This window comes from Gymnogyps californianus, chromosome 1, assembly GCF_018139145.2.
Source record: "Gymnogyps californianus isolate 813 chromosome 1, ASM1813914v2, whole genome shotgun sequence".
NCBI lineage: Eukaryota > Metazoa > Chordata > Aves > Accipitriformes > Cathartidae > Gymnogyps > Gymnogyps californianus.
In genome coordinates, this window is record NC_059471.1 from 198,435,603 (window position 1) to 198,579,781 (window position 144,179).

A 144,179-nucleotide genomic window follows, 5' to 3' on the forward strand; every position below is an offset into this window, starting at 1 on the left:
GTTTCCACTTAAAACAGTTTCCAAAACCATGTTTTATGTGAAGAGCACAACTTACATGTCTCTGTAGCACATCTTAGCATAGTAGCTTTGCAATGAACTAGGAGAGAGCACAATCACAGTTTTATTGTCTGTGTATCAGAAAATATCTTGATTTTGTGTTTTACATTTCTGCCATACATGGTGCTTATTTAATAGGAGGTATAAAGCATAAGCAAAGATAAGCATAGGGCTTCTTGGACAGATGTCTCATTTTGTTGATTGCTGAGGAGGGTTTCTTGGATACAGTAGCTACTTTAGTAGCTCTGGAAGAGCAATTACCTTTGAGCTGTAGTCATTCAAATGGGGCTGTAGTGCTAGATCACATAGGCAGTTTAGGAACAGCAAGAAAAATTGCTATGTCTGGGACAGACTAAATGATGCTTCAGCCCAGAATCATGTTTTTGATAGGAGCCATCTCTAGAAAGAGATGATAAGGAAAGGCTTCATATAGAGTGGTACTTCCCTTGATAAATGCCCTCACTTTGGAGAAGCTGTGTTGCAGGTATTTTCTGAGGTGAGAGCTGTTGCTGCAACTTTTGTGTAACAGTCCTCAGCACACTTTTCATTCATGATTTGTGTAACTGTCTTCGTAAGCATTTATACTTTTGACATCCACAGCATCTCTTAGCAATGTGTTCCACAGGTTTATAAACTGTGTGGAGAAGTATGCTTCCTTTGTTCATTTCAAAGCTTCAGCTTATTTAACAGGAGGGTATAAAGCATAACCACAGATCAATATAACAAAGACACAGGGCCATAATGGAATCTCCTAAATATAACTGAGTAAAAATGAGGTAGAAACTTAGAAAATTATTAAGTGATTCTTCTCATTATAAATCATCTATTCTCTCCTAAATTAATATCTTTAAGAAAAACAGAATCTGAAAATAAATTAAAGCAAGTTAAACACAAATGTATTCCAGGTCAAATCTCTTCCATGAGTGACTCTATTGACCTCTCAGCTAAGTTAACAGCAGAAGTCTGATAACAGGCAGTCCAGAACTCTAAAATGCTCTTCGTTACTGATACAGTCCAGCCTTATTTGTAGTTGTAGCAGTAGAAAAATTTCAGTGAGTTCTCTGCAGTTCTATGGGTAATTGAGCTCTTTTCATTAGCTTATTGTTAGTGGCAAATGCTAATTAATCAAGCCTACAAGCCACATTTCTCATCAAAGGTCTACCAACCAAAGGTTTGCAGTACAGTACATAAGTGTTCCCTCTGGTGTACTTGAGTGTGAACTCCAAGACTGCCTGAACATATGCACTAGGACTCTGGGCTGTTAAACCTCAAGACTTCTTTTTTGTAAGAAGTAAAGACGATGAAGCAACACCTGACCCAGAAATATTTTTGCATTAAGACAGCTATTAAGTAACATGGGCATTCAATCTTGTGTTGGGTTAAGTTATAATGAACACTTGTTAAATACTGCAGCTTTACTTGTGGCAATGAGAAAATTTCCTCTTTCACTCGTGAGCACCTAGCATTGAAATGAATCTGTAAACCTGTTTTTTCTGAGAGGTTAGCTTATGTAGAGGTTGCCCTCTCATTTCTATATATTTTACTTTTTCCAGTCATTTGATAAGTGTATGTTCCATGCAAAGTGGAAGTCAGGCCTTGTCCTTCTATGACGAGTGTCATAAGTGCTTAGATACAATTATTTCTTCTTGTGTCTCCTCTCCTTTCTGAACCTATTAGTCTTCTCCAGACAATGAAGTGAATTTGCAAGACAGAGATCTCCTAGCTCCTTCAGGTGATAAATCATGGTAGCTTGGACATTCTTCTGAAAACTGGAGGTTTAGCAGTTTAAGAAGTCGTCTTTTTTTTTTTTTTTTGTGGTTTGGTTTTTTGTTTTGTTTTGTTTTGTTTTTTAACTTGTTTAGAAAAAGGTATATTGTCAAAAGCCTAGGTGAAGTTATTAGAAAACAGTGAAAGTGTCTTTGTGTATGGGTAGAAAAGACATCTCCTTTCTAGTTTTGAAGAGAATAAGTGAGCTCCCTCTCCAGGCTTCTGAGAATGACTGAAGACAGCTACTGTGGGGAAGAGATCAAGCTACAAATAATCTTGCGTTTTTAAGGTTTTTAAACTATGAAAAAGAAAATTCTCGAGGACACAAAGTATCTCACACTTTTTTTTTTTTTTTTTTTTTTTTATTGTGAGGATGGTCAAACAAAGGAACAGGTTGCCCAGAGGCATTGTGGAGTCTCCATCTGCGGAGATATTCAAAACCTGACTGGACATTGTCCTGGGCAACCTGCTTTAGCTGCCCCTGCTTGAGCAATAGTGTTGGACTAAATGATCTCAAGAGGTCCCTGCCAACCAAAATGATTCGGTGCCTAATAAGGAGGCTTAAGCCCCAGAGAATCCTTCCATTACTAACATTTCCTACGTGCACGTAGTTCTTGTCAGCCTAGGTTTTTGGAGTCTAGTATGACGTGCCTGTCTCCCCCTATGAATTGTAGGGGAAATCTGTATACTTTATGCATGGATGTGGAACCATCTACAATACCCACATACTTAGAAGTTAGATTTTATGATGACTTAAGTCCACATCTGTTATAGATTTGAGAGAACATTGTCTCATCATGTTTGGGTATTCACTAACACATAAATAGAAAGTAGATTCTTAGTTGACAATTTTTGTTTTAGGAAAAAAAGAGTTAAAGATAGTCACTACAGAATTCCAAGAATACAATTGATAGTAATTAACTGGAAGTGACACAAAACCCCAGCATAATTAATTAATCAACACGTGAGTTTAAGTTTAATCTTAAACTCCTCAATTAAATTTAAATTCTCCAGTTGAAGAATAAAGCCCATGTTCTCTACTTCAGATTCTATAGCTCATTGGAATGAGTTCTCTCAGCCTGTGACCGGAGAGACTAACTAGTCTAACTTGACTAAATTGACTTCAATATAAATTTTATTTTTAGGACTTAAGGGAAATGTGAGTCATATGCAGTCATTTTCCCTTTGCAAGTGTGTTGGGTTTGTGTGGTGGGGTTTTGGTAGTGGGGGAGGGGCTACAGGGGTGGCTCCTGTGAGAAGCTGCTAGAAGCTTCCCCGGCTCCAAGTCGGATCCGCCTCTGGCCAAGGACGAGCCCATCAGCGACGGTGGTAGCGTCTCTGTGATTGCATATTTAAGAAGGGGAAAAAGACTGCTGAAAAGAAAACCTGCTGCGGAGAGAGGAGTGGGATGTGAGAGAAACAGCCATGCACACACCGAGGTCAGTGAAGAAGGAGAGGGAGGAGGTGTGCCGGAGCAGAGATTCCCCTGCAGCCCGTGGTGAGACGGCAGGCTGTCCCCCTGCAGCCCATGGAGGTTAACGGCGGAGCAGAGATTCCCCTGCAGCCCATGGAGGACCCCACGCCGGAGCAGGTGGCTGGGCCCGGAGAAGGCCGTGACTCTGTGGGAAAGCCCACGCTGGAGCAGTTTGTGGAGGACTGCAGCTCGTGGAAAGGACTCGCGTTGGAGAAGCTCGTGGAGGGCTGACCCCCGTGGGAGGGACCCCACGCTGGAGCAGGGGAAGAGTGTGAGGAGTCCTTCCCCTGAGGAGGAAGGAGCAGCAGAGACAGCGTGTGATGAACTGACCACAACCCCCATTCCCATCCCCCTGCGCTGCTGGTGGGGAGGAGGTAGAGGAATCAGGAGCAAAGCTGAGCCCGGGAAGAATGGAGGGGTGAGGGGAAGGTGTGTTTTTAAGATATGGTTCTATTTCTCATTATCCTACTCTGATTTGATGGGTAACAAATTAAATTGATTTCTTTTTCCCCAAGTGGAGTCTGGTTTGCCTGTGACCATAAGTGGTGAGTGATCCCTCCCTGTCCTTGTCTCGACCCACGAGCCTTTTGTTCTATTTTCTCCTCCCCATCCTACCAGGGGGGAGGAGTGAGCGAGCGGCTGCGTGGTGCTTTGTTGCTGGCTGGGCCTAAACCACAACAGCAAGCTGTCCTAATGGTTTAAAAGAGATCAAATACAGAGCAAAGTAGGCTTCTGAAACTTTATTTTTAAAACAGCTATTTATAGTTGAGACTAGAGAAGGAGGTGACTTGCAGTTGAAGAATAGTGTGGAGGCCTTGTTATTATTATTGCAGATTACTCTTTATACCTGTCAGCTTCTCAGGAAAATAGGATTCCTGTAGAATGTCTAAAACCATACTGTTAGGCAGAGAAATGTTTGCCATCATTTTTTCACAACAAAAAAGGGCATTTCCCAGCGCAGAAGTGTGCCCCAGATCCTTTGTCTTAGAAGAAGCAAATATATTGAAAATATTCTTCAAAGCTTTATTAAATCCTAAATCCAGTAAAATGGGCTTTATAATGGACTGATAGGGATCATGCTGGAGGAGGTAGGATAGGGGGTGGAGAGGAAAACAGGGTAGAAGAAACAGACACAGAAAAAGGGACGGATGAAAAAATGCTGGTGTCTGTGTTCTCTGGGAAAGAGGGACAGCTAAGGGGACATTTTTCCTGCTCATTAGAATTAGCCATGATAGTACAGGTAGAAATGTCACATGATACAGATACAGCCACTCAACATTTTACTCTTTCTCCATTCATTTCAGGGCTGCATCTGCCTCTAGTCTTGATACGTTCAAATTCTTTTAGCCCAGTACAGAATAAAGTTAGAAGAAGGAAAAAAGAAATTAAAAGAAAACAAAAAAAAAAGGAAAGTAGGGAAAGAAACAGAGTTTAAGGAGGAAAAAAAAATGGAAAAAGGGAATTTAGACTGAGAAGAAGAGGGCCAGCTGGCAACATTAATGACCTTGCTGAGAAAGCTGAGGAAATAAAGAATCAGAGAGGAGGGATATGAAGAAGGGTTAGAAATACACAGATAAGACAAGAGGCAGGAGGAAAAAAAATCAGTTCTGGGAGAGGATTAAAAAGCAGGAGAATGTGAAAGTGGTAGCATATTCACCAGTCAGCTCAAGAGCGTCTCTGTGTCTTCAGTGAAACTTCTGGGAAAGCTTGGATTTCTGAATTTTGGGAAAAAAATTGGATTTTCAGTATGTTCCTGACAGGTCCACAGATACTTGCAACAGGAAACAAGGGGAAAGATGGGAAAAGGCAACCTATAGGGGTTATTTGGAGTCTGGTCTTGAGCGTATGAAAGAATGAATTATTATGTCCTGAAAGGTTGTGTACTGCAAGGTTTTAAAAAGCATATTCAGGCTTACCTTGTGCTTGTTTTAAGTCACTTGAACACCATTTGGTTTTGCTGGATTTAAATAAAGACGGTTGAAGATATTTGTAAATAATGCTGTTTCTTTATGGAGCAGGTAGAAAGAGTAGGAGCAGCACCCAAAATAACCAGCATATAGCAAGGCTTTAGCAAAGGTTGACCAGAGGACTCCAGTAGGTTTTCCTGTGAACTGATAACAAGGGCAAGAGTGGACAGACTAATTCAACTAGAATGGTGTTTGTATAAGCCTTGCCCATTTCTGGGAAAGAAATGCAGGCAAGACCAAAGAAGCTGAGAGAAGGTAGTAAGGAAGCACAAGAGGTGTGAATTTGTATGAAGAGCTTAGCCTGCTCCCACTTTCCTGCTACTACAATTAAAGCAGAGTAGCTCTGTGATGAAGCTTAGTAGCTCTATACTATTCAGAGTAGGGCAGTACCTGCTTCTGTATGAACCTTTCTGTATTCAAGGAAACAGATTTTTCTGGGTTACTTATAAATAAAGAGAATTTTATCAAAATAATTTTATCAAAAGAAGCGGCAATATCGCTACAGAAACAACCAGAAGAGTTCCAATCTTCAGGTAATCCTTTGACTGAAAAGAAGACGTAATGTTTCAAAACACCTCGACTTTGCTTCTTGGAGGTTTATTAAGTTGTTTGGCCATTGTTTTAAAAATAATTTTGTATTCATTTTTTTAAAAAGGGGAAGAATGGAAAAAACTTTAACAATGCTGGTATTTGGAAGTGTGCTTTCATTCCCTTTGACAGCACAAATAAAGAGAGCAGTGCTAGCTAGTTTCTGTTTAACTTGGCTTGAGTCAGTGTCATAACTCTTAGTAATAACAGCAGTCTTTCATATCCTAAGAATAAACGTGTCTAGATTTAACTACACACCATAAGGAATTTAAAGACAGCATTGCATCCCATGGGTGTGTCACATATATAATGAATTACAAAGCTACAGTCCTGGGTTTTGAGGTGTCTGAATTGCTTTGTGATTATTCTGTATACTTTCAGCTCTACTATTTATCAGTTAGATCTCCCAAGCATCTGTGTCCTCTTAAACTTTATAGTCTTCAACTCTATTAAGCACCCAGTACTCTGGAACATTTTCGAAGAAATGTTAGCAGCTAAAACATGAAGTCTGAAAGTCAGAAATAAGTATACAAGCATATCCACACCTGCTACTAAAGAATGGAGTGAGGTGAAGGGGTAAACTCCAGAAGTTGATTCCAGGCTAAAAGTTGCCCTGCCCCTGTTGTCTGAAGTCCAGTGACTGATGGACCTCTAGCTTTGTAGATCCACAGGCCAGAGCTTCCTCCAAAGTGAGGAGTGTACGCTAAAGGAGTCAGGGAGACAAAGTCATGTCCAGGAGTCTGCTGCTTAGAGTCTTGTTTCTTTTAGAGATTTCCTACACAGGAATTGTTTGCTTGAGCTGTGCGCCTGAGTTAGTAGTTTGTCTCTATTGATATTTTGAGCACCAGCTTTTTGAAAGCTATACAATTAACTCCATTAAAGTCAAGATGCTGCTCCTTCAGGAGCTTGACAATATTACAATTCTCACACGTTAGGCCTAGGCTTTTAAATTTAAATATTCTAGCTTTCTAATGACACCGGTAATGGAGCAAATCTTGCAACAGAAGCACTAATTTATCCATTCCTTGGTGTGTGCTCACCCAGGATCTTCACATACATAAACTCACTGAGCTTCTTTGGGTTTGTATTTTCCAGGTGTTGGGGCAGCATAATGAAGAATCTTACCTGACCACATTAGTGAAGAATAGATCAGTTATCTTTGTATTTTTATGACGATTGTGGTGATTTTCAATGTGCAGCGATATTTATAAAAATGTATATTTAAGTTACCAACTTTTTTCTGTTAGGCCATTTCATTAATTTCCATTGTTAGGCCAATTCATTAATTTTCCTCAGGAAAAAACTGTGTAAGGAGGAGTAAAGAAGTGCTAGTTTTTGAATTTTAGTGAGGTTCTTATAAAGGCAAGTTATGGTTACCTCTCTAAAAGGAGAGGGACAGGTGGGAGAAAAGCTTTAAGGGAGTTTGCAAACAAAAATACTTGTCTTGTCTAAGCCTTTCCCTTTCTCTGCCATATTTAATCTTAGTTTATTCCCTAAACACCGAGCGTGATTCATCCTTTTTCCCTATTATGTACAATAATGGTTATTATGCAAACATATGCTACTGTAAGTGTAAATAACAACATTTATAAACTTAAAACCAAGGGGGTCTCATGTTTGAAGATAGTGTGATTTTTCTGTCACATGTTAAGCACATCTAACACACTGTCGGTTAACATCTGAATATATAGAGAGATTGGAAATAAAGTTTCCTTACAATTATAAAAAAAATCTGACAACTTATTTGGTTTTGAATTTAAATATCTTTTCTAATTTTTTTTCAAATAAAATTCTGTGGAAAAATATTGGTGCTGATGTTAACTAAAAAAAGGAAAAGAATATGATGGTCAAACACCTAAACCCCTTGTTTGAACATGGTAATGAAAAGGTCTCTTTTAATTATCCGTTGCTACTACTAATTATCAGTTGTAAAACACTTTTCATCTTCAAAGCATACTGTATTACGAGAGCCAATGTTTGGAAGCTTGTGCTAGTCAAATTCAGATTCCTAATAAGGCACCTTTTAATAATGAGGATAACTAACCAGTGGTAGAAATTACTGAGGGATGTGGTGTATTGTCCATCACTTGCAATCTTTAAATCAACACTGGATGACATTTAAAGAGATACATTATTTCTTACACAGAAATTATAAGCTTGGTGCAGAAATTAGTGCATGATTTGTCTGCTGTAGAGAAGGTTAGAACAGATTATCATAATATTTCCTTCTGAGTTTAAAATATATAATCTAAAAATAATTAGGTGTTGTTTAATCTTAATTCTTAATTAGGATACTCAGCATGAGTTGCTGAGCAGAAAGTCCAAGTCAGATTAAGACTGGATAAAATTCAAGTTGGAGTACTGTTTTCAGATTTTTGGATTCTACCACATCATGGTTAAGGTCAATGCCTGAAAATATTTTGTTATAGTGAGTTTTTTGCTCATTATGAAACTCTAATGCTTAATATGCTTGCTTATTAATTTGGAGTTATTTTATGTATTTCAATTTATTTTTAAAGTCTCCATCCCCACAACATATACATAGGAAAGACAGTCCTTGTTGGTTCTAGTGAGTATGATAGCTTCATTTTTAAGGACTTAATGAAACTGATTCAACAAATGGCCCAAATCCAGGAAATTTTTTTCTGATCTACCAGCTGAAGGAAAATGTGAAACAATGGAACAGGGCTCCCAAATCCACAACACGTGATTCCAAATACATGGCACACAGATGCTGATCAGCTCTTTGCAAAAAATATTTTCTACTTTCAGAGAGAACAAGAGAATTCTGTTTATATTGTTGACACAATTCATATTCGTATCATGATTTATGCTAAAAATGCCTTGTATTCTCATTTTTCAGAGAAGACTATAAAAACACAGCAACAGAGATTTAGCAATTATTCATTCCAGAGACCTAAAAAATATTATTTCTAGCTGTATAGATTCCTTTTTAGTTCTAAAAAGGAAAAAAAAAAATGATTTGTGCTCTGCCTTGTCAGTGGTTTCCCATAAGAATTTATAGGTCAGGTCAGCTACCAGCTAAAACTAATTATACCTGACATTATTGATATACTATTCAAAGTTGTATAAATTACATTTCTAAAGAAAAGCCAATGAGTCCCATAGGTATGAAAACAAACATTAAAAAGTTTACTGTGCCTATTGGGAAGAATGATGATAGGATAACATCCCTGCTTATGATATTGCAGTCATGTTTGCATAGTCTCCAATATAAGACCTATTTTTAAAGGTTTATCTTCTGACTGTTAAAACCAAAATAAAAGAGGGAAAGAAAGGCCTCAGACAAAAAAAATATTTTTTGCTTTGGGCCTATGTGGAAAGAAGAAGGAAAGAAGAAACAAAATTATATGGGACAATTCTGAGTTATAAAAAAAGCACTTTACTTATTACGAAGCTGCTTCAAGTAGTTATTTGCTCCCTCATGGCAAGTGGAACTTTCTAAAATGACTTGAAAAATTATTTTTACTCTAATATATTCTTCAATGCAGTTACCTTCTTTTCCTTTATACAAGTTTAAAAAGCTTTAAGAAATTACTTGTTAGAAATGATGACCTGTTTTATTCCAAGTGTAGGTATATTTTTAAGGGTAGGTTATTTTGTCTGTGTTTTACTTCACATATGTACCACAAAAATGTCACCTGTATTCTCACTCCCATTTGTTAATGGAGATTCATGCAGTAGTATATTGTGTTGGCTTAGGGACAGTCATGATGATTTTAATTCAAATCCCTGCATAGTACAGACCAGAGAATTTTCTCATGTAAAGTTTCTTAGAAGTACAATGGATTGAAAATTCACCACAACCAGTGTTGAATTGTTCTCCTGCTTAATTACACTCAGTGATAAAAATTTACATTTTATTGTTACCCTGAAATTTGTTTAGCTTTTGGATTTTATTATTCCTTTATGTGGGTATTGGGTTTGCATGGGTATTGGGTTTGCATGGCAAGGTTTTGGCAGCAGGGAGGCTACAGGGGTGGCTTCTGTGAGAAGCTGCTAGAAGCTTCCCCTTTGTCCAATAGAGCCAATGATGTCAGCCATCTCCAAGTCGGACCCACCGCTGGCCAAGGCTGAGCCCATCAGCGATGGTGGTAGTGCCTCTGTGATAGCATATTTAAGAAAGGGAAAAAGTTACCACGCAGCAGCAATTACAGCCAGAGAGAGGAGTGAGACGATGTGAGAGAAACAACTCTGCAGACACCAAGGTCAGTGAAGAAGGAGGGGGAGGAGGTGCTCCAGGCACCGGAGTAGAGAGAGATTCCCCTGCAGCCCGTGGTGAAGACCATGGTGAGGCAGGCTGTCCCCCTGCAGCCCATGGAGGTCCACGGTGGAGCAGATATCCACCTGCAGCCTGTGGAGGACCCCACGCCGGAGCAGGTGGATGCACCTGAAAGAGGCTGTGACCCTGTGGGAAGCCCAGACATAATTGAAAAACTTGGACTCAAGAAAACAAGGGGACTTCACACCTTAAAGCAAACGTGCTTTGTTTGTACCATATTTGATTTGGTCAATGACAGGACATATAAAGCCCAGTGTAACCTTAAGACTTGGCTCTGGACATCCATGATGGCTGTGTAACAGGCAGCACTGGGAACCTTTTAAGAAGTGTTTCCAAACCACTGCATTTACCTGTTACTGATCATGTCATAAGAGCAGATGGGATACATGGACACAATAGGTTGCACTTGGTTACACTGAAGGCAATATGTGTATGAAAACTATTTAAAGCTGAATGAGTCACTGAGGTGTCCACTTTTTGTTCCCCTTTCAGGCGTGCTAGGCAGTTTGCCCTATGTCCAGCTCTGGGTAGACTTGGAAAACTTGACCTTGAGACTTCTCTTTATGACAATGTAGACACAGTTAGTGTGTCCTAAAGGAACAGATGCAATAGAGAGATGACTACAATCTACTAGAAAGCTGGACTGTTGCACAGCAAAGCAAAAAAAGTGTAAGCATTGAAAAGTGCCAGAGTGAATTAGAGAAATTCCATCAGTTTGAGCAAATCCTGAAACAAAACTTCTCTTTGGATTTCTCCAGAGATAATGGGGTTCTGCACACCATTTCCATGACCTTGCACAGATATAGTGTAATTCCACCCTGATTCAGTGTGGAGAAAGAACAGATCATTTGCTGAATGTAAATTCTCTTTTTTGCTTGAAAAATATCTGTGGGTATGTCACATTTTTGTGTTCGAGTTTAATATGTGCACAAACTTATTTAGCCCCAAGCAATGTCAATGCAATTAAAATGAGTTTTCTATTAATATTTTCATTGGTCAGATCTTGATCCAGATTATTGGAAAGTGAATATGGATGGCTTGAATCATTTAATAATCTGATCAATGAGCTGAGGGAAAGATTTTGGAGGTAAATGGCTTACAAATTTCATTTTTAATACCAGGCAATATCCTTATGACTAAGGAACTCTGTCAGAGCAAAGAAAGCAGAAGGAGGCATTAGGTACATTGTAAGCCAAACAAACCAACGTACCTTATCTGTTTGTTCATTTGCTAATCAGTGCCAGCCTCTGTTGCTCTACAAACATGCATACATGAATACAGGTATTTATGAAAAGTGGGACAGCGATGCAGTCCAGAGTGGGTTTATGGTCAAGACACTTTGATCTTGGCTATTGCTTAGGAGAGAGACCCACAGACTACCTTTATATTCCTGAAAGACCAAGCAGTAGAGAAAAAGGCAGCCTGTACAAAGCTTACCATTACGATTAACACTTTTATAAGACACTTCTTCCAAATATAGGTGTATAAATTTTGAATGATTTTTTAAAAAATTGTTTAAATTTTTTATTTTCAAGGAAAAAAATGGTCTTTTGCAATTCTTGCTGTTTTTTCTCAGCTGGAAAAATTAACATGCAAGACAACTGTTTACTGCATTTCAGGTAATAGTAATGCATGCAGTGTAAGAGTGTACATAAAGTAGACAAATCAGTGTCTTCAGTAGTATGTAAACATTTGGTTTGTATTATGCTGTAAAGATATGATTCTCTGTTTTCTGTTTAAGTAGGTGAAAGATAATTGTATGACCTTTAAACCTCCTATGTTTTTGAATTAAAAAATACCAAGATTTATACTTTGCAGCTGTGCTTCATGTGGTGTTTTAAAGGGATTGAATTCAGTTTTTCCAATAACTGCTAATTATATTTTACAGTAAAAATATGAATCCAATCTGTCATAAAGACCTTTAATTTTAAGGTCTTTGTCCTTCGACTGGATTCATGCCAGTAAATTCATGGCCATGCCTCCTGATTCCATTTATAGTATTAATGTCCAAATTAAGAAGTACCCAACAACAGAGTAAGATCGTTAACTGGAAGGGTGGAGGCAGAGAGAAAAGATGAATTATGGGATCCACTGGAATCAACAATAAAAATTCCAATGCTGTTCTGTCATTCGGTATGATCATGCAATTCTTTTTGAAAAGAAGTGTATGGGTTCGCTGAAGATTTTCAGTAAAAGACTTGTAGTTTGCAAGCTTCCGTTAAGAAAGGGGAAAAGATACAATATTTACTATGTTGATCAAAAACCTATTGTCATTAAAAGTATATTAATAATTAAATGAATTCTGCCACTTTTCTGATTATATACTTCAAGAAGGCAAGGATGCTATTTTTGTCAAATATTTAGCCTAAGTATACTTGAAAATTGCTACTGAATTCTCCTTCCTTTTTCTAAGCACTTTATGGTGCTCCTTATTGCCAGCTAAATATGTAGTCCATACTAATAATAACACTTCGTCTACCAGTTAGTTAAAATTCTACGGTTACTGGACCTTTCTCTAGGGAGGACACTATTCAGGAAAACCTGAAGCTACCTCATGTTAAAGAGATAATTCTACTCAATCTATCCACTTCAGTTCCCTCAATAAAAAAGACAATATGCTAATAAGTATCACTTGAGAATAAAAATTGAAATAATCACTTATGAATTTATCCACAGCTGACAGCTTTATTAATCTCTGTAGCTGCTGTCATTTGATAAAGAACAACATATAATAAAAACTCTGCAAATTACCTAATTAGGCATTCTGCAGCAGAAGCTCTGCTATTATAACAGCCAGTAATCAGGTAAAAAACCAAAACAATAACATTTGTCTTGGAAAGGAACAGCTCTTTGACAATCTTCCTCATTTATGATGATCTAGCTACAAACCAATGAAAGAATAATGATTCATAGTCAACAGCAATATTCTGGCATGTAGCTATTATTACTAACAGATGAAGAAGAATCCTTATGCTTGACAGGAAGTCCCTCTTCTGAAAATACCCTGGTGCACGTTTGTTACGGCATGCACAGAAATATATCTCAGAACCTGCAAGCACTTTATCAGGAGAGCAAGCAGGACTTGGAGGGGTTGGTTTATTTATAGATCTACGTGACTTTCTTCATTCCTTTGTCTTTTTAAGGAGAGACCTAACTAATTTCAATAGAGCTGAATCCAGTGGAAAGTCTTCCGGTACAATTCCTTCCAAACACTAATAACGCTAGAATCAGTCATGTATCTTGTATAATGGGGATGGTTTTTATCTGATCATTGGTAGACATCTTAGTATGCGCTAGTCACCACAAGTTAGGACAAAACAGGACTTTGTTCACCTCATTCTGAAAAAAAAAAAAAAGATCTTGAAGAACTGTGACTAAAAACGTCTACTGCCTTCAGTTGACAGTAAAGGGAGCCTAGGCTAAGTAGCTAACATTGCAAACACTTGAAGTTAAATGTGATGCCTCTAAAATGTGTTCTTCCATTGTGTTTACTGGTGGTAGTTGTAGCTTTATCTCATCACCAGAGAGTCACAGATCCTATAGTCCTTCAGTTAATATTTTAAATGCTGTGGGAATGAAATAAAGTAACTACAAAGTTTTGAAACTGCAGTAAATCTGCTTTTTCATGCTGGTGCTTTAGTCTCATCTCTTTTGCAGATGGAACTCAACACCCTTTTAATCCTCTTTGCTTCCTTTAAAAGATTTAAAAGGATGTTAAAAGCAGGAAAAAAAACAACCTGTACTGGGTCTGGCTGGAATAGAGTTAACTTTCCTTATAGCAGCCCATATAGTGATGTGCTTTGCATTTGTGGCTAGAAAAGTGTTGATAAAGCACCAATATTTTGGCTGAGCAGCGCTCAAACGGCACCAAGGCTGTCGTTCCGACCCTCACCCCACAAAGGCCAGTAGGATGAGTGTACGTGGGAGGTTTGGAGGGGACATAGCCAGGACAGCTGACCCAAACTGACCCAAAAGGTTATTCCATACCATATGATGTCATGCTCAGCAATCAAAGGTGAGGGAAAGGAGGAGTCGGGGGGAGGGACATTTGTACTTACGGTGTTTGTTTTCCAAAGCAACTACTATGCATGCTGAGGCTCTACATCCTAGGAATTAGCTGGACATCTGCTTGCTGATGGGAAGTAGCAAATAAATATCCTCTTTTCCCTTTGTTTCCATGTATGGCCTTTGCTTTTCTTACTAAACTACCTTAATCTCAACCAATGGGCTTTTAAATCTTATTGTCTCTTCCTGTCCTGTTGAGGAGGGGGAGTGAGAAAGAGACAGAGTGGGGGGTCTGGCAGCCAGCCAAGGCCAACCCACCACAAAATCAAAAGCTGTACAAGGAGACAGCAGTGGATATTGTCTATCTGGACTTCAGTAAGGCCTTTGACACTGTCTTCCATAAGGTCTTCACAGAGAAGCTGTTGATGTACCGGCTGCATGAGCAGACAATGAGGTGGACTCAAAACTGGTTGAATGGCTGGGCCCAGAGGGTGGTGATCAGCAGCACAAAGTCTAGTTGGAGGCCAGTGACTAGCGGTGTACCCCAGGGATCAACACTGGGCCCAGTCCTGTTTAACATCTTCATGAATGATTTGGATGATGGTGCAGAGTGTACCCTCAGCAAATTTGCAGATGACACGTAACTGTGAGGAGTGGCTGATATTCCAGAGGGTCTGCTGCTGTCCAGAGGGACCTCAACAGGCTGGAGAAATGGGCTGACTGTAACACCTCATGAAGTTCAACAAGGAGAAGTGCAAAATCCTGCACCTGGGGAGGAACAACCCCAGGCACCAATATAAATTGGGGGCCAGCAAACTGGAAAGCAGTTTGGCAGAGAAGGACCTTGTGGCAGGTGCATCTGCCTCGATAAAGGCCAAAACTTCTCGACCGCTGGAAGGAAAGAGTTAAACTAGAAGCCGCAGTTTGGGGGTTGAGCTGGCCAGCTGTGCAGTGACTGGAGTCACATACACAGAGTGCCCCAAGTCACGCGCCCCAGCTACCCAAGCCCTCCAGGAACACCTTAACCAGTGAAACCGCTCGGTTAAGAGAAGTCTCCAGAGCGCTGACTACATACAACCACGAGCCCCGATCTGACCTAGGGTATAAATGGAGTCCTGCCGGAGGGCACCTTGAGCCAGTCCTCCTTGGAGCAGCGGGTCTGCAGTTGGGGACTCTCCCCATGCATTGGGACACCACCCACGGAAACTGCTGGAGGTTGAGTGCCTTGCCTTATAGGTGAGTGAGTGAGCATTTTGAGTCATCGTTTCTAAGCTTAGATTTGGTTATAGTTTGTGTAGTTCCCAACTGACATCCTGAACCCGTAAATAAGTTGTGTTTGTCATAGTGTTTATGACCTAACATTCCTGTTTAATCTGGTTATTATATCTCAATACAATGTAACATTCCTGTTCAATTTGATTGTTACATTTTGATATCATTAAAGAAAATTGACTTTTAAAATATATCACTATCTGTCTAGTGTTTCTGTGACAGACCTGGGGTCCTGGTGGACACCTGGTTGAACATGAGCCAACAATGTGCCCTTGCTGTAAAGAAAGCTAATGGTATCCTGAGCTACATGAGGAGGAGTGCTGCCAGCAGGTTGAGGGAGGTGATCCTGCCCCTTTGTTCAGTGCTGGTGAAGCCACACCTGGAGTACTGTGTCCAGTTCTGGGCTCCCCAGTACAAGAGAGATAGGGACATACTGGAGAGAGTCCAATGAAGGGCTGCAAGGATGATAAAGGGACTGGAGCATCTCTGCTATGAGGAAAGACTGAGAAGTGGGACTGTTTCGCCTAGAAAAGAGAAGGCGCGGGGGGATCTTATTAATACATATAAATACCTGAATGGAGGGTGCAAAGAGGACGGAGCCAGGCTCTTGTCAGTCGTGCCTGGTGACAAGACCAGAGGCAATGGGCACCAACTATCCTATCCTATCCTATCCTATCCTATCCTATCCTATCCTATCCTATCCTATCCTATTCAATTTTATTCGACTCGATTCAACTCGACTCAACTCGACTCTATTCTATTCTGTTCTGTTCTGTTCTGTTCTAATTCTATTCTATTCTATTCTAAACTGAAACACAGGAGGTTCCGTCTGAACATCAGGAAACACTTTTTCACTGTGAGGGTGACTAAGCACTGGAATAGATTGCCCAGGGAGGTTGTGTTGCCTCCCTCCTTAGAGATTTTCAAAAACTGTCTAGACACTGTCATGGGCAACTGGCTCTAACTGGCCTTGCTTGAGCAGGGGGCTAGACCAGATGACCTGCAGAGATCCCTGCCAACTTCAACCACTCTGTGATTCTGTGATTCTGTGATGCCATGATTCCATGATTCTCTGAGTCTCTGAGTCTGTGAGTCTGTGATGAGAGCACTTTCTTTCTAGAGCTGCTTGTTTGTCTTCAAGGTGTGGTCAAGTAATTTCTTTCCCGGTGGGTGTAATTAAAGAAGTTGTCAGAGAACTATTGTCCTGGTTTCGGCTGGGACAGAGTTAACTTTCTTTTTAGTAGCTGGTACAGTGTTGTGTTTTGGATTTAGTGTGAGAATGATGTTGATAACACTCTCATGTTTTAGTTGTTGCTAAGTAGCGCTTATCTTAAGCCAAGGACTTTTCAGCTTCCTGTGCTCTGCCAGCAAGCAGGTGTGCAAGAAGCTGGGAGGGAGCAGAGCCGGGGCAGCTGACCTGAACTAGCCAAAGAGGTATTCCATACCATGGAACGTCATGCCCAGTATATAAACAGGGGGGAGCTGGCCGGGAGGCGCGGATCGCGGTTCGGGAACTAACTGAGCATCGGTCAGCGGGTGGTGAGCAATTGCATTGTGCATCACTGATTTTTTTCCTCCCCCCCCCCCCCCCCCCCTTCTTTTGTTGCATTCCTTTTCATTACTATTATTATTATATTTCATTATTACTATTGTTAGTATTATATTTTACTTTAGTTATTAAACTGTTCTTATCTCAACCCACGAGTTTTACTTTTTTTTTTTCCTTTGCTTTCCTCCTCCTCACCCCACTGGGAGGGGGAGGGGGAAGCGGCTGCGTGGTGCTTAGTTGCTGACTGGGGTTAAACCACGACAACTATGTAACAAGGGCTAGATATTTATTTATTTATTTATTGTCAATTTGAAATGTTCAAATAAGGAAATATATACTCCCATCCTAATATCTTCAAGAAGTCTCAGCTCCATGTTTTATTTATTCTTTCTCTGTAGCATCTCCTGTAGCATAATACTGTGTAATTTTATCAACTAACTAACTGCTAGATGTTATCGTGGTGCTCTTCCCTGTCTTAAAGCTGATGGCATCATTGAGTTTTTCTTGCATAGAGCATCCAGTGACCAATGGGTGTATAAAATTTTCAAATTCAAAGTTGAGATGAAATTTAGGATTAATTTTTAAGGTAAGCAACGAAAAGATAGAATGAATTTTACTTCAATAAAATGTTTTTAGTATATGATTTACTTTCACTAATCCAGTTTTTTTTGCTTCCAGTCTATATATTCCAGGCAGAGTTTGGCTTTTACTGTCAATAGAATTCAAAGCACAAATGTGGATGCAGAAAGAAATGGCTAATTATTCAAAAGGAAGCAAATTGTGTAACTTATTCTTCTCACAAAAACAAAACAAAAAACGGTTCTCGGAAGTGTACTAGTTAAGAAAATATTCTACAGGGTTATGGCCCAACCTACCTTATGGATTGGGCCATACCTCGAAAATGTTTATTTTCATCTCCTGTGAGACTGACATGATTGATTCAAACAACTGAGGGCAGCTCTGCCTACCTGATTTCTACTGAGATTCCTGTCTGAAAAACATCTGTAACCATGTGAAGAAGAAAGACCTGCTATTTTAGGCCCAGTCAGGTATCACTAAAGAAAAATTGTCAGTCAGAACTGTATCATTTCCCATACAAATGGCTTCTCAGTGGTACAGTTACTAGATATGTACATATTTATGCTTATTTCAAGGCACAAATCCAACCTTTTACTGCAGCACATATTTTTGTAATCATGTGCGTTGACAAAAAAATTTGGTATTTATTATCTGAGTCTGTTCAGATAATAAATTTGAACAGGAATTTGAATACTCATTAGTCTTTCTGATGAGAAGTCCTTGGTTCTCCCTTTGTTCTCATTGATCTCATTAGGTGTCTTTAAGCAGAAGACAAACAGAACTGCTTGAACATCTGGAATAATAAGATGGACTGGTTTTATGTTCTCTAACATAATTTTCAGACATAAGGCATTTCTTCACTCTGCTTGAAATACTTTGTTCCGTCTTGTTCATCTGACAATGCTAGAAAAGAACTTGCAGGACATGAAGCTGAAATGCCACAATTCAAAAACTCTTTTCTCCAACACACAAAAATGTTTTAACTTTTGTACAGTATTCTGGACAAATTGTATGTGTTGATATCTTAGTATTTTATTTTGTCTCTAATTGTATTGATTTTTATTTATTTATTTCCTTCTTAATTGTAATGCTGTGAATATTTCCATTTTGCTTTTTAATTTTGGTTAGAGCTTTTGGCAGGTCTTCTAGTTCCTCTATGCTGTAACATAGGAAATTGGGAAATTCATCAGTTGACTAGGCTTTGCAGTTACGCAGACTTTTTAACAAAAAGGTTGTCTTCTTTTTTGAGAACTGTCTTTCTACTCTGAAAGTGTCACTGATGAACATATCTCTTTTGTTTAAGTGCTACATCTGTGTATAATCTTAAAGCTTACTATAACAAACTAGGTTAAAGTTGTCCTTTTCCAGGACTTCCAGACTATTCTCTGTTCATTCTATGAAAAACTAACAGATTTTATTCCAGAGAGTAGATGATATTAGTACCCCATACAAATATTGAAGAAGAGACCATTTATATTATTTATACAATAATAACCTGAGAATTTTAACTTTTCCAGCTTAGGTTACTAAATATATGTACAGATATGAGTAATACCATGGAATTAGGAATGGATACAAGAAAAAATGGGTATTTATTTGCTTATAATGCATTTTGGTAAGAGAAGTGGATATAAAAATAATATGCATAATAATATGGATAACAGAAATTCAGGAAAAAAGCACAACATTTATTATTTTTATATTAGTAGAAGACATATTGCTCGATTCTTGCAAGCAATTACCTCTGTCAAATGGTTTTCCACATTCTCCTTATTCCTGGAGTGAATTCCCTTTTTTTCTTAAGGGTCTAGGGGATCAAAGTAAATATAAGGAGAAATGGAGAGTTTAGTCAGTAAAATTCTCCGGGACTTTCAGATTCAAGTCCATCTGAACACTAGCAGAGGACAAAATATATTAAAAAAGAAGAAAGATAATTCATAGGACAAAATATTCCAGAAGATGTAGTATCTGTATAATGTCCGAAATATTAACATCTGAACATTTTTTACCAAAAATAAATAACTTTTACATTTTCAATTAATTCTTTTCATTTTATTGGTCAAAAAGAAAACCATTGCAATGGGCATTTTTGGAAAATTTTTAATTTGGTAGATAAATTTCAATTTTAATGAAATCACATTTCCATAGAGGGTGGATTAAAAAACAAACAAACAAAAAGTTGACTGGAACCAGTAAAATGTTTTCACTACCTTCCCTTCCACTGGTCCAGTCTTAAAAAGAACATTGTAATCTTTTACTGCTACTTTATCTTCTCTTCGGCACTTTAGCTAAACTTTTGCTACACACATGCCAGAGTTCTGTCTTTACCAGGAATCCAGTAATTGAATATTATATGTAGAACTTTAAGTGTGAGCATTGTTAACTACATTAACTAGCACACCATCAGACTCTGCTATTGGGTTCCTCATGACTACCTCAACTCATACATGCTTAATGGAAAAGCAGAGAAGGTACTAAGCTGCATTACAAATACATAAGATGGTGGTTTTGCTTTGGGAGAAGCATCTGGAACCAAATTTTTGGGTATTTGGTGGTGTTCAAAGCTTTCAAAAGACATCCATTTTAGGAGTATTTTATACCTTCTGAATTTATCTGGATATAATTTCTTGGTTCTTGATTTCCCTAGTTAGATTGGTTTCTTTAGAACTGGAAAAAACCCCAATGATTTCCTCTCATAATAGCCAAGCTTCAATTTTCTGTTTCAGAAAAGATGAATTCTACTTTGAAGATCTTCTGTTAGCTGTTGACTTTCTTCATTTAGGAAATATGTCAGAGAAGCAAACCCTATCAAGGCAATACATACCTACTGACTGTATTTTCATTCAGTTACGCAGTTGCACAACATTCCTGGCAGTTTGAGAAATCCCTTTGTCTTCTCTGTTGCTGCTCTCTCTTTTTTTGGAGGCCAAAATAATGAAATGCTATGAGTGGAAAGGTTTTTTTTGTGAAAACAACCTTTGCCAACATTAAAAACAGTACAAAACAGATGAGATCCAGGCCAAAAAAAATATCTTGAAATCTTTTTTCATATTTTTCATACAATAAAATGACTGAGTACAAATGGCATTAGTAAAGTTTGCAAATGTGGTGTTTAGAAACAATAACTTCACATAACATTCAATGCAACGCATAAGCATAATTTAAAAATAAACTAAAAGACCGAGGTGGTATATAAGATTATTATCTCTTATTATTAATAATTTTTTTCTCCTTTTTGATAATTTCACCTCTCCAGAGTTCTATGTCTTTTCACACACTTAATCCAAGAAAGTGTCTACCCAAAGTAGTTCTTATCCAATATAAAGTACAACATATGAGAAATATAAAATAAACTAAACATTCCTTTAGCAAGTGTTTGTTATTTGATATTTATGCAGTGAAAATGTATTTAAACCTGACTTTCCCAAAGGCTTCTCTTACTGTAATAAATTGGTAATGTTTTGGAGCCATGTTTCCAAATCTGTTTCCACACTTGTTCACGCATTTATCTTTGATATAACTGTGGATCTCTATTTCAAGCCTAGTTTAGTTAAAATCTTAAATGCATTGGATGATTGATTGGCTTGCTGGACTTAAGTCTACCATGAAAATTGGCATGACCTGACCTTGTAATGTTCTATCTCTCTGCCCTGTCATAGCAATTTGAATGAGACCCATATTTTATAGCCATTTATACTGTTCCCAAATGCCAAGCCCAGTCAGCTTGGCTATGTCCTTTACAATTATGAGTTGAATTGCTTCCTTCTGCTGAGGAATGGCTTTTACGCTACGCTATAACCTGATATAGATTTTGCTGTATTTCCTTGCCTTTCAGAGTAAGAGCGAGAAAAACACATATCACATCAATTATAACTTTATTCTTCTCCTATCCCTCCTCCTCCCAGTCTCATACTTTATGGTTTGATTTTTACACTCTTGGTGTCTGGGCTGGTAGAAAAGTTAAGTGTTCTGGATTCTGCCTCTCCCTTTCTTGTGCACAGCACTAATATGGAGCTTTCATTTCTCCAGTGTCTTCCAGAAAGGTTTTATACCAAAATGAATAGCAGCTGGGAAGCAAGCCACGCGCTTCCTTCACTTTTGGAAGTGTTGAGAGAAGATATTGAACATAAATTTTAATTCTGGTTCCTTCCTATCAAGAAACTGTGTTATCCATAAGAAGGCTGAAAAAAATAATACTGCCTATAACAACTATTTGTTCTAATAATATAGCCTCTTTATAGTGTCTTCCTTCCAGATAGACCCATTTGGGTGGCCTCTGTGAGAAGAGCCCAGGGGCTGCCCATTTGCTGGACACAGCTGATTCCATCTGGTTCCAATGAACCCACCCCAGGACACAGCTGAGCCCCTCAGCCAAGATGGTGGCGCATCTGGGAAAATATATTTAAGAAAAGGCAGAAAACACCACAGAAGCAGTGGCAGCAAAAATAGTGAGAAACAACAGAGCGAACACCAAAGTCGGAGGAGGTGGAGGCGGAGGAGGCGGCGGCGGCGGCACTCCATGTGAGGGCAGGTATGCCCTGTGGCCTGTGGGGGACCTGCAGCGGAGCAAGTTTATCCTGATACTTATTCCAGCTATCTTTTTATGAGAAAATACCAACATGAGTCAACCTGAAGTGTTTCAGTACCCACATATGTTGAATGAACAGGATTGAAAAGCATGAGAGAGAACGGAAATTTTGTGGGATCTGAAAGGAACATATTGTTAAAAGTGAGTAGTGAAAAGTCTGACAATTCCCAGTGCTCACAGCAACAAAAATAATGGAGAGAAATGGTAGTTCTTGTTGTATCATACAATCATTATCAGCTCTATGTGGGTGCTGTGTGAAGCTCCAGGAAGCAGGATCCCTTCTGAAAACTCTAGACATGCTGAGACAGTGTCCTCACAACACGTCCTTTTTGTACAGGGTGAATTAATCAGCAGGAGATGTCTCATGCACAGAGTGAACAAAGAAGAGGCTCAGCTATCAGTATTTCTGAAGAAAACTTATTCTTGAAAATGCTCTCATTATTGGTTTGTAATAATTATGTCTTCCTGTTACTGACCTTCTAGGTATCCACATAATGTGTCCTCTGACTTGTGTGTGAGCTGACTCCTGGAAATAAGGCTGATTATTTGTACTGCTTCTGAGTTAGGATAAGTAAAACTTCGACCTCTACTGAAATAATGCATACATTTGAGTATTCCCTGTTTCCCACTCTGCCACAGTACAACACTTTGTTTATTTCTCTCCAGGTCACATTAGAATGAAATGTGCTGTCATCAGAAGCCATGAAGTACATCATAAAATGCCATATGTTGACCCTAGCAGTAATGGATGCAACTCCAGGATTTCAGCAGAAGTGTCCTTGCTCAGAGTAGAGTTGGAATTTGGTGCCTTGAAATATTAGGAAAAAATGTCTCATAATCAATTAAATCAAAGGGGGAAAAAACAACTTAAAGGTGAAATTCAAGTGTGAAGGGAAAATAAAAGACAGAGTTCCAGTAAGCCTCTGTGTAATACCTCTGAACCAAGATGCCAGTTTCTTGAAAAATTAAAGAAATATAACTAAGAGGAACCCAGAAGATATTAAATTTTGTTTTCTTCAGTAAAACTGAATGCAGCTCAGGGGTGTATATGTAAGCATAGATGCGAAAGTAAAGTTTAAGACTTCATGACAAAATAAGATAGAAGGTGGGAGATATTTGTATCTTTATATGAAAGTACAAGGCTATTACTAAGTTGCAGACTAAGACTACAGTCATGGATGTATGAAAAAAATGAGCCACTGGTACAGAAAAACATCTAAATGATGCAATTTAATTAAAACAGTTGATTATCCACTGGAATTATACTAGCTAAAAACTTGGAAATTATTAAAAGAACTCATCTGTGCTTCCAAAACATTTAAGAAAAATACCGAAGCTGCAAAGATTTTTGCAGAATTTAGTTCTGCAAAGATGTGATCCTCGTGGATAATGATGTCAGATGTCCTGTTGTCCAAGATTGTGACTTTCATGTGTGCCAACACAAATTTAGATCAGTTAACATACATTAATTTAATGTAGACAATAAACCATGTGTAGAAGTGGATCTTGATGGCAGAGTGTGTTTGCTGGCTTACAAACCAATGCTCAAAAGTTTATTGCAGCTGTAATTCTCCAGAAAGAATGGCCAGCTAACAGTTTAGGCTATTAACTTGCATGTATAAAGTGCAAATGCTGTAGTAGAAGTCCTCCACTAACACGTCAGGATTGTACATAGGTGGCACAAGTTTGCAGGATGTAGAGAAGAGACTATTTTTGAGAATGTTAGCATGGGCTTTCTTGGCAAGCATTAGGGAGTGGGAGAGGATCTGAAATGTAATAGTCACAATTCATTTCATCACAGGACCACTTTCTGGTGTAACATAATCCAATACAATGTGGTATGACTCCATTGCTGTCAATTAAGAAATTAATGCAAAGGTTCTACAAGAACATGGGGAAATACTGTTATTAATAAGCTGAATTAAATCTGATAATGAGAATGGCTTCTCTGCTTCTAACAGTATGATTTGTTGATCCAGATCCGAGGACAAACTTTATAGAAACATATATGACAGGATTTCTACATAGAATTGTTATCAGCAGTATTTTATGAAGCAGGATACTGTCAGGGATCACATTTTATACTCTTACTTTATAAAAATGGACATTCTGGACAAGTTAATGAATGAATGATTAAAGAGACTAACAAAGTAACAAAGCACAGTCATATTTTTAGTAGTACTTTTCTTGACCTCTTTATTACATGAGCCTGGTGATGAACTTAGACACAGAAAAAAAGTTTTATTGAATAGAAAAAATGACTTTATTACCAGAAATGTTAACATTTTAGAGGGATAACATCCTTCTTGTTTTACAACCATCATCAAATATTTATGTCTTGACGCTTATATAAATTGTTCTGTTAATGCAAAAGTTTACATTAAAAAAAATACAATTAGAACAGTTTTAAAAAGTGTGTTATCTCATTAAGTCCATTATAGAAGTGACAAAACTGTCAGCACTGTACTGCAGTTTTTTATTGTATTGTACAATTCATTGTCTAATTTGTTAAATTATAAGAGAGATATATGAGCAATGATCACAAATATCAAACTTGATTAAAGTAGGAAGTTCATCTTATGGCACCCAAACCTAGTAAGTTAAAAAAAATATGCACTTTAAGTGTCCAGGTTTCCATGGATTTACGTTATATTTTCTTGGATTTTCCTTATATTTTTGTTACTGTAGAGTTCAATATTTGTTCCTGGGAAAACTGGAACTGTATTATTTTTGTAGTGATTTATATCTGCCTACAAGTGATCAGTTATTTGCATCTTTATGTCTGGCTTTAAATATAGAGAAATATGACAAAAAAGCCATTTAGTTAACTGACTGACCAATCCTAAGGTGGGTTTTTTTGTTTCTTTTAGTAAGGTAAACCATGTTTTTCAGGAGAAAAATAGCTTCTTTTTGATCACTGTTTGAGTTGGTGCCAGATCAAGAATCCCCATTTTGCGCTGCAGATGCATTATACAAATGTTGTCAGTGAGATCACTCAGTAGTAAGTGTTCCCCAGCAAGACTAAGGAGCCATAATATCACTTTTACAAATGCAAGCAACATTGCATTTTTCCTATTAATTATATATCATAATGAAATTATTTTGTTCTGTTCTTGTCCTGCACAGGTAGGATCATTCTACGGCAAAATCTCTGAAATTTAAAGAAAAAAACCACTGAATTTTTATGTTTTCCAACACTCATGACAGGGACTCTGTTAACATTTCTTAGAACTCACCCAGTAGTTGCTTGACTCTTCTGAGTTATTCATAGCTGCTTCCTAATAATATTGTTGTACCTGGGGAGAGAGAAAAAATTCTATACTCTTCCAGTGAATAGAACTGTAGACATTCACTAAGTGTCATTCAACAAGTATACATGAGAAAGGTACTCCATTTGTTTATAATACAGCTTACAAGCATCACTTTGTTCCTCAACATAACATGGTAGATAAACTCTTCCTTAAACAATGATTGAAATTAAGCACAGCCCATGATTTTGGCTTCCATTATCTTCGCCTTGATCCACCTGTTCCTCTTCCCCATGTGCTTGTCCCTTGTCAACCTTTTCTGTGCTGTGCCTAATTAAACTCAAAGTTCCTTGGTGCAGAAACATGCTATTGTTAATAAACATCCATGAGCTGTGTCTACCTGTGGTCCTGGGCAAACACAGCAAAGGTCCTATAACATCAGCTCCTCCTAAACTGCATATAACATCTCCAACAGAAGTGGAAATGCTCCCATCATATATTTGATGGGAACAGGCTTTTGCTATAGGTACAAGCAACAATTCAAGCTGACTAAAAATTCAAGAACAGGAAAAAAATTACAGTGTAATTATGCTGCTGTGTATAAAATAGAAGGGAAAGTATATATATAAAAAGATGAATAATAACCTATATATTAATCTCACAGAGGATTACAGAAAACCCTCTTCAGATTCTGTATGCACTTCTACATAACCTATTCGTGGGACTGTTGACTTGCTGGCACTGCCATACTGGAGTCCTCCCTGAAGGCAGACAGTTACCACCTCTCTCAAGTGAATCACTCGGCACCTGCAGCACTGGGCTCACCCCCTCTTGCAGCATAGCCCTGCTGGCGCTGCTCCTTGGCAGTCAGCTTGGACAAGGGCTGGGGACCTTGTCCATGGGTGCCTGGTGGGGGGGTCCCAGGTGAAGTTGGTCAAGGCAGTTATGGTCTGTTGGCACACTCAGGGACCTGACACCTGGTAAACCAGGCTGTATTTTTTTCCGTCCCACAACAGAGGATAAGCTTACCAGTGGAAAACCAGCAGATGCTAATTTGCCAAAAGGTGAAATACTGCTTCATCAGCAGTCAGTTCCTTCAGTACATATGGTGGTAGCCAGAACTGGGGGAACCTCGCTACAAGCATTTCACTGAAGGTACCCTTGCAAGTACTTCCAAGTACTGACTTGGATACACTTACCTTCTGTGCTTGAGCTGGGCATAAACAGGAAATGGAAAAATGATTTGAATAACTTAGAGTAATTTTAAAAGAAATAAATTTAAAAAAAAATCAATTTGGAGTATAAACCACAGTTTCTGATGTCAATGGAAACCCTGATATAGACATATACATACCCCACAAATTCCTTTTGACTGCAGTCAGCTTTGAATGTGACCTGTACCCCACAGACAGCAATATTTCACAATGTATGAACTACTGCAAGTTGAAAATAAATAAAATATTTCACAGAAAATACTTTCTATGAACTGTAATAATCAAAAGGTTTCCTCTGACTTGCTATGTGATGAATTGTCCTATCTCAAAACAAAACTGAAATTTAACTGAAGCATTGGCAGTATTAAACATGGATGATTTATTTTTTCCCTCTTTGTCTTAAAGCAGGGACCCATATTCTAAGCTTGCTTTTATACAGTATTAAGACTTTACCTAGAATAGCTTAAAAATAGGAAATAAGTAAGTTTCCAGTAATACTGTTATCTCAGCTATGTTATATAAAAGTAAGATTTTCTTTTTCTTTGTCAATGAATGTGTTTCTTTAATTGTTGTTGTTCAGGCTATATGCATATATATTCCTGGCTAGCAATTATTGTCATATCACACTTATAGTTATATTGGAAAATATCAAAGCTATATGCAACAGCTGAGGGTTTCTTTCTCTTGAAATGTCTGCAGCTTGTAAATTTTAGAGACACAGGCTTAACACTAAATTAGTTTTATTTTATCCCCATCTCTCCCCCCTCCTCCTTCTCCCCCCTAATTCTAATGAATTTGCTCTTTCAGGACATATACTTCTAAAATGCTGTACACCTTCAAATTGTAAAAAAGTCAATGCCAGTCTTTGCAGGTCATTTTAAGTTCTCTCTGAATTAGGGCATGTGGCTGTGTCAAAGTGAAGGCTTAAACAAAATAACAAACAGCAATGGTAGTACGTGTTTGATTAAATTTACTCTAGTCTTTGTGTCCTTGCTGTTCTGTAGATGGGCCAGTTACCTGTATGAGAAAGTGAACATTTCAGTATTGAAGGGCAATGCTTTCCCACCATTTCATGGTGGAATAAATATGTTAAAGTTTTGCCTGCCAGAAATTGTAGTCTCTTCAAAACAAGCAAGTGGTTAATATTGTGGTTGTTTTCAGGGATCTATAGTTTCCTTTGCTGATTAAGAAACTGCTCTAAAAACGGCCAGTACTGCAGGCTATAAAGCCTAGTCCAGTGAGTTGCCAAGTGTCTTCAGTTGCTGCTGAATTCATTACCATTTAGGAGTGTTGAACAAGTCCCTGGCTGCACTTGCAGCCACGAATCACTTGGGAAACATTATGAATGGCCAACAACTCTCTTAATTTACCAGAACCACTTGGACACCCTGTTAGTTTTATTTAACACACATTGGTAGAGCAAGGAAAGCTACTGACTTTTGTAGGTTGCTCAAGATTTCTCATTGGTATGTTATCCAACCTGTGTTCATTTATCTTGTTTAAGCCCTACGTTTCAATGAGCAAACTCCTTAGTTCTGGGGTCTTTATTCTTTCCTATGTACTTCTCTCTGTATATCATTCTTCCTTTCCTGGTATCTTCCCTTGTCATTTTACATTGTCTGTTTAATTTTAAACTATTTCTATCTTTTCTTTTTTCTTCCTTGTTCCATGCCTTTATTCATCAAAAAAGGCAGTTTTGTGTTCTGTTTCCAGTTTCTCAATTTTCTATTTCCCCAGTCTCTTTCCTACTCCCTTCCATTTTTTTGTTCTTTCTTCTGCTTTATATACTTATCACATCCTCTATGCTGCTGACATATCCACAGACTGTCCTGCATTTGCTCATCTAGCCATGTTTTCATGCAGCTAATCTCTTTCTGCCACTCTAAATCTAAAGACTCTTACTTTCCTGCTATCTTCTTCTTTTTTTGCACACACTCTGAGATTCAGTCCAGTAGCTCCTTATGTGCAAGATAAGCTACAAAATCGTTGCTAAAAGTATAAAAAGAAAAAAAACCCACAAACCCCAAAGAACTCAGCTTTTGACAGGTTTTGCACCATGTCAGGGTCCTATCCTGTGCATTGTTACCATTAGCAGCCTTTTCTGAACGGTAAGGAAGGACAATGACGTCAGATGGAAGCAGTATAGAAACTTTAACAAACACTGAAAAAAAGGACTAATTAGAGACAAATGAGAACTGTGAGCTATCTATCTTTATTAAGTAATTGGATAGTTTTATGGGGCAAGCGAACTGATTAGATAAGGGAAATATGGTAAATCTCATCTATGTGGAACTCAGCGAAGTGATAGAAATGGTGTTACCTGAGGGAATGACTAGCAGAGGTGGAGAGGACAAATAGAACAGAAAGGTGGCAAATAATTGGCTGAAGAGGGAACTGGGAACTAGCATAGTGGATTGACTTGTTTATGATAACAAATAGGATTAGGATATTATGCCCATTATACTAACAATTATTATTTGTACAAGTCATCTTTTGAATATAGTATTGTATTAGACAACCAGAATATGAAAATAAGTGCAGCAGTTTGATGCAGTTATCAAAAAGCCCAAATGCAGTCTTTGGGGTATTTCAAATATTCCAAGGAATATTTTCCAAGTATTTCTGCTATATATAGGGAAGAATTAATACATAAGGAGATAGAGACACCTTACCAAACTGCTGTGCTCAAATCTGATCAGCCAAGTTGAAGAAAGATTAGTTAAAGGATAGAAGCAATCTAGCTTGGCTGATGCAGTGGAGAGCATCTCTCTTGCTAGAACACACTGAAAGGACTTGGTCTGCTTAATCGTCAGTGAAGGCTGAAATAAAACATGATCACTTTTTTTCCCATAAGAATTTTAAGGGCAATACATCCGGGCAATATGAGGAGAGAGAAATAAAAAAGCCATGTTTGCATGAAAACAAATGACACATACTAATCAAGAATAAATATATGGTAGAAGTATTAGAATGTTTTAATTACCACTATAAAAAGAAGTAGAAAGGCTTAGAAACAATTGATTTTAAGATGAAATTTTCTATATTTCTGCACAGGCTTTTGTAACATGATAGGGAGCAGTATTTGCTGACCTGAGTGGTCCTGTCCAGTTCAATATCCTCATGGGTTTTGCAAGCTAATACAATACTGATTCTTTTCCCCAAAGCAGTGGATTTATTTTTCTTACTGCAGATTAGAGCCATGATATATTAGTTCCAATTGCTCATCCAGTTTGTATTGCATCACTAGTTTTATCGAGGTAAAAACTGAAGTGTGAGCTTAACTCCGAACAAAGCCTAGTGTTCAAAGTGCCTTCTACCTTAAATACAATGTTCACTGTGCCTTAGGAACAAAGTAGAATATTACCACTGGCCTGTATAAGCAGCATATTTTGACATTTGCTCAAACCTTGCCTTCTATAGAAAACTGTCAAGGAAGAAAAGTAACATGAAAACAGCTTAGTCTCAGAGGCTGAGTTTTGGTTGACCATTTTCTGTCTCTACATAGACATCAAATCCAAATGATATCCTCAGGAAATCCAGTGATGGAAGCATTGCATACCTCTAAAATCCGTTGCTCAGCTATTTTTTGTTATAGTTGCAGCCATATAAACAAAATGTTAATTGGATGCAATATAACTATATATTGAAATATTCGAGGATAAACAATTGTATATTCTTAAACATTAAAATGCCCTTAATTCTTCTGTATAAATTCCTGCATTCTGAGAACTTTGGAAAATCATGGAAGATCCTCAAAAACTGCAAAAGAAAAATAAAGATGCGTAATTTTTTTGCAGTGCTTACAATATCATTTTGACAATTAGCAAACCCAAAATAGAAACTCCTACTTAGCTGCACAATACAAGAGAGTTCTCAAGTTTGAGAGGTGATGTTGGATAGAAGGAATCTCTCTGGGAATGAAAACAAGTAGTCATAATCAGTGAAGAATTTTTCAGAGGGATGACTCTTTTTGACTATAGCATTCTGATTTTACAATAGAATTTTTACTTTATTGGATTTGAGTTCAAAATATTTCTGTTTATAGCTCCAAAAAGGGATGTTGGTGAATACAGTGATTTCTTACAACACTACAAATAAGAATGGATACATTCTTTTTGTAAAGGAAAGGAAACAGCTTTCTCCTATGTGTGCCATTCAAGGGGGTATTTTCTTGCGCTGGATCACATCTTATCCAGCTATGGATGCTGCGGGAAGACCTGTTTGGACCATTTGCCTTGCTACCCTGCTCTAAAGGTAACACAATTAACATTCTATAAGTGAAATGTGCTGGTCCTTTTTGTTTAAGATTTGGTGTCAGGGAGTCAGAAAGGATCTACAATGCTGCTTTGGAAATAGAAATGATGTCAGTATCATGGGAGGGGAGGGTAAGATGTGGAATAATGAAGGATAGGAAGAGAGTTAAATTGCTTTTAGTCCCCTCTTCTATTCACATCAGAACAATAATTTCTGTGACCGATGCTCTGTCTAAAATTACTTACAAAAAGAAGATATCTACTAAGTTGTCTTTACATACATCTCACATTAACCTCATCTCATTGACATTCTGAGAAAGTATCTTGTTCACTCTCAATCCACAATGAATTCCCATGGTTCTAGATGGTTAATAGTTCTCCTTGCTACTATTTAGCAGGACAAATGAAAGGATGAGGACTCACAGCTACAGGATATTCTACAGACTCCCATCCACATGCAGAAAGAGACCATGTTTACACAAAACATGTCAGTGCCATTTAAAGATACCTCTTTTTATTCAAATGAGCTTCCTCAGAAATAAGAATCTTTGAAAACACATTAGCTTGGTGTGGTGCCCAGGCTAATGGGGACCCATTTCTGTTGCCTAGATCCTTTTTTGTAACTAATTCTCTGGCTACAGTATGATGATAACCACAGGTCTCTATTTGCAGAAGTGCTTCCGTAGCTGAATACAGTAGGGATTTTGATGGTCTTAGTCATTTTCCTGATGAGGCCAGGTGAGTACTAAGGAAAAATCAGATTAAGTTCTTTATTTTTGTTGTGTGAAATCTTTCTAAAGTGCTGTATAAATACTTCATAGAATATTAGAACATAGACTATTTAGATCATATATTTGAGTAAAGAGAATTTGTTATGACTGTTTTGTGTGTTGAGCTCTCTGCAATTCCTGTCTGGACATAGGATTTCCTTTTTCAGAACCACTTACAGTTTCTGGCTGTTTTGTAAGCTTGTAGGGATGTGTCTTTTGCTAAGGTGATCTGGTTTGCATCCTTCCTATAAATTGCAGTCAAGCAGCATCACCTCAGAGGAGAATAGGGAATGGCATTTTATCACCTCTAGAGTTGTGTATCGTCAGGTCAAGGTTGAAATGTGCCAGAGGGAAAATGCGTTTGACTGCTGCTTGCACTTTGTTTTCTTTGTGACTACATAAAAGGACTTCAGCCTCCAGAGATATAATTACAGCAACTTTCAGAGACACTAAATCTGTGCACACAGAGCTGGTATACTGAAGAAAAAGCTACAAAGAGAACAAGGCAAACCTTGGGATTTTGGTCTGATTTCTTGACCCTAGTGGGGAGACCTCCCATTCTCCAAGGCTGGGAAAGAAATTCAGGTTCTGTATACCTTTTAGTTTTGTCAACCATAATTGGCATTTGGAAGGATAGGCGACACTGTAGTTAGAAACCATTTGTCAATAAGTGCATTTATAACCAAAGCTTAAACCATACAGGTCAATAGTTGATCTCTATCAAAAAGTAGCAAACTAGAATTCGCAGCCTGGAGCTGAAATGTTTATCTTTCCCTTTTAAATTTCCTAGGACTTCCTCACTCTGTGTGCTATCTTAAACTAATATCGAAGTTTTTAAAATGAACATCATAACATTTTAGCAAGCTAAGAGCTTTTTTCCAACTGTCTAAAATATTAAATGAAGAAAACTTCATTGAGATGTGACTTCCACATCTGAAGACTTACTAAATCAAAAAAAGAAGCACCAGTGTGCATTCACATCATTGTAATAAACGTACAACAAATTAAAAGAGAACACAGCTCATTAAAAAACATGCAGATGCCATTTTAAATGCTTTGAACAATAACCATATGATTCCTGGACTTTTAGCAACTTGAAGACAATGGGTAATCTACTGTGTAATAACAATGCTGAAATGCCATATTCATTATTGTACTTTTCACCATGATAAAGCATGCAGAACAAAGACTTCCAGCTAAGAAAAAACAAATTCTCTCAGTGGAGAGAAGATATAGCCTTTTATGTTAAGATTAGTATTATCTTTAAGAGGAAAACAACATTACAAAGGATCTGCCTTTGATATATGATCCATCATACATTTTAAAGAACTCATATTCATTATTTAGGGGGTTTATTCTGCTGATGAGAAATATAATTATGCAAAGATGTTGCATAATTAGTTACAACTATCTGCTTTTGTAATGTTCTTTATAATGGTAAAACATATATATTTGTGGAAAAAATTAGTTAACTGAAAAGTATCCCACTGCTTGAAACATCAGCATTAACAAAACTGGCAATAAAAATTAGAACCATTCTAAACTTTTCAAAAGCTGGGTGACCTGCTTTTTTTATAGGTGAGAGAGCTGTGACAGCTGACTGCTGCTAAGGTAATTTAAATAAATAAAAACTAGACAAGCTAAAAGAGATCCTAAGAATGTCATATTGAATACAATTTCTGGATCACTCAATTATAATGTTATGCCTTCATTAACAGAGACTACCAGATACAAGAAATACTATAAGCAGACGATTACAAAAAAATGTATTTAGAAGGACATTGTCTTCGTATCATATTTAATTAGTCATCAGTTTATGCCCTGAGGTATGAAGGTTTGAATTCCTATTATTTTATCCTACTTAATATTCACGGTTGTGAATATTCTCAGTCTTCATATCAATTTGAATCTTTCTAGTATTTTACTGAGCTAATATGCATCTTTAGCCATCTGCCTTGTGTTGACTATTAACTTTTGACAATGAGTACCATTGCTGAATTATGCACACTGTAACAAAACATTTTCTTTTATTGCTTTTAGATATGGTTTTAGTTTAAATGAATATCCTTTTTTCTTAAATTAAGAAAGGACATAGACAAAGCCAACCTTACTTTCATACCTTTATGAAGTTCCTTCTAGTTAATTTACATCCATATCTGAATGCAGCAGATTTTAACTTTTCTCCTATTGGAAAAAATCCTCTTGGATTTTAACTTTTCTCCTATTTAAGTCTTTCCTATCTTACTTTTTCCATGTCTGTCACATTTTTTCTGAAATTCTAATACTAGAGCAGAGTATTCTACAGGTGGATATTCTCCAATTTATTCTGTGGTGTTATAAAATTTAAAAGATTAGATAACATCTCAGTTTTGTATTTCCAGTCTTTTTGTTTTTATCACTGGTAGGGGCTGATGAATCCTGCAGTCTGAAAGAGATAAGGCTGCTGCAGCTCTGTTCCCCCAGGTCCACCCAGTAGTGAGGCTGAGCACGTATTCCCAATGGCACGCACACAGGCACACAGCGCATAGTACACTTATACACGTATACGTGACTGGCCACACAGATCAACCCAGATAGATAACACTCAGCACTAACACAAACCTCAGACAACACTAAAAGCCTTATCCTGGTCCCCTCTCTGGCTGATTAGAATGAAGGTCTCTTAGCAGGAGATATAAATAGTACAATGTATATGTACAATATGCATAATGACTACCTTGTAGCTGGTCCCTGGATCCTTGCTCTCCCCAGTTGTCTCACTCCCAGAAACAAACGCACTTGTACAAATGGGTCTCCCAGTTGACCACCCTAGCCCCAGTGTCCCCAGCAGTTGGCCTGGGCAAACCCTGGTCCTGCCAGTATTGAACTCCTGCTGTCTCTCTCCAAGTGACACACTCACCCTCCTGGCTCCCAGGTCATTTCCCTGCTCTCTGGATAGCCCGGTTTGATATTTGCTAGCGATCACACTCTGGTGCACATACCCTTACTTGCTCCAGTTGCTGGCACCGCAGACACACAGGCCCTACGATGCATGATCTGACTCCAGCTGCTGGCACTCAGACCTCCATGCACACAAGCACCAGCAGAAAGAGCCCCTTCACTCAGGAAAACAGTTAGAAATGGAATTTAATGAGAAGACAGGGCAGACCGCTGATCAAATGCAGGGCATGGCCAGATGGGCGTACTGATGAAGACTTGTTTACATGTGATCAGCCCGTTTTATCCCTTTATCCCTCTATATTCCTGTGCTTGTTCATACCCGGACCGCCTAGATCCCTCTTTTTCTCCACTTTGGTTCTTCCCTTAAACATCCCATAATAAGCCTTGTACAATCTCAAACTGTTCTTCCCTGCTATCCCATAATATGGGAAAGCACCTTCCACTGGCTCATGGTGACACCTCATGGCCCACGGAGCTGAGGCTCTTCTGGGACAGCCCTGGAGGGAGGCAGAGCAGGTTTCTCGAACTGGGATATTAGGGTTCCTCCCTGCCCTTGTGCTCTTCTAAGCTTGTGGAAATGGGCCTTTGATGGGCTGATGTCTCCTGTAATGGGTCTGGAAGTAGATGGTGCAGGGTGTTGTTTGAGTTCCCCCACCCGCTCCTTTGTACGTGTGGAGATGAGCTTTATATTGCATAACCAACCAATCACTACTTCACATTGACCAGGTGCTTTCATGGAGCTGTCAGCAATGATACTCAAGTGTCTTTCCTAAGTTCTTTCCATTATTTACAACATGACAGTAAGTATAAATAAATTAATTTGTGAAAATCTGCCAGTCAGAGATGGAGTTACTAATCCATATAGATGGAGTTAGCTACAGATTCAAACCAGCTGCTAATAATCAAGACATCTGATAAGTCATTCACCAGATATAGTTGATTCTGCAGTGTATATATTAGCTCAGTGTGCTAAAACTTTAGTTTGTATTAATGTGTATTAGACATCTACGTTTCAGTTCTCCTGCAACACATAGACAATTTATCCCCAGATATTTAAAAAGAAGATACAATTTCAGTAGGTCTCCTCTAAATCAGGTAACCATACCAAACAAGTTTTCCACATTTTATCTTGTCTTAATATTACAATAATTGTCTGATGCGATTTCTTCTGACAATTTTATATTTGTTTCAGGTAAATTTTACATTTGTCATTTAATATTTGTTTAGGGTTAATAAATATCTTGAACATGTAAAGTAGTAGTTGACTTTAACTCGCGAACTGCAATGGTCCAGATTAGCTTCTTTAATTGACAATCATTATACCCTTCTGGTAACAAAAAAATATGTTGGGAAGTTTGGAACATCTGTAAGTACATGAAAATGAATGAAAAAGGAAGTGGAATTTGTTAAAAAAAATCCTTTTTTTTGGTTTTTTTATATCCTAGGCACACGCTGAAAGACAGATCCTTGCTTGTTGCACTTCATCTACTGCGGGTATCAGATATCACACAATAGCCACTGCGTAGCCTAGCTTTTTTGGGGTTGATGGTTAGTGCTATCATAGCTGACTAGTTTTATAAAATGATGCGATTGCCAGAGTCTAAATTCAATTTTCCATGACCTTGAGACGGAATAGCTGTAAGACTGTGAAAAGAAATAGAAAACCCTATTCATAGGCTGTGAAAGTTTCTCTTTTGTGAAATTAGAGGTTATTTTCTGAAAAAAACCCCAAAAAAACTTTTTCAGTGTTGGCCTGGAATGTGACCTTTCCTACAGCATTTCTTTTAAGCAGCTTCCTGTAATTCATCAGTTAATACATTATGTTCCCATTTTATCCTTGATCATGGCTTGTGGTCATTTTGTAAAATCATCAGCCTGGGAGGATTCCACTTCCAGATGCAGTTATTGATTAAAAGATTGACATACCACTATGCAATAATATTTTTAAACAACCATTTTTCCAGTCCCAGGACTTTCACTTGCAATACCACACAGTGTCCACAGTAGGCATTTTATTTCTTATTTCTATTTATTTATTTCTAGTCAATAGTTAGCTCTTTTCTTGAGCACATATAACTGTAGTAAAGTTGTAGTGCCAACAATCTTTATGTTGGACGTTCTTTAAAGACCATAGGGGCTTCTCCTGGAAAACTCTTGAGTAGAAAATTGCAGTTAGCAGCATAAGAAAGAGTTTTCAGGATGGATAAAAACAGATCATCCAATTTGCACTTTTAAATGTATTTCTTGAAAATGTCTTTTTCCTAGATTCTATTTATTATTAGCAGAGAGATCTAGTACTTGCTTGATTTCAGAACACAGAAGTTTATCAACATTTGTTATCAAGAGAAACTGCCATATGTTCTCCTAAATCTCCTCCCTATTCCATGACAAATTCAGTCCCCTTCAGGAAAATTGTCAGTCTTGTATGCTTCAAAATGTAGCAAAAATGTGACTTTTGTCTTGTTCTCTTGTTTGTCAAGAGTTTTTAACAGGTGGTGGTTTGCCTTTGCTTATCACCTGCTGTAGGAAATACCTCAGAATGATTCCGTAACATTGTTTCACTGAAGTATGTGACTTTCTTTTCTAGCTGCTAGTATGTAAGTTTTGATGGAGAGAGAGGGGTACCATACTAGAGTTTAAAATTCCTTAAACTGAAACCTTCAAATGTCATCCACATATGAAAAATGACTGAAACCAATGATGTGAACAAGTTGATTAGCATATTCAGTGACATATTTTTGGATCTATATATTAATTTTCTTTGCCAAACATATTTTAAAAAATAATATAGCAAAACGGACAACAAGCTGGATCATCTCAAATGTTCCTTAGACTTCCTAACATTATCTGTTGTGCTGTTAAAAGAGGTTTGTTTGCTCAAGCTTAGAAGACATTATTTGTACAGTTAATGTCAAAGCAAATAAGCTGGAAGAAATACACTATCTGAAGAGTACTTGAGTGTGTATATCTCATCTTTTTCTTCTGCTTTGAAACTGTTGTACATACCAAGTGTGTTTATTTCCTGTGCTCTGATTTGTCAGATGATGTGTTCATTTGTCAGGAATGCTGAAAGAAATGAAATAAAACCTAAAAAGATAAGCTAACAGATCAATGGAGATAATGAAGAAGAGGAAAGCAGCAAAGAAAAAGGATTATTCTGCTATATTATACTTTGATATTATTCTAGATTATTTTTTACTGAGGTCAATCTTTTTACCACTGAATTCCATGGAAAGTGTTCAGTTGATCTCACTGGGAGAAAAGTGAGCCCTTAGCTGCTCAGAAGAATGCCTTTGTGGTAGAGAGGTAGTGATTTTTTTTAACGTTGCATTTTGGAATTTGGCAGTTAGAGTTCAAGGAACAAATAGAAAAGTGTTTTGTAGTACAAAATACAGTGACAAGTTAGGAAGAGGTGTTTGCAGCAGTTCAATAAGATACATTGATGGAGCGAGGAGTCTGTCTGAGGTCTGCTTAGATTTCTGGTAGGAACAGCTTTGTGTACCTATTTGGAAAGAGTGAGACAATTATTCAATAGGAGATTAACAAGAATAAGCAGAAGTGGAGTGTCTGAAGAACTAAGGATTATTCTGAGAGTGATGTCACAGGGGGGAGAGTAAAATAGCAAAAGAATGAGAAAAGAAAGAGAAGTGAGGGTATAGCTCTTAAAGGTTGAACAAATACTAATTACGAAGGAAGCAAATGGAGAGACAGTAGAAAACAGATAAAAACCATGACAGAATGGAATAAAAAAATGCAATCTAAAGAAAAAAAATGCAGGAACACTACCATACTGAGGTATGTGACAGGTAGACATCCTGAGATGTTTTGGAGGAGCTTGGCTCATGGATACAGTCTGCTTGTGGCAGACTCTGCACTACATAAAGGGGTCAGAGAACACCTTAGGTGCAATGCAGCAGCTTCTCTTCTGCCTCACATGCCAGATCATGACTGGCATATGGAGTCCAGACCAGGAAGGCAACTGCAGCCCTACTATGGCAGTGTGTGAGACAGGAGCACCATGGCAGGAGAATGTGAAACATGGACCACTGGGTGGATTTCATGCTCTGGACCTGGGCAGGCGTGAACACTTATGTTGCTAAATGCCTATCTGATAAAAGAAACTTTGCGGCATGTTTAATGCTCGTACTTAGAGTTTAAGGTAACCGTCCAGTAGGACAGCTTGAATGGCGATCTTATGTACCAGATCCTTTCATAAGTCAGAGTACCAGACAGTGTCTCCATTGCCTGACTTCTGGCACTGAATCTGATGAGAAGGGCTATGGTTATTCCATGGCCATGTTCTCCAGATGGGTGGCTAAAGCTAAACTGCCTGTGGGAAACACTGGTGCCAGGAACTCTTGGGAGAGTGCTAGTTGGCACGAGCGATGCAGAGGCTGTGTTAACATTTAAGATAATTGTAGGACCGTGCCCAGGCTCTGGCACTGTTTTGTTTACTTGGGCAGGTCTCCGATCCCAAGTTCATTCCAAGCTAGAGCAGGAACAATGGTTATTGTGTCATGGTGCTGCCACACATCAGACTCAGAAACTTGTCTAGCAATTCTGGCAGCAATATTAGTGTACCGCTTGTTTAGATGTTATTTATTTGTGATTTTTTTATCTTTGTGTTCAAGTACAGTTGGCTTTATTTCACCCTGAATTGTAACTGCAAGGATTTTCAGGGAAGATAGACATTGTCAGGGAAGGAAATGATGTTGAGCCCCAGGGGAGCACAATGAAACGGAGACACAGTGAGGGAAGGATCTGACCAGACAACAGGGAGCAGTCAGTTCAAGAGAAAGTGCTCTGAGAGCCCAGGCTGACACTTTATTAATACCTCAGAGAAACCTAGACCAATGTTTCATTTCTTAGCAGTTTTACTCCAACGACTCTTTTCTTGACTCAGAAAGGCTGGTGGTACTGAAAACTGTTAGCACTCAACTAAATCAGCTCATATTTTGCAGGTGTGCCTGTGAAAAATACAGAGCATACTGAAATATAAATGCTTTTTAAAAAATGTGTTCTTGGCTCTCATAAAAGCTGGGAAGTTTACCCAGTAATAAGTGTAAGGGGCCTGAGAGCATCCCCACTCCTGGGGGTTTGGCCCCCAGGGCCCAGGGCCAAGCGAGCACAACTGGTGATGTGGGGAGAGGCTCCCAGGTGCTGTGAGGCGGCCATGGTCAGGGCCAACCCCTGGCCCAGAGGAGCCACTTTCAGCTGAGGCTCTGGCCTGGGCCCACCTGAGCTACAGCTCCTGCCCCGCCGCAGCCATGTGCCTGGCCATGGGACCTGCCAAGCCAGGCCCACACATGGGCTGACATCCTGGCCTGGTCTTGGCCCATCCCCATCCCCAGGGAGGTGCCCGATGCCCAGAGGTGGGGCTGCCCCGGTGCCCCCGGCTGCCCTGCTTCTGGCTGGGGTGGGACAGGCCCTGGCTGCCAGGCCCTGCCCGGCTGGGGCTCCTGGGGAGCCCCCAACACTCCTGTCACCCCAATCCCAGGTGGCCGCCGGCCCTCGCGTCACCCTTACAGTAAGATTGACATTTCTCAAGCCTGTTGATGTGGGCAGTTGTTTCCACGGCCATATCTCTCCCTGTGCTATGGTGTGAGGCCCTGAACAGCTTTGCAAATGGCCAGTTATGCACTTCAGGAAACCCCATGGCAGAAGCTTTTGTGAGAGAAGGCCACACACTCTACCGTCCTTCACCACATGTGCAGTTTAGGAGGCCTCTCCTGGTTTGATTTGGTGAATACTTCTTTTTTACTGTCTATGACCCAGAAAGGCACTTTTCAGAATTAAAAATTAAATTTTAAGAGTCCCCTGGGGGAATCATCTTTAATAACATCTGATTCAGAGTCCAGTGGGATATTTTTGTCTATCCAAATGTTGCTAAAGTTTAAACTTCTTCAAACACAAACGAAGAAGAGAGTTAGGGGGGCACTTCATGTAAGCGTGAGCTACGTGTGCACATGTAACCATTTCTGGTACCTGAAAGGTGAAAAGGTTTATAGGATCTGAGATATTTTTACCACAATTCCAAAAATGTAACCTTTTCACCGTTTCTCAGTTTGGTTAATGTGATATTTTCCCTTTCATAATGAATAACTGTACAAAATGACCTTTAGATTTAACTTGATTAACTTGATTATTCATCATTAAAATGTTGTCTGTCACCCTCCATATGGAAAGTATGTAAATTTACCCAGAGAGTGGGGATGTGCTGTTCATGTTGAAACAGATAACATTTATATTATTATTGTGTTATTTCCGAGGTTACCTCTACATTGGTTATACAAGAAATTTTCTTTAGGAATGATATTATAATAACATTTTGCAAATCAGTAATTGGGGGTTGCATGCTGAAATTTACCATAGCTGAAATTTTTTGAAGAGGTTATTGAGCTCATTGAAAGCTAAATGCATACATAAATACAAGCTAAAATACAGCTTTATGTTTTACATTTGGTAAGTATTCATTATTTCTCATCCAAGTCATACTTTGTTCTTACAACTTTTGACCTATGAATAGTTATTCCATTAAATTTTTACACAGCAACTAATAAACTTGAGCAATTTACTTTTAGTCAGGAAAATTCTCATCAGCTGTATACTGTTCCTGACAACACTTCTAAGGTTTTAAAGTTCATTTTCAATAATTCTTGAAATATTACCCTGGATTTTATTGTTTGGACCGCTTCGTGGCATTTTGAAATTAGGAGATGTCCTTAATACGTTAACAGACTAGTAATAAATAATGGAGGAATATAGTTGCACTTTGAAGTTCAGTGGAAAAACAGTTAAATTTAGTGAGGAATAAGTTTGCTGTTGTCAGAAATATAGGGATGTCAGCAAAAGATGGTTACCTGTTTTTCTGCTTCTGGAATGAAACCCAGTAAAAGAGAAAATCTTCCTTCAGGCCATAAAATGACCGTGTAATTAAAACTCAGTGGTAGTTTCTATACCTAGATACCTTCGGTAATGCTGTTATTCCTGCACAGCTTGCAAGGCCAAATAACTAGAGAATTCCTGTTCATTTCAATGGCCACTTTGCTGCCCTTCCACCTGTTCCCCTAGACTCTTTGCTTAGAAACGTGGCCCTACAGGTTTCTCCCTAGAAGGCCTGGCTCATCTCTCCTCAGAGCACACATCTAACTTAACTGCCTGGAAGTTAGGGATAGAGTAAACTGTTCCCCACATTTTAGGGTGGAATGAATTGCTGTGTCTCTGTGTCAAGCATAGAGGAAATCTGAATGTTGAGATGCCTAACTCTGTGTGCTTTGTTTGCTGATAATATTAGAAGCTGTAAAGGAAGGTATAGGAGCGTAATTAAGACTACTGGGTTTATATGTCCGCTGTCTTGAAATTAGACGGGCAATTATTACTTTGTGGTAACAATTGACTTCACTGGTCCTTTCTCTATGGTAATTCCTCTAAACAGTAGTGAGGTCATTAGACTGTGTTATTAAAATGCTGATGTAACTTCAGATATCTTGGAAAACGTGCCTAGTATGGGTAATCAAAATAGTAGCAGACCTCCGTTCAGTGTGTTTATTCACCAGTAGTTAATCTGTGATGTTTTCAGTGGTGTACATGCAGAAACATGATTGTATGTCTTTCACAAGGAACTGCAGACTGCTTCAGATTGGGTTAAAGTGATTATTAGTGGTCTGATACATTTTGCTGTCAGTAAGTGGTTTATAAAATCTGTTGTATGCAAGGTGTGACTCTGATTAAATCAGGAGAGTCCTACCAAGCACAGCAGTTTAGAAAGAAAGATTGGGTCTAAGAGGACATCATACTGCAGAACAACATTACCTAAATTTAAATGACCAGGTGATGGGGAAATTTGTAAAATTTCTTTTAAAACAGTTCTAGCTAGTAGTATATTTTGATGACTTTGTAAAGGAAGCACACATATAGTTGAGTGGTTTCCCTTCCCACTGAAAGAAGTGAATTCTGTAAAGTAGCTGTCACTAGTCACAAAATGTCTCAGAGGAGATAGGCATACATACATAACTTGATGCAATCCAGTGTTTCTAGGCTGGATTTTTTTTTTTTTTTTTTTTTTACTTTCTCTTCTCCTTCATTTTGTTCCCTTCATCAGGTTTAATAAGCCTGAACAGAGCCTCACCTCTGATGAGTCTGTGTTGTCCCTGATGTGCAGTCTGTGGTCCACTGAAACATGATACTTCAGAACATGGTTTGTGAAATGACTGTCTGTTTCTAATGGTTCTTCATGTCTGCTGGCATCTATATTCAGATGACTCCAGCCTTAACCATTGTTTTTAATTAAAATATTAGTAACTGTAATCACAAAAGTGTATTTTGTAAAGCAATAGCATTTTGTTTACTTAAGTGTTAATTGCTTTATTTGTTTGTCTTCCCCTCTTCTTTCCAGGTGGCTTTTTCATTGGCATGAATGATGGACTACAGATTTTTTAAATAAGGTTCAAACAGACTTTCAAAAAAGCCTTTCAAAGAGAAAGAAATCAGGAACCCCAGTTATTCACCAGGTGGCGCTTTTCTTTGAGACTTGAAGTAGAAAAACCAAATTCTTGCTCAGCTCTCCTCTCTAGCTGCACTGTTTTCAGACTACCTGTAAAAAAAAAAGAATTAATTACTTGCAGGGATACTATAATCAGCGGCAGAGATCGTATGTCAGGTGATCTCAAACATACATTTCACAGTGGTCAGTATTAGCTGGGACTGCAGTGCCTTTAGCCCTTCCACTTTGATGACTATTTTCAGCCTTTCCCTCTCCACACCAGCAATGATTCTGTCTCCGTATAAATCTATGAATACTTTTGAGAAGACCAGATTGCTATACTCTTGGCAAAACTCCAGACTAATAAAAGAAAAAGCTGTACTTATTCAAACCAAGTTAATCTAGGTAGTGATGACCATAAGAGAGGATGCCTAAGGAAAAATAACTGGACAAGCACATATGCTATTTCCTTGAAATGCTTCCCAGCCTTCAGCTATGTTCAGGTCAGAGTAATTCATAAGCCTGATGTGATTTGTCTGTTTACTAACTTTTCAGCTGATCTTTCTTTCAATTTCATGTTCAGTCTCTCGAATCTATGTACATTTCTTGCACTTAGCATAGATTTTGGCACACTTCCACAGGTCTGATACCCATTCAGAGAACAACGATTTAATTGTTTGTTTTGAATTTGATTCCTGCTAGCTTCATATGATGGCCCATAACTCTTTTGCCGGAAGAGACAATGAATTGTTGATCCCTATCCACTTTCTCTACAGCATTCCTGATTTTGTGGACCTCTATTACATCTGCGTAAGCTACCTCTTGCCCAGGTTGAAGGGTCTCAGCTTAATCCATTTTTCATACGGAATTGTCTCGTCATATGGGAGTTGAGTATGCCTTTAATAATCCTTGCTGCCTTTCTCTGAATCTTTTCCAGTTCTAAAATAACATCCCTCTGTTCCTTACTTCCCTATCCATTGTTTCAGGTTCTGTTGCCAATTGTTAATACTATGCTTTGTCAATGTTTTCATTACATGGGTTTTGCATCCTTCAACCTTGGTTGATTTGATCAGCCCTGATTTATGTGAGGAAGCAGGTGACAGCAATGAAAACGTGACTGTTGAGAAGGAGGCAGCAAGTATGTTCACACTGAAAGATTTCCATGGAGCATTTAGTCTTATAGGTGAAAGGGATGATAACAGATAATAAAGCATATTTTCTCATAAGAATTAATGTATTTGAGGGGAGATGAATACAGGGACTTGAATACAAGTTTAAACAGACGGTATATGTGATGTAGAGGATGATGTGGCAGAAGGAAGATCACAGCTGAAGGAGAAGATGGCTTTCCACTTTTTAGAAGTGGTTACTGTTCTAGATCTCAGCCCCTTCAGACAGAAAAAATTCAGTGATGGTAAGTGTTCAGTCTAATAGATGAAGAAGTAGGAAAAAAAAGTATCTCCTCAAGCTGACAATACTGATTATTCTGCTCCTGTCTCTACATCCTACACATTGTGTTTACAGCCAGCATAATAAAACTGTGTGCATTTCTTTTGTCCTTGCAAACATCCCCCACCTCTGCATGAAATCTTACCATAAAAAGTGATTTTCCACCTATTGACTTACTAACTTTCTCTTTCTTTATGAACATATGGGGTATGACTGTATATTTCTCTGAGATGAGGAGGTCAGAATGCACACAAAATTCAGTGTGTGAACCATACCATAGATTTATGTAACAGCATAATGATATTTTGTATTTGTTCACAGACCTACAGAATCACAGAACGGTTGATGTTGGTGGGGACCTCTAGAGGTCATCTTGTCCAATCCCTCTGCTCAAGCAGAATCACTTAGAGCTGGTTGCCCAGGACCATGCCCAGACAGCTTCTGAATATCTACAAGGATGAAGACTCCACAACATCTCTGAGCAACCTGTGCCAGTGCTCAATCACCCTCATAGTGAAAAAGTATTTCCTAATGTTCAGAGGGAACCTCCTGTGTCTCAGTTTGTGCCTATTGCCTCTGGTCCTGTCGCTGGGCACCACTGACAAAAGCCTGGCTCTGCCTTCTTTGCACTCTTCCTTTAGGTATTTATATACATTGATAAGATCCTCCCTGAGCCTTCTCTTCTCTAAGCTAAACAGTTCCCAGCTACCTCAGCCTTTCCTCATAGGAGAGATGCTCCAGTCCCTTAATCATCATTATGGCCCTTTGTTGGACCCTCTCAAGTATGTCCATGTCTCCCTTGTACTGGGGAGCCCAGAACTGGACACAGTACTCCAGGTGTGGCTTCACCAGCACTGAATAAAGGGGCAGGATCACCTCCCTCAACCTGCTGGCAATACTCCTCCTCATGCAGCCCAGGATACTGTTAGCCTTCTTTGCAGCAAAGGCACTTTGTTGGCTCATGTTCAACCAGGTGTCCACCAGGACCCCCAGGCCCTTTTCTGCCAAGCTGCTTTCCAGCTGGGTGGCTCCCAGCATGCGTTGGTGCCTGGGGTTGTTTCTTCCCAGGTGCAGGACTTTGCACTTCTCCTTGTTGAACTTCCTGAGGTTCCTGTCAGCCCACTTCTCCAGCCTGTTGAGGTACCTCTGTATGGCAGCACAATGCTCTGGTGTATCAGCCACTCCTCCCAGTTTGGTGTCATCAGTAAATTTGCTGAGGGTACACTCTGCTCCATCATCCAGATCATTAACGAAGACGTTAAACAGCACTGGGCCTAGTATTGACCCCTGAGGTACACTGCTAGTTATTGACCTCCAACTAGACTTTGTGCCACTGATCACCCCACTCTGGGCCTGGTGAAATGATCAGTGGCCCATTCAGCTAGTTTTCAATCCACCTCACTGTCTGCTCATTCAGCTCATACTTCAACAGCTTCTCTATGAGGATCTTATGGGAGACAGTGTCAAAGGCCTTACTGAAATCAAGGTAGACAGTATTCACTGCTTTCCCCCCGTCTACCAAGCCAATCATTTAATCACAGAAGTTTATCAAGTTGGTCAAGCATGACTTCCCGTTGGTGAATCCATGCTGACTACTCCTGATGACCTTTCTGTCCTTCATGTGCCTGAAATGTTCTTTATTTCTTTCCAAATTGTAATATTTGGTTTGCTTTTTTGGCTGCTACCAAACACTGAGATAATGTTTTCAAGGAGTCACTTAGAACGTCATCGTTTGGTGAAGGACTGTTGAGAAACTATTGAAAACTCAAGCAGCCTAAATCAACTGGGTATACACAACCGGATGTGTTTGTAAGGGAGGACTTCCCCTTATAGAAAACATGTTGGCTCTTCCTCAGGAGACTATATTTATCTAAGAATTCCCTAATTCCATCTCAGCATTTATGAAAAGCGCCAGTGACCTGCCTGGCCACTCCGCTTGCCCAAACCTGCCCTGCTCCCTGGCTGGGGGCGGTAGGACAGATCTGGCTGGTGAGGCTCCTGCCCTGATGGAACCCCTGTGGCTCCAGATGCCTGGCCCCAGGGAGCCGCTGGCCCTTGCTGTGCCAGGACACAACCCTTCTCGCTGATTCTACGAAACTCTGGAGCACTTTTTGCTGCTGTGGTTTTAAATGAAAGCTTTATTGTTAGTTTTCAGTCTTTTCACTGTTTGCTCCTCAAACTCTTTCTTGGCCTCCATAGTTCTACTTTTTATATCTAAACTGTCAACATTTATGAGGCTTTTCATTTTCTTTATTTGCGTACAACAATATTTTGAAAAACACTTTCTGGTTTCTAATACTACCTTTTACTTTGCTGAATAGCCATGCTGGCTTTATTTTTTCCTTTTTCAAATATTGTTTAGTAGGTGATATGCACTGTTGCTGTGTTTGTTATATGGTATCCTTCAGAAATTTCCATGATGCTGGGAAGGGTTTAATTCTCTTAGCTATCTCTCTTGGTTTCATGTTAAGACGCTTCCTCATTTTTACATAGCTTTCTTCTCTGAAGTAGAGCACAATGGTAGTACATCTTTTGGTCTTCGTTGTTCCTGTTGTGATGTTGAAACTACATATATTCAGATCAGTGTTACACAGTGGTACTCCTGCCATAAGATTTCATAAGCTTTGCCCTGTGAGATTTTGAACCACATTCTGCACATTACTCACTAACAAGATTATTACAGCCTTCAGTTCTTTCTGTAATTCTTTGGGGAAATAGCATGCTAGTTTGAATCCCCTTAGGTTGAAAAGAAAACTGAACTTAACACTCCAGAGAATGGATGAACTTTCTAACAATCAAGCTGTTGTATAAGGACATGTAGCAATTCCCGCTCTGGATGTCTATAAAATGAAAAGAGTGATCTTTGTTGCGTCCTTTTGAAGAAAAGAATGTGGGACATCCCTTCCAGGAAAGCACTGTGGGTGGAGTGCACCTGGGAAAAAGATGCTTTTGTGAAGCTCTGACCTAGCATCTAAAGTGTGAAAGGTAACAGTGTTTTGTACACATTTGTGTGCTTATTGTTTCCTCCTGGCTTGCTTTAAGTGGCTTCCTGCTCGTTGCACTAGCTACTTCAAATAGCCTTACAGATAGCTATTTAAATAGGCAATAGCCACTTCAAATAGGCATTCCTGCCTTTCTCGGTACACTGAACAGAGATTTGAATAGGGGTACTGAGCTCTGGGTTCTGGATTCTGTGAAGAGGCACAGACACCTAAAAATGAGGCATTTTTGCATATGAGTTTTAAACAGCTAAGTCCTATAGGGTTTACTTTTTAACTTTAAACTGCAGTTTAGCCAAGCAGTGATTGAAGGATGTTCTTGTTCCCCAGGCAAACATAACTCAGCTCCATCTCAGCTCCATTAAGAACATTTTAGACAAGTTTTCACACTCAGATGTTTTCATTTATGGAATGTGACTGCTATAACATTTGAATCAGAATGATGATAGTATTTTCTACCCTTACCTACCTGAATGTTGTGATATATTCAGCATTGCTAATGGCAACAGTTAAATAGAAAATAGGTTTCTAGGATCTCAAAAATTCATACTAGGCTGTATAAACTGGCTTTCATTTCCTGTCAAAGACTTAGTCATAATATTTCAGGGAAATCCAAATCATCAGCAACACAAAAGTGCTGCTGCAGTGGTATGGTCATACTATGAAACAGTTTTATTAAGAAGGATCCTACTGTGGCAATCTGGTGATTTTGATTTGAGTTAGTGACCTCATGAGACACGGTCCAAAGTCAAGGCTGGTGAGTTTAAGTTTTAAATGTCGATGGTCTTATGTAAAAATCCAAATCTAATTTTGCATGTGCAAACCTGTTACTGTAACTATAAAACAAACTACAAACTTTCCTTAGTCCTGGACAACTGCATTTTTGAATCAAAATGTGAAGTATGGGATTTACCAGAGGAAAAACCTAAAAGCAATAAGACTCTTTTTCCTACACCAAGTATTCCTAACTGTGAAATACAGAATTAAAATATGAAAGGATTTCCTGACATTAAGGAGTCTGACAGAAAGGGTATGTAATTTAAAAGCTTCTGAAACATGCTCATTAATAGGTCCCTGAAGTTATTTACTGTAACTTAGTGTACACCAAATTTTGGATAAGGTTATGGCTGAGGGTAGAATCTGCAATAAAATGTTTAATGGCTTTTGGATTTCAGGGAGTGCAGCAGAGTAGTATCTACTTACTCTCATACTGTGTTTTTCTTCAGTGGCTTCTTTCAGTCTGATCATCACCATAAAAATTCATACCTGTCACTACCTATTTGTGCCTTTGTTTATTGATATCTTTCTCTTTTTCATTCCTCTTGTTTTTATATTTTCATCTAAGCAAAAGTTTTTTGGAAGCAGTTATTGGATACAGTGCTCTGAACTGTGAAATAATATTTTATATTCCTTCATTTGGTTTATGCTGAAGTATTTGTTTACTTTGAATTCTAAAGCCTTTTTTGCAACATTCTAAAATCTGTAAAAATGCAATGTTTCATTTCATTCAAAAGGTATTAGTGTCTTTGGTTTCAAAGATCAGCACAGAAACTTTTGTAATGAACTGAGTACACTTCTTTGCAACTGAAGTAATCCACACTCTGTCTAAATAACATCTCCACTATTAAATGCTGTACTCTCAAACACTTTACAAAGAGTGAAGGACAAACTCCTCTGCTCTCTTTATGTTTAATAAACTGAAGTATTCTCAACCTGTAAACAAAGTAGTACTTGAAATGGAGAGAAAAAGAACATAATATTTAGTACATATTATCCCTTTAGGAACACTGAAAATGAAACATAGAGAATTTTAATGAACTGCTCCAAACCATGTGAAGTCAGCATCACAATTATGGCTGGAAAGCATACTGCTCCACCTCTTCAGTGTTAGTCTGTTGGCTTTTTCTGTCTAAATCCCTGGTCTTGCCTTCTGGTTATGAAGCACTTCATAAGACATCAGAACCCTCTGAAATGACTACCCAGAGAAGAAGCTGCTCTGCTAATAGATTTCAGTTTAGGTTCAGCAAGGTGTCGTGGTTTAGGCCCAGCCAGCAAGAAAGCACCATGCAGCCGCTCGCTCACTCCTCCCCCCTGGCAGGATGGGGAGGAGAAAATAGAACAAAAGGCTCGTGAGTCGAGACAAGGACAGGGAGGGATCACTCACCACTTATGGTCACAGGCAAACTAGACTCCACTTGGGGAAAAAGAAATCAATTTAATTTGTTACCCATCAAATCAGAGTAGGATAATGAGAAATAGAACCATATCTTAAAAACACACCTTCCCCTCACCCCTCCCTTCTTCCCAGGCTCAGCTTTGCTCCTGATTCCTCTACCTCCTCCCCACCAGCAGCGCAGGGGGATGGGAATGGGGGTTGCAGTCAGTTCATCACACGCTGTCTCTGCTGCTCCTTCCTCCTCAGAGGGAGGACTCCTCACACTCTTCCCCTGCTCCAGCGTGGGGTCCCTCCCACGGGGGTCAGCCCTCCACGAGCTTCTCCAACTCAAGTCCTTTCCACGCACTGCAGTCCTCCATGAACTGCTCCAGTGTGGGCTTTCCCACAGAGTCACGGCCTTCTCCGGGCCCAGCCACCTGCTCCGGCGTGGGGTCCTCCACAGGCTGCAGGGGAATCTCTGCTCCAGCGCACCTCCTCCCTCTCCTTCTTCACTGACCTCGGTGTCTGCATGGCTGTTTCTCTCACATCCCACTCCTCTCTCTGTTGCAGGTTTTCTTTTCAGCAGTCTTTTTCCCCTTCTTAAATATGCAATCACAGAGACGCTACCACCGTCGCTGATGGGCTCGGCCTTGGCCAGCAGTGGGTCCAACTTGGAGCCGGGAAAGCTTCTAGCAGCTTCTCACAGGAGCCACCCCTGTAGCCCGTCCCCCGCTACCAAAACCCCGCCACACAAACCCAACACACAAGGCTAGCCTTTGAGTAAACTCAGTCTGTATATGAATCATAATTTCTTGGCTCTGTTATTATTATGCTACCAAAAAACACACTGTTTGAATAGTTGTCTCTTATAGTACTGTGCTGTTGCTTTTAATCCTCACCCTATGACTTGGTGTTAAAGTCCATTCTGCTCGCAGGGAGGAGAAGTGCTTTGAGTGAGCTTCTCAGCACAGCACATGGTCTCGGGTACAGGGAGGTCTGGGGAATCTGAGACCCCACATCAACAAGTCAATTAGCAGAGCTGTTGCACAGACACTACCAGACCATTGAGGCTATAGCATTTCTAACAAATTCAGTGATCTTTATGCCCTTAGTTTGTTAACAACTAGAATATTCTGCTTCTTTCTGACTGCTCTCAAATGAACTGTCCTTTTGGCAGCTTGCTTTATTGTAACTTGAACTTGCAAAGTCCCCTTTCAACTGCCACGGTTGCTTGATAACACCTAGAGTATAGTTCTTTATCAAGAAATGAACACATCAACACTAGAAAAGCCCTAGAAGACAGGAAATGTAACACCTGAGCTCACAAATCAGGAATACTGTGTGAGATCCTCACATTGAAGCTGATGCTCCATGTCGTTCAGAGAGAGACGTATTTGCTGTGGCCTGGTCTTCCTTATTGGTTAGCTCTGGGTAGTTTCCTGCTCAGCCATTTACCTAAGTACTCTCAAAGAGTCTCCACAGACATCTAGTTTTCTCTAGACATAAGGCCTTTCAAGCAATTTAGGCCCTCCAAATATACCCCTGAATATCGATTGAATGTCCATACTGCTCACCTCATTCCTGATGTTAAGGAGTTCCTACCAAAGAGGTCTCTTCTCTACCAATAAAATGAATTCTCTCTCTGTGACTACAGTCTTTCAAAATTGTTTACTGTGTTCAAGAGCAATGGATTATGAAAGGAAAAAGATGGAAGACAGAATTTCTCAATAGCTGCCCCATGGCTGAAATTTACTTGGCATGAGAAAGAAATGTCTGTGAATGTCCTCCTTTTTAGTGCTCTCTTGAATTCACTGACGTAAAAAGTCATACTCATACCCTTAGAAATCAACATAAAAATGCAAAATAACTATGCAGTATGCAAAGTAAAAGAGACTGGGCACACTTTTAAATATCAGTTGAGAACTGCAAACTATTCTGATTCAGTAATACTCATTTTCTTATTATGCAAGGGTGAAACAGATGTTGCAAATTTGCCAAATGTATGAAATTGACAGTAATGAAATTGCATGTTTACCAGTCAAGTCTCTCAAATATATTCTCACTACCACTCTGGTATTTCCTTCACTGTAACAGTGTAAGTGGGTTACCAAATTCTGTGACCAGTGTGTGATAAACATTTACATTCTTATAAGCATAGATTAAAATTTAGCTGGAAAATAGCTGGAACTTAATAATCCGGCCATGGAAACCTTGCACAGCACAGGCAGGAAAAGTGGCTAACAAGGAAAAGAGGTTATTTTGCCTGCAGAAAGGAATGACACATGTAGATGAGCTACTACCATCAAGACAGCTTTGAGCACAGTGAAAGATACAAGAAAGGTATAATCATAGAAAAGAACTATAATTTTCCAGAACAAGATGGGGAGATTGAGAAAGGACTATTTAACAAGACAAAGGAGCACTCCATTTCAGTGCCTGGCATACACGTTCATGCACAGACATTACCTCCTTGGGAGAGGGCTCCTTCTGGCAGGTTGCTCCTGGCAGGTGGGGAAGGGAAGGAACCATCCTGTGACAGAGCAGACTTGCAGCCCCCATGCCACCACGTCGCAGCTTTGGGCAATGCCCACATTCAGGGAAATACACCCATTGCTTGTTTCCTCACTCCTTCCCACAGTCTCTTCCCTCTGAAGCAGAAAGATCCTCCCATCACGTCAGCACAAGGTCTCATTGTCTCCTTCTTTGGCAGACCATCTGATCCTTCCCTATGCTGCTAAGCTATAAGCAACCCTGCCAAGGCTCCTGGCCCCAGAAATATTGTGCCTGACCCATCTTGCTACTGGCCACCTACTCACTCTCTTTTTCCCTCTGGCATCTTCCATGTTGTCTGAAGAGGTGGGCTGCTGCACCATTTGCTTCCTGCAGTGTGAAAATATGTATAGATGGTGAATTTAAGGAAGTCAGTGTGATTATCTGGAAGTTTTTTCCAGATTCTCCTTCAGAGCCCCCTAAATGTACCATTAAATTCACTAAGTGCCGGCCTGTGGTGAGATGATTTGTCAGCTTCATTCTGATGTTTTTCTCTTAACAGGACTAACAAGGGGATTAAGATTGTCTTGTGTGTTTCATTAGATTGTAAAGGAACAGAAATGCACACATGATGAGAGACTCTTTAGAATAGGCTGGAGCATAGATTAAATAAAATTTCCAACACTGACCCTGACTACCACAATAGTGATAGAATTATAGGGGAGTTAATGTTTATGAAAAATATGACCAAACCAGAGCTCTTTGCCTTTACATAGTGGCTCCTAATGTAAATAGGAATAGCAAAAATAGGGATGGAAGGTGAGACAAAAAGTGTTACATTAGAGGTGTTCTGTGAATGTTTTTAGTCGAGCAAAAATTGTTATTTTTTCATACTGAGTTAATTTTCAGCTAGCAAAATGCAGTGAATTTTCAGATAAAAAGTCAGTTATAGGGCTCTGAAAATGCACATTTGGAAAAGCAGATCCACTTTTAATTGTATAGAGTGGTCCTGTACAAGATCTTTTTGAACAGTCAAAGGGGAGGAATGCAGACTGAAGGGGACAGAAGCTGGAGTAAAGTCAATCAAATTGCAACAGCTTATGAGCTTGTCCTGTATTACCTCATTCTATGCACATATGTTTCTCATCCTATTTAAAAAGTAGATCATACCTGTGACTGTAAACTCATGTTTTCTGTTTTGCAGTTTGGGTAAGCAAAAAATACTGAAGTGCTCTGTTAGTGTGACTCTTGGAATGTGATGAATTTGTTGAAATATCTTTCTTGTTTGTTGGTCTGTAACCAAGGATTTCCATGTTCAAATTGTGGCCTCTGTTTTGCTTTGACAATATTATATCTTTCTTCTCTCAAAGTTTGTTACTGTCATTCTTTCTTAATCCTAGTTGGAATGATTGTTATATAATATTCCAGTTTCTCAGTCTCGTCGTGTGTCAGCACAGCTAGTAGTTCTGTCTTCTTTTTTCCATGTTTGGCAGAAAGAAAAAAGAGTCTTGATTAACTGTATTCCAAGTTCCTTATGAACACACTTTCTTGCATTTCCCCCTAGAGTAACACCAAAATATTTTCCTGTCAAATTTCATGCCAAGGAATATCTAATTAAGTCTAGATTCGAGAGATAAAATTCAGCACTTTTTCTTTGTAGTGTGACTACATAATGCTGTCATTTTTCTCTCCTCACTCTGGTATAAGGAGTAGATTGTTCCCCTTAAATATAGCTAGATCTCAAAAAATCTGTTGGAACAACTTGGCTAGTGACAATCCACTTCAATATTTATTTAATGTTCTCTGTGCTATAATGAGTTTTACAAACGCAATCTTTGGAAGGCTCAGATGAATCAGACTGGCAAGAGGCGTATTGAATTGATCTGTTATAAATATGAAACATTCAGTACTGTGTGCACAGTGCACCACAAATAACTGGCTCTCCAAAATAATCATTAGGTCTTCAGTTAGCAGACTGTTCTTACGCACCCATTCCTGTCCTTTCATATCTCACTACTGTTGCTTGTTATGTGGACGACTGTGATTGAAAAGGGGAAGCAGGAGGATAAGGGCAATATGAAAAGCTTGAGTGTTAATAATTTTGAAGAGAAAGGATATCAATACACTATACTCTGCCATGATCTTCTCGTACAGAATTAAAAACTGTCCTAGCACTTCAGGATGAGAGGCAGAGGTTAACTTCTGGTAGAACCAGCTCTCTGCTCTCCAGCTGCCCTTTTTAGTCCCCCAACTAGCAACCACCTCCAGAATCATTCCACCACTGTTCCACCCGGCCCTTACTCACCAGTTACGTGCAGTATCCTCGAACCATCAGGTGTGCCAATAAACCACATTTTCCTTCACTGACATTTTCTCCTATGTCCTGAATCTAACCCATGCCCACCTCAAGCCTGGCCACTTCCATTCTCGTACCCAGCATTGAAAGATGGTTTATTCCTTCTGTGAAACCTTCCCTGCTCCACTACAATCACTCTGTGACCTGCCTGTGTCAGACAGCCATCTATCTGGCTTCCCTAGAGGAGGCTGAAAATCTCTTCTCTCCCTCAGGTTACACTCTCTGCTTAACTCATTGACACTGTATTTATTGCAAGGTCAGAAACAGCAGCAACAACCTGGAAAAGACAACAACTTGCAGGGAACTTGTCCCAGTTTTGGCTGGGATAGAGTTAATTCTCTTCTTAGTAGCTGGTACAGTGCTGTGTTTTGGATTTAGTGTGAGAACAATGTTGATAACATGCTGATGGTTTAGCTGTTGCTAAGTAGCGCTTATCCTAAGTTAAGGATTTTTCAGCTTCCCATGCTCTGCCAGCAAGCAGGTGTGCAAGAAGCTGGGAGGGAGCAGAGCCGGGGCAGCTGACCCTAACTAGCCAAAGGGGTATTCCATACCATGGAACGTCATGCCCAGTATATAAACAGGGGGGAGGTGACTGGGAGGGGCGGATCGCTGCTTGGGCATCGGTCAGCGGGTGGTGAGCAATTGCATTGTGCATCACTGGTTTTTTTTTTCCTTTTTTTCTCGTCTTCTTTTTTTGTTATGTTCCTTTTACTTACTATTATTATTATTATTATATTTCATTATTATTATTGTTAGTATTATATTTTACTTTAGTTATTAAACTGTTCTTATCTCAACCCACGAGTTCTACTTTCTTTCCTGATTCTCCTCCCCATTGCACTGGAAGTGGGGGCGGAGTGAGGGAGCGGCTGCGTGGTGCTCAGCTGCTGACTGGGGTTAAACCACGATAGAACTCAATATTCAGCTTCTCTGGGATTAATGAAAAGGAGTTCAACAGAATCCACCTCTTTCTTGCCACAGTATACATGTCTTGCAGAAATGCGTGGAGGCACTGAAATATTCTGAGACTGGTCTGGTAAAATCACACCAAATCCCTTGCTTGCACAGGGGATCCTTCAGGTTATTGCACATCAGTCATATTGTCTTGTGTTTGCAGTGCACCTGACATAGCAGGGTTATGATAACACTCAGCCTCTCTTACTCCATGCGTTGTGCTCAGTCCTTCCATTTAATTGCTGGTGACCGTATCAAATGATCCAATATTATTTTTTTTTAATCTGGTGAACTAAACAGGTGTCAATCTTCTGCTGGTGGCTAACAGTGCATTTATACCTTTTCTTGCCTTGCATTCTCCCACAAGATACAATGTCCTCGAGGGGTGTGCAAATGCAAAATCTGGGGCACAATGCAAAGCAAATATTCTGTCATTAAATTAAAAAATATAGATGAGCAATCAAAGTGTGGGCAACTGTAATTCAAATTCAAATGTAGGTTTTACATTTCTGTTCTTTTCTTATCTAGAAAGTCAAGGAATTAATTTTATTCTGCAAGGTAGCCATTTTTTAAAACCTGGCCCAAATGAATCTTTAATGTAATATGAATTCTACTGAATTTAATCCTATAGGTTGTCCCATTTGGTTATAAGGACATAGTTTCATGGTCAAAATTACTTTAGAATGGCTGTTATTCTTCCAGAACTACTTGTTGTCTAATGTGTTATTGCACTGGTAAGATACTACCTTTTTCTTGGTACTCACATTTTCATAGCTCATGCTCTGACAGCTCTGTTGCACAATACATATTCCAGTGTTAGCTTAAGACCTGGCTATATTTACCATAATTTCTTGACTTCCTTTAAAATCTTGTTTCCTAATACAATGTTTGTTTATCTCACTGCTTGTTCTGATCAAGTGTGAGGTTTGATTCCTCATTCACCCTGATGAACACTTATTCATGTGAGTAGCTTCACTGGCACCAGTGTAAGGGCACACAAATTGCAAAATACTGAATATTTTCAGGGATTAGTGTTCTAATAAAAAAATCTCTTTTTCTTCAAAACATTTTCTAGTTATAAAATTGATAATTAACTTTCTGATGAGTTATAAATAAGGCTATGAGTAGCTGAGGATGCAGTTCATACCTGTAAAAAGGCACTGTAGTCATCAGTCAAGCCAAATATACTCACAATTACTATATATGAAGAAAAAGTGAGATACATCTATAATGTTTGTCATGTACATAGTTAAGAAATCCATATTACATTTTTATAATTTTCCACCTCCCATCCCCTCATAGCTTTTAATGCTATATAGGAGAGTGACTTTAAAATTTTATCTATTAGAAATTGGAGTTTCACTGAAATCAAAGTATTTTGAAAAGAAATGTCAATTTAAAAAAATTTTCATTGAAAGATGCTGAAACAAATTCTAAGATTTTTTTTCAGCAGTGTCAGAACATTTGTGGTCAGATTGATGATGTATCTAAATGCACATCTCTAGAGTATAAATGTCTACACAGACATAGCTCTTGCTGTGGTCAATGGAGAGAAAGACAGACTTTCGTTGTAATCTAGCCATCTAATATAGAGCAGATTCATTGTGTCGTAAACGTGCCTGTTTCTCTCAGCTGATGATAAATGGTGCAGAGGAACTCAGTTGCTCAAACACAGGCAGCTAGTGCCATTTTAGATACCTAAAGTGTAGCTGACCTCCAGCGGCTACTCCAAAGGGCATGGACCTCCTGCACCATGTCTCCTAGCTCTGTGAGGGTGTCCTGGTTACCACACAGTGTCTAAAATGGCACCATATATCTGTGCTGAGGTAGCTGCATATCTTTCAAAGTTTATTGTTTCACTTAATTTCATTTTCACTTTGAGCTTTGTTGCATTCTCTCTTGATGCTCTCAGGGTTCAAGTTTTCTTTCCATCACCTTGGTATATGCCAGAGGAACTTCTTAATTGTTACTGGCCACTGAAAACCACTTCTTTCTCTACTATTTGCTGCAAAAGCAGTTCTTAAGTTACCATATGCTGCTTCTGTGGAAAAATAGCATTCTCAATACCATGAAACAAGAATATGTTGGGACATTGGATATTCTAGCATGTAGTTTTTAAGGATCTCTAATAGGGATAGCATGTCCGTTGCTTGCCAAATTAGTTAAAGCCATTTTCATCACTAGCTTTAGGTATGAAATAATACATTTATTTAAAGCTAGAAGCTGTAAATATGTAACAGTAGAACACAACTGAAAAAAATATACACTCTATTAATGTTATACTTAATGTGATACCTTTCTCAGCTACTTCAGCACCTCGTGTCTCTTCTACCTCTTTTTGATAGGTGAAACTGAAATCTCATATTGATTTTCTGTGATGGTTATGTTTCTATTATATAGGATGACTGTTATGATCTCCTTCCCCGTAGTGCTCAACAGAAGGTGAGTGTCACAGATCAAAAACTATGACCTGCCCATATTATGTCATTAGAATGCCCTCATCTTGCATAATTCCTTCTTATGAAAGCTTCCACCTACATTTACTGTCATTGGGTAATGAGGCATCACATGGTGACGTGAAGGATGAACCTTCTATTCTTTTCTTAAGGTCTTTTCAGTAATGTTTTGATTGTATATCGTACTGGAATATTCCTGTCTAAGCCTCTCTTCATACTTTTTTCTCTGCTAAAGACATTTTCAGAGATATGTTGGTAAAATGAGTTACATCTTGTTATGAAAAATATGGGATATATAGTCTTCCTTCTAGGGGCATGAGGAGTCTTTCCATATGAATGTAATGTAAAGATTGTATATGATTCCACATAGAATATAACTGAAAGGAAAGTGCTGAAGGTGAATAGCTTTCTTCACTCATTGTACCCAAACCTGTGGTACTCTCTCATCATTAAGTTTAACCCTTTATATTATATTGTAGTACTTGGGCATTATTGAACTCATATTTCCACAGGAAGACAATTCCTTTTTTGAAGTATCTCTGGGATGTGGGAGATACTTTGAGTTTGGTCTGGAATTAAACTGAAAAGTTATTACTAGTAAATTTTATTATTACCTATATTATCAAACTGGAAGTATTCCAGACTGAAGGTTGCAGATGGGAATCCATGCATACATTAAAAAAAAACCCTGTCTGACCTATTTGCTCTTTTAGAGGAAATTATATGGAGGGTACTTCCTATCATCACCAGGCTTTTCATGGTTCATTTATAAAGTTCGATAAGAAAAGTTGGAAATTCTCCCCCGTCTAAATAGGAAATCAGTGGCTGCCACTTTTATCTTTCTGTCACTTTAGGTGCGCATCAGCAAACATCTCTCTTGCTTGGTGTAAATTTTCGGTACCAAGAAATAAGGGAACTGGTTTTCAAACAGTATGTTAGTACTTCTCAGTCACAACTCATCCATGAATATGAAGGGCGTTTTTTTGTCCATGTTCCAAAAATAAGGAGGATTCAGAGAAGTTATTCTGTTTTTTTTTTCCCTGAGTTGATTCATCAATTTTAGTTCATGTGTTTTCTCATTGATAGAGGCTCTGCTGTGATAGTTCTGGTTTTACTTTCCATTAGAGTATATCTTGTAATCTAGTGGTAAGTTTACTAAGAGCTTGACTTTGAGATTCGTTCAAATGTGGTATTCATTGAACACACTTAATCTTCTAAATTCTCTGATATTGATGTGCAGAAAGAGAAGTTTATGCCTTTTGATGGAGATTTATTTCTTTAGTCCAAACTGATGATGACACTCATCCTATCATATTGTTGACCAATTTTCCCCCCTACTTTAAGGGACAATACAACATCTTGATCATTTTTGCATTATTAAGCTTCAAAATAAACTTTGCCATTGCAAAACGCTGTTTCTTGCTTGTATGGCAGCATCTGTAGCTTCCAGTTATAAAAAATAACATCTAGATTAACTCTTTCTGTTCACAGACCAAGATTTAGTGCTGTTTTCAAAATGTGCTAACATTCCTTTTCATAAATATTACCTACCATGAGCCCGTTCACTTTGCACACTGGAACAAAATGTTTGCTTCTAGTCGAAAAACACAAGGGGGCAGTTTAGGATAACAAACCAACAATAGTATAGTAAAAGATACCAAAAAGTTCAGTTTTAGAAAAGTAGCTTTTCTGAATCTTCAAATTAGGATTGCATAGATGCAGAGATTACCCTTAGCACCCATAGACTTCTGGTCCAGACTTACAGACAAGAAACATGATAACATGGAATGTATTTTAGTATAGAAAAGGCCTTTAGTCAAAGAAGGGAAAAGAGGGAAGAAACAGCTCCTACCAGCTGGGCACGTTGGGAGGCTCTTTCTCAAACATGTTCTCCTTTTGTTCAAGAATTTACATGCATCAAATACCAGAACAGATTAGACAATGTTTCATTTCACAGTTTTAATGTGATAAGCATTAGTGCAGCCAGCTGCACCATAGCAGCGAGATAAACTGGATTTGTTTAGAATTTACCTTGTTTCCTGTAGACAGTCTAAACCAAGCTTTTGCAACATATCCTAAACTGCTGTACTGAAGGAGGAGTATCACGAATAAAGGCTGTGCAAAGAATGACTGGATGTGCCAGCTGAAACTTTTATCTTGCCATGAATACAATGCAAACAGCTTCTCCATTTCTATGGAAAGCTCTTAACATTTTTATCATTGCATGTTCTAAATACTTAACTGCAATACAATATCAATTTCCATTACACTTAGCCAGGAGCAGCCCAGAATGATTCACAATTCAGTAAAAGCTTGCAGATACCTTGCAATGTGCCTTTGCTTTGTGTTAATTTCAAGTGTACAGGAAAGGTAAAGCTACAGGAAGGCACGGGGTTTCTGCATGATAGGATGACTCTTGGGAAATTGAGATAGGAGATGGGAAAGTTAACGTATCAAAGTATGTCCCCAGGCCTGCCTTATGTCCCTCTCACCCTCCAGTGTGTTGTAAGAATTAAAGGAAGCAAGAATCCCTAGGAGGAGTTTGGACTGACTTGATCAGTATTCATTTTAGCATCTCATGTTGCAGTACTTAAGGAGCAGGCGGCTATAGCACCACAGGAGAACCTACAGAACTTTTGTGCCCCTAGGCCAGGCTGGCTTCAGCTCTGTGGTCTCATCATGAATGCTTCCACTGAACCATTCTGTACTGCCAGCCACTGGTCAGAAGTTGGGGCAGAGACAGAGTTTGGAGCCTGAACTCTTTGGCTGCTTAATGGGTGGCTCTTGCATGGTGGGACATAAGGGAGGAGAAATCCTTAACTAACTTCAGGCATGACTGTGTGCTACCAAGCTAGGAAAGGTGAAGAACTCAAATATTACACTCTTTCCAATGATCTGAAAAATGGTTGCTGTGATTGGATTACCCTTCTGTAGCAGGAAGCTTCTCCTCCTTTCTGATGAGGGTGGCCTAAATACATTGGGTTCTGCATGAGGCAACGAAGCTGATGGTACACAAAGGTAGCTCTCTGCTTGAACTCATCACAGCGTGACTTTGGAACATTTTCTGCAGTTCTCTGATAGCTTTTAGAACTACTTAGAAGAGAAAAAGCTTTCGTAATATAACCATGGGATTTTTACTGACTAGATTTTTTTCTGTGTTGATTATAGAGAGCACAGAGCACTGTGCATATTGCACAGTGGACCACTCCCATTCTTAAACCCTTTATTGAATCAGAGGTGGCACTAGATAGAATCAAACCATGATTCTTTCCTCACAGTTCTGCAGTGTAGGTTGCTGCCTGATGATTTAGTCAAGGACTCATTCAGTAGGAATTCGTGGAGCAGTGTCACTGTTGTGCAATAAAAGCTCTTAAAATGAACATTTGGATTAGCATTAGATTCAGATTAGATTGGAATATTCAGCAGCAATACATAGGGATATAATTTCCATACACTGTGAGCTTCTGTCAAATTTAACGGTCATAGGGTCCTCAATGTCTTATATTTATTCCCTGAAGAGAATTTAGTCTAATCAGCTTTTCCTTTTGGAAAGTTAAATTGTCCCTATATGGTATCTTGCAAAACAGGATAAGTATCTGTCTGAATGAATAAAAAAAAAAATAAAAAGAACACGATATCCAGGAGCAGCTGGTAATTGTTGTCAATGACAGGGTACTTTCACTGCACTTGTATTATTTTATTTTATACTTAAAAATGGGAGGAATATTAAAAAGGTTCAGTTTGGCAGCTTTTGCATTTCTTCCAAAGCATAAAGTCCTCTTCAGATTTGCTACCACCTACTCATGGCTTATTCCCTATCTGACACTCGAGTAATTGTTATAAACCATTTCCATCTGTGATTTACTTTGTGTTTCCTATTGCAGGTGACAGTTAATGTATCTTGTTTGCTGCTATGAAATTAAAAAAAATGGTCTGAAAATGCTAACAACAAACACTTGCAAAGATGGGGGCAGGAAAAAAAAAGCTTTTCTATTTTCAAAATCCATGTGCTCTGAAAATCTTTCAGCCCACAATATAATCAATGTTAGGATGCCTAAAGTATCTTCTTTCCAAAAAAATGCGAGTGAGGATAGGATAACACTACTTAAGGATTTATATTTCCATGGTAAATTCCTTCAGCTACAAAAGTGATGTAGTGTAGACAGTAAGCAAAGATTTGGTGTTACAGATTTCCACAGACTTTCTAGGCTTACTCTGCATTTTGCTCCAGACTTCTTCCAACTGAAATCTACTGACATCAGAAGAGTTATATCATAAGTAAGTTGTTTCACCTAAGGTGAACAACAGAACCTTAAGCTAATAAAACTTGGTCACTACTGGAAGGACAAAGATATAACAAGCAAGGCTAGGGTAGGTAGTGTTAATTCTGAAGACATCAGTTGACTAGAACTTTGCATCTGGAAGTGGTACAGATCAGGAGGTCATACACCTAACTCAGAGAGGAGAAAATAGTGAGAAACCATGCTATCTTTGAGAAAATCACATGCTATTGCTAAGTTTTATGCCTATCATAAAATATGCAAGTGTCATCTTCATTTCTAAATGTGCTGTCTTTTAAAGAGGATTAATTATCTATGCAACTGTTTCACATTCCAAATGCTGACAGTTTAGTAATATTAAGAATGAATTTTACCTGTCCCTCAGCTAGTTAATTAGATGCATTTTCTAGTGCAAAGGACATTTTTAATTTCACCATGACAGCTTCAAATGCACTGAAAAAAGGTATAGCTCACTCATAGCTAGGTATGTCAATAATCACTGTAGTCCAAATCAGTGACTGGCAAACCATGGGCTACAACAGAAAAAACACAGTGGCTGCAGTTTTGACAGATAAAATGAAACTGTGTAGTAAGAACATAGTTTCAGATGGTGATGACACAGGGAGTGTCTGGTGTACACGCAGATGCGATGAGTGTACATGGGAATTGTTAGTCTAAACTGATCCATAGTACAGTATTATTTATATTGATATCAAGCTTTTAAGTGCTTCCATGCTTAAGCACCTAGCTTAATCAAAATCTTATGAAGAGTATTTTTGGTGAAAAGTCCTTAGCTCTGTACACCTTGAAATGGCTTTTTAATGCATTTGAACACTCTGCAGCTTGCAATAAATTATCTTCTCTTTAGGAACAAATATATCATTTGCAGCCTTGCCAAACTCATGCTGTCCTTCTTAAGTCACTTTTTTCTTCTTTCTTTCTTTATCTGTTTATATATATTATAGATAATTTTAGATTATTATGTAGGTTATTGCAGATAACTTTAACAAATTAGAAATTGTGGTTTAGTTTGTTTTTATGAGGGAGACTGATTAAGCATTTTGTCAAGTCAAACATCAGTGGAAAGTCTGTGGAAAAGGCTGGTGAAGAAATAGAAAGACTATGCACATAACTCACTAGGCATAAAGTGTCTTTGTGTCCTAGGACTTAATCCTACTAAATACTGCTGGGCAGTTCCCATCATAGACATTGAAAGGAATTTAGGGTGTTCAACATGTCACATTGGGTCCATAACATCTGTCCTAACTTTCAGGTTTTGGTGACATGCTTAGTCTTAACATTTGCTCATCATTTCACCCCTTCCATCTCAGATTTTCAGCATTCCTCTAACTCAAGCCTCAGTCATATTGTGATAGTCCCCCAGTTTGATGAATAACTCCATTTCTGTCAACCTGAACATGCAGTAATAAATAAAACTGCCCAAATTCTTTCATAGCAGTTCATCTGTGGAATGCAGAATGTTCTCCTGGTATTGTCCAGATGTCCTCTAAACAAGATAAAATTTGCTGTGCAACCTTCTATGTCTTGGATATACCGTTATGTCTTCAGCAGTTTGAGTTCTCCATGGTTTTCTTTAATACATTTTGTCAACATCCATACATGAGAAGAGTGAAAATGAGAAACTCTTTCCAATAAGACTGAAAACTACTGCCCTATTTTTAATTTTATAAGATTCGGTAGGTAAAAATAATTTTGGAAAGTATGCATTTAAAAGCTGCATTTATCCTAGTTTCTGTTTCATTTCAGAACAATGTTAGAATGGGACAAATATGCATTCTATAAATATAAATATTTCTTTGTCTTTTCCCCCTACATTTGTTCAGTACATTTATTTTATTTATTTTGTAAGTAGCGTTAAGGAAGTGAGTTGCTTTCTTTGGAGGTTTGGCCTCATAAACCATGGCAATTTTTCTTTAATTTTGGAGGTGTTTATGTAAGAGGTGGAGTAGGGCTGCTTTCCCTGAGTGTATTTCAACCATTATTTAAAAATTATAGTAGAGAGTATTACACCTTTGAGATATCCAAAACAAGTAGCTGCTCAGTCACTAGAATGACAAAGTGATGGTGCTCTAGCTGAGATGCTCACCAGCCTGCAGCTAAAGAGCCATAAAACACTGTAAAAAAGAGCTGTTTTAAGTACCACATTCATAGACAGTTCTAACAGAATGAAGGAAGCTTACAGGACTTGTTGAAAAACAGAAGCAAAATTAGGACACAGCATCAGTTATTTACTACTTGCCATTAAAAAAGATCCTTCATTTATTCAGTGTTATGGAAATTAAAGCATACGTTGCACTTTGATAACTTTGCCTCATTTAAGTAAGTCCCCATCACTGTGCTGCAGCATGCCTATTTGCAATACATAGTAAGACATTAGTTGTAAAGAGGTAACTTCCAGTTAAGTAGTAACAAATGGCTGAGATTTCTTAGTCCCTGTTAGATCTGCATATCTGTCTACATCACATTCTGTCATTATTTCCATTTTGCAGAAGCTTAGTGTGAGTTAGAAGATTCAGTGATTTGCACAGGGCAACAGACAGCACTCTTGTGAATAAGAAGTTTGAACAACTGAAGTACTTTATTCAAATCACTAGAAAATTATCTCCTATCTTTATCAATGCCTTAAAACTACAACACTACAAACTATTAGCCACACATCTCTTTCTTACCATATTGTTAATTCATGGATGAAACAAAGTATAGCTGAAACTGAAATATAAACCATAAAAATGATCATACTTTAACAGCCCAGTGGTCCACATAATTTGGTGTCCTGTTTCCAGCAACTACCTGGTGTTTAGAGGAAGTGGTAAGTGCAATCAACTCCATATGTTGACTACTGTGAAGTAACACGCCCATAGGTTTTTTTCATAAAGTCCATTAAGCCAAGATTGGCTTACAATCTGAAGCACTGGACTTGATATCTATATTTTTCAGACCTATGTAATTCAGCTGAAAGGGCTGCCTTAGTGGATTTGGAAAGATCCATTTACTCTGTTTCTACAGGTATCTGTTCCCTGCTAAGAAAGCTGCAATTCTGCAAAGCTACTTAGTTCAGTAACTCTCACTGGTGTGAGCTGGGGGTCTAAAAACCCTGAGGCAGGAGTCTTTGTCTTATAAACAACATTGGCTCTTGTCTCCCTGGCAGACCGTCCACCACAGAAAACCTGGACACACTTTTCCTAGTTTAAACAAAGCTAAATGCAGCCATGATGTGGAGCAGGAAGGTGTCTTCAAGCCATAAGGCCAAGACTGTGTCATGCCAGGGGAAATGCAACTCTGCCTATGTTGTACTTAGGGGAGAATGCAATTGCCTTAAGTCATGTTGGCAGAAATCCATTCCTGGTACAAATTTCCAGTTTGGAAGGTCCAGTTTGACTTTTCTGAGCTATTCAAAATACCTGCAAACAATCCACCTTAGAGGAATGTTCTTCAGGAATCTCCAAGTTTAAGCATTAGATTTTATTTTTCAGTGTAAGATGTAATTCAGTGTACTGCTTAATAATGCTTGATATTAATCATACCTAGAACTGTATTTACACATATTAGCTAAATTCAGTAGTATAATAAATATTTATCCTGATTTTATTTCTCTGACTTTCCCAGTTATGGAGAGATTAATTGTTCCCTAGGTTCTTATGACATTAATTTAGTTAGGCCTTTTAGAGTCACAGGAAGCAGGTATAAAGACCAAAAGACCTCTGAAAACACCAGTTAATGTGTTTAGCACATCAAACTTTGGTGCACAGTCTTGGAATTCTCTAATTTCAGAAATGTATCTGAAATGACTAGGAGTCCTCAGAGTTAGTTCAATTGTTCTAGGTTCCCTACAGTTGAGAGAGGGAAGGAAGACAGAGGTACTTTTAGAAGATGAATCAGTCCACCTGTGCTCTGTGTATCTTCTTGTAAGTGTGAATCTCTTTACACTGACCCGGTGTCACTTCATTCCTAACTCAGACCCCTAAATCAAGCACCTAAAAGTTAGGTAAGATAAATCTTCTGCCCTATATGACATGTGCCAAACACCTTCCCTGTTAGATAAACAGGTTTCATCTGGTCTTTGTCAAAGCAAATTCTTGCTGATGTTCCATTAACTACCTAAAATTAAGAGACGTGAATCCTTTTCAGAGCGTAGTCATTCTAATTATTCTTAAATAATACCCTTGGGGTAGTTTTCTTCATCCTGTTTATAGAACAAATCCCTCATTCATATACAGTGGTGAAGACACATTAATAACAGAATTTTCTTTCAACTAAGGCTGAGAATGCACTTCTTAAAAACTATCTAAACACTACTCCTTAAAAATGAGGGAGTCCTCTCAAAATGCAAAGCTGATGAAGCATCCCAGTTCTGACCCTGGCAGGATTTAGCCCTTAATAAATTTAACAATCTATTAATTGATCCTTAGTCAAGAAAACAATGCACATAAGCTATAATGAACAGTATCCTCAGCACTGGGGTTCACTAGACATAAGGTATTTCAAACTAAGTAAATATTTTGGCAGTGACTAGGATATATCAGGTCAACAGTGCCTCAAACCAACATCAGAAAAGAATATAAAAGCAAATATACTGTAAGCACAGAACACAGGAAAAATATGCTCATTAAAGACTCCAGCATTTTATAGCAGCATGACATCTACAAAACAAAAGTGAAGCTGAAGAAAAGACAAAAAGTCAAAGGACCAAAGTGAATGGGAAACTATTAATTGAGAATGATATCTGCAAAGTGTAAGCAGCACGATTAAAATATTTAGTGGTGATTAGGGCATCATTTCTGTAACAGTAGCATATTATAAAAAATTAACACTCTATGGCTATGGAATAGAATAACACATTTGAAAATGTCTCATTAGATATAAACATTTTGCTTGAGATGAAAGGATATCTGCTTGCTGATTTTTCATAGGACTTAAAAAAGAAAGAAATATATTTAGAGATTGTGTCTCTGCTTCTCTGTATCTTTTTTTAAAATTATTGCAGTCCTGAAGGATGGGGAGGACCCTGAGAGGAGACAATCTTGAAAGATAGACTTAAAGGCAAAAAAGTGTAATTTTTCGATTGCAATGAATTTCCACATATAATACCTTAAGTTTTTCTGATTATTTACTGAAGTTTTGCTAATCCGTCGTCAGTCCCAAATAAAATGAAAGGATATATCTCAATAGTTACGTGTAGCCTTAGTGAATTGCGACATTTAACCACAGTTTATCTGCTTTCCTGTCATTCTGAGGCAATAGCTGAAAGAAAAAGGGGACAAGAAGGAAGGGAGAGTGAAACTCCGGTCCTTGTGAGGAGCTAAAACTCCTCAGGGTGTAAGAAAAGTTAGGCTTTCACTCTGCATGTGCCATTTACAGGAGAAATTGTCCTATTCTGGGAGGAGCTGATTTTCCCAGGGACAGACCTGAGTAGTGGCTGTGGAACAAGAAGTTTTGCCTCAGAAACAGTCCTGTGGCATATTGCATTACAAACCCCTCTGGTTCTAGAGAACCTCTGTGAGAATTTAATTTTGCCATGTCTACACTCAAGTGGTTCATGTCCTTCAGGTCTGTTGGTCAAGAAGGACTGTTCTTTTCAGTAAGCATTTAGTAATGGTTGTTAGTATGCTGGGACATTTTTGTTCCCTACTGCTCAGCAACGAAAGGAAAAATTTCTTTCCCACAGGTTGTCAGAGAGGACAGTCTCTGGTGTTGGCTTCCCTTAACATGCCGGGTTACAAACTGTGGTAGTTCAGCAGGTGTTTCATGAGTCATGTTTGCAACAATGTGCTTCTGAAACAGAAATGGGCTACTCTGGGGGCAGGAAACATGGTACCTAACTCAAGTTAGGCTATGTCCACTCGACAGTTTTGCATAATAATGTCTTTGGTTTTTTTTTTTAGATTAACCTCTAAAATTTATGTGAAAACAAGCAAATATATTTTCATTTCTGACAATTTAATTTTATGTTACTTTGTGTCAGCAGATCACCTGGGTCTGCAGCTATTCTGCATCATCGCTTGCTGCTGACTCAATTTACATACACGGCTGTGTCAGCTGTATCTCTGTAGCCTCTGGCAAGTGGCTCTGGAACCACGTAGAGTGCGCCCCGTGGCAGATGGCTTCCTGCCCTGGGCGCCACACAGGCAGCCTCCCTGGGCTCTCATGGCTCTGTACTAAGCCTTTTCTGGACTTTCAAAACTGTGTAATCAAGTACACAGGGTCCAGCAGGGTTTGGGTCATCACTTCTGTCCCCTGCATGGAGTGTGAAACTGGGCTTGAGAGTAGCCGAAGAGAAACTGGATCACTTGAAAGATGAACTAGGAGACAAACAAGAATGTGCTTATATTAGGCCAGAAGAAGCTATATATAATTTTTCTTTTGAGTCCTCCCATGTAGTCTTGGGATGGTTGTTGTTTACTTTTCCACTTCCTAGTCTTAGTCTGTCTAAAAATTTTTATTAGTTATGTTCTTCTTAGAAGGGTTAAGGGATTGTTGCTAAGGGGATGCTATTTTCTTAACATTTCTATTTCTGCTTTTAGGCACCACAGTCCTCACTCCTAGCTACTTTACAGGCCTTCCCTTCAGTCTACATCCAACTTTTTATAAGGGAAGTCGCTTTAGGAGCAAGTGAGTTTCTGGCTTCGTGATTGCCTCTCTTGGCTGTGGATTGCCTCTCTGCCCTGCCTCTCTGCCTTTCCCTAAAAACCCGATGACAATAATGGGGAAAGAAAGAGTTCTTGACAGTGAGGAAAAAAAACCCCACAACAACTTTTTTTTGCTCAAAGTCGTGAGCACTTTTTGTTCATTAGGAGGATGCAAATGAAGTGTGTTTCTGTCACTACATGTACAGGTGAGAATACACTGAAATCAAATTTGTATATCATTTTGCAAACACAAAGGCTGAAATTTATAATTTCCTTTAAGTAAAATTCCTGTATTTACAGGTATTTATAAAACAGGTATTTATCTGTTCCACATAAGTTTTCCAGTTTTCCTATTATATTTATAGATCAGACTAAAACCTGTGGCTTACACGAAATAGCTCTGTGGCATAAATTTTAGATGAACCATAATTTAAAGAAATATCTTGTTATATGGTTTCATTAATAATAGGCAGTTTGAATAGTGTGGTGCTAAAAGCAATGTTTTATGGAGAGCATTATGACTATCTTTGCCATAGTTTTATTCATCAAGTTTTGTCATGTATCATAAATTGTAAATCTCATCCTACATACAAGCTCAGTTTGGGATCTTCAGAGAATTAGGTAAGGAGGTGGAAAAAATAACCACAGACGTGACAATGAGTTAAAAAAAAAAAAGTCAGAAGTTAGGGATGGGTCTGTAACACCAGAGAAGATGCTGAGACTACTTCTGTGGAAAAGATTTAAGTTCCACTGGGGGCCAAGTCTCAGAGCTTTACAGGAAGAGCAGAGTTGAATAGCTTCAACTTATAGATTTCAAAGTCTCTACATCACTCTTTAGTTCTTGCTCAGCTTCTTTCAAATGTGTTTCTTAGCTTTGCAGGTTATAAATTTAGTAGTAACACAAGACTCATGCTTCACAAACGCTGTGGAAATAGAACTTTAGTGCAGCCAAACTGACAAAGTTTAGACATCTGGCCATCAAATTAGACATTATTTTCACACAATCAGTTTCTTTTCAAAGTTCTAACACTTTGAAATATTAAAAAAGCTGCAAAAATTATTTTGCTTTTTGATAAAAAAAAAGTAAGCCGATTAGGGTTTTTTTAACCTTTTGAACCATAAAATATTTGAGCAGTTAAAAATGAAAATTTCAAAAAGAAGACTCATTGTGTTTATAATTGGTTGTCTCAGGGAAGATGTGTTTTTCCTCCCGCCAGAGAGAGCAATAATCAGTTCTAACAATAGGTCCAGTGAACCTGCATGTATGTGTACTCATGTAATTCATATTCAAGAGGGTCAGGAATTACAAATCAAAGTTTTTTCCTCCAATATTGCTCCTGACATTCTCAGTTCCTCACTTGCAATCTTTGTGGAGCAAAACAGAATGAAACTCAATTAAAGAAAAAATAATAATTCAAATAATGACTTATTACAACTAAACTGCCAATTTTGGCTCAAATCAGGATCTGGAAAAAGACCATGCACCTCTCACTTTGACATTTTTGCATGAAGATTTGAATTATAGCTATGTATTTCAAAGTTTGTTGTGTATACTTGGAGAAATTCTCTTGAACAGACTCAATAGTATTTTTTCAGGTGTCTTATCAATGGAGGGAGCTGAAAACTTAACAATATATTCAACTATGATTTTTATCAGCCTCAGTGCTGTACTTTGATTTCCCAAAAGCCACAGCATTTAGCTTACTTCATGACTGAAGTATCTAACAGAATGTCAGGCAGATGTGCAGAAGTAGTGCAACAGGTCAGCAAACTATTAGGAATCGACTGGCAATTACATACCCCCTACAGACCACAAGCCAGTGGGCAAGTAGAAAAAATGAACCACATGGTAAAACAACAGATAGCGAAAATATGTCAAGAAGCAATAATACTTGGCCTGAGTTTTGGAAAAGACAAGATGGGGGATACTGTGACTACAACAATTCAAGTTATGAGACTGGATCGAGATTTGACCTACAAATACTAGATAATCAGATAGAAGCAGATTTGAATACACTCTGGGAGAAAACACAAGTATTCCATGAGATATCTTTGGATGATACTTCTTTGGGGTTTTGAGATTTATGGGATAAATTAACCTCTTGGCTTCCTAATTTAGGATGGTTGAAACAATTATTCATTGGATTGATTACTCTGATGGTTTTAGGAATATTTGTTTGTATATCTCTCAAATGTTTTCTTTGGTGTTGCTGGAATTCAGCTGAGACGTACAGTGATTGGAAAAGAAACAAGGTTAGACATCAAGTGGAAACAGAAAAATATTTCACTCGGACCCTTGAAAGGGATGAGCTATTATAAATTTAGTAAACATCAAATAATTAAGGATACCTTCGCTAGGTCTGAAGAAATTTGAGAGTAATACATGACAATTCAATACTATAACTAACTAATTATTGTAACCTGTTGCATGATACAATATATACCACTTTACAGGCATTTTACCATGGTTTTGCATGTAAGTATAATGATCATCATTAATACTTTGCTTAAGACATAACAAGAAGATACTGTAGTGAGGGTTCATAGCTTCCTACCTACGAATCCTCAAAAGAAAAGGAGGGATTGATGCCTGTAAATGTGGAATTTTCCACTTACTAGAATTGTTGTGGCTGGACCAAATTGGATTTTTACTGTTTTGGGGAAGTCAGGAAGGCTCTAAGACAAAAGGCTCCTAAATAATGTCACTAGGACAGTTCAACCTTAGAGAAAATAGTTACGCAGAACCATAAAGATAAAGAAATTTTAATACAAGCGCCTCAACCAAAACAGACTACCCTTGAAGGACATGATATACATGATATCAGAACTGAGTATGCGCAAAAACAGAGGTCAGCCAGCGGACACAGTGAGGAAGAGTATATCCTTCATCCAGAGACCCCTGACGACCACCTGGAGACATAAACAGACGTGTGCAAGAGACATTTGCATATGATAATGAGTTCCCGGAAATTTGGTGAATATGTATAATGAGTTCCTGAAAATCTGATGAATATGTATGTAGAGCTTGTATATAAGCTATGCAATTAACCGGACTGGACACACACAATAGGAGGAGATATCCCCTGTGTGTCCAGCGCTGTAATAAAGAATACCTACGTAATAGTCCCTAGACTATTGAGTCTTTGATTTCAGCCTTTCACGGCAACAATACTTTTATGTGTCAGCAGTGGTGAAAGGAGTTAATTACGGTTTGGTTTGATGTTTCTTAGATGGATCATAGTATCATGAGATGTAACTTTAATTGCTCACAAGGACTTGCAGCTCTGGTATCATGATGGCTCACACATTATTTTCTCTCTTGACTGTGTGGTGTCAACACTTTATGTGCAGGAGTACTTAAAAGATTATATGTAATGTAAGTTTCAGGAATACGGTCTCATCCCACAGAGCAGGATATTGCACTCATAAGTACCTACACATCACAACAATCATATCTTGCCCCAAATATTTTCCTGTACCCAGGCATTTGATACCTACTTGAATTCACAAGTGTGATAATGGTCTTGTCCCAGGTCCTCATTACCTACACTTAACAATACCTAATCACTGTGTCTACTGCATTGTTATTGAACATCACTGAGATGGCTATTTTAAAGGTCACAAACTTATGATTGGCTTCCCTATATCCTCTTGTTAGAAACTATTAGTGAATGACACTTCTGCTTTTTCAGGTCATAGTTTATTTATGAGAACAATTGATTTAGCAATACATAGCAGCATCAAACTTTAAATAGATTACACGGTCCATGCTTCATAAATTACATTGGTCACACATTCTTAACTTTTACAGAAAGCTCAACTGCTCTGCTCTTTTCCACTTACAACAGTGGATGCCCCTCTAATAATTACATTAAAAACCAATTACTTGGTTTTTGTAGATTATCTATAGACAGATTCTAAATGTGAATTTATATCTAGGAAATCTTCTTTCCCTAAACATTCTTGGAATGAAGCATATCAGCAGCATTTCACACTAGGAAACACTACTATTTTTACAGCAGTATTGCTTTCACAACAGTACTATGTATTCTGCAAAGTGTTTGTGTTCTTCACATATTATCTGTTGTGGATGATGTACTGAAAGTAATATGTTATATAATTATTCACACTTCATTTGGGGGCTGACAATTGTAGCATATACTTCCCTTCTCATACTTCACCAATTACCTTAACCCTGACCTGCATGAATGTAATTTTCTGCATTAATGAGAAGTAGCTGTCTCTGTGAAGAGCCTGAACTGAGTAAACACTGTCAGCTGTGTCAAATGGTGGTGATAAACAGCTTTCACTATTTATTTATGGCTGCTGGTGCTGACAGAAGAATTCACACCTATTCAAATGTCTGTTTATTTGCAAACAAAGGACTACTGTGAAGTCCTGAAGACTGAGGGAACATGCGTTCTAAAAACGGTTTCAGTTTGGAGTCATACTGTGGCGTAGTTACATGAATCTTGTATTGTAGGAAACTTGCAGCTATTATGCTGAAGTTTCTGGTTCTGAATGGGCACTGTAGAACAATAACAAATTTGGAAGTACAGATTTGAGCTTGACAAGCATCTGAAGTTGTACTTAATTCAGAAATTAAAACTTGTCAATACTCAAAACTTCTGTACCAATTCTGTTTCCAAAATTGTCTTTGAAAACCTAAAGATGTTTAGAACTCCTCACAGAACAGAAATTCTGATACTTTTTCCCATTTATAGATGTTTAAATTTTGAGATGAATAGTCTCTGAAGGAAAAAGAGACATTGCCTGTGATGAGCCCCAAGGAGTTCTCCGTGCTTCTGCAGACTCCCAGGAACCTGTACACTTCAGTGGGAGCAATCTACCACCAAACGTGCACATAACCTGTGTGAGAACCAGAGAGGTCAGTTTAAAACAGAAAAACAAAGTACTTTATGCAGTGGCTGGTGAATTCATGGAATGTGATGTGAAGGCAGATGGCATTAGATGCTTTAAAAAGGACAAATTAATGGGCAGTATATCCATAAATGCATAGTGGGAAGAATCTAATATCAACGATGTAATTTCTAACATCCCTAACATGAAGAACATGGGGAATGGAGCACAGAAAGGGGTCAGGCTCATGTACCGTCCCTGAATAGCTGGTCCTACTTCCACTTTCAAAAACAGAATACTAGTCTAGGTGGACCATCAGTGTGCAATAGGGCATTTCTTGATGCAATTAATAATAAAATTGAATTAATGCTATCAGTTCCTTATTTTGAGGACTGAGAGTTGTGTAAAATACTAAAGCAAGAAGCTTTATGCCTATTCAAACATAGAAACGAAGAAAAAAATGCAGTAAGAGAAAATGGTCATTAAAAATAATGTTTGAACTTTGCTTGAATGACCTGTAAAACAAGATTCAACTTGATGGCGTATGCCTCCAAAAACACTTGCAGAAAAATAACTGAGAACTGAAATACTGATTTATGACATGGATGCCAAATTAGGCAAAAGTTTTGTCATGTAATATTTATCTATTCATATTACTTTAAGTTGGGCAGTGTTCAACTCCAGAAGAAGTCTGTGTAAAAACTTCTTTGTTGTACTTGCATATTAAAGTTGCTAGCCAGTGTAGTATTTGTCCAAATTCTACTGAAGTACTTTGAAATTCTCCTATTGATCAGGCATCATACAGAAGAGTTAAATTGCTTGCTAGCAAAACAGGCCAAGTCAAACTTGGGCAGCACGTGTACTGGAGTATTGGAACAGCACTCTCATACATGTTCCTAGGCAAACAATTTCCAGGAAAACACTGACTAAAAAGAAGCTGTTCTTGAGAAATCAACCAAAAATGGTCCCATAATTTGGCTCAAAAGACAAAAAGAAATGTGTCCAGCCTGACTAAACAGCTTGAATATTTCTGTCAATTTTTTTCAAATACCTGGAGAAAATGTATAAAGGAAACAGCAACTGGAGATTGTAAGTTGAGTGTTTTTCCATTTGGCCTCCTGTTCCCGCTACTTGATTAAAAATTCAGCTTCAAAACTGCCTATTACTCTTCTAATTTGGATGCAGACACCCAGCTTCAGTGGAAAAGGTGGGAGTTTCTCCCAGCCAGGCTACTTTGGTGATGATGTCACCTCTGCTTGAAAAGTGGAAGCTGTGACTTTGAATTTCTCCAGTCCAAAGTGGGAATTGACCTGACACATTTTTTATTTCTTTGACATTCTATGGTAGGTCATAGAAAGATGAATAACAGCTCCATGTCAGTATCTACTGACACTGGCGTTATCTTGAACAGTACCTAAAATACGAAATTAGAGATTTCTGAAGATGGCAGGTGGTATTTATGCACCAGGAAGGAGTAGAAGTTCAGATTTGTTTTGGTGCTGAGTGTTTTTATTGGCTATCTCTTTGTGTCCTTTGCTTTATGACAGGAACTCTGACCCGCTTCTGGGAATCCTCACACTCACTGTTGACTGGATGGACAAGGGGGCTTATGCAGCCTCTCTGGGGCTGTATTAATGGAGGAAGGGTAGCTGGATGATGCTTGGAAAGAGGATTATCTTTAGAAGTCATGCTTTTAAATTTTTCATTCTTTCTGACATCCTCGTTGGTTAGTTAATATTTAAGGGATCTGCCTTTACATGCCAGTTAGACATAGAGCTTTCATTGTAGCCAGTGGTGATTCTGTAGCTGAAATGCTTATGACTCACAACGATTGAAACTCTTGTGGGTTGCCTGTTTAGTTTGTATGTCTAAAGAAAATATATTATACTAGCATTCAAAACCCTTGGAAATGTTTTAAACAAATGTATAATTATTGTTAGCTTTGGCTCTAATCATTTTGCTCTGTTAAGCTTCTGAAATACCTTGACTTAGACTTGGATACTCAACGAATCTAAAGCAGCAGGCAGATGGCTTTTCATCTATTGTTAAATATAAAGGGCTTACTAGTGCTAATTATTTTGAAATGGATTCCTACGGTATTATACATTATTTCAATGAATAATGCAGGACTGGCAATTTATTGGCAGAACATTCACAGGAGTGACATAAATCTAGAAATAACATAAAAGCAGAGTGGATACATATTTTAAAAGTACAGCTTGGGGAATCACATTAGTGCGACTCTACAAACCTTCTTATAAGGGTGAATATTTTTAAATATGATCAAATCAAGAGGTTTTCAGTGAGAGGCTGGAGTTTATTCTACATATTATTATGACAGCTAGGAGACTTAGTTATTGAAATTGAAACTTGTGTACTAGATTATGTACAAACTCAGGAGGAAAAAAGACAATCTGTACTCTCAAAAACTTGCAAACCAAATATAACCCCAAATGCAGCACATGGATACAGTCACCCACAGGTGAGCGAGTGAGGAGTTACAAGAAGACATGCACGGCTAACATCATAGGCTGTATTCTCTGGGCAGCAGCAGCCCACATTTTCTTGTAAGCACCTCTTCAAAGGAGGGTGTAAGAAGAAAAATGGCAACAGCTAATGAAATAGCTCTGCAGTTGTTTAAAGTGAGCCCTTTCCAAGCTTGAAGAGTAGTTAGAGAACTGAACAACAGAGAAATCCCCTGCTAAATACAAAGAGAGAGAGTAAAATGTAAAAAGTTTTAAAAATATTTTATTTAGAATAAAGTATGGTTTTATAAAAGACATTTTAATCTAGGGATACTGACACTCATGAAAATACAGCTGCATAGTTTTTTGGGTTTTAAACCTCCGACAAATTAAAGCAGCATCAGCTCTATCTCATATGCACTGCATTTGGTTGCATTGTAGGGCACAGGGATTTAGACAGTTATTTTTACAGTTGCAATAACATTTAAAGACATTTAAATTATCTGATAATGGCCAATACTGGAGATAGGGTACTAGTCTGGGTAAAACTTTACTGTGCCGCAGCATGACTGCTTCTCTGTCCCTTCCATTAGATTTGCCTGTAGTATTGATATAAATCTTTTAGGACTGATTCTTGACAATCTTTAGTGTCAGACAAATCCTATAATACAACATGAAATACGTACAATGGGAAGTACTTCTTAATATGATGTTATAAAGCAAATAAAAATGGCAACATAACAAAGAAATCCTTGATTTACATAACAAAGCAAAGGAATCAGGTCAGTTTTAGTTGTAGAAATGTATTGAAAAATTTGGACAATAAATTGAATATCCTATAGCTAATTTAAGGAAGTGAGCCACTACATTCTGTTGAGATTACTGATTACTATTTTGTACACTTAATAAATTCAGTGTAAAGTTCACAGTACTTTTCAGTACTTGAATTTACTATGAATATGTAGAACCTGTACAGCTGCAATGTATTGTAGCAGCTCGATCAGATTAACGATTTATAAATCAAAAAGTGTGCAAGTAAGACTTTACATTATGGATATTTTTTTGAAACCAATACTAGCTGAAAAGGAAATAATGAACATTTAAAATATACTGGCATATACAAGCTCAATATGTCAAAGCACATAAGTTTAAGTATGTGGGTAGTATATAGTAGATATAATAAAAATTACAAGTAGTGCAAAATTAAATATATGCAATTATTTGCTGTTATAGCTTTGTGAACACTTCTATATAATAGAGGGTTATATTCGTAGGTACAAAAACTTTATTTATTTTTTAATTACATTACAAATGTACTGATAACTCAAACTGAGAGGCAAGCTTGATCCTCACCTCCTTGCTGAAATAAATACATTTCTGGAAATGAAGTAAATATAAGAAATCATGTACTCAAACTCACTTTGTGGAAAGGTTGTTAAATTAGTGTTAAGAGACTCCTAAACTAACATTTGATAAAAAATAATCCAATAATATTTTATTTTATGATCATTGTACATCTGACTGTGTAAAGGATCCTTTGCATTTGTGCCTAGGGGTCTCAGCCAGGAACATGGGTCACTGTCAGAGCAGTTTATATGCTTTATGCATATAAGCTTCTACCATAAAGCAATTGAAATATATAGACAAAACATTTTAGAAGCAGTATTATAACTTCCACCTTAAGAAGATCAAGGGAACTATGTTCCAATTTTAGAATACATTAAGGCTCCTAAATTCATTTTAAGCAGTAAAATAAGTAGACTGTTTTTCTAATTCACCAAAGACCCATTCAGCCCTTTTGTTTGTTTGTTATGGAATTGTATGAGTCATTTTTATGTTAACCATTACGCAGATGCTGAACATGACAAGTATGCTGAGGAGATGTGATTCCAGCACTGCTGGATAAGATAGGATTTTCCACATTCATTTTGATAGAAATGCTAGACTGCAAGAATATAGGTGGTAGGTTACATCAGGGCAGTAATTAAAGTAATTTAAAAATTTAGCCCTATGAAAATGAGGAGAAAATGGTAAAGCTCATAAAATTGAAACACCAAAGTAATTCATCAAATATATATGCTGCTCTCAGTGGATCTTTTCTGAGGATTGACTTGGTCTGAATCATTCATAGAAAGACATATTATGAGCTGATTTGATTTAGTTGTGTTCTAAAACTTTCTAGGAGGAATAACTGTAGCCCCACCTACAGAGATACTCGAACTAACCTGATAACTTGCCTGACATATGCAGGGCATTGAAAGTGACTACAGAATGTGTTTTGGGTATTAGTCCTTTACATGAAGAGTGCGTCTTTTTTTTATTGCAATAAGTTTAAACTATAAAATTCCTTAAACAATAGACAAGACTCTCAGTAGTGTAACCAATTGAAACCAGTGTACTGGAAGATATAATTTGAAGAAAAGTGTACAACATTTTCCACACAATAGCACAAGGCCTGTGGCCTCTCCAAGGAATAAAACAATAATTAGTGAGGCAGAATTTTATCAAAATAAGGTAACAGCAATGAATATATGGAATTATAAAAGTATTTTATTTTTATTAAGTATTAAAGTATTCATGCATGGTTGATGCCAATTTACAGAGCACAGATAGCTGAACATTTAGTGCATCTGATTTTAATTAGCTGAACTGTACAGTATGCACGCTAGTAAATAGAAACCATTTGAGAAAATATTTGATAGAAATTTCTGTTTGTATTTTCATAATTTTCCGTAGGTTTTGCTTTTCTGTAAATACATTCTTTCAGAGCCAAAACATACTACACTTCAGAATGGAGTATTTATAATGTATGTTTATATTCAGGACTATTACTTTGTCCTGGTCTACTCAGATTTCATGTAGAGATGCATATACAAGGTGCTATTAGAAAAAGCTAGCATGATCAATTACCCTGAGTTTTCCTAGTGTCTAGCAATCCTGAGTTTTTTTGGGGGTAATTGTTGCAAATATTTCAAAAGCAGTTTTGAGATTGACAGGCATAAGACTTTGTTAGTTATTAGATTTGGACAACTACTTCCAGCTAGTAAAGAAAAGATTTTTGCAGGGCTGCTGCATTTGTCTTCAGGAGGAAGACGAGGGATAATTTGCATTAGAGTATTCCCCCATCCTTAAGATGTCTGAAAGGTTAGATTGTACAATGATGACTCAGTCAACCACTTATAAAGAGCTGAATGCTTAATCTTAGTGTCAATTGCACTTCGAAATTAACCACATCCACTCTGAATGAATTACTCTGTGAAACAACTTTTGAGGTCTCTTGATCAATATATTTTTGTTGTTGTTGTTGCTCTCCTGAACATATATATGGATAGGCAAGACTTTTTTACTTAGAATATAAAGAAAAAGATCTGATTGAATTCTTTGGCCCCACAAATTTCAAACAATTTGAATTTGTTTTGCCATAACTTCCCCTGAAACTCACTTTTACTCTAGTGCTTTTTCTTGATCTTCTGTTTTCTTTTCAGTTGAGTTTCTTTGTAGGCCTGTGTCCTGGTTTTGGCTGGGATGGAGTTTTAACTTTCTTCTTAGTAGCTGGTATAGTGCTGTGTTTTGGATTTAGTGTGAGAATACTGTTGATAACATGCTGAAGTTTTAGTTGTTGCTAAGTAGTGTTTAAGTCAAGGATCTTTTCAGTTTCCCATGCTCTGCCAGCAAGCAGGTGTGCAAGAAACTGGGAGGGAGCAGAGCCGGGGCAGCTGACCCGAACTAGCCAAAGGGATATTTCATACCACGGAATGTCATGCCCAGTATATAAACAGGGGGGAGTTGGCTGGGAGGCGCGGATCACTGCTGAGGCATCGGTCAGTGGGTGGTGAGCAATTGCATTGTGCATCACTTGTCTTTTCTTGAGCTTTATTTCTCTTCTTTTTTTTGTTATATTCCTTTTCATTACTATTATTATTATTATTTTTGTTATTATTAGTTAGTATTATATTTTATTTTACTTTATTTATTAAACTGTTCTTAATCCATGAGTTTTACTTTTTTTTCCCAATCCTCCTCCCACTGAGAGGGGGGAGGGGTGAGCAGCTGCGTGGTGCTTAGTTGCTGGCTGGGATTAAACCATGGCAGCCTGCCAGTCTAAAGCCTCTTGGAAAGCCTGCTGTGCTCTACATGTCCTCATTCAGCACACAAGATAGTGACTGTCATGACCATGATTCTAGTAAGACAGTCATAATGTCCTTAGCAACATTCTGAGACCACCCCCTTTGGAGGTGCCACCAGCCTCTGGAGGTGCCACCTAATCGAGGCACATGGGTGTACAAAATTCAAATATAAAAGAATTGGCAGGTTAGATTTATATGAGCAATCAAAATGGTGAAGTACAGAGTTGGAAGTACGAATTTTCAGCTTGAACTGAAAAGCCAAGTTCAGTAGCTGGCAACTACAACAGATCCATGTCCCCGGCAGGTTAAATCTTTTTTTTCAGCAGCACTGGGAAATGGAGAACCGCTGGAACTGAAACTGTCTCAAGACTTTCAGTGAAATTCCAAGAGCCAAGAAGAGCTTTGACAGAGTCCCAACAGGGCAAGCTGCCTCCAGTCTGACACAAAACCTGGGACCTGGGAAAGCAGGACAGTCTGGCTCCCAGATTCTTGGTTTTTCAGCATCCTAGGTTTACAGGGACAGAACACCCCAATATTTCAGACACAGTATCTTTCTAGCTCCTGAGGTGCCAATGCTGTTATGTTCTCAGAAGCTCACCGGATGGTGAGATCAAAGCACCATAGACTTTCTGCTTCTTTGGAAGCCAACATGATGAGCTATCTGGCAACTTTGGCTTGTGCTTTCATTACCAGTTCATACCTAATTGTTACTCTGCTTTTTATTCAACAAATTCCTCCCTGAACCCTTTCTTTGCCAACATTCTGGTTTTAGTCCAGAGGTTTCTTTCCTCTGGAAGTCTGTGAAGAGGGAATTATAGTAGAAACAGTCCTGTAAAGTCTTGAATTGCAGTGTTTGCTTTCTTAAGAAATGTTAAGAATTGAGATTTTGCTTCCAATCAAGACATAATAAAAATATCAAACACCTGAAGTTTCCCAGAGATGGTTCAAGGTAGTTCTACTAGCAGATAGATGCTGTGGATCACCTAAAAAGTAACACAGTAAATTGCACACTGCTAAGCACAAAAATATGAGCACTACAGCACTTCACATCCCATAAGATCTTCTGTTTATATAATATCCATGACACTTCTACGGCCCAGAAAGTATAGAGGCAAAAAAGAACTACTCTCCTGAGCTGTCGTCTGAATGAACGTTGCTCTAGTAGTAGCAAAGCAAAATAAACAGTTAGTAACAGGGGTTATGAACATTTTATAATCTGGAGAGCTAGCAATTCAAAGGGGAAAGCATGGAAATGAGTAAGAAAAAAAATAGTTTTACTGTAACTGTTGCTGCAATTGTACAATATTTCATACTGCTTTAAATTACATTGAAAGAATCACATATATCTAGCAGTAGATAGGGAAATGCATGTTAACTGTCTAGTTCACCTGAGTCACATTAAAGGACTCTAATTTGCACAGGACAGATGCTCAGTATCTGAAATTCCATAAGGCACTGTGCAATGGAAAATACTTTTATTCTCTCTTACAGTCCCGCAGTCACTACGTGACTTGTGGGAGTATCAAAGTCAGTATAGAGAATTCCATTTTTAGACAACAAATAGTTTAATGATCTACTTATAAGATTCTTATTAGCATTCCATAAAGTGCATTTTTTTAATAGGCATTCACTGCTAGGACCAAATGTCCTACAGTTTTCATCTAACTTAACTGAATTGTTCTGTATGAAGCCAGTATAAATTATGGCTGAGACAGAAGCTCATTTGTAACCATAATTGTGAGAGCCTTATGCATATCTTTTCTCCATTAGTTCTTGGAATTTTTTTTCCTTTAATTCCTGGAATGTATTTGTATATCTAAAGTTGTTTCTTCCATTTAAATTGAAACAAAACTGTTAGTTCATAGAACTAATAAAAAAATAGTTCATAGCAAATAAAGTTTTTATCAATTTCTTCAGCTTCCACCTCTGTCCCAAGTTTTTCTTTATTAAGAAAAATGAACAAACAAACAAATCTTGTTACGTAAATATCCTGAAAGGCATTTGCTACTGTTTTCTTTCTAACAAACAAATAGCTTTGGTGCGTTTCTTTGTTTCTTAAATTTATTAATTTATTTTTCTGTATTAATGCAAATTCTGAGAAACTGTAGCCAAAAGTGATTCTGCTGTAAAATTGCCTTAATTTCAGCCTTGTGGATATTGCTAAAAAGTGTTAAAAATAAAACAAATCAGATTAGCACTGAATTTGAAGACAGGGAATACTCTTCAATTAGATAGGAATAGAAACATTTTTTCATTGTTTCTAATCATCTAACCCTGCAAATGCAGATACGACAGGCAGAAATAATCTTCAAAGCTCGTATTTAAGTCATCGTGATCCTTTATTAGTACATCTTATGTGTTTCTTCTCAGAAATTTCATACAATAATCACTGGAAAAGTTTAGTCCATGTGGAGCACAGCATGCTAAGGGTTTGATCCTGCAGTGAGAGCAGGATCAAACCCTTTTATCTGCAAAGACTCAAAAATAAATATACAAATCCAGATACTTACAACAAGGTTCTTGAATTCATATTTAGGCATAATACAAAGACCATATTTCTAAGACAAGCTTTTTTTCTTCCCATTTACAACAGAAATAACTACTAGTATGTAAGTATTTACAGAAACAAGTAATGTCACTTACAAAGCAGAGTGTTGATAATTTGAGCAGGACTGCTAGATGAAGCACATGTTTCAATGTATGATAAGCAAGGTATCACTATCGTTAATTTTTGTTAACAAACACTTATGCTAGTTAGTAATAGTATGGTCTTAAGACGTGCATACTTTTGTCATTTAGATCTGTATGAGCTATATGCAGTGGAATGACATAATTGTTCTCATTATAAAGTTACTGAAGTATGTCTGGTTTTGTGGCTGGGACTCAGACTCTGATCTTGCATTCATTGAAACTGATGGTAAAACTCCTAGTGATTCAGAGATGGAAGGATAGGCCCTCAGTGGAGTTGCATAAGTGGCCCATGGAAGCAGATGGTCCTGCATTTAAATGTTCTTTGTGTATTTTTTCCTTTCATTCTTTTTTGTACTCTTCTGAATCTGTTATTTGATCATTTCAAACAGAAGGAGGGAGAAAAAAATGCCACAAATCATATCTGATTTCTCCTCAGCATCTCCTCATCATTTGTTATTGAAAATCTGAAATAGAGCTTGCTTTTTTTTTTTTTTTTTTGCCCCCCTCCCCTTTTTTAAGTTCCTGGAAGACTAAAAAAAAGAAAAGATGAAATAACATGCAAGTGTAGGACTGAATTTGGGACCTCTCTGGAGCCACAGGAGGTACTTATGTTCTTCTTAGTTTTGCTTCATTAACAAAGTTTAATCCTAAATTATGTTATGGCTCGAGATGATCAAATTCAGAGTTGTGTCTGCAACCCAAATAATGACTCTCTATAGGATGCAAAAGCTGTGTTCATTATAATGAAGTTACTTGTTCAGATTAAATCCCAAAATAAATATACAGAGCCAAATTCATGTCTCTGCAAATGCATCCCATGCAAATGATACTCTGACCATGTTGGCACAACTGGCTGGCTACAGTGAAACTGTGAACTGTCTCACCCTGTATTCTGCAACTACAAATATGAAAGCACAACAGTGGACTTAAGCCTAAATGTTAATAGCCTGTTCCAGAGAATGCAAACCCTAAACCTCAACAAGGACATTGGGATGATAGTACCGTACGTTTGCGCAGTGCACATGATAAAATACTTTTGAGTACACTTGACAATCCATTTTGATATCTTCTTTTCAGATGGTCCAATATCTTTCTTGGGGGAGGGAAGAGAATTAATTACAGTTAGTCTGTAGAATTATTTATTGAAAGCCAGCATGTACATCAGCAATCAATATTCATTATTCTTTATCACTGTAGTGAGCCCTGTTCTGAAAATCACATGTGAATTTAGCTATCAACTCATGTAGGTATTCAGACAAGCTGAAAGCTTATTGTCTGTGTAGAACTAAGTCCTTGAGTCCTTTCAAATGAATGTGTACAAGCTGCCTTTTTTTTTTCTTTTAGTATGTGCTGTACAATGTACTTAGTTAATGAAAATTCCTAAAAATCTCTTAGAGGTGATACATGTGCAGAAAGGAGTGAATAATCACTTGGGAAGATTGAATTAACAGTATAGTGCAAAAAAATGGAGAGTTCCTGTAGTGCAAACACGTGCATCCTCCTGAGTGTAATCAGACGGTTTTCATGAGCTATTACAACATGATTTGGTTTGAACTATCTTTTTCATGAAAGCAAGCTTGAATATATATACAAACATATGTGCACACGCTTCTGCACACACCCACCCCACCGGCTGGATGTAATACCATATGTAATGTATATAGCAATTTCACTTGTTCTCAAGTAAATTTCTTTGCCTATTTACTTCACATAAAAAGGCTAAGTGCTGTGCTTCTGTGTGAAGCAAGAGGGTGTCACTAAAGTCTTATTTCTCATCTTTCCCAGGTAGTTCAGCTTCCTCTAGAGTCACATCTGCTTAGCAATGTAGAAAAAAACACCGATCTTTTTATGTGTGTGTATTCCTATGTGTGTTCTCCAAAGGAGGAATGTCAGGAACATGGTAATTTTTTAAATTTTATTTTATTTTATTTCTTTTTTTTTTTTAATACTTAGAAGTCTGATTTTAATTCATTTAATGAACATCGTTTCCGTAATAGTAGACTCACAATGAAATAATTGTGCTCACATACACTTTAAATACGACTAACGTGTGTTATTCTGGTGCTAGTAATTCTGTCAGATCTCCACAAGTTCCAAATTTTAGATGTGGAATAAGATCTTTTGAAATATTGATTATCATGAAAGAGAATTTTAAAAGAAAATGTTAGAGGAGAACATGTTTAGAAACTGGAATATCAAAGGTAAAAGTTCTCATTCTTCCTTGGTCAGAAATAAGGTGCATTTTCTTGCTGTGTTGGACTTACTTACATTTGTGATAGGAAGGACAGAAGTGAGGAACTATACTTATCTGCAAAGCATTAAATGAATTTGGTGGCAAGTGTCTCCGGGTCAACATATGGGCCTCATTACTTTGACAGAAGTGAGGGAGATTTCCTTGCTATTCAGCTAAGTTGCAGTAACTTGTTTTTTTCAAGGTAATATGTAGATATGTAGATAGTTATGGTGGCTCTGCTGATTGCTAATTTGTTCAATGGAGGTAACTGGATTGAAAAAAGAATGTGTGCAAATCTTTGCTTTCTCCATTCCTTTTTTTTTATTTCATTTTTTTTCTATATGCTCTTTTGATTAAGTGTTTTTTGCTTGATATTCAAAGGCACTTAATTTGTAAAGTGGATTTATTTCCTGCTGTCTGCATAGTCCTGGTGGGCATTCGTGAATCAACTCCATTTCTTCTTTGTATTTATTTTGCATTCGTAACAAGCTTAAAATCACACTATTATCAAAGCTTCAGGAAATAAATGAAGTCTCTATCAATATTGTCTACATACACATCTGTATATTTCTATTTTTCAGTTTTAAGTTTTTAGTTTTCCCTGAGGTTTATAACAAAATCATTTTTACCATTATATGCCATTTTAGAGTTCTGTCTTTGAACAGTATATAAAATGTAGATAACTTAGTAAATATTTTAGTAGTGTTCATGAGATCATTGGAAAGGATAGTTATTAATACTCATAGCCTACAGCCACTTTTGAATGCTTAGTCTGTACTCAGGAAGTAGTAGAAATGTACTTCAAAATATCCACTGCACATCTGGTAATCATTTTTTCACTATTTATAGAGTATATGTGAATTTAAATACGATAAACACTTTCCTTCTTTTTTTACTTAACCTTGAGAAGGATTGTGCAGAATTGGGACTAGATATTTATGTTTGTCTCTTAAGATGCTGAGTAACTTAAGGAGGAACATTGCATTTAGTTGGTAGTTACAGGACCTGTGAGCTTGAATTGGTCCAATATCTAGCTCTCCAGTAGATTGCCTTCACGAAATTAATAAAATTTTCTTCTGATGATCATTAATTTTTCACTTTTTTGCTCAGATGACCTTTCTACTTCCAATCGTACTTTTGCAGTCCTGGAAAGATGAGTTAGGCTAGAGGCCACTGTCATAACCACTGCCAGCAATACTTGGCACTGAGAAATTCCGGTGATGTGAAGTCATGTTTTCTGGGTCTTGTGTCATCACAAGGCATAAAAGCCTTACCGAATTTTGTTTCATAGCTTAAGCCTGTTGACAGAGTTCAGTGTTCCATCTCCAAATTATATCCTCAAGTGTTAAAAATCCTCAGTGATTCCTTGTATATGGAACATACATGCATATGTCTTTGCACTGAGACAATGGCAGAAACAGGTAGGAAAAAGTGTTTCGAATTTTTTCTGTAACGATGGAGATGAAAGATTTTCTTATAATTGAATAAAGACTCTGGTTGTTGTACAATTGTCTCTTACCAGGAGCGGAACTTGTAAGTAAAATATAAAATATTATGAGATTCAAGACTAAGTCAGTGAGCTGTAAAGAAGGAAAAATTGGTAACGTGCAGATTTGTGGATAGATTTCAAACAAATGGAAGAAAGCTTAAGGTTGATATATAGGATTAAAAAAATGTATCTTATCAAAGAAGCTGGATAATCATCATGGCCAAAATAACTATCATTAGAAGGAAAGAGATAAATTTATTTGGTCAACTTGATGAAATGCAGTCTGCAAATAAATATACCATAAACCAGCATGGGTGGAAGTCATCTCACATAGCTGGAGTCCTTCAGTAATCACCTGAAAAAGAACAGCAGCTTATGAAAGAAATTCATCCTGCTTGTCTTGGGCATGTATCTTACGATGGACTGAACAACGCTCTGGCAGCATTCATCTCCCTCTGTTGAGGACAGAGGTATTCTCTATGACCGGATCACAACATACAAATGAGTTTTAGGTGTGTAAAATAAAGTAAAATCATAATCACTCAAATACCTGCCTCAGTTTAAAAATTATCTACTTTTTAGAAATTTCTAGTGCTCTAGTTCCTTGCTGAAGCACAGTAAGTCAGTGCAGCTTTCCTGCACATTCATAAATTAGGGAGCACAAGTCCAAAAAATGGAATCTGAGGCCTGAAGGACCCTTGTTAGACCTACCTGTGGAGGGTAGATTTGGAAAAAGACAAGGACTGGCCTCCTGTTTATAGTGATGGACAAGGTAAAGAATTTCAAACATCGATCAACTTTTATTGCCCAAGAAGATTGTAGAGTTGTTGCTGCTGCAGCTGTGGAGACGTTTAACAGCTGGTCTTATGTGGTATCTGTAAGCAAGATAAAACTTCTCATAGGAAAACAAAATCCTGTAAATGAAATACTGAGCTATGAAACAATGATTTAGAAATTAATTATTTCAGGAAAGCACACAGGGTTCAATTAGTTATAAACTCTAATTCCAGCACATCAGTCTGTTTGCCTTTAAGTTCAATACACACTGTACTGTAGCTAGTTCTAAATGTGCTACAGTTTCTGTCAAAACAGGGATTCTACTCTATATACATATGCACAGTTTCAAAAAGGATTTTCTTGAATAAGTTTGTTTTGATAACTACTGTTGAGGAAGTACTATGGGTAGGCAGTTGAAAATCATCTTAAAGTAAAATAAAATAAAATCAGTTCTCAAACATCATATTCTCTCTTACAGCAGGAGTATCTCCTGCTCTGCATAGTGCAGATTGATCAAAAAGAGGAGAAAGTAATATTATTCCAAAGACCTGAAAACCATCAGAGAAATGTGAACAGAGCCAATAGTGTCATCCTGAATGTTTTTTTCATTCAAATACACTTTTTAGTCCATTTCATGTTATTTCTATGCTGGCGAAAGGATAGATGTCTTTGAAGGAAGTACCATGCTTTAAGACAGTATTTTAAGCACAGCAGGTAAAAACATTTTGTGTTTATAATGAAATCTGGTGACAAGTCTTTAAGTTAGTGGGTTGCCCACTGGTCCCTTTCATTAGGTAACAAGATCTTGTTCTGCAGCCACCAAGAAAAATGCATTATCTTTTTGAAAACAATTTCCACAGACACTTTGTAAAAGCATAATCCTTCTCCTCATGGCCACATCTGTGCATCTGAAAATGGGCTTTTTGAAATGACATATTGTCTACTAGTTATCGCATATGCTTTCTGTCTGGTTTTAGAAAGTGTGGTTATACCACTTGGTGCAATGGTTTGTCAAGTCTCAGGGGCAAGGCAAGTTGGACTGAAGCAGTATGTAGATGACAGGTTGTCACTGTAAGGCTGGTATTTCATTATCTGACATGCTTTCCTACAAGTTGCTACAAATATAAGCCCACGTCTAGAGATAGAGGGTAGAGGGTACTGGAACTTGTACTGCACTCTAGGTAAGAAATAATATAGATAGTGAAGAGTGTATTGAACAGAGACCTGTGGAGATGTGTCTTGTGTTCCCGCAACAGTTGGATGACTTCAAGCTAGACACTGTGCTTCTGTTGGTTATCTGTAAAATAGAGGTGATGTTTTGATATCTTCTAGGGGAAGGTCCTACATAAAATAAATCTACTGCTCTAAAAAAATTAAAGATAAAATTCTGAACCCTGGCCATGTACATTTTCATGCCAGTTTTTTAAGAAATGCTGAACACAGCATCCTGGCCAATTTTCTAGTCTTTCGATTACTTTCTGCCTTCCAGAATTTTCCCTTCAGTTTTCTTCAAGTCTTTTCACATTTCAATGTGCTGTTCAGTGTTGTTATATTGTTCAGTACTTCAGGCAGCTGCTGTATTCATCCTTAAAGGTGGTTGCATTTCAGTTGCCATATATATTTCCAACCTAATTCACAGGTGAGCTGTGAGACTTAAGAGTTCCTTAGTACCCTTCTCAAGAACAAAAGACAATGGAAAGGATTTGTCCAGGATATTATCGAGTATATGCTCCCTCCTATTTTCTCCTAAATTAAATACCAGTCCTTTTAAATCTACTTTTTTCACAAAAGATTTTAACTTATATTTAACAAATTCAACCCAAATAGTAACAAAAACCTCTCCCCTCCCCACTGAAACCTAACCCTATTACATAGATATTAAATAGATGGGTCACATGCTTCCATATAATCTCTTTTCAGATCTTTCCTCTGTTGTATGTGCACATTTAATCTCATTCACTGTGAATGGATCCATTAACCTTAGCTTTACTTTACAATTACAAAGCTTCCTTACATGTTTCTTGTGAGAGAATGTAAGGTCCTCTGTAAGGTAGGCACTCAGCTCTGCATCTCATCTCTCAAGAGTAGCTTTCTTTGTGCAGTATGTATCAGTGTACCAGCATTCATACCATGACAACTACATTTACTGTATACCAACAGTGACAGCTGTCCTCAAATATGAATTTAAAATTTCAGTAACACAGTCATATAAAACCAATGATATTATGATATCAGGGCTCCTATTCATGAAAGTCATACTGAAGCACAAGCCTTTGCATAAAATTCTGAATATGGGTACCTGTGCTGATAGCTAAGGTCATTAGCTAATATCCTTTCTGTATTATATATGCATTATCATTACTGTGTAGATTGTAGTAAAATATGGGCTGGACACATTCCAAATGAGGCAGAGGACAGCACCTTGGTCCCCAAAAAAATAATCACAGACTTTCTTGGGAATTTCAAAGCAGAATCAAAAACACAAGAGTGTTTCTACATAGAGGCCTGGCAGAAGTTTATGCCTAGCTTCCCTCTTTTTGGGTACCTACAGCCTGCTGCCCATTTTCATGTCTATGTTTTCATATGAATGCTTTAGTATACAATGACCAGCTATCGGGAAGAAAGAACTACAATTATTTCTAAAATGTATTGCAGTGCAATATATGATTGATGCTGTGCAAACAGCAAACTTGATGCTTGGTGCTGTACAAACACAGAACATGGTCCATTATACCCACTGCTAGGTGTTGACATGACCAAGTTTATTAAGTAGAGGAAACCCTATTCTGCAACCCTTACTCACTCAGACATTCTTCAGTTAATCAGTAAAGGTTACATCTCTGTTTTACTACCTATAAGAGAACAGTTTGAATTTTAAATTTTTTCTAAAAAAGAAAAAGAAATCCCCATGATTTCCCCTGTGGTAATATTATATGCAACTAAATTTCATATTTTACTCAAGTAGACTTAGATCTGTTAGCCTGTAAGCTTGGGGGCCCAAGTAAAGGATACTGATTATTATCTCTGAAGAAGGGCAAAGTTTCTCAATTTTGAAAAGTCTGTTCTGTTGGCTGTTGATTAACTCACAGAGTGAGAATTCTTCAAATTACTTTCTGTGGGCACAACAGCACATGAGAAGGCTTTTCTTATTTCCTTCCCCAGGCCATAAAATACATATTTTTCTTCCTATCTCAAATACAGAGACTGTGCAGTTATATCAAGTCTACTGTCTTATTCAAAATACATATTTATGATTATTTTTCAGGGAAGTTTAAGTCCTTCTGTACCCTATATACTGAGCAACTGACAATAAAATGTCATCTGTTTAGCTTAGAGTCGTAATTCCCTTAATGGTTTATTGGTACACACATGACCAAATTGCAAAGTTTCATTCTGGAAAATGAACTAAACTGCTCTAGAACTCAGTACTTGAATTGGATGATCTGATATAAGCCACTGAAAGTCCTACAAGAAACTTGGATAACAGAGATCCTGAAGATTCAGAAAAATCAGCAATTTTCTCCATAGTGGTATCTCAATATAAACATATACACGCTTAGGTTATTAGATTTTAGTTACATTCTGAATTTTAAATGTAAGTTAAAGTGCTACCCAAAAATTTGAAAGGAAAGGTTGAAAACATAGGAAAGAAGCTTCTTGAGTGGGGTATTCCCGTGGATTTGAATAAAATATTCAAGTTCTACTTATTAGACTTTGGTGTACTGTTTTGTTATTAAAATTTTAAAAAGTCGGAATATGAATTTACTCATTGTATAGAAACACAGCTTTTATTCCTAAGTTTATGCTAGTCATCAACGTAGTACTGTAAAATGCACAACCAGTACAAAACAAAAAAGAAAATAAAAATATTATCCTGCTTTTGCTTATTAAAGATAGGATAAAAGATTGGTGCATAACTTGAGATGGTCAAAATTATAATAATTCACTAAACTTATTTTCTCGAAATGATATGTATTTTCTATTAATTCTAAACTCTGATTGTGGTAAACACATAAGATAAATGGAGAAAAGCTTCATTTAATAAAACCAAGAAGAGGAGGTGGATGTAACTTTTCACTTTAATATCTTCACAAATAGAGATAGTGAGTTTATTGATGGCACAAACTGTTTTTCATAAAAAAGGAATGGAGATGAATTACATTAATATAGAGTATTATTTTCTGATAATGTAAATTCTAGCAGCCTACCCCCTCTTGGAGAGCCCAAATGAGGGACTATGTTTTTGTAAAAGTTAATTACTTCACCAATTATACACCTCTGTGTCAAGGTAAGAAACACACTAACTTCCTTGTTAGATGGGTACAAATCAAGAAAATAGTTGGATGTATTTTGTGAAGGTCAGGATAATCCATAGGTACTATATCCTAGCTTATTGAAGACATGAATATGATTATCTCTAATAAACTGAGGTTAATATCAGCTGAGACACCCACAGGTAATAAATCTAGGGTAACTGATTCAGGCAAAACAAATCATATCCATCAAAAGTACATTTTCAAAGAAGTATTAAAGATTGCTCCAACAGCTGAAAGCTATGGGAAAATCTTATGTTCTTTCTTTCTGTAACAGCTGTCTTTATAGAAACGAGAGGGTAGTTGAGAAATCAGAGAAAACAGAAGTCTTCAAGGCCCCAGTTTCTAAGCTCTCAGCAAGTTTAGTTGGACCCTGCCAGTGTAAATTCATCAAAAAGTGACAGTTTTTATGCAGAGGTGACTGGTAAACTGAGACAAAAAGCATTTAATCAAATACTTTCTGATTAGCTCTAATCTTTTTTGCTTTTCCTAAAGCTATATAGAATCATAGAATTGGTTAGGTTGGAAAAGACCTTTAAGATCATAGAGTCCAACCATTAACCTAGCTCTGCCAAGTCCACCACTAAACCATGTCCCTAAGCACCACATCTACACGTCTTTTAAAATACCTCCAGGGATGGTGACTCCACCACTTCCCTGGGCAGCCTGGTCCAATGCTTGACAACCCTTTTGGTGAAGAAATTTTTCATAATATCCAATCTAAACCTCCCCTGGTGCAACTTGAGACCATTTCCTCTTGTCCTATTGCTTGTACCTTGGGAGAAGAGACCGACACCTACCTCGCTACAACCTTTCAGGTAGTTGTAGAGAGCAATAAGGTCTCCCCTTGTTTAACCTTTTCTGCAGGTTAAACAACCCCAGTTCCCTCAGCTGATCCTCATAAGACTTCTACAGAAGTTCTCTAGACTCTTCATCAGCTTCTTTGCCCTTCTTTGCACATGCTGTAGCATCTCAATGTCTTTCTTGTAGTGAGGGGCCCAAAACTGAACACAGTATTTGAGGTGCTGCCTCACCAGTGTTGAGTACAGGGGGACAATCACTTCCCTAGGCCTGATGGCCACACTATTTCTGATACAAGCCAGGATGCTATTGGCCTTCTTGGCCACCTGGGCACACTGCCAGCTCATATTCAGCCGGCTGTCCACCAACACCCCCAAGTCCTTTTCCAATGGGCAGCTTTCCAGCCACCCTTCCCCAAGCCTGTAGCATTGCATGGAGTTGTTGTGACCCACGTGCAGAATCCAGCACTTAGCCTTGTTGAACCCCATACAGTTGGCCTCGGCCCATCAATCCAGCCTGTCCAGATCCCTCTGTAGAGCCTTGCTACCCTCAAGCAGATCAACACTCCCACCCAACTTGGTGTCATCTGCAGACTTCTTGAGGGTGCACTCGATCCCCTCATCCAGATCATTGATAAAGATATTAAACAGAACTGGCCCCAATACTGAGCCCTGGGGAACACCACTTGTGACTGGCCACCAACTGGATTTAACTCCATTCATCACCACTCTTTGGGCCTGGCTGGCCATCCAGTTTATTACCCAGTGAAGAGTGTGGCCGTCCAAGCCATGAGCAGCCAGTTTCTCCAGGAGAATGCTGTGGGAAATGGTGTCGAAGGCTTTAGTAAAGTCCAGGTAAACAACTTCCAACAGCCTTTCCCTCATCCACTAAGCGGATCACCTTGTCATAGAAAGAGATCAGGTTAGTCAAGCAGGACCTGCCTTTCATAAACCCATGCTGACTGGGCCTGGTCACCTGCTTGTCCTGTATGTGCCGCATGATGGTACTCAAGATGATCTGCTCCATAACCTTCCCCAGCACCGAGGTCAGGCTGACAGGCCTGTAGTTCCCCAGATCCTCCTTCCAGCCCTTCTTGTAGATGGGCATCACATTTGCTAACTTCCAGTCAACTGGGACTTCCGTGGTTAGCCAGGACTGCTGATAAATGATGGAAAGTGGCTTGGTGAGCACTTCCACCAGCTCCTTCAGTACCCTTGGGTGGATCCCATCCAGCCCCATAGACTTGTGTGTGTCTAAGTGGTGTAGCAGGTCATTAACCATTTCCCCTTGGATTATGGGGGCTTCATTCTGCTTCCCATCCCTGTCTTCCAGCTCAGGGGGCCGGGTACCCGGAGAGAAACTGGTCTTACTATTAAAGACTGAGGCAAAGAAGGCATTAAGTACCTCAGCCTTTTCCTCAGCCTTTATCACTATGTTTCCCCCCTGCATCCAATAAAGGATGAAGATTCTCCTTAGCCCTCCTTTTGTTGCTAATGTATTTATAGAAACATTTTTTAATGTCTTTTATGGCAGTAGCCAGTTTAAGTTCCAGTTGGCCCTTCTAATTTTCTCGCTGCATAACCTCATGACATCCTTGTAGTCCTCCCGAGTTTCCTGCCCCTTCTTCCAAAGGTCATAAACTCTCTTTTTTTTCCTGAGTTCTGGCCAAAGCTCTCTGTTCAGCCGGGCTGGTCTTCCCCATCGGCTTGTCTTTTGGCACATGGGGAGGGCCTGCTCCTGCACCTTTAGGATTTCCTTCTTGAAGAATGTGCAGCCTTCCTGGACTCCTTTGCCCTTCAGGACTGCCTCCCAAGGGACTCTGTCAACCAGGCTCCTAAACAGGCCAAAGTCTGCCCTCCGGAAGTCCAAGATAGCAGTTCTGCTGACCCCACTCCTTACTTCTCCAAGAATTGAAAATTCTATCATTTCATGACTGCTATGCCCAAGACAGCCTCCAACCATGACATCACCCACAAGTCCTTCTCTGTTCACAAACAACAGGTCCAGCAGGGCACCTTCCCTAGTTGGCTCACTCACCAGCTGTTTCAGGAAATTGTCTTCCACACACTCCAGGAATGTCCTGGACTGTTTCTTCTCTGCTGTATTGTATTTCCAGCAGACATCTGGTAAGCTGAAGTCCCCCATGAGAACAAGGGCTAGCAATTGTGAGGCTTCTCCCAGCTGCTTATAGAATATTTCGTCCCCCTCTTCATCCTGGTTAGATGGTCTATAACAGACTCCCACCATGAAATCTGCCTTGTTGGGCTTCCCCCGATTCTTACCCATAAACACTCAACCCTATTGTCACCATCATCAGGCTCTAGACAATCAAAACACTCCCGAACATGCAGGGCTACCCCACCACCTCTCCTTCCTTGCCTATCCCTTCTGAAGAGTTTATAGCCATCCATTGCAGCACTCCAGTTGTGCGAGTCATCCCACCATGTTTCTGTGATGGCAACGATGTCATAGTTTTCCTGCTGCACAATGGCTTCCAGCTCCTCCTGTTTGCTGCCCATGCTGTGTGCATTGGTGTAGATGCACTTCAGTTGGGCTATCAATCCTGCCACCTTTCTGGGGGAAGAAGCCCTACTTCCTACATGACCATTGTCAGGCGCTTCCGTGGTTTCTAGCAACACATGAATAACCCTTGCATCTTTGCTGCTGCATGGATCTCCATCCCTTACCTCCACTGAGATGGCAGATCGAAGGACCTCACTAGCGCACCGTCCCTCAAACACTGGTGTGCTGCCCCTAGGCTTATCTCTAGTGAGCCTGTTTTTATCCCTTTCCCCCTTCAAATCTAGTTTAAAGTTCTTTCAATGAGCCCTGCTAACTGCTGTGCAAAGATCCTTTTCCCCCTTTGAGACAGGTGTACCCCGTCTGTTGCCAGCAGGCCTGGTGGTGTGTAAACCGACCCATGATCAAAAAAACCAAAATTCTGCCTGTGACATCAGGCTTAGAGCCAGATATTGATCTGCTGGCTCTTGCTGTTTCTTCCCTCATCATTCCCTGCAACTGGAAGGATAGAGGAGAACACTATTTGTGCTCCTGATCCCTTAACCAGTCATCCCGAGGCCCTGAAGTCTCTCTTGACTGTCCTTGGTCTTCTTGTTGCAACTTCATTGCTGCCTACCTGAAAAATCAATAATGGATAATAATCTGAGGGCCGTACCAGGGTAGGAAGCTTTCTCTTCACATCTTTAACCCATGCCCCAGTGAGGTAGCAGACTTCCTTAAGAAGTGGGTCTGGTCTGCATATTGGGCCTTCTGTTCCTTTCAGAAGGGAGTCTCCTATGAAAATGACCCATCTTTTTTCTTTATGGAAGCAGTTTTGATGCGGGGCGTAGGCCAACTTAACCTTGGCGACACCTCCAAGCTAGATGAACCATTGTCCTTGTTATTGTTCGGTTCCACTTGCAGAGCCTCGTACCTATTATGGAAGGGCACCTGGGAAGGCAGGGTAGTCAGGGAGGAGATGCACCTGCTGCGCCGGGCAGGAACTTGTCGCCATTGCCCCTTATCCCTTAAGTCACTGTGTTCAGCCAGACAGAGAGAGGATAAGGAATCCTCCGTATCGTGCATCCTGTCTGCCTGTTGGGCCTGTCTCAGGGAAGGTAGGGTGTGATTCCAGTAGTCTGTCTCTCTCTCGCACTCCCTGATACTCCTCAACCTACTCACGTCCTCCTGGAGCCCTGTCACTAAGTTGAGGAGTTCCTCTACCTGGGCACACCTCCCACAGGTGTGGGAAATACAAGCACTGCCGTCCTGTACTGGCAGAAGAGCAGGGCACACCCTGCAGCCTGACACCTGGGTGGCAGCATTTTCCCACCGGAGCTCTCTCTGGGCAGCTGTGTCAGTCGTGGTGGGTGCAGAGCTTAGAGAGGCCATGGCTTTCTGCCGGGTGGATACCATTGCTCCCTGGTTGAGCTGGCAGGGCTTCAGTGCCCTTCCTGCACGCCCTTCCACGTGAACTGCCATGCAAACTGCTGTGCCACGCCCTTGCTGATGTGCCACGCCCAGTTTGCCTGCCCTGGTCACTAGCGCTCCCTAAAGGCTTCTTTTATAGGTGTGGGGCTCTAGTGCGAGCTGCAGGCTCCTGGCGGCTCTCTCGGCTCCCCCTGAAGTTCCTCTGGTTCGGGAACCCCCCCTGTGCACCGCTGGAAGTTCTTAGTGTTCACATCTTTATGGCACTTAATAGCTGCCAGAAAAAAATTGATCATGGTTGTTGTTGTTTTTTTTCTCTACAGTTGTGGAATATTTTACATTAGAGATTTTAGAGACGGGCATACTGTCCAAGAATTGGAGCTTGTAGATGCATATGCAAACAATCTGTGTGTTTATACGAACCAATTATGTCCAACCCAGTCTGTATTCTTTCCACTGAGTTCAAAGGGCTTAGCAATAGGAAAAGACTGTATGTGTACTATATGAGGAGCTGGTGGAACTGGTCAGCTTGCTGGTTCAGGTATGGCTAATGTGGCCAGGAACAATGGAAAATTAGAACTAAATTGGAGGAAAAGAAAAAAGAAAATACTCTGTTCCTTTCCCTTCTTTTGGGTCTTTCAATACCTGGGATTCTTTCTCTTCATGCCCACCCTAGAAGTTACGGAGGTTTTTTGGGGTGTTACTTTGGTTGGGTTTTTTTTAATTCCACTGTGCATCCGGTATTTTGACACATGTTTTTCTTCTTCAAAACTCCTTTTTATTTTTAAACAATAGATTCTAAAAGAGAGCAATAATTTGGAAAATTGCTTCAGGACAGAATTAAGCCTATTCAGTCACAGTCACAGTACTTTGTGGAATTTTTGTTCCGTTTTCCATTTCTCCACTTTCCTTTTTAAGCTTTGTACACTAGGACTCAATTGATCAAGATTCACAATGCTGTCTCCCTATTATCAAACTTCTGGGTGCCCCATGGGTGGGAAAATGCAACTTATGCCAGAACTAGTCTTTCCATATAAAGTTTTAATTTTCATGAAACACTGTTTTCAGATGGGTAATATTTTGTTTGAAGTATGTAACAACCCTTAATGGCAGGCTTGCAAAACTATACTGAAAATGTCTCTGGTACTGCATTGTTTCAAAGTTATAACTACTTTGTCCTTCTAGGGCAATTGTCATGGTCTCTCTAGTGATATTTAAAACTTCGGAGCTCAAAAGAATGTAGAAATTAGAAATAACTGGTCTAGATGACAATGTTTTGATTTGAAATTATGTCTATTAGCATCTGATTTGAATTTTAGATTAATATCTGGGGTTTTCTTTTCTGGGTTTTCTGGGGACCAGTTCTCATCTTCTAAGGGATGCATGCTATTGACTTTTTCTTTGTTTGCCACACAGGTATTATTAAAACAATTAAAAAAGCAATTTCTGCATTTAGATGTGTAGACATGCAATTCCTGCTAAAGGCAGTGAGATTTGTATTAATACAGTTGAAAATAGAAGTATGTCCTTAATGTCTTGATACACAGAATCACACAGAATGGTTGGAAAGGACCAACCTGCTCAAGCAGGGTCACCCAGAGCCAGTTGCCCAGCACTATGAGCAGATGGCTTTTGATAGGAGATGTTTGAACCCACTGCTTAGACACCACTAGGATGCCTTGGGAATATTGCATGTTGAAAAACTCCAGTGAATCTTTAGTTCTAACTGATATCTTTTAATGTTTACGTCTTATTTTGCACAGTGTAAGTGCAACCTTTAATATATATGACATAGAGGAATGCAGGGCTTCTGACACAGCTAACCAACACTTTTAAACGTTCTATTGTATTCAATTAATTTTATTCATATTAAACAGTTATGGGATTTCAGGAGGAAGGCCTGTATCTGGCAGTCTAAACTCTCATTTCAAGTGGTCACATGGAGATTCAAAGATTAAATTATACAGAATTAAGAAAGAAAAAATTGAAAAAGAGAAACAAAGAAAGAAACCAACCTCCATTTGGTAAAATGTGTAAAAGAAATATTCAAGATTGTGAAGAGGAATTAGGCTGGCAGGAAAGAAAAAGGATTTTTTTTAATACATGAAAGAATTGCATATGAAGCACGGAGGAAGAAAATGAGATGGAAAGTACTAAAAGGAATTGTTACAAGTAAGGTCAGAAGAAGAATTAAAAGCAAAAAGGAAAGTGATGTAAAGAAGTATTTAAAGATGAGAACAAGAAACTTGCATGGAATATGTAATGCAAAGGAAAATTAATGAACAGATTCGGATAGGTGACTCCTATAATAATACCAGGGGGTGAGATGCCATTTTTGCTGCAATCTTTTTGGGTGACTGGATGGAGTGAATTAAATGAGGTGCTAGCACTCCATTTCAGCCTCTTGTAAGTATTTAGTTTTCTGTAACTCATCTAAAATTGTTCTTAAACACCTGTTGCCTGTGAAATTTGTGAAGTGACCTTAAGTATATCATTGCATTAAATTCTTAAACACAGATCATTAAAAACAGTTTTCTGGCAAACAAATTTTGAATTCCTCATCATTAAATTGTAACTAATATGAGTGCCATGATGGCTTTACTCTTCTTATTCTGTGTGATAAATAGAATAGGGCTGTGTTTATATATATTGCAATCACATTTCTAATTGCTAGGTGTTCCCATTTGATTTCAGCAAGACTTAAGATCCCAAAGTGGAAGACAGCCATATTGGCTTTTTCTTTTTCTTTTTTTTTAAATTTTTAATATAAACTGGTTACTTAAGCTATTCTCAGTCTAGTTAAGCTCTGCATATAGTGGCTTTTAAAACATCTCTCTTTGTTGTTTCTAATCCCTGAACAAAACATGCCTAGCTGTATCCTTTCAAATTAAACTCTTCACAGTTTCAGAATGTTTCCGTGATAAAATAAGTAGATTGTTAATTATGCTCATTTCAGTGTCCAGCTCCTCGGACTAACTTCACAAAGGATTACAGGATGAAGGCACCTGTCCAGGAGCTATTATAATAAGGCTGCCAATTTATGGGTCACTGGACACTCATCGAGCAGCACACAATTTTATTTATGCTGACATAGCCCATATGGAGCCATGAACCTGAGGTGAACAGCCTTTAAGTCTGGCAATTCTCTCAACCACCTTATCATCATGTGTTGTCTCCTGCCTGCTTTCTATTCATTTCCCAAATTGATAAGACTTCAGGAAGTCCTTTAATTTTTTTGTAAATAATTTTCTTCATGCCTTGTAATGATGTGGTTATGCTTACATATCTCTATGGACTTCTTCACTTCCGATGTATCCACATTTTAAATGTTGTTCCTTTCTAAGTGTCAGGTACTGCAGAGAAACCTCCTTAGGGCAATTGGCAAAAGTTGGGATCTGTTGAATCTGAAGTTTTCCCTTACAGGGGAATCCTGTACATCCCTTATAGGATTTTGCATTGCCTTTGTTATGCATTCCTGGGGAGAAACTTCTTGTCTGGGCCACAAAAACCCACTGAGCCCAGATAAGGACATTTTAGGTAGACACTACTGTGAAGGACCTCCTTAGTCACTGAGACATACAAGTGACTAACTTCCATCTTCTAATATAAGATTTCAAGTTTAAATCAATTATCTAGGCTGTCTCTAAATCTATTGGAGAGAAGTGGCCATAAAAGTTGGGGTAGATGAATTACCTACAGAATTTCTTCTATCTCTTCATTAAAAACACACAAGCCTTTATAACTAATTTCTGTTTTCCTCAAAAATTCCAAACTTTCAGACAGATTAGGAGGTGCAATGAATCTAATCTTTCATGCAAAACCCTTTGACACTGTTGAGTTAACCTGTAGGTTTCTATCCCAGCTTCTTTTTCTCTTTTATGTTGCAAAATTAAGACCAGTTCTCTGGCTTTGTACAGTCTTGTCTTTGTGAACTATCGTGGTCTTCTAGTATTAGAGATACCCATTCAAATGTAGAGAATAATCTCAGGACACTTTCACTTATGCCAGGAGACAGCACTCATAGAATCACAGAATCACAGAATGGTTGAGATTGGAAGGCACAATCCATCTGGAGATCATCTGGTCCAACCCCCCTGCTCAAATAGGGCCACTTAGAGCCAGTTGCCCAGGATGGTGTCCAGACAGCTTTTGAATATCTCCAAGGATGGAGACCCCACAACCTCCCTGGGCAACCTGTGCCAGTGCTTCGTCACCCTCACAGTGAAAAAGTGTTTCCTGATGTTCAAGAAGAACCTCTTGTGTTTTAGTTTGTGCCCATTGCCTCTGGTCTTGTCACTGGGCACCACAAAAAAGAGCCTGGCTCTGCCTTCTTTGCACCCTCCCTTCATATATATATATATATACACATTAATAAGACCCCCCATTAGTAAGAAGTGGCTCAGAAATGGAAGTTGAGTGAAGATGGCATAAAGCCATCTACATCAAGTTAGCTCTTGTACAGCAGGCAGGAAGATGTGTCTCTATTTTTGAAGACATATATATACAGTTAAAAGCAGAAGCCTCTTCAAACCAGTTTGAAATAAAGCCCTACTGCCAAATCAATTTTAGTGTTCATTTTTGCTCTCACAGCCCTCTACATAAAGTACAGATGTATTTCTCTCTGCAGTCATAGAATGTTTTTTTTAATATGCCTTATCCATGGCATTTCTAAGGAGCTTGCTTCCTTTCACATGCTAAGTAAAGAGATGAACAAAATTGTAATAGAATTTACATTTCCAAAAATACAGTATTATATTTTTCTGTTTTGCTGTGAAAAAGGTCTATATATGCAAAAATTTTGTTTTGATTCATGTATGGCTTCAGCCCAGTGTAATCCCAACTATTGTTGCAAAATCCATTTTCCAAATATCACGTGGGTTTTATATGTGCAGGAACTAGTATTCAACATAATTTTTTAAAAATATGCAGTAGATTTCAAGTAAATAATTATTTTTTTCTAGTAGCTATTGAAAATTACCTTGCCTTAAAAATAGTATTTATTTTGTATTTTACATTCCTTCTTTCCCCTCTGGATGAAATTCTGATCTTAGCTACATTAAAAGAGCTTCAAAGAAATCAGTGAATATTTCCAGTTGTATAAGTGTATAAGAATGATTCAGATAAGAATTTTTCCCTCTCTCTTCCTAGCTACTTATACAATATATGTATTTTCTCATATTGTTATTCTAGCACTGGTTGAAATGAAGAGAAATCAGACATAGACAGTACATCAGATGCCTACTCCCACAGAAACCTCTTCATGAGAACATTTAGCAACGGATTTTATTGTTTTGTGATTTGAAAACATTAACTAAAATGCAGGCAGCCAAATGTTAGGCAGTTTTTAAAGAAAAATTACCATTTTGTGTATGTACAGCAATTTTCAGAGATACTGTAATAGTTTTTATGGAGGCAAGCATAGATATGTTACATACATTGCCTGCTCTTTTTACCCTGAAATTGAAATAAAGCCAGAAATAAACAAAATCATATTTCTCTAATATATAAAGTTTTCTCTAATATTTGAAATAAAACTATGATAACACTGTGTGTGAATGAATTTCTTGTTTTGCTTTGTTTGCGTGCACGGCTTTTGCTTTATCTATTAAACTGTCTTTATCTCAACCCATGAGTTTTCTCACTTTGACTCTTCTGATTCTCTCCTCCATCCCACCAGGGCGGGGGGAGTGAGCAAGTGGCTCTGTGGTGCTTAGTTGCCAGCTGGGGTTAAACCACGACACACTGTCAATGACTACAGTCTCCAAAATAATTGCTGGATGTGATTCCTTGTGTATCTCAAGATAAAAAGTGAACGGATACCTTCCACCCACTAGTCTGCACTTTCTGTCTGCAGTACCTTGTTAAACTCTACCCAGTAACATTTGCAGGGCAAGGTTTCTGTAACTGTAGATGGTCAACATGATTTCAGTGAAAGTTTAAGGAAATCTTTGTGCCTGCCTTCTCTTATTTTCTTCTAGTCTTGAACTAAAGGTGAAAGAAATTACCTAAATTAATTATTTAACCATGGAAACTAGAGAAAGTTTTATACTGCTACGATCTGTAGTCATTTCTAAATTATTTCCATAATTAATGTCAAAGTCAGAGAAGAACTGAGAAATACAGGATGTATTTTGACTGTCCATGTCACTTCAATGTCAGTGTTAAGTTCTGCTTTCAGAGGCATGAATGCAACTTCTATTGGAATTAATAGGACTATTTGCAGTGGTAAAACCATTACTTGTGCTGTGGAAAGAGAAGAAAATTAGCCATTAGGTTAAATCCTGATAAGTTTTACTTTGCCATCCATGTTTCTTCATTCCCTTTATGTGTATGGAATTGCCGGCTTCTAGACTACGTGGTACTGTTTTAGTATCCATTTTCAACATAAGGGTTAAACTAAGATTGACTTTGTGGGCACAGTCAAAAGTAAGGAAAGCAAGGAAAACAATCCAGAACCTGAATATCGTGCATCCCAATGAGGATTTTAGCGTAAGTAGCCTCTCCAAAGAAAGAATATTTTACAATGTGAAAAAGTTATTTAGCTAAAGCAGTTGTTTGTAGAGCCTTTCTTTAAAAATGCTCTTTTGAACATTAATATTATTTATAAATCATATTTTACTGGAGCAATTTCATTACTGTTATTTTAAATTTCTGGTTTATTGATTAGTCATTAAATATGAAGAATACCATTTTATACATAAATTGCAGGGCTTAATTTGCACACAGCAAATGCTTCCATTTCTTGATGTGAGAACTAAACCACTTCTGCACTATTGTAAGATTAGAAGATTTTCTGTATATAAGAATTTAATATTAATCCATATAATTTTCTACCTTGTGAAAATCAATTACAGAGTAAAAAATATTTTGAGGCTCAAGTTCCTGGTTTTATTTTTAAATGAGATGGAGAAAGTATGCAGAAAAAAAAAAAAAAAGAAGTTACAAATTAAGAAAGTACAGAGAAAATAGAGTTCTTCCCAGTTCATCTTTTGGGAGGGAGGCAACAAAATGATTTCTCATTCTGAAAAGGCAAATGTTCAACTAAGGCTGTGAATGTCCTTTGTATCTGATTTCTTTTCTGTGCTGTTGTTTAGCAGATGAATTGTATTGCAGTTTGCCAAGTGACCATGTTGACTCTGCAAATTATTTGTGTTGTCTCCCAAAGCAAGGGGAAAAATACCCATAATCCTACATTAATTCCTTTAGGCTCAGTATACAGTCATTTCTCATCTCATGACTGTTCTGTAAGGGTAAAGTTACTACTTGCAACTCCAGAAAAAAACCTAATGGTTGGATCTTTGGCTTGCCTTTCTCCATCTCCAAGAACAGTGCTTGATTCCCAGTGGAGATTTTTTAGAGAATAGCAGACCTTGGGACTAAAAATTACCTTTTCTTAGTGATTTTTGGTGGAAACTACTCATAAATAATGACAACACACAAGAACATTCTTTTAATTTCTTTATGGTTGCATTTTAAAGTGAGAACCTCTTAGTAAAGTAGTGTCAATTAAGTATTGTATTATTATATTTGAGTTTATAAAAGGAAGCTTCTTCATATTCTGGTAAGAAAGAAATTTACTGTAATGTTCTTCTCACCTCACTATAGACATCTATAGTGCAGGTGTCTTCATTTCAACTAGACACTTAGGCATCCATTGTAGTAACAAAGAGAACTGTAGGACACAGTCCATTCAACCTATTTTAGACACTCAATGAGATGAACCATGCTGTAGAAGTACCTTTTTCTTTCATTCTCAGAAAAAGGCTGTAGTTGATTGACCTCAATAAATTCCATCGGATGAATCCTCCCTATAACATATGGATTTTAAAGTAGGAAATTAAAGACAGGAACTAATTAGTGTAGAACACCTCCCGACATATTCTTTGTGTCTTGGAAATAGCATTAGAGGTTATTACAACCAGTTTTGTCCAAACCTCTCAATCTCAAGAAAAATCATTCTACACCCTGTTGCCAAAAAAACTTATTTAATATGTCAGGTTTAGGCAACTGATAGCATAATTACCTCAAAAAAACCCCCTTGTTGATCAGAAGTCTCTCTGTCTTTGGAGAAACTGGCCCATTCCTTGCAGACTGCTTCTAATCACAGTTCAAGCAAATGCAAAGTTCTTAATTTATATTTCTTTAATTGTAACATTTAGTGTATTGCTGGATGCATATATTTGATTCTTCTTCAGCTAAGTATTTTGTTTCACTAATTTGCTAAATGCATGATAACTCTAGCAATGCAACCATGAAACTGAAGCATATGAAAAAAAGGAGCACTCATTCCATTCCTTACGTCACTTACTAATGGAAAAAAGCAACACCTGTACTTCTTGATCATTTCGCATCTCCAAAATTTCTCTGCAAATTTTTCAAAATGACAAGTTCAGTGGAGAAGGGAAAAACACTTTTGCCATTAAATCCAAGGTCTGGGATCCTGATCTTAACAATCTTTACTTTACACGCTTACCTCTCATAAATTCACTTAAGAACGTACTAAACTGTAGGCCCCATTTTGATGTTTGGTAAGTCTTCTTAATGTGAATCTTGTGAAGACTAATTAAAATAAAGATTATTAACTGAAATTAAATATTTTCATGAAGTTTCTACAAATACTGCAACTTCTTGTTCTGTATAAGCTGAGAGCTATAGGAATAAATAAACACATAAATAAATATGATGAAAAATGTTGATGACCTGTACTATAAACTAGTAAAAGCATAGCATAAGAAAATAGAAAGACCTTGTCTTAGACTAGTGTATTTGTGACTGAAAATTACAGCATTTCTGCAATTGAGGAGGAATCACATGTGTTACCTCTACCAACATTAAGCAGGTAAAATTTAATTCTTGGTCTACACTAGTTTTTTAAGTTTCTTCTGTTGGGAGGGACAAGAACCTCTAAGAGATGATTTATCCTGAAACGTGTCTAGCACAGGTGGGAAGACACATTTCTCTTTTTCTTCATTATACAGGGAGACTACATGATCAGCTTAAACCACCTGCCAACTTTTAATCACATGTAGTTAGGTGAGATGAACTCCATTGAGAGATTATTATTAAGTGGCATACAGTTAGGCAGCTGGGAAGACCGTGGTGTATAGGAGTATTTTTATTTGTGTTTCCTTGATTCTCCTTCTTCCTTATTTGCACATGTAAACTAATTTTATTATTATTTTTTATAAGTACATTTTAACTATATATCTCCTTATTTAAACTAAGATGTGTAGCCTTATCCAACACCACCTAATTTTAATAAGAATCTTCCTACCAACCATTGAGAATTGATTTAAAAACAGCTTCTGCCATTCTGATGCTGAAAAATAATATAATATGGTAAAATGACAGAAGATTCCTTTTCTTGCAGCCCTCAAATTAAATATGTGTATTGGGTTTGTGTGGCAAGGTTTTGCTAACAGGGAGGCTGCAGGGGTGACTCCTGTGAGAAGCTGCTAGAAGCTTCCCCAGCTCCAAGTTGGACCTGCCGCTGGCCAAGGCTGAGCCAATCAGCAACAGTGGTAGCGCCTCTGGGATAGCGTATTTGAGAAAGGGAAAAGGTTACAGCACAGCAGCAATCACAGCTGGAGAGAGGAGTGAGAAGATGTGAGAGAAACAACTCCGCAGACACCAAGGTCAGTGAAGAAGGAGGGGGAGGAAGTGCTCCAGGCACCAGAGCAGAGATTCCCCTGCAGCCCGTGGTGAAGACCATGGTGAGGCAGGCTGTCCCCCTGCAGCCCATGGAGGTCCACGGTGGAGCAGATATCCACCGGCAGCCTGTGGAGGACCCCACGCCGGAGCAGGTGGATGCCCGAAGGACACTGTGATGCCGTGGGAAGCCTGTGCTGGAGCAGGCTCCTGGCAGGACCTGTGGACCCATGGAGAGAGAGGAGCCCACGCTGAAGCAGGTTTGCTAGCAGGACTTGTGACCCCACAGGGGACCCACAGTGTTCCTGAAGGACTGCACCCCATGGAAGGGACCTATGCTGGAGCAGTTCATGAAGAACTGCAGCCCATGGGAAGGACTCACATTGGAGAAGTTCGTGGAGGACTGTCTCCCGTGGGAGGGACTCCATGCTGGAGCAGGGGAAGAGCGTGAGAAGTCCTCCCCCCAAGAAGGAAGGAGTGGCAGAGACAACATGCGATGAACTGACCGCAACCCCATTCCCCATCCCCCTGCGCCACTGAGGGGGCAGTAGGTAGAGAATTTGGGACTAAAGTCAAGCCCGGGAAGAAGGGAGGGGTGGGGGGAAGGTGTTTTTAAGATTTGGTTTTATTTCTCATTATCCTACTCTGATTTGAGTGGTAATAAATTAAATTAATTTTTTTCCCCAAGTTGAGTGTGTTTTGCCTCTGACAGTAATTGGTGAGTGATCTCTCCCTGTCCTTGTCTTGACCCACGAGTCTTTCGTTATATTTTCTCTCCCCTGTCCGGTTGAGGAGGGGGAGTGATAGAGGGGCTTTGGTGGGCACCTGGCATCCAGCCAGAGTCAACCGACCACATGATGATAAACTTGTCCTCTTTATGCTGGAATCTTTTGGATTGCTTTAACTGTATGTAAAGTGTTTTTGTTCTTGGAAACTTTTTCTTGAAATTCATTGGCACAATTAAAAATTAATGGCTTATAAAAATTAATAAGGCAAAATGTTGACATAATAAATTGTATTCTTTCTAGAGCCACACATGGAGACACCAGCAAGCACATGCTTGGTATAATACATCATAATTGTCCTAAAAGAGTTATGACTATGTATTAGGTCAATCCGTAATGTGAAGCTATTAAAAAGTTAATATAGATAAACCCTCTAATCCAGGTTATGTAGAGAAAACCTGCAGAGGCAAGGCAGCTAATTTTTAAATGTTAACTCGAATATTGTGCTGGGCAAATTTCATTAAAGAAATAAATAGGGCTAGGCAGTGCAAGCATGTCAATGAACACTATTGTTTGCTCATGTAAATGATCTATTTTTTTATCACAGTGTCATAACTAAAGCAACAGCAAACGATTCTGGAGCAGAAGTGGTATGTAAAATAAATATTAAAATAAATAGGTTTTGACTTGATTTTGAAATCAAGTTTCCACTATAGCAGTATGCTCAGCAAAATGCTAATGGTGGGAGGGTTGCATTCATTTTTTGGGGCCTTCCACTATATTTTTCTGTAAAAAAACCTTAATTCAACATTTGTGTACACACACAATATGTTGGTACAGCAGGTAAACATCTAAGGGTTAGATAACTCACGTTTTGGACAGTCTTTTTTGTGCAGTATTGACAATGGCATGGGTAAAAAGCTAATTGTGTTTTGTATCAACATACTCATGAGGCATTTAAGGAAGGCTAGTTATCTAGATCAGTCCATTTTCAGTTCAGCAGTAAGATGGTCCTAGATTTTAATTCCATGGGATGTAGAAGTTCTATCAAAGATTTCTGTTAAAGACAGCAAGATTATCAAATAAAAATAAGTACATAATTCTTTCAAAGGAAAATGGTCCCATGAAAACATATGTAGTATAAGGGAATGATTGTAAGGAGTCAGCTGAGGCTTTAAGCACTTTTGTTACCCCTGAACTGGGTAACACATCAGAGCCTTTCATCCCTAAGGTAGTCAGTGTGTCAAGATGGGAAATAATACTTAGTAATATAGATGGTTGACTTTCCCTGAAACACAGGCTAGTATTTTCAAGGTCAGAAATAAGGACCCCGTGAAAACTAAAAATTCTGACATAGGAATACTTTTTATTATTATTATTTGTGTAAGATACCATGGTTGAATTAATAGTATTGTAACAAAAAGGTAATCCAGCCTTCTGTTATTACTGTATTCCTGAAAAATGTTCTAGTCATAAGCAAGTGTGAGAAATACTCCAGAAATATATAAGAGAAGAAATAATGCATCATGTGTAGTTCCTCTTCTCATGGGTAGTTTATATACTTTAATGGGGTATTTTGTCAGAGATGTATATAACTAAATGTTTTACATTTAAAATCTCTTCCAGTCATTTCTTACAGGATCTATGTTATTGAGGAAGGATGCTGGGAAAAATTAATCTCGGCACACGATCCTGTGAAAATGTATACAGATCTGAATATTCATTGTTCCCATTGAAGTTAGTGGGAATATAACTATAGCATAAAATACTGAATTGTAAGTGTAGCCAGACTCAAACTCAGAAAGGAATTAGAGAGATATGAGTCCAGTATGCTGATCTTCAAAATCTCACACTGCACACAACAGTTAGTATGATTGGGCTGAGATGTGATAACTTGTTGTCATTTCATACTTGCTAGTTTATATCATCCCATGTTAGAGTAAGAAAAGAAGAAAACCATTCACTTGCTTGGATGATGAAGACAGACAGCAGGTGCCAGGTGACAAAGCATGGCTGTGGGCTATGAGTAGGATGAGGGTGGCCCCAGGAAGATTTCTAAATCTAGGAGATGGTGAAGATTTAAAACACAACTTTCCCAATATACCCTGTAAACTCATTTCAGGCCCTGCTCAATATATTTGTTGATATAAACCCTGATATTTTCAGGTGACTATGGTTTTCCATACTTCCTATAGAAAACTGGATGCCTAAGTCAGATTTGCTGGCTGCAATAGGCAAACAGGTGCCTGGAACTTGGACTTTAACTGTGGTGGCCCTAAAGCTTTTGAGCTGATGAGTGCCCTCCCCTCTGAACAAGGGCCACTGTGCAGGGGCAGAATATTCTGTTCCCGGTTTACACTTAATTTGCCAATATGCTGTGGTGCTGGGTTTGTTGCTGACATGTGCACCGCCCCCATTCACACTTACTGAGAAGCAAATAACTTGGAAAATCTTTACTTAGGTGACCCTCGGTAAAGCTCTAATGGGAAAAGACTCCATTGTCCCCCATGGAAGTCACCCCTGGCCACTAGAGTACTGTGCATGGTAGAACCTAGGGATTTCCATGGGTCTAGGTGTAAACAAACAGTCCTGGAGATGTGCCGCTTTGGAATACCTGCAGTGGTGATCATGTCAAACCAGATATATTTGCAGAGTATTGTGTCTAGTAGGTTGCAATCTATATCTCCTGGAGGTTGAAAATTCATCTTGCAAAAGTATGTTTCCTTTCACATGAGGATGCAGAATTGAAGTTAATTTCCAGTTTTCTTTACTGCAATGTTGGTTTGGTATCTAAAAAACCAGTGCTTTGAAAGAACAAAAGAGTTTGGGTTTCCTGCCTTGTAATTGTAAACCATACCTTAATTATAACAATTACGTACTTTAACAAATACAATCAATATTGTTGTAATATAGGCATTCTTTACTCCACCTTCCTTTTCTCTTTTTCTGTCAGAGAAAAAAAAAAATATAAATTCTGCCTGCAAATGCATACCACAATGCTCTTAACTCTGCCACATCAAGTTCTAAAAGCACTGCATATGATTTCAGGCACCTGTAATAGCTACCTTATTTGCGGTGTTTGAGTCCTATTTTGGAGATTCTTTTGCTTTTACTGAGATGATCAAACCTGGAATGTGGTCAGAAAAGAAGAGAATTCAGCTGGTTTTCAGATGGGCATCATAATTCAGCCTAGGGTTTATCTTCATATCTTGTTGCAGAAGTAGGTTCTGCACTAGGATTTAGGAGAAACTAAATATGAAGTACAGCCTTACCAAACTGACAAGATTCTTCAGGATTGGAAATAACATGTTTTCCACTGGTTTAACAGGTCTGTGTATTCTGAACATTCTTGTGTTCAGATTAAATCTTCAGAAAGAAGATTATGTGGAAGATAAATGACCAGTAGAACTCCGTCAGAGAAAGGCGAGACTTCATCAGCAACAGACACACAGAGAACATCTTGAACAGAATGAACCTGTGGTGTGACAGATGCAGAATAAATACAGTGAATTTTTATCCACATAATATGAAGACAAAAGTCCCAAATCCACTTTTAAGACCAACAAATATGTATCATCTAGCACACTCATGATAAACATTTATTCTCTGCTATTTGATTAGCATCAGAGACACTGTAAATAGGCAATGTGTTCAAGTTTTGTAAACTGAGGTGAAATGAAGGAGACATTCAAACAGACTCAGATTCTTTTAGTTAAGAATTACCATGGGAAGCCAGATTTATGTCTGTTTCACTCACTTGAAGCTGGTGGATCACAGAACAAGGACAGAAGAATTTGATTCTTTCTTCATCTCTGTTACATCTTCTGTAAAACAAAATTCCTATTGACTTTCCTGACAGAATAATCTGCACAGTGACTTCAGAAACACTGCATTCTTCAGTCTATACTTGCATTATTTTGGTCTAAAAACATATTATGGGTTCAAATCTCCCTGGAAAGTGCTTACTGCTGAAAATATCTCTGTTCTGTTGAGACATTTTAGAATTTAGTTGTGCAATCTCAGATCATTTTGTGTGATTACTCATCATTTTCAAATCAATTTTAGACAGTAAGAGAAAACAGTGTTATTTCACCTAATTTCAGTAATAGAAGAAATAGTTCCCTAGTGGATGATATAAGTTTAATGGCTTAAAAGGTTCATTTTTTGATTGTAGTGTGTGTGATTCTGTCAGATCAACAATTACGACAATGAGCAACAGTCAAGCTTATGAACGCCTATGAGCAGGATCAATAGAAAAATGCATTATCTTCTCTCTGAGTATAGTACTACTTTGCATGAAGTTTTCTGTAGAAAGCATTTTTGTAAGAGACAAAAGAGCACTGAGAAGGGAAAAAATCAATGTATTTTATAATATTTCTCCATTCATTGTATGACAAATAAGACGTAGAGAATGCAGTAACAGAGTCATAGAATCATAGAATCATAGAATCATAGAATCATAGAATGGTTTGGGTTGGAAGGGACCTTAAAGATCATCTAGTCCCAACCTCCCTGCCATGGGCAGGCATACCTTCCTCTAGGTCAGGTTGCTCCAAGCCTTGTCCAACCTGGCCTTGAACACTGCCAAGGATGGGGCAGCCACAACCTCTCTGGGCAACCTGTCCCAGTGCCTCACCACCCTCACAGTGAAGAACTTCTTCCTTACATCTAATCTAAACCTACCCTCTTTCAGTTTAAAGCCATTACCTCTTGTCCTATCACTGCATGCCCTGATAAAGAGTCCCTCCCCATCTTTCCTGTAGGCCTCCTTTAGGTACTGGAAGGCTGCAATAAGGTCTCCCCGGAGCCGCCTTTTCTCCAGGCTGAACAACCCCAACTCTCTCAGCCTGTCTTCATAGGAGAGGTGCTCCAGCCCTCTGATCATCTTTGTGGCCCTCCTCTGGACTTGCTCCAACAGGTCTCTGTCCTTCTCATGTTGGGGGCCCCAGAGCTGAACACAGTACTCCAGGTAGGGTCTCACAAGAGCAGAGCAGAGGGGAAGAATCACTTCCCTTGACCTGCTGGTCATGCTTCTTTTGATGCAGCCCAGGATATGGTTGGCTTTCTGGGCTGCAAGCACACGTTGCCGGTCATGTTGAGCTTCTCGTCAACCAATGAACTTTGTCAACCTTAAAATCATGGACCACACATACCAGTTGTGCAAAATGTTAATAAATCCATGATCATAATGAGTTACACTGGTCTCATGGCAATTTAATGGCAATGGTGCATACTGGTGAATCAATATGATCACATATTTTACTGTAATTATTTCACATACTTTTTTTAACAGCACACTTTCTTAAATTTGTCTTTAATTTTAGTTGTTGTGCTTGACGCTGTGAAAATGGAAATCATACTTGACCTTTTTTGCTGTTTTCATTTCACTTCTTGTTCAATTGCATGAGTCTGGCATCAGTTTGCTCATGCAATGCTTGAAAGCCCATATGTCCTTACAGTCCTTCAAAGAGCAGAATCTGATATTGAGAAATGCTGCTACTTCTTCATAGATATAGTGGTCATTATTAAAATTCAGTGTTTTCAAATCAAGTAGCAAACCAGGGAACTGAACCCACTGCTCTGAGTGAACCAAATACACAAACCATATTGTCTCTCCACTAAAGAACAACATTTAAGAGGACATGAACGATCAGCTTGTGTTTGGAAATCTACAACCACGTGTTAATTATTGACAAATGTGGGAGGGAAGTAGGACCTGGTACGGTTCTTCTCCTCTGACAAACACATTTTGAGGGCTGCAGATGTGATCCCTGAGTATAAGAGAAGATTAAATCCCTCAGTGAAGCCCTGTGTCATGTGTTATGCTGCATTTCACCCAGGGTCCCATAATTTGAAGTGCCAAAAATGAATTACATACCTGAATGCCGTATATCCACAGAATCACCAAATCACAGAATGGCTGAAGTTGGAAGGCACATCTAGACTTCATCTAGTCCAATCCCCCTACTCAGAGCAGGTTACCAAAAGCACATTGCCGAGGACCATGTTCAGCTGGGTCCTGAATATCTCTAAGAGTGGAGACTCCACAACCTCTCTGGGCAGCCTGTTCCAGTGTTTGACCACTCTCACAGTAAAAAAAGTTTTCCTTATGTTTAAATTTAATTTTACGTATCTCAGCTTGTGCCCATTGCTTCTTCTCCTTTCACTGGTTACCACTGAGAGACGTCTAACTTCATCTCCATCTTTCTTCTCTCCTGTCAGGTATTTATATGCAGACTTTATTCAGGAAGCAGATACTGTAACAAAAGCAAGGACCGAAGCGGACTTACGTATACACTTTCATTATATCACTTGAAAGAGCTACTATATTAATACTGCTGAAGGATAGAAAACAAGATTGAATAATAACATCCTGAAGCTTTTGTTTTCTGTGCTGCTCTTATTCATACAGGTACCTCTCAATTCTTTCCAGCAACATCTGACGAAAACATTTCAAGAGGCAGTATCACATTGGAATAACAGTCAGTTCTTTCACTTGAAGACAGAAAATAAGACTTCCCCTCCTTTTGCTAGGTAAAGTCCCCTTAATGTCAAAGTAAGTTTGTCTGAGAAATGATCAAGTGACAGCTCTAAGAATTAGACTCTTGCACAAATGTCCATTTAGTGTTCTAAACGATGTAATTTTTTAATTTCCTTTTTAGTGATTGAATTGACTTCTTAAATCCACCTCAAAGATGATTCAAGCAGGTCATTGTTGCAAACTCTTCAGAAGATAAGACTAAGTGCAGTCTGTGATCTAGGCTGAAAGCAATAAAATGGGGTACTATAAAGAAAATGGTTCGTATAAAGAGATATTAATTCAGCATGAAGGTGAACTGGATACGCAAAAGTTTCAGAGAGAAGAATATGTATTCTTCAATACATGAAATTGCAGTATTCGTGTAAATAAATACTACTCTGATACAGTACTAAACAATTATAGTAAGAGGCAAATACTTAATTGGCTTGTAATGAAAGAGAAATATCATATTTTAAACAAAGTTGAGGTAACTGCTGCGCAACTTATTCTGGTAAATGCTTATTTTAGGGAAAGGAAATTTACCTAAGCATTGCTTGGCTCAATGTTTACCCATGTTCCTGGACTGTATTCTATTTAACAGCAGGTTAGTTTCAGAATATGGCATCTGGACCCACGCTTTAGTTGCCTTTTAAAATAACAGGCACAAACTAGAAAAAGTCCAGAAACAAAAAATAAAATATGCTGAGAGGCATGCAAATTGGTGTCCATAGAAAAAAACTAAGAAAAATTACGCATACACAGACTACTGAAAAGTGTACTGAAATAAGATACGAGGGTTGTTCTTCTTTGCTTATGAGACATTATAAAGTAGTCGAAAACAAGTGGAAATGGAGATGTGAGTGAGTTTAAGATGCAGCATGAGTGACCAAAATTGTATACTTATTCTGCATGAAAGCAAATACCAAAAAGGTTTATTCAGATCCTGAAAAGTCACAAATGCTTTGTCAAACATGATACATGAAGAATCATTGTACTTCTAGGGGGATATAAATACATTTTCATAAGAAGTCTTAAGAAAACATGAAAATTAAAAGAAACCTGTTGCTTTGTGTCCAAAATTTGGCTGCAGTGCACTTTGGCTTTTGGAGTTTTCTGGAATTTGAAAGCATCTCTGGGCTCTGCCCTGAAGGTGACTTTTAAGGATGTAATGTTCTGGCCATTTCTATGAAGTCTGGGTTCTTGACAGTTGAAAGTGCCGGAACTATTTATAAAATCAGTATTTGGAGTTTAGTAAGTCACTTTGAATCCTTGCTTTCTAACTAGATGTCGTGGTTTGACCCCAGGCAGCAACTAAGCACCACACAGCTGCTTCCCTCTCCCCCCTCCCAGTAGGGTGGGGAGGAGAAAAAAAAAAGGTAAAACTCATGGATTGAGGTAAGAACAGTTTAATAACTAAAGTAAAATAAAATACACTACTAAATAACAATAATAATAGTACAATAATAATAATTGTAATGAAAAGGCATATAACAAAAAAAAAGAAATAACACCCAAGAAAAGACAAGTGATGCACAATGCAATTGCTCACCACTGACCGATGCCTCAGCAGCAATCCGTCCCTCCTGGCCAACTCCCTGCCATTTATATACTGGGCGTGACGTTCCATGGTATGGAATACCCCTTTGGCTAGTTCGGGTCAGCTGTCCTGGCTATGCTCCCTCCCAGCTTCTTGCACACCTGCTTGCTGGCAGAGCATGGGAAACTGAACAGTCCTTGGCTTAAGATAAGCGCTACTTAGCAACAACTAAAACATCAGCATGTTATCAACATTATTTTCACACTAAATCCAAAACCCAGCACTGTACCAGCTACTAAGAAGAAAATTAACTCTATCCCAGCCAAAACCAGGACACTAGATTATCTAATACCAAGTGGTTCACTGCATCATTTATGGGCCTCAAATGTCCCAGCGCTGCATTTAGATTTAGATATTTTTTGTTGTTTCTCATTGTGGTGGGTTGACCCTGGCTGGATGCCAGGTGCCCACCAAAGCCACTCTATCACTCCTCCTCCTCAACTGGACAGGGGAGAGATAATAAAACAAAAGGCTCGTGGGTTGAGATAAGGACAGGGAGATCACTTCACCAATTACAGTCACGGGCAAAACAGACTTGACTTGGGGAAAAATTAGTTTAATTTATTACCACTCAAATCAGAGTAGGATAACGAGAAATAAAACCAAATCTTAAAAACACCTTCCCCCCACCCCTCCCTTCTTCCCGGGCTTAACTTTAGTCCCGATTTTCTCTACCTCCTCCCTCCCTGAGCGGCGCAGGGGGACAGGGAATGGGGGTTTGGGTCAGTTCATCACACGTTGTTTCTGTTGCTCCTTCCTCCTCAGGGGGAGGACACCTCACACTCTTCCCCTGCTCCAGCATGGAGTCCCTCCCACGGGAGACAGTCCTCCACGAACTTCTCCAATGTGAGTCCTTCCCACGGGCTACAGTTCTTCATGAACTGCTCCAGCATAGGTCTCATCCACGGGGTGCAGTCCTTCAGGAACAGACTGCTCCAGTGTGGGTCCCCCGTGGGGTCACAAGTCCTGCCAGCAAACCTGCTTCAGCATGGGCTCCTTTCTCCACAGGTCCACGGGTCCACAGGTCCTGCCAGGAGCCTGCTCCAGCACAGGCTTCCCACAGGATCACAGTGTCCTTCGGGCATCCACCTGCTCTGGTGTGGGGTCCTCCATGGGCTGCAGGTGGATATCTGCTCCACTGAGGACCTCCACGGGCTGCAGGGGAATCTCTCTCTGCTCCGGCGCCTGGAGCACCTCCTCCCCCTCCTTCTTCACCGACCTTGGTGTCTGCGGAGTTGTTTCTCTCACATCTTCTCACTCCTCTCTCTCGCTGCAACTGCAACTCCCCTGTAACTTCTTTTCCCTTTCTTAAATATGTTATCACAGAGGCACTACCACTGTTGCTGATTGGCTCGGCCTTGGCCAGCGGCGGGTCCATCTTGGAACCCGCTGGCATTAACTTTATCAGACATAGGGGAAGCTTCTAGCAGCCTCTCACAGAAGCCACCCCTGTAGCCAGCCCCGCTACCAAAACCTTGCCACGCAAACCCAATACATTCATCTACATTTCTCATGTAGTAAAGTATGGTATAATGACTGGAGTCAAAACTGGTCATGTAGTCTACCCCTTAGCCTGAAATAACTAGAACCTTTTGCGAATCCTTTGTAAGGACTGTGAATTCATTGGTTGAGGATTCATGTGAATTCAGTGTACAAAACTGAAAAGCTCTTCACTGACTTTCTTGACTAGATCTCCTTTGAATATAATGGGAGCTCAGCTATCTAACACACTTGGAGACACCTAAGGAAAAAGTGTCTTAAGCTGTAAGCTCAACACCTTTCATGGAGCATAAAAGCTTTTATGTGAAATTAGAGCAAAGAATGAAAGTAAGTACCATCAGAGAAGGTGTGTGATATACAAGTCCCACTAGCTATTAACCTCAGCTGTCCAAGAAAAGGAGGTGTAGTGCTGATAGCTATACAGAGGATCAGGTGACCAGAAAACATTTGAGCACAAGGTGATGAGAGGAGAACAGGGAAAAAGAGAGGTGATGGATGCAAACGCTTAACCTTTCTTTGAGGCCTGAGCCTTTTTGTAGAAGTGTTTGTATAGTGATAATAGAACAAAATAATATCATTAACTCTATCACATCATTAATGTTGTTTCAGCTTATGGTAGTCAGCTTATTTGTTAAAAAATATTTTTTCTCACACCTTTTCCCCCACTACCCCTGTGCATCAAACTGACACTTCCCTCCCTCCATTCTTGCAAATCTGATTTCCCTTTGCCCAGAAGTCTGAGGTTTTCTCAGTGTTTTGGGACAGCAAGGATCCCTCAATGTGTCTGCAGCCCAGTTCTTCATGACGGTTGCATCAGATGATCACGCTCTCTCATTACAGAAGGAAGCTGCTGAAATACGGTCTGAGCAGGCGTATTTCCATTAGTCATAGTAGCTCTCCTGTGTAAGGAATCGTCTGGGCCAGCAGCTGACAGATAATCAGAGCTGATCACCACAACTGCTCTGTGAAGTGATCAGCCTTTGGGGAGGTGACAAACACCTATCCTTGGCAAGGGTAGTCTTTTGGAATACATCAAGACAGATTTAGTTAGGGTTACTTAAAGGCCTCTGAGGCACATATTGAAGCAAACAGCTGTGGTATGTAAGGCATTGCAGCCTCTAGCTGCTCATTCCACCCCTTTGCTGAAGGTTACTGCCATCATAAAAAAAGCTGACAGGAGTGAATCTGCACTCATATTTCAACAGTTGGCATTCACAGGCTGATTCATGAGGGCAAACGCTACAGATGAGGTATTGATTGACAACTTGAGTGGCTGAGGTATTGACTATTGGGATCACCAACACCTTAAACCATTGCAGCTAAATCCAGGAGCGACTTAACTTTGTAAAGCTTAAAGCTATTATTTTGAAATTTATTACACGCTATGCCCCTGAAATTGTCTTATGAAACTAGAATAATGTGAAACTAGGCATTCACACAATGTCAGGCTTCCAAATTAAAAGGATTTCAACTTTTTAAATTCATCATCTTAACATTGTATTACTATAAAATGGTGCTTAGAAGAGAAATTGCAGAAAAGAACGAGAAGAATGAGCAGAGTTCTTGAAAACACGACCTCTGAAGAAAGGATAGGATTTAAAGAAAAAAATGACTGGAAGGGATATAAAATAGCACTCTTTGATATGCAAAAGGTAGTTACAAAGAGGAAAGGAATAATCTGTTCTCTGTGTCAGCCTTGGATAGAACAAGAAGTAATGGTCTTAAATTAGAGCAAAGGAAATTTAGATTATGTATTAGGAAAAGATTTTCAACCATAAATCATGGAAAAGGACTGTCTAGGGAGACTATGGAATTATCATTACTGGAAGTTTTTGAGAACAGACTGGGCACACAACTTTCAAGGCTGAATAAGGTAGAGGTGATCCTGTCCTGGGCAATAATGATAAACTTTTGAAGTTCTCTTTGAGATCTATTTTCTTTGATGCTGGAATGTCTAATATGTCACATGAACTTAAGTACAATTTAACTGAAAAAAGCCAAACCAGTGACCAAACAGTGTGAAGAATGAAGGAAATACTGGTTTTCTGACTAACAGATTACACTGGGGCTGATTTACTACTATGCTGTGAAATGAATGACATATTAATAGCTTTAGCTTGTTCAGCTGGGGAACAAACTGAATAATTCAGAAATGACCGAAGTACCTTCCCTTCTCTTCTTTTGCCTTTTATGTTATTTTTAACTCTTTTCTGCATTCATTGGATTGTGATGGCTAATGAAAGAAAATGCTCTCTCCACTCCCCTTTGTGCTCAGGCCTTAAGTACCAGCAGTCTGTATAGTTTATATGCAAGGGCTTCTACCACTTTGGTTATCCAAGTAATTTTTGAATGGTATGCAAATACTGCCTGAACTGCCCAACATGTCTTCTTATGTATATGAGCAATCTAGCATGGAGCTAGGATCTGATCTATCAGTGCTGATGCTACTTAAGCAAATTAAGATTGTGAATTTCTGGTTTCAGTCACAAACCAGACCTAAGAATGTTAAAAAAATTCTATTTACATTTTTCAGATATGGGTGGTCATTAGCCTCATGACAATTTACTCTGAAAGAGCTCTTTCTCTGTGGGGTTTTGTCAGTTTATAACAACGTTGTGTTGTATACCAGATCTGTCTGGTGAAGTGAAGTCTGAGACATGCGTGTGGTCAGCAATAAAAGCTGCCCTTCCCAATGTGTTCCATGAGAAGCTCTCACTGTGGTAATACTTAACACTGCACATTTCACTATGAGGTTATAAAGATAACTGCAATACCTTTACCGTAATTTAGCTCAAATATTGTAAAGGTTAATGGTTTATTAGGATAATGAACTCCACAAAAGGTCATATCAGGTAAACTCATAAAAGCAAATGTCTTGAAATAGAATTATAGAATCACAGAAGCATTGAGGCAGAAGGAGCCTCTGAAGGTCACCTGGTGCAGCCCCCTTGCTCAAAACCAGGTCAGCTAGAGCAGGTGTCTCAGGACTGTGCCCGTTTGGGTTTTGAATATCTCTGAGAATTGAGGCTCCACAGCCATTCTGGGCAACTATTCCCATACTGTGTGCTCAGCCACACTGTAAACAAGTTTTCTCTTATGAAGTCTAAGTAGAATTTGCTGTGTTTCAATTTGTGCCTGTTGCCCCTTGTCCTTTCACAATTTAACACTGAGAAGATTCTGGATCTATCTTCCTTATTCGCCCCATCAGGTACTCATACATATTGATAAGATTGCCCGTGAGCTTTCTCTTTTTCAGGCTGAACAGTCCCAGCTCTCTCAACCTCTCCTTGCATGTCAGATGTTACAATCCCTTTATCATCTTCATTGCTCTTTGCCGGAGCAGTATGTCCATACTGCTTTTGTTCCATGGGGCGCACTAGAAACTGCACTCCATGTGTCTCACCAGTGCTGAGCAGAGAAGGATCACCTCCCTTGACCTCCTGGCAATGCTCTGTATAACACAGATCAGGAAGCTGTTGGCCTTCTTCGCTCCAAGGGTGCACTGCTGATTCATCTTGAACTTGTTGTCCACCAGGACTGCCAGGTTCTTTTCTGCAAAACATCTTCTGGTCAGCCTCCAACCTGTACTAGTGCATGGGGTTATTATTCCCCAAATGCAGGACCTGTCACTTCCCTTTGTGGTCTTCACTAGGTTCCTCTCTGCCCATTTCTCCAGGCTGGTGAGATCCCTCTGAATGGCAGCACAACCATTTGGTGGGCAGCACTGGACAAACCTTGGCAGTCCCTCCACAAAGTCCCAGATCCGAGCTCCTGGCAAGCAGCAAACCTCCCTAAGCAGGAGGTCAGATTGGCAGATGGAAGCCTTCGTCCCCCGTAGCAGGGAGTCTCCCACTGCTATTGCTCACTGCTTCCTTGGGGTGCTGCTGCAGGGCCCAAGCTCAGCCAGGTTGGTTGCTCCAATAAAAGGGAAAGCTATCAATTCTCAGGCACTAGGAATTCATATTCCACCTAGAGTGCCTCTTGCTGTATTATGTCTTTCCAGTGTAATTCCAGTACATTTTCTCTGTTTCAAGAGGAATTTTTTACCCCACCTTGCTATTTAAACCGAGTACATTTTAAAAGAGAGCACTGGAGAAAAGACATCAGTGACTAACAATGTTGCACACTAATTTATTTTTTTAAAATAAAAAAGAAGAAAAAGATTTGCAGTGGTTTGAGATACTTTTTACCAACTGAAAGATAGCATTTCATATGAGGTAAATTACTTTCTCAGTTATTTTGCTATTATGGCTGACATTCTGGGAGTCCTGCATGGTTCTGCCTGCAAAAAAGTGAACAGAAGGGAGAAAGTATATGAGGGCCAAGCAGGGGAAAATGTTATCCAACCATATCAAGGATGTGGATACTCTGGCTATTTGGCAGAAATGCAAAGGTCAAGAATAATTTAAGGTAAAATAGAGGGAAATGAAACTAAAAATACATTGTCAGATACTCAAAGAAAAAAAAAAATCATTCAGTGTTGTCACACAAGTTCTTTGTGAGTCTAGTTCCAGCTCTTTTAAAAAGGTCAGTAGGAGTTATATGTTTTCAAAAATCTCCCTTGGCTTGTCGGAGCTAATCCACACAGAGATTTTAAGTGTCACTATGATACTCAAAACCACTACGCAGATGCTGCAAATCTACCAAATAGATCTACCAAAAATATGTTTATATTGGGAAAGGTGGATTGAAAACTGGCTGAACACCTGGGCCCAGAGGGTGTTGATCAGTGGCACAAAGTCTAGTTGGAGGCCAATAACTAGCAGTATGCCCCAGGGGTCAATACTGGATCCAACACTGTTCAACATCTTCATTAATTATCTGGATGATGAGGTAGAGTGTAGCCTCAGCAAGCTTACTAATGACACCAAACTGGGAAGAGAGGCTGATACACCAGAGGGTCACGCTGCCATCCAGGGGATCTCAACAGGCTGGAGAAATGTGCTGACAAGAACCTCAGGAAGTTCAACAAGAAGTGTGGGCAGACCCAGCAGCTTTGCAGAAATCCTGAGGGAAAGCAGCTTGGCAGAAAAGGACCTGGGAATCCTTGTGGACACCAAGCAGAACATGAGCTAGCAATGTGCCCTTGCCACAAAGAAGGCTAATAGTATCCTGAGGTGCATAAGGAGGAGTGTTGCCAGCATGTTGAGGGAGGTGATCCTGCCTCTCTCCTCAGCTCTGGTGAAGCCACATCTGGAGTATTGTGTCCAGTTCTGGGCTCCCCAGTACAAGAGAGATATGGAGCTACTCGGGAGAGTCCAGTGAAGGGCCACAAAGATGACAAAGGGATGGGAGCATCTCTCCTAAGAGGAGATACTGAGAGAGCTGGGACTGTTGAACCAGGAGAGAAAAAGGCTCAGAGGGGATCTTATTAATGTATGTAAATACCTGAAGGGAGCGTGTAAAGAAGGTAGAGCCAGGCTCTTCTTAGTGGTGCCCAGTGACAGGACCAGAGGCAATGGGCACAAACTGAAACACAGGAGGTTCTGCTTGAACATCAGGAAACGCTTTTTCACTGTGAGGGTGACCGAGCACTGGCACAGGTTACCCAGGGAGGTTGTGGGGTCTCCAACCTTGTAGATGTTCAAAAACTGTCTAAACATCGTCCTGGGCAACCTGCTCTCTTAAGCGAGGGGGTTGGATCAGATGACCTCCCAAGGCCCCTTCCAATCTCAACCATTCTGTGGTTCTGTGATTCTGCAATTCTGTAACAAAGAAAAGTTTCCCTGCTACCAGCTGAGAGCACATGCTTTGTCCTGATGCTGTATTAGGCTACAGCCCACTCTCATTATGTTTTATTGTAGTTTCCAGTATGAACTCTGTAAAGGATTCTCAGTCATTAACAGTGTGCTCAGGTGAACTAAATGACTGGATGTCATGGTCCATTTGGATCTCTAAAATTTATAGGACAACTCTGTAAGTTAAACTTTATTTCATGAGCTCATTAGGTAAAGAAACAAATCAAACAAGGGCTCAATTCCCTTTTACAGACTCATCTAACACATGAATTGTGTAATTAATTGCTTCATTAATTCACAAATTCACCACACATTCTTGATGTCGTGGTTTAACCCCAGCCGGCAACTAAGCACCACACAGCCGCTCGTTCATTCCCCCCTCAGTGGGATGGGGGAGAGAATCAGAAGGGTAGAAGTGAGAAAACTCCTGGGTTGAGATAAAGACAGTTTAATAGGTAAAGCAAAAGCCGTGCATGCAAGCAAAGCAAAACAAGGAATTCATTCACCGCTTCCCATCGGCAGGCAGGTGTTCAGCCATCTCCAGGAAAGCAGGGCTCCAGCACACGTAATGGTTACTTGGGAAGACAAATGCCATCACTCCGAATGTCCCCCCTTTCCTTCTTCTTCCCCCAGCTTTTTATTGCTGAGCATGACATCATATGGTATGGAATATCCCTTTGGTCAGTTGGGGTCAGCTGTCCCAGCTGTGTCCCCTCCCAACTTGTTGTGCACCCCCAGCCTACTCGCTGATGGGGTTGTGTGAGAGGCAGAAAAGGCCTTGACTCTGTGTAAACACTGCTCAGCAATAGGGAAAACATCCCTGTGTTATCAACACTGTTTTCATCACAAATCCAAAACATAGCCTCATACTAGCTACTATGAAGAAAATTAACTCTGTCCCAGCCAAAACCAGCACACTTGAATAACTCAGAAGTTTTGCAGTAACTCACAAATTCTCTAAGCAAAACGCTTACCTAGCCAATGATGAGAGTGCTTATCCTTCCTCCTCCATCAAGATATGGGCATCCCCTGTATAATCACACCAGGAAGCACAAAAGCCTCATCAGGCCAGCTGCAGTTGACTCCGCATCAAAAGCTTTTTGGGTAACCTGACATATTTACACCTTCCAGCTTTGAAAGTTTGGTCTATACCATTTCCATAAGTTAGTGGATTCTGAAGAAACTACTAAGCAGTTAGTATGCAAAAATCTAGGAAATGATGCAGATAGTAAGCTGCAGGTGATAATGGCTGCAGAATAGCCCTTATTTCTTCCAGTCCATTGTGTCCTGTGTGGGTGTTGCTCTCACTTTGACCTAATGGTGCTTCTCCCAGCATACATCAGGCCTTAGCATGAGCTGTCTGTTATGCCAAATCCTGAAAAGAATTTGAGTGAACACTCACACTGGAGGACCAGGATCATGGAGAAGGTCATGAAGGACCATCACTTGGTAGTAGCCCAAGATCCTTAAGTTCCTCAATTCAGTGTTTAGGCTTTACCTGTGCCTATCACAATGGTGTGCAAATTTCAGCCCAAAGGCATCACTATATTAGGAAAAAACTAGAAATTGCTGCTAATGTCAGGCTTACTGAGAGATCTTTCTGAGAGGCAATATTTGAGGGTTTCCTCTGCTTAATGACACAAGTTTCACAGGTTTTTAGTTTGCCATTTTTCTATCTGTCTTTTCATTATCACTTTTTTGTCTGTTTTCTGTAGACCATTTCATATAAAAGTTGCTACTGGAAACAAAACCAAAGCTGCATGGAACCAGCAAGGACAGATATAAACTCCTTTGTAGTAAACTGCACATAAGACTGAAATAAACTTTAAAGGAAAAACAAGTCTTTTTTCATGGCATGCAGCCCTTTAAGCTTCTCAACAGGAACCAGATATTTTGTAGAAAATAGTGTGCATGCAGGAAGCCAACACAGAGAATATATGTCTGGTAAGTTCTGCATTTTTGGTAGCTCATTTTCTATTGGTGTTTAAAAACTCATGTACAAATTCATTGTGCTAAAGAAGAGGCAGATATTGGGTCAGCTTAGACTGTTGTTGTAAATTATTTCCCTTCCTTCTTTTCTTTAGCATGAAAACAGTAGCCTTCTGCAAGTGATGCCTTTGAACAAATACAATTATCTTTTTTCTCCACAGCAGGACTGTGAAGTGCCATTTAATTTGACATATCAAAAGTTGGAGATCCTGTTCTTTTCAAAATAAAAAAAAATGCTCATAAAAGGAGAGAAAATTTGCTTTAAGATGATTAAAATATTACATGTTGGAACCTTAATGTGTCGTTTACATCATCTAAGTTGATCTGTCTGAATTTTAGGCATCATGCTAGGCATTGAGCAAGTTAGCAATTCAGGCACCTTTTCTAAGCAGTGGGGAGAGACAGGTTCCCAACTATAAACTCTAAAGACAGTTCACCTGATCTAGTTTAGGCATTTAGCTTAGCATAAATTAGTTTTTCTTCTGGAAGGGTGAATCTCTTTTCCTTTATAGTAGACCAGATTAGGACAAGCTAAGTTTTTTGGTCGTTTAAGTAAATAAATTCCATCCAAATGGCTTATTCAGAACAAACATGCTGCCCAACTCCCAGTTTAGCCAACTCTGATATGCCTTCAGTCTAGCGAGTGCTTCCAGGTGGCTACTTTCAGGTACTACCTAACTTCTGGATCTGCCTAAAACCAGTCACCACTGTTTTGTCCCCTGCTGTGTTCTGCAAGGATCCTATTTATATAAAAGTAATTTGACAAAATGTTTACTAAGTACCAGGACCCAACAGACCTACCTCTGCAAAAAGTTACTTTCTTGCCAAAACAGAGAGGTCCTTTGAACTTATTTTTTCCTTCTTCAGTTCCTTGGGTTTTGGACCTGTGGCTTCAGAGTGGTTCAGTTTTACCAAAGAGAATGGCAAGCGGCTCATTTCCAAAGTATTCTGTAACCTGGTGATGATGGTACACTCTCCTGGAAAGCAGTCAATGAAAGTTCAAATCTCCTTAAGCTACTCAGAGCTTTTTTTAAAACCAAACCAAACCAAACCAAACCAAACCAAAACACAGTGGCTTGTATTTTCAATATCACAGTCCAGGCATCTCATTAGAGAGCTCCATCTCAGAGGTGAGCTGAAAACACGTGTAACAGCTATTGTCTGCTAGATCCTGCATCAGCAAGGCTGCTTCCAGCAGCAGGAATTGCTGCAGACACTGCTGGGGGAAATAAAGGGCAAACAGGAGAGTCAGCTTTGGAATTTGGATGACTGATATGAGTGACTGACTCAGCCTAAGCACATAATGCCAGAGGCTTTTTTTAGCTGATGATTTTGAATGCGGGGAGGCAAGTCTCTCGCTCCAGTCTAAGTTCCTCTTTTCCTCTCACAGTCCATGTAATTTCTGGATAATTTAAACAGCTTCCCACTCAGATCCTCTATCAGCTAATGAAAAGTTTTCCCTCTACCATCTGCACTGTAGAGGAAGGTGGAAATCTGATGGAAAATCCCCCTGAATGTCAAGCTGTGTACAGAGTCTGCATTGCAATGCTTATCTGAGCGATGCACAGACATTTCTGAGGATACAGACCTTCAGGGTTGTTGTATTTGCCACCTTTTGTATTCTTTTCACTCGCATGCACAAATACCTCATATGCAAAGATTCATCTCTTCCCTTTCTCTCCCCTCATCTCCACTATGCATTTTAATGTCAGTATTAACCATATATGCAGGTGACATAATTTTTTGTTTCTCATTAGTGGCAGTGGAAATGCAAAGGGGTTTCTGTGACCAGCACCCACAGCTGCTTATCCTGGAAACATCTGTGGGCAGGTAAGGGCAAGTGTAAAGCTGCTCAAGGGCAGATGATAGGGGATAGGCTATGGAGTTCCAGCCCTGGGAAAGTTTTCTACATAGCACATTCAGGCTTGGATCACCATTGGGCTTGCTGCAGTACAAGCAATAAATAGATAAACAAAGGAAAAAAATATAAATTAAATGGATCTACATGACTTTGGTGTGAAATACAATGAAGAGTCTGTACAACTGATTGAATTACTGTGGTAATACCTCATCGGTCCTAATAATATCTCTGTATCACCATTACCTTTCTTTTTTTGAGTGCCTGCAATTCAGACACAGTCATGTTCTCTAAACATAAGGAAAAATGCTCATGTGAATTATTTTTGCCTGAAAAGCAGCTATTGTACATAAGCAATCATCTAAAAAAAATCACAAGGAAGTTAGTGTATGGATTTAGTGTGTCTATATGGCAGCACAATGACATGATAGATTGTAACAGTTCTATGGTAAATAATAGAGCTTAAAATTAGACTTTAAAAGCAATGTCGCTGTCTCAGTTCACTGAGTGTTTAAAATTATCTCATCTCTCATTTACTTCCATCAAATGTATTTTTCTCCTTTTGAATTCAGCATTCAGAGGCAGGGAAATCCAGAATTTTTTCACAGCAAAAGAACATTAGGAGTCTTCATTAAAGTGACACATCAAACTATTTATATCCTGCTCATCAACATGATTCCTGAACCCTTAATTGCAGTTACGTAAATTCACCGAGAAGTCTAGCCAAAGGTTTGCTTTTAATGTTTTCCTTACTAATAGAAAGCAATCTTAAAGCACTAGGTGTTGCATTTCATCCACAAGGACGAAACTACTGTGGGTGCCTGTGGTTTCACAGCTGAGACCAGTGGTAAAGAAGGATGCTTGGCTGTGTTTAAATTTTGGGGTGCTCCACCTTCAGTACCCTGACATACTTTGTATGACCAAACACCTGCTGCTATTACTGACTTCCCTCCTGAATATACTATTTAAAAATGGTTCCCTTGTCAATAAGAATAACTGGTATTTCAAAAAAGAGGCTCACTTCATGAATATTAGCGCGTTAAACTGTGAAAATGTAGAAAAATTGTACAGGAATTTTCTATCTAAAAAAGAAATATTCCAAAAATCCAAACTTACCTCTGTTTAGCACCATATTGTGATTCCAATGAGACCAGCTCTATCTATTGGATAGACTTAAGCTACTTATGGACACCCCGAGGGAAGTCACAGCAGACATGGAAAGTTTTGAAAATATTCCATAAATAATTGTGCCCCATTGACCTACTTCACTCCCAAAAGTGAGGGGTTATTTCTACATCTGTTTGTACAGCTGACGGGGCTGGTCCTGCTTATGTTGCTGCTCAGCTGTACATGTCGATATGTCCTGTAACACTGCAACATGAGATCGCAGGAAAGAGGTTTTCTCTGTCAGGACTGCCTTCCAGATCAAGGATACTGTCCGTTTTCCAGGCAGCAGAAGTGGAACGGTTACTGAAGATGAGTTATTACTTATTAAATCATACTCCTCCTACAAAACGTACAGTGATCTAGAGAAGCACTGATGTTCCTTTAAGATGTAGAAAGGTGAAGCTTGAGAGTGCCTGCTGGAACTGGGAGCCCTAGAGTATGCTGTCCTGTGGAAAGTCCACTCTCAGGTTCCTGTTTTCTCTCAATAAACGAATGCTCTTGATCATCACCTACTTTTGTGGTATGGAGAAGTTCCTTGTAGCAATCATGTGAAGTTTTAATTGCAAATAAAGCTATTTACAGAGTTCCAACATCGTGTGTTGTTTTGTTTGTTTGGGGTTTTTTTGCCACTTGCAAGACTTGCTAAGTACAGAGCGCTCTCTGTGAATTATAAGCAATTTTGGAGCTCAGACACAAAATTAGTATTTACTGGTTTAATTAGACTTTTTTTGAAAAAGAATTCTAGTAAAGTTACCTTTTTGTGTTATAGAGTTAAAAGGCCATAGGAAGTAATGTTGGTCAAGAATAAAATGTGACGTAATTGTACAGGTTTTATTCTCTAACATTTTTTCATAGATATTTAACACTCTTGCTCATTAGAAGTTGTTTATGCTTTAAAACAACCACATTTCCACAAGACTAATTCAAGCAATAAAATCAGCCTCTACTTGTATGGTAAATCAATGCTTGCAATAGTAAATAAAAACAAATCACCTGCCATAGTAACGCCTGTTTTTCCAGCAATCCATTCTACCTCTCCATCATGAATCTTTAGAATTAAAACCTTTCCTATTTGTTAAATACTTACATTCACAATCAATTACTTTTGCTTTTACAGCCTTCATTTTTGATTTTTGTATTATGAATAGAAGTGTACAAGCCCAGCATATTCACCAGCAAGAAAAAGTTTGAGCCTAAAGTACACTAATAGAATAAAACTGCTATAATAAATTTATTTCATGGTATCAAGATGTATTTATTATTGGTATACTCACAGGTGCTACTATACATTGGTCTCTGATAATTTCTGTCATAAATATAATTTTTCAAGGTGTTATAGCTCAGCTATAAAACTTTATTCTGGTCTAAAATTAGGCATAAAAATCATAGATTAATGCCATCTTAGAAAAAAATCCATGTTAAAATCTTAGACCAATCCCATCTCATAAAAAAAGTGCATATTGAGATGTTTGGTTTGAGAGGTTTTTGGTTTGGTTTTGTTTGAAAGGAAAAACGGTGCAATCAGAAAAATTTCCATTATGATAAATATTTGTCTTCTTTAAAGCATTAAAAGAAGATCAACATGGACAAATGAAACTTAACATAATTTAGTTTCCTATTACAGACAAGGAATTGTAAATTTGGCAGGGTGGTTTGTAATCTGTAAGTTAATTTCTCAGCCATAACTTCACAGTCTGTTATCACATGCTCCCATTTTTCAAATACAATACAGAAGGCTAAAGATAAATTTTGCTACAGCATCTTGCTTTTCTCTTAGCTACATTTCAACAAAATTTTCATCCTCATGAGCCAATTTCTAATGCTATTACATTGCATGTTATGGAACCTTTGTAACGGGATACTGCATAAAGCACAGTATACTCAAAGCAAGTAAGTCAGAAGTCTCCTCAAATATGGTCCATTAACACAAGTACTGGGGTATTATTTGCACTTTTGGGACAAATACTTAGAATCCTGATTTTCTTTAAACTCCATGCTAGTAAAATCTAAACTTGTGATTCTTAAATTATTTTGTTGTTGTTGCTGTTGTTGCTGTTGTTTTGTTGTTTCCTTTTTGAGAGACATACGAAGCCTTTCAGACTTATTTCTGTATCTACTGTTTCCTTGGTATTAGATTTAGTTTGCAAATGGATGTGATTTTTTCTTTTCCTCTGGCCTAGGCCTCTTTGTTAACTAAATCTTTAAATAACTCTATTTATTGACTCCTTGAGACAATCTCTCTTTCTTGTGTTTGTTCATCTACTGTACTTCCTTATTCTTTGCAGAATTGCAGAGGTTAGAAAACCTGTCCTTCAAACACTATAGCTTCATGCTTTATGAGGATTTGATGATTTGTTTTTTTTCCTGTTACTCTTCTCAATTTTATACCTTTGCACATATCTCCATCTACTTTCTGCATATTTTTCAGACATCCTAATATCCTGGCATCAACCATCCTCTGTTGGTTTTGCTTAGCAAAGGGAATCTAGGTAGCTTGAATTCCAGCCTAAAAGGTGTTGTAAAAGGAAACGCTAGCTCTAAATCATGCATCTTCCATCTGCTTGACTACAAAAATATCTTTTTTTAAGAGACATTTTACAAACTACTTCCAATGATCATTTGGAATAAAGGCAGGGTTGGGTGGCTGGGCTTCTCTCTATTTTAAAGCAGTTAATATTTATGTCATTTGCTTTTAGCACTTACCTAGTATCTACTGCATTTAATAATCACCTAACATCACTGCAATCAGAGCCTCTTTCTCCAGAAAAAAAACCAGTTCTTTACCCACTGCTGGTTCATTCAACCTCAGTGAGATGAATTAAGGCTGACTCACTGTTAACTTCCACAGGTTAATCAGACATGGTTACGTTGCATCAGAGCACTGTAAGGTTTTTGACCATCTGACTACGAATAGAATAAAAAATGTCTTGGTATAATTCCATGAAAAGTTAATCATTAACAGCCTGACCCAACATCAAGATGTGAAAAAGCCCTATAGTACATTAATGTAATATTCGTTTCAGATGCTGTTCATGTCCTTTCAAGAAACCATCTTGTAGGAATGACATTGATGTACAGAGAATGAATAGTATCTCTGTAGTATGTAGCCTCTATAGGATGTATAGCATAATGGTTTTGTTGCCATACAGGCAGAGGTAAATTTTGTAGCTCCCTGTTTGTTACTGAGGAAGGGTGAATGAAATATGGCCAAGGGTGGGCTGAGTCACCAAAGAGCAGAGGGAAAGAGCTTTGAAGAGACGCAGCTCCCAACCCAAAAATGTGTGGGTGAGCCTGACTGGAGTGTGAATGCGGTTGCCCCTAAGGAGATGTGGCCTGGCCATCCCGAAACTCCCAGAAGAGAGCCAGCACCACTGGAGCTACTGAAGGACCAAGGTCAGAGGTGACCAGGGGATTTGTCTAGTTGCATGTGCTAAGCCAAAGGTGCCAAGCACCATCAGCTTCAGGAGCCCCAGTCTCTGAGGATCCTTTGTAGTGGCCAGCCAGGTACCCAAGTCTGGCATAAGGGTAATTTTCCACATATGTGTGTGTCTGAGTGAGTGTATTCCCTTGAATTCCGCTCTTTTTGACTCCTACTTCAATCGGCTGTTCTCAATAAAACTAAATTGACTACAACTTGTATTAGATTACTCACTGTAGGTGACAGATGTATAGTGGAGATGAAGAACTCTCACAGAGGAATAGCTTCATTCTTCCAATATGCAAAAACTTCTAGCACTCAGTATGGTGTCATGGATATATATATTCATATGTCTACATATATGCATATATGAATATATTTTTATTTATTTATCTGTACATACACAAATCATATGTGAACATAAAGGCATGCTCATGCATCTAAGATCTATGTATGAACAGCACAAGCCAGTGGTTGAACATTTTCAAATAGTGTCCTTGTGGCAGAATTCAGGACAAATTTTCATGTGCTGAAATATAGCATGTGTACACTGCACTGTTTATACAGAGAATTTGTCTTTTTAAAAGTAGAATATCAAAATCTTGCTGTAAGTACATCGGGGCCATTTTTTTTTTTCCTTTTTTTATGGCTTTTAATATTTTGTGATTTTTCAGTTTATTCTAGTATTTGAAAAAGAGAAAATCCACAATAAATAATTCTGTTTCCTGATTATGCAGTGATTATGCTTCCTGTTATTCCACTCTTTATATCCATTTGCTCTTTTAATTTTCCCAGTTCTTTGTGATTCACTGTCTTTTCTATAGCACAGCTGACAGCAGACTAGTAAAAACTACTGCCTGGCCTGCTAACTAGCACACGACTTTTGTTTAGGTTGGCATTTGCTGTCAGTTTGGCCTGTTCATTTATCCTTGAGACGTGCTTCTCTCACACAATCCCTTCTTAGTAGACATGCTTTCTTTGGAGCTCAGTTAACAAGTGATGGGCAGCTGCCTTTTCCTTATGAACTGGTGATGCTCTCCTTTCCCTCTGGACAGTGAAGTGACATCTCTTGTTCAGAACCATCGTGACAAAGACTGCAGCAGAATATGCTGAGCAGACAAGAAGTGCTCAGATGCTTGACACTGCTTTTCTATCTGCATCATGGGTTGCTACTGAAAGGGAGGACAAACCCCTACAGATCAGAGACACAAACATCCACACAGGAATAATGTGGGATTCCTTTTTTTTTTTGGCTGAAAAATTATTTTCTCTGTAATGCTAGAAAGCTGGGATACAATGTCATGACCCTACTTCCATAAAAATACCAGGAGAAATGACAAACATAAGCGGCGTGGAAATTATTTTTGAATAAGTATGTTATACCCTATGAAATAAAGCTAGGAGAGAGGCATTCAGTTTGATGTCACATTGCATATCAAACATGATAAAACCATCAGTCATGAGAAAAGAGGCAGCTGCATATAGATCTGTGGATTTCTTTTTGTATCTGCAGATGTTCTCTTCTCTCAGAAAAAATACTGACAGTTTATAGTTAGATCCAAAGCAGAATGAAATCGCAACAGAGTTTCCATTTACTTCAATGAGAAATCATTTGTGTAGATTTTTTTTTTTCTTTTTTTCTGAAGGTTGGGTAATACAGCCAGCCACAACTAATGAAAACTTGAGGTTACTACTTATGGGATGTGTTGGAAAGAGATGCAGAAATCATGGCTAAAAAGCAGCTGTGAAAATACAGCCCGTGCACAGGTTTGTAGAAATCACTCAAGAAAAGGTTTAGTTGAACGTCAACCATGTTTACATGCATTGAGATTCAGACTTTTGGCTGTGTTTGAAGAGTTTCAGTTCATTTTGAAGCAGCTGGTCCATTCACAGCTGGTTTCTGAAGCAATGGCTAAAGATGAATCCTGAAATGAGTGCTAATAACTGCCTCAGAAACCTCCAGTTCTTCCACCAGCTCCACTTCTCCCAGAAGCTACATATGCATCCTTAGCTTGAAGATGGCTCCTCATCCTCATCCTGACCCTGGGCCCACTGCTGTACTACTGCATCCTGCTTCTCATGTGGGTCATTGCTAGTCTAGTAAAACAATCCTCATCCACAACTACTCCAGGCAGAATGATCTCAGGAAACTGCTTGATGATGAAAGTGTCGTCTTCTTTTTCTATTTTTTTTCTATTTTTTTTTTCCCCCCAGAAAAAAAGTAAGCATAAATCTTAAAAGCTCCTTCTTAAAAAAATGGAATTCAGAAAATCCTGGAAATCATAGGAGTTGAGAAGGGAAATATATGCCTAGAGAGTTCAGATTCATAATATTCAGGAATCTTTGCATACAGAATTTTATTTTAAATATATTCAAGAAAAGTGCGTGCATGTGTATATGTTTGCAAGGAAAATATCCCCCAAAATAAGTTGCAGAAGAGTGAATATCTGTCTAGACTTCTTTTCTTATTGTATTTAATGCCATTGAGAGACCTTTTCTATTGACGATCTTTCACACCAACAAAGCTTTATGGTTAAATAACAAGAGCAGTATAAATTATTATAAGATTACACGAGAAAAGTTTGAATGGTGTACTCTGAATTTGTCAGATATTGTCAAGCTCTCAGGTGAAATATCTGTTTGACAGGTTACCCATCAAATTAGATTATATATGGAGGAGGACTGAATGGAGGCTCTTCAAGATACCACAACAGATTTTTTTCTATTCATAAAATGAAGCAAAATAAAAGAGAAATTCCAGAGTAATTTTTTAGTAGAGTAGCCTTTTTATTTTTAATAGGCTTTTATAAAATGAATCAACATAGTGTGTATATGAAAATAGTCTTTCTTTGGAATTTTTTAATACCATGAAACTGCATGGGGAAATACATTAGACATTAGAGGTAACAGAGACTGGATAACCACATTTGAAAATTTCTGAAGAAAACTGAATCACAGAACAGTAAATGAAAGAGAAGCTATTAATCAATGTGTAAAAGTCAGGCAACATTTTTCCCTGAGGACTCTCAGCAAGATTTAAAAGCATATATTCGCACAGAAAAAAAACCCATTAAAAAAATAATAATATTTTTTTCTTATTTTCTCTCACTTTGCTGAGAGAATTGCAGTGACAGTTTAGCAGGACTCAATAAGTATAGGACTATTATTAGATTAGTTAATGATAAAAATAGATTTATGAAAATACATATATCAGGGCATTAGATAACATCCACTTCACTGTGGTTAGTTCCATCTGTAATGTTCCATGCTAGGGATTTTTGTGCCTTGCTCTGGGGACCAGTCACTGACCAGAGTCAAAGGCAAGATTCTGGATGTCCTAGGAGCTGACTGGCATGCGCCAAAATGACAATTTACTGGCTCTGAACACCAATGAGTGGGGAAGACCATGACTGTGATGTGCAGGAAAAAGAGCATGGCTAGAACATAGGTACTTAAAGTACAATCCAGTGTGCAGAACTGATATATGCAGCATCTAGGTAGAGTATTCTCATTTGATCCTGCTACCAGCTAAAAGCAGTGGCTCATTCAAGTGTACTTGAGAAATGCATTTAGAAAAAATTGAGAGCAGAGGAATACATGAAGCCCAGATACGTACTGAACAGGTTTAGAAGGTTCCCATAAAATATTAACTCTCGCATCCAACAGTTCAGCCTCACATGACATGTAATCAGCACACTGTTCTCTCTTGCAGAAGCTAATCTGCTCACCTTTCTAGACCATGCTTAACAACACATCCTCTTCGGTAGCCTGCTGTTAGCTCTGCTCTTTTCTCACTGCAGCTTTTCACATTCCTACAAAACTGACGTGCTAAAACAGCTTCTTCCAGCAGGAAAAGTCTTTTTGTGGGTCCTGCTATCATAAATTTGATGAAATAATTTTTGCTCCGTTTTGTAAAGATCTGTCTCTTGGCCAAATACATTCCTGGTCTAACTAGATTTCACCTTCTGGGTCATCTTTGAAAAAATATTTAACATATACTTATGTGCTAAAATGAGTAAACTGTTCTGCATAAAGGAAGTGAACATATTGATAGAGGTGAAGAGGTTGAAGTAGGTAGGTAACTACACACGGTTTTGAGTACTGTTAGTGTAGGAGTCTCTTTGTATTTACATTAGTCAATTCACAAAGTTTAGTTAAAGGCTTGTGAACCCAATTAATAGTAGATAAATAAAACCTCCTGGCCAGATTTTTCAACCACAGCTTTTACTCAGAGGATGGCAATTCCCAGGTGACCTTAATCACCTGACAGTGATGTACTGTATCATTGTTCGGTTGTTTACTTATCTGTTTCTGAAACTGATGGATCAGATACAGGACCTTGTTTATCATGTTCAACTCCTTGTCTGTTTGATTCAGTAAAAGTTTTATCAGATTTAACATGCTATGTATTTATCAGGTGATATGTGTGTTTAATGCGCAATGCAATAGATAACGATAGTGCTGTGAGGGCAGGGAATCTGTCAGTGTTTCCATTATAAACGCCATTTGCCAGGGTTTATCACTGAGCCACAGCTCGCTGGTTGTCAGCTCAAACACACTTTTTAAAATAAGATCATATTTATATTGGTTTGACTATTTTGTATTGAGAGAGCTGGTCTTAGGCATGCCTATTGTTTTAGAGGCTTTGCACTTAATACAGAAAAAATTACTTCCAAAAGCAAGCAGAAGTGTTTTATTCCACACTTTTATGCACAGAACTCACATTATCGTTAATGGGTGTTATGTCTATTTCTCATTTGATAGATCTACATCTCTATATCTTCACTAATGGGTAACACAGCTCTTTTAGCTTAAACATAAATAAACAAAATGCTTTTGAGATATTTCATGCTTCTAGAGTAAGCTGAGGCTTGAATAAAAAATCAAATAAATTATGCTGTATTTGAATTAGGTGAATAGGTTCTTTACACCACAATTTCTGCTAATGTAATGACAAGGTCTTTCTGCTTGAGAAAGGGCTCTCAGGAAATTCTTACAGTGAAAGAGATGTGCTTGTGTCTGTTAGCCTGCATTTCTGCATGGTGTGTGTCTGCTTGTGGCTCCTTTCCTCAACTTCCTTAAGAAGTTACTGTTCCCACATATTTGAACTCTGCTTTAGTAGGAACATAGATTTCTGCAGAAGCTGTTGTCTAGAGCAACCTCCGGCTAACAGGTGTCAAAGGAGACAAGAGCCTGCTGTGTGAGTCTATGTGAGACCGATCAACATATCCAGGCTCATGCAGAAGCAGATGGCATCCTGGACTCTTACCAGCATAGGACTCAATAACCTGTATTGATGAGGGCAAAATTTTATCTGTAAGTCAACTATGTTTTTTATACATATATATTTACATAAGATGATTCAAAGGGATAGATATGCATTGAAGGGATCCAAAGAATATATATAGATGCATGAAATGTTACCATCTGCAAGATGACAGTCCAGAATGTTCATAAAAGACATTTCAGTGAACAGTTAGAATAGCTAAAATATACCAGCAGCAGAATAAGATGGTCACCATTTCCATGGTTGAAGGTCCGGAATGTCATCACCACCAGCAGAATATGAGCACTGGCACTAATGGATGCATTTCCTGCCTGGTGAAAAAGAGAGCATATGGCAGGTTTAATGTAGAATATTCCCAAACCTTACTGCATGAAAAGTCAGCCTAAGCATAGCAATACCATTCACAGAATGGAAGGAAGAGTGGGGTTGCAACCTAACTTCTACTTCTGAACTGCAGAGTGTTTTTTAAAATAGAGAAATAAATAGATAAAAACTTTAGTTCAGGGACCTGGCTTTCAAGCTCGGAAAAGAGATCTGGCATTGTAGACCAGGTCTTTCCATAATTCAGGAGTGTTTAGAGTCTGGATTCCTTGCATCAGCCAGACCTTGTGTATTTCACTTTATCTCAGTTTCCCAGACATAAAAGTTATGTTGGCATCAATCTTCCATCTATGATAGGTAGCAATGAGGTTTTGAAGCTTGGCTAGAGTAATCCTGTAACCTTTGCAGTGCAGGCTTGCATCACCATACTCACAAATCTGTGCACGTTAGGTTGGAAAGAGTCAACTGACTTAGGTACAGCTGTGGTTTCTACCACCTGTGTAGTGCCTCAGTGCCATGCTGACCTTGAATTTTATGCTTACAAGAATATTGTGAGGAAGTAATTGTTGGGGTTTTGTTTCTTTTTCCCATTGCGAAAAGGAGATCTGTAAGTTCGAACAGATGACAACATACTGTCTTCACTGAAGTGAGAATAGATTCTCATCAAACTGCCTCCTTTATAGACTAAGTTAAAAAATGTACATCTTTTAACCTGCTTACTGACCTCTACAGCGTCTACATTTGTAAAATGAGTTGTGCTTTTAAAGACCCATCTCTCTCCATCAGATACAAAGGGGTGTTTTCCTTTCAACTTCAGTGAGACCAGGATTTAAGCCTAAGAGACTTGTCCATATTCAGAAACAAAGTAAGTGGTATCTAGTGCAAGTCTTGTTCTAATAACTTTATCACAAAACGATCCTTGCAAAATTTTTCTGTTTGGTTCTCCTTTGCCCTGTGTCATGTGACAGTTTATGTCTTTGTAAATCTTCCCATTGTAATACGGTAACCTTACTGGCATGATATGAATTACTGTACAAAGTTCACAGCAGTGGAGAATCAGACCATTTTAGTGAAAACTATTGCTGCATTTTAATGTGCTTTCACTAAATGGAGGGCTTTGCCACAACTTCAATGCTCTGATGAAAGTTCTTTTTTACAGTTAATGTCCGTGCCATTTCACACAATGTTATAAATATTTATTGTGAGCAAAACATCTCTTCAGCATTCTCAGCAAGTATTCACAAACAGCATCCATATGGTATTTTCAATATTTTATGTTAATATTTGAGTTAGTGTTATAATGTCAGCAGGAGCTCTGAGGCTGGTATGATGGAAATCGAAAACTGCTATCAACATTAACACTGTATTCCTGCTGTCTCTTCAATAGCTCATGACAAATGTCAATGCTAATCTTACCCTGCTGATATGAAAAATGCCCCCAAAACAAACTGTAATACAGAAACCATTTGAAAACAAAAATAAAATGGTAGAAGTCTTGAGTATTTAAATTAGAAGCAGAAGTGTATACTCATGAATAATGCTATTTCAAAGGAAGGTAGAGTACCTTATGTCTGCATAGTCATTGGATGTCAGAAAAGAAAATAATAAACAAAAAATTCTGTTTCTGCTGCTGGTTTAATCAGTTATTAGTTGGAAGATTGTGGAAATATTTTTCATGAAATGGAGAATGTGATGGGAATGGAAATCAGAGTCCTGGCTCTGGAAAAAAATTTAAAAACGCTTGTTGTAAAATGTTAAGTCAGTGCAAAAACATTGCATTCTTTGTGATAGGAAATGTATTCTTTCAAAGAATTGAAAGTCTTTTTTAAGGTTTGAAAGAATCTTTCAAAGAATCTTTTTTACTATCTTCACAGGAATCCAGTTACCAGATGGGAAACACAGTGCTTTGGTGAATTCAGTCTTCCTTGCTGAAAAATTTAAACTTAGGTTTTTCTAAAGCTACCTGCATCTTTTCAGATATAAATAAACCAGACTAGATTCAATTCTCCATCATTGTACTCTGTGCTTGACTCTGAGAGCAGGTGTGGCAGAGCAAAACCAAACAGAATGCAAAGACCACAGAACAGCTTAAAAGCAACTGTCACTTTTCTGAGTGGCAGTATTATACAGTATTTTGGACGGCTGGCCCATCTGCAAGCTAGACTAGTTAACGGTGAAAACTAAATCTCACAGCAGGAGGTAGCTGCTGTAGGTACTACATATGCCCACATGAAGTTTGGCTGATAAGTGATCCCAACCAATCTCTGGAGTCCAGAGTTGGCAAGACTGCCTTGGTGCTAAACATGGCCAGGGGCCTTGTCTGTCCTGGTACTGCAGCTTCTTCATGAGATTGCTTTGGACTCTGAAGTTCATATTTGGTATAAATCAGATTCTGTCTGTGTTGGAAAACATTAAAACCAGACAGGACTTAAAAAGGATATGCCTCTAGTGCTGACGTCATCCACTTCAAAGAATAATTCCTGGTCCTGTGCCATATGGTGCAAATGAATTTGTTCCTCAGTCATGAGGCTTAGCTACCTCTGGAGCTGGTTGGTCACATCCACACAGCATAATTTGAATGTGGTGGGTCCTATGATATAATTCATGATTTTTTAATGTAATTTTTATCTTCAAGTACCTGTAATAGTAAGAAGTCTATGTAGTAACTCACTGGAGTAGCGTACAGTATTTGCTGCATACCCTGTTATGTGGCACCATGGTCTACGTCAGAAGGAGGAAACTGATGAACTGCAGAGCACAGTGCAAGCTAAGCATGGTGTGATTTTATCCATACTGCTTAATGTAAAGAATGTCTGCAATGACCTATATCCCCAGAACCACATGCAGATTTTGTCTTAGAGGAGTAAATCCGGGAGAGAAATATCTTACGTACAGAGTGGGCAAATAGCTAATTTGACCATGTAGACAAAACAACACACAAAACCAAACATGATTCGCATCTTTCTTTAGGTTCCCTGGACAAGATGCCAGTAATCAATCCAAAACAAAATTTACAGAGTGGAAAATTTGATGTATGTATGGGCATGTTTTCCTCTCTTTACACACTGACAAGTTCAGCTGAGGCAGAATATTAGTATCAGCCTTGTACTGGATAAAGAGGAAAACAAGAAAGCAGTTGCTTCTTAATAATTTCTTTCCAGGATTATGCTAAGGTTACCTAGTTCCTCTTTGGAATGAGTACATACTGCAACACTGAACCTTATAATCTGAACTCTGGGAAAAGTAGTTCCACATCTATACATTTCAGAGACACCACTTTCCAATGATGATGGTAAATTTTGCTGTTCCTAGTGAAAGGCCACAGGCTTTCCACTTGACTCTGTATATACGATATGTTCCCTTTTTCTCATAACAGGATTTTGAGTGTAACAGAGCTTAGGAAAAAAGAACTGAACAAGGGACTCTGAGTGACTTTTTCCCTTCTCTGAGCTACCCATCCTTCATAATAGCCAGATTAGTCTCAGTGAATCATGTACAAAAAAAGAAAAAGAAATAAAATTCACTATAGCTATCTTTTGAGTAGGTCTTTACTTCAGAGTTAGCCTGCATTCTTTTTTAGCAATTACTCCTAGTTGCTGTCCTGTTCACAAGAGGTCGTTGTGACTCAAGTGCTACCTGACACGTCTAGCACTGGATTAGAGCCCATGTGGTGTTTCAGTCAGCTAAAACTCACATTGCAATTAACCTCTACTACACAGACTATAGGGAGGTCCCAGACTGAATTACTCAAGTGCAGATAGTCTTGCCATGATTTCTGGTACTAGATCAAGAAAAGGAAGACAGATACATTCTCTTACAATGAATGGAGAAAAATCATAGAAGAATGGACCTTGTTCAGTTTAAAAAACCCCAAGGACTTTCAACAAGTATGAACTGAACAGCACAGATTAGGTATATGACTATACCCCAGTGAAACAGTATCTATAGGAGAGGCCACATGCACAGTATGTTTAGATCCTGCTGATTTTCTAACCCCGTCATTTTCCTGTTGACTATCTGGAGGCAATCTGCATGAGTGTGCCTGGCATTTAGCCAATACAGTGGGCACAGGGATGCTAAAGTGTTCTGGCCATGCCTGGGTACATCCTTGTAGGCTCATAAAGTAGAAAATTATTTGGAGCGGTCTTGAGTAAAGCTTGGGTCTACTCTCGATAAATATCTGTATCTATATCTAGGCACTGAGAGGGCTTTGCTGTGTGCCTGACAGTGTTTGGACAAGGCTGTCTGAGTGATCATAGTTGTTGCATTTTGTAGTAAATGCACATTTGGAGGCATTATGGCCTGCTTACGTGCCTTTAAAATACATTTGCCTCCCTCCTTTAATGATCTGGGCATGAAGCTATTCAGTGGACTAAGACTATCTGCAATGAATTGTTATATCCATGTAAAACTATTAACTTTATCTCTTGATTCCTCAGCTATCTGCTTTGTGAAGGAAGAAGAGGACTTCTGCCTAAACCCAATGATTAAACCTTTATATTTTAATTCTGAGACAGACATTTCCATTTGTAATGTTTGCAGGAACTCACTGTCAGCCACTGTGCCCTCTGAGGCTCTGCAAGCACAGTGGGAAAGGCTGACTCCCAAATTATTGTATTCACTTGTGGCAAGATGGAGACTTTTGTCTTATTGTCTGCTTCTGGGACAAGAAGATTTTATCCATACTGACAGATGTTATTGGATCATAGATCCTACAAAGTTTTGAGCTCAGCAGAGGCTGGGTAGCTTTGCTCCTCAAAGAAGAAAGATCGATCTTACTGATCTTGCAATTTTGCTAACAACTGGCTAAGCTCAGAGCTTCCCTAGAACTGCTGTGATGCACTGGCACTAAAGGACCCATTAGCTAGGAGCCACACTCAAGAGGCCATATAATACAGATCAGTTGTCTGCAGGTTTGTAAGTTGTTTAGACCTCAGCATCCTCTGTTAAATTCTCAGTTTCCCCTAACCATTGGCTCCTGGCTGTCACCACAGTATTCCTCTCAAAGGCTCAAAATTACCTTGACTTCAGCCTGTAGAACATGCTCTATCTCTTTTAAAAGAAATCTGTTACCTCTGTTGGCTTCTAGCTCCATTAGGATCCCCATTCCTACTGTGTTTGGAACCACATCCCCACATTTCCTTTTCACTTTGAGTCCTGTGCTTGTGGGTAAGTGTCACGTCTCTCTAGTTCCTTATGGAGTTGTTGAGTCACGCTCTTTCATTTTGGTGTCATGATGTAGCAATGTGACTAGAAAGTACATGAAAACCCAATGAAATAATGCAGGGTAGTGTCTCTGACAATTGCTAAGCACTGATATTATATTTTTGTATTTTTGGGAGACAGGAGATTAATTTGTGTGCTGCAGTTTCACCTCAATAAATTTTTTTTGTACCCTTATCTCTTCTTGTCAAGAAGCCAGTCTGTACTTGTAGACACAACAATATATATTTCATTTACTCTGTTTGACATGGTTCATAATATGAATAATGCTGAACTTCATAAAAGTGAGGATGTAAGAGCTATTTGTGAGGATCAGCATGTAGAAAAAAATCATGAATTATTTGTTAGGAACAACATTTGCTTGAGAGATATCTATTCAAAGTTCATATTTTTCCTGCAGGCTAAAAATTAAAAGGAAAGTCTTTCCTGACATTTTGCAGTTGAGAGTCACAGTTGTTTAGCTCCAGTTAAATGAAAATGTCATGAAGAGCTTGAACTCATACAGTGTATCGAGTAGGAGCTAATCCATTAGTGATAATGGATAGTGTATCCTGGAAACTAGATGTTTATCAGCTCTTTTATAAACAGTAATGAATTAAGCCTAATACCACCTCTAAGGTAGATAAGTATTATTAGCCCCTTTTTCTGGGTGGAGATTGAAAGGCTTGCAGAGGTGATTTGCCCAAGGCCACACTTGAAATAGCAGTAGAATCCGGCATTATTAACTCCAAGAGCCTTTTAACTGCTACTTATTGCAAAAGCAGTATAAATGAATGAGTTTAGTTCTTGCATTTATGAAAAAGTAGCTAAATATTATTTCTACTATGTAACTAACAGGGAACAGATATGTTACATTTTCTTTTATTAAAATATAATAATAGTAATTGTAATTAATAGTAGTAGTAACAGTAATAATAATAGAAAAGTAGTGATTATATACAGTCATAATGAAAATTTTAGATGAAATCTATCCCATTCAAGTATGGATTCACATAAAATTCCCAGAAGAAATGACACTACAGTCAAATGCAGAGATTAACTTTAATCTGACCTGATCCAGAATTAAATAGTTTGAGTGTTTTGTGAGCCAGCACAAATCATGTAACATTTTAATATAGGAATATTGCTGTAGTTTAATGGAAAATGTTGAAAAGAAAAGATCTGATGATTTTAATTCATTTTTTTGGGGGGTGGAAAGGAACAAAGAAGCTATCAGAGTTCCCTAGTCTGTCATTTTTTTCTGCTGGGTAAGTGATAATTGCTCTGAGGAGGCAGAAGTGGTCATGAGCTATAGAAAGAACACCACCCATTACAACTGCGTTCACTGTGCTGCAATTTGCATTAACACTGGAAGCATATTCAAATGCTATTGTCTGGCACTTATTACCAATGTAAATACATTCTATGGAATAGTCTTGGCATTTTTGCCAAGTCTCCCTCTTGCTGACTGGTGAGGCATTTTTTAACATTTTAAAGATTTTGAGCATCCTTTTTCTGGCAAACTTTCTGGTACTATTTTCATGGTAAACAACATCATGTTCAAGCTCAGGATTATTGTTATCACAAACCAAGATTACCATGCAGCTGGATTTCTCAGGTTCTCTCCTCTGTTTTGTTTTTTTTTTTTTTTTTTTTAATGTTAGCTTATGCAGGTGGAGTATGAGTATGTTTTTCTATTTATCCAGATTTCAGGGCATCAGACAGCCTACGAGGAGCTTGTGGGAGTCACTAGATGGCTTTCCTGTGTCCGTGTGAATTCCCAGCAGTGTCAGTTTTACTGCTCACAGATTGTACAGTTTGTTCACACACGCTAAATTCGACACAGGCCAAAGGCACTGGATCTCTTATGTATGCAATGCAGGCACACGTATTTTTCTCCAGGGAATACTGGATGTATATAAGGTAGTTGTACAGTCACTGCTTCCATATCTGGAATTTGCAGCTGGCATTTAATTATTTAGTAGATAATTCAAGGCTTTGAACTTCATTTGATCATAACCTTGTAAGTGATTGTTCTCCTATGACAGTTGTCATAGAATAGTTTGTAAGACTCATCTGGCTGGGGAACAATAACTTTTCTGTTGCTATACACTCCCTTTGTAATCAGTCAGGGGAGATAGGACAGTTAATCCAATACAAAACTAAATTAATCAACTTCAGATTTTGCAAACTTACTTTTGCAGGTGGCTCATTATTATAAGGAGACTGGGAATAATTCCTTGTAGAGGAGATTTGAGCTGAACAATGTTGACAGAAGGTGGAAAAAAACTGAGGTCCATAGAGAAGAATTGGGTCGAAATCTGTGTCTTGATTGTTACGAATTTGCCCTAATCATTATTCTTAACACTACTTCCATGGGCTCCTTGAAAGAGTTTCTTCTTAGGAGAGGACCCAATTTCAGATGCACAGAATGTAATCCTCTATATATAACCTTTTGCCTACACTGCCTTTGTATGTTGTGGGATAAAATTGTCAGTACATGGTTCTTATACATTAAGTGGCTTTGGAAATCCATGAAATTTGTCAGAGAAGTGCCTATTTCTGTCCACTGACTTTTAAAATGTTTGCTAGCTGAATCATCTGTAGAGTTCTGCACTGGAGATGTCTATAGCTGAATGAGATGAATTTCAACTCTGAGAGGGGATCTTCCTTTTAAAGCTCTA